Here is a 121,028-nt window from a genome sequence, read left to right on the forward strand (position 1 = left end):
GTCAACTCAGTGTAGACACAGCATTGGTTACGTCGACTGTTACTGGCCTTCAGGAGCTGTCCCTCAATGCCCCCCAGTGACAGTACAGTTGATGCAATACAATCCTGGTGAAGACACGCATTGCTGACACAAGGAGCCAGCTATGCACACACACACACGTGATTTAATAACTGCGGTGACTGTATGCTGATGTAAGTTAACATACGCTTGTAATGTAAACATGACCTAAGATTCATGCAAAATAGAGGGTTCTTTTAAAAGTCAAATATAATTAGTTTAAACACTTTACAGATAAAGGTGAAGGGTCTGACCTTAAACAGAATTATGGATCAGTAAGAGTGCTAGAGTTGGATCAAGAGCAAAGATACATGCTTTGCTGTACTCATGCATTAATTTTGAAATATTCTCCATTTTCAATTCAATCTATTTCAGTGTAGATACTGTATTTTACCAAAAAGGTGTTGTTGGCAGCTAAAAAGTAGCAAGATCTCCCTGACCTATTAATATAAATCAGAAATAGTGCAGGGTCCTTCATTATGGGGCCCAGAAGACTCTGCTAGCTTTCAGTGATCTAGACAAGTGAATGTCTTTTTAATAATACGACAGACATTAGGCTTAGCCACAAGGATAAGAGACAGACTTTGTATGTTAACAAATGTCTCTCTCAAATAGTTCCCAGGATCATTAGAAATTCTTTCTACATACCAGATGAAGAACTAGCTCCAAATGCTTCCCTTTATAGAAAATCTGCCATTTAGAAATATCAGATTGTTCTCTGTACTCTGCCCCTGAAGGGGGATAAACTTTTCCCCGCTCTAATTCTGTGATACTATTATCTGCTCTATACTGCTAGCTTTGGGCTTCCTCCCCATTTGACAAGTAGATTGGGAAGTAGAGCTTAGAAGTGAGACTGGATCTTTCATTTGGCTGGATTCTGATGCTGCTCATGGAGCTGAAAAAGCGAGAGATTTGGGAAAATCTGAACGCAGAGGAACCGCAATGGTTTGCTGTACCAGGAACACGTGATCCTCATTTATCTGGGAAGGAAGTTCCAGGCAGATAATTGCAGCCTGTTATGAATCTACAATTTTAAAGCTACAGAGAACTTCTCATGCTCTGAATCCTAGAAGAACCCTGCACTCTTGTTTCTGGATAGAAGTTTCAGGAAGAAGCCAAAGATGTCTAAGGAAAAGTAAATGGGATGGGGCCTTACTCTCTTGCAATCAACTCTGCTTCATTAAATAAAATTTCCATATCCCTAATCTGAACCCATACTCACATTCAGTAGTACTTACTCACACAAGTAGCCCTATTTTGTTCATTACTCAACATAGATAAAGGGTACAAAACTGAGCCCTCAGTAATTATCAGACCTGAAGCACAAAACCACTTGATAAAGTTTCACTTAAAGTAGAATCCAATGCTTTCCATGATAACTGATCTCTGTGCAAGGGGTGCCTGGTTTTAGCACTGTATCTCAAGTGATCTGTATTGGCCACTACAAGACTATGTGGCTTCTGATCACAGCTCCTTTTGGAAATAACTAGCACTCTTTCCAAACCCCTTTGTTCTCTCATGCATGGCTCTATTCTGAAAGAACATGGAATATATTTTAAAACTCTGCCTTTAATATTTCCTGGAAGGTCAGCATGAATTTTCAGTCTTTCAACTCTAGAATGTATTTAGACTAAATAGTGCTTAAAATAATGACAGAAAATCATTACTACTTGCTTCATAAAGGGAAGACCTATTAGACTAAAAGGGTCTTTTCCAATGTGGGCTGCAAAATGAAAGAAAAAGATTATCTGGAATAAGAAAATCAAAACAACTGTAATAAGTAAACTTGACTCTGTATTACAAATATATATATCCCGATATATACATAATATTTTTCCATGTTTGATTATGTATATTAAACTGTACAATAGCTGTTTGTACATGTGACCTTTGCTTAACTAGCCAGAAGATGGCAGTCACTAGTAAGGAGAGTACAAGAATGTGTCTGTTTAATACCACAGATCTGTGCCATCTGAAATACAGTATTTCATTTTCAGTTACCTGTACTGAAGTTTAGGAAAAGTTTAGGAAAAATGGCAGTGTTGCTAACTGTTCCATTTTATCATGAGCCTCACAGTATTTGTTTTTTTCTTAAACCAACTTTCTTTTTCTTTTCTTTCTCCCCCCCACTCTTTTTTTTTTTTTTGAGAAAGGGAGGTTTGTGGCCCTAGTTCCACAGAAAATTTGAAAATGTGAATTGTGAAAAGCTACAACACCAAAAGGCAAATATCAAGAACAAAAAGGAACTTCTTATTTTAAAAGAGCTCATGAATTTTAAGTCAATCTCATGATTGTGGGGGCCTGAGTCTTAATTTTTTAATACTTAGGGTTGGCAATATTTTAGAATCATACAGACAGAAAGATGGATTAGGTCACCCAGTCCATTCCTCAAGGATCAGTGCAGGATTGCTCCCTGCAACATATTCTCCAGTGCTTTTTCTAACTAAGCTTTGGTGGTCCAACCAGTGTGAACTCCATCACTTTCCTGGGGACATTATTCCAAAATCTAAGAGGTAAAACACTTCTGTTTTGCCTCACAATAAAATTAAAATACACGGGAATAGAAAATTTTGAATGTGCAAAGCTGGACATTCAAATCCCCGATCTCTTACCTGCTCCTCCCCAAAATGGACACTATTTCCCACTGAAGGACTAACATGGTTATTTCTATAAATACACTAGGTCAGATTTTTAAGGGCAGCTTGATCTAGCTCCATTCAAGACAATGGGAGTTTTTCCATTGATTTGAATGGCATCAGGACTAAGCCCCTCCTGATTACACTAGTTGAAGATCTGATCCATAATGTCTTCCATTTTGATATGGTATTTCTCTTCAGGATCCACAGGGCACCAGCATAACACATGCAAGTGTTTGCAGCCATAGATGTGTTTTGACAACTCACCCCTTAGCAGCAGTGATTAGTCATACCATATTGAAGAAGAAGGTTTTGCATGGGTAATAATAGCAACATTATAACAAAGATGATAGAATTACAAGGCTGGCAGTATGAAAACTATTAACTTTTCTTTCTTTTGTTCTTATTTTCTCAACACTTTGCACAACATCTGCCATTGATTTCAGTATTATGCAAGGAGAGTACAGTAATGGAATTTATCAGGGACAGTTATGAATCAACAATGTTGTATAGATCAAAATACAGTAGAACCTCAGAGTTACAAACTGACCAGTCAACCACACACTTCATTTGGAACCAGAAGTATGCAATCAGGCACAGAGACAAGAAAAAGAGCAAATATTGTATAGTACAGTACTGCGTTAAAAATAAACTACTAAAAAAAGCAGGGAAAGTTCAAAAAAAGATTTGACAAGATAAGGCAATTATTTCTGTGCCTGTTTCATTTAAATTAAGATGGTTAAAAGCAGCATTTTTTTTCTGCATAGAAAAGTTTCAAAGCTGTATTAAGTCAATGTTCAGTTGTAAACTTTTGAAAGAACAACCCTAAAGTTTTGTTCAGAGTTACAAACATTTCAGAGTTACGAACAACCCCCATTACCTAGCTGTTCGTAACTCTGAGGTTCTACTGCATAGAGATGTATCAGATTTCTGAGGCATATCTTTCAAGAATCACACCAGGCTCCTATTTCTTATCATCCCAGATTTCAAGAGTAATCCCAAAACAGGAGGTGAGTCGTTCTGTGTGTTACAGTTCCATTCTAAAGCTAAATCCTGATCCCATTGGTAAAGCTCCCTTGAATTCAGTGGGATCAGCATTTGGCTCATTGTGACAATGTGATTGAGCAGCTGGGCACTGAGATGAAAGCACCCATCAGGGGAAAGAACAGAGAAAAGCAAAGACAGAATTGAAGATTGAGGTGGACATATTTTTGCTGCAGTTTCCTTTGGGAACAAATGTTATCTTCATATTTAGCAATATCAGGGCTTGCAGGAGGCTGTGTTAGCCTTTTACAAAATATATTCACGTTTTTTTCTGCAAGTCCTTAACCATTTGGAAGATGTTCTTTACTGGAATGTAGCATTATACATTAGTTATATTTCTGTTTTTCTTAAAGCACTGAATCAAAAAGGAATCAAGTACTTGAACTGAAAAAATATCACTTTGATTCAGTATAGCAGTGGTTTTCAATCTTTTTTCATTTGCAGACCCCCACAAAACTTTCGAAGGGAGGTGGACCTCAGGTTGAAAACCACTGTACTATGGTAACAACAACTTTTTACAGACCCCTTTAGACATAGGCTGCAGACCCCCAGGGTCCACGGAGCATAAGTTGAAAACCACTGCAGTATAAAACCAATAGATAAATAGATATGCAGGAATTTGTTTGTTTACTATTTAGCTTAGTCACTGAGACTGTGTATCACATTAGGATTTCTACAAACAGAATATGCTATCTAAAACAGTCCTTGGTTATTTTAATCCCTCTATTATACCACATTTCCTGGCTGAAGGCTGGTGTACACCCAGTTTTGGACCAATATAGTTAAATTGCTGTAACCCATTAGCACTTTTAAATAAATATAAGTGTGTCCACACTAAGGGTTTGCACCAATTTAACTAAATTGGTGCAAAAATTATGTGTTGACAAGCCCTAAATTCATGCCATACTTCAGCTTTCATCAGGCTGGCACTGAATACCAGCAAGTCACTGATTTCCAATGTATATAGCGCTGACAAAGACAATTGTGAAACCAACCAGATGCCTGATTTGGACACTGGGGCCCAGATTTTTTTCCTGTGCATGTGCAGTAAAGGGCATATAATTTGTACAGTTGTCATAATTGCACAAATGATCACTTAGTTGTCCAATTAGCTGTTGATCTATACAATCCAATATGCAAAGTAATGCACATAGTAGGACTTTATGGAATGTTTCATTGGCAGGATCTGTATTATTTTCCACAGGAAAATACCCAGAGATTTGGGGAGGAGATAATATCACAGAGAATGACCATCATTCTCCCCCCTCTGTACTCAAGTATATTCACTCAACCATGGAGCTCCAGAAACATGGACTTGAGATGGAGGGGCTTCTGTGGGATCATGTGGCAAGGGAGAGCATGGGTTTTGCTCCCCTCTACTGATCTTAGCACATGGGATAATATAGGCTCAACTCTGAGATGCCAGACCTGAACGTTAGGATATGCTTTTCAAAACCATAGCCATTCAGCTTGATCATTTTGAAGGTTAGAGGATCAGCGTCTATGTTAGGAACAGTTAAGATTAAACAGTCTGAATGAATGTGTGCTCTTATTTCCAAGGGCACAGTCATTAGCAGAACTGTGCTAAGTGAAAATAGAATCCATCTACTCAATCAGGCTCTCCATGTTACATCTTCTGAAGAACTGGTTAGATTGCTGCTTTGTGGTTTGTTAGTAATGAGTTTAATTTCTGATATGTTCTTTAGCTATATGCTACATTTTTGGGGCGGGAGGTGGATTGCATGTTAGAGATGTTTTCAACTTCTAATATGAATGGTTCCACTCCTTTTTGAATATTCCACCTCCTTCTATCAAGGTATCAGCATTATAACATTCACTCTTCAATTGATGCCAGTAGCTAATGGTTGCTGTAGGTTCATGACATTTCAACTGCACCTGTTATGAGTTTGAGTAGCGAACAATGTAAACAAAATTCTGCTCTCATATTACAATGGGTACTACAAAAATGCTTCTCTAATAATGATTTTTAAAATGGAAAAATGCAGTTACTGTTAATGGTAAGATTTCTTAGAATGTATTTTCCAATTACTCTGTGCTTATGGTTTACACAATTTATGTTTAATTGTCACTCTATTGTGAAAAGTAACATTTCTTATAAAATTTTGAAATTGTCTTAGAGCTCTGTAGGTGAAAGACTCATTATGACGGTCAATACTATTTGTTCACCACTTTTACAAGACTAGGAAAAATGTACAAAATATGCCTTGTGAGGTATCATTTGAAAACTCATCATGTGCTGAACATTATTGTCCTGGTAAAATAAGTGTATCAATATTGTAAGTGAAGTTATAAGATTCTGCTGTAAAGCATTGTTATAACATGCTCCAAGATTAAGAAAAGCAGGCCCAAACCAATTTTTCAGAGACAAAGACACACGGACATCCCATCCAGGTGTTAAAAGGCTATCACCTGCTTAAGCAGCCATTCTCCAGTAACAAGAAGGTGTAAATAAGAAATTTACATTCCATCACAGAGACTGGTCAGACCTCACAAGAGACTATTTGTCGCCTGCACCCCAGCTGGGGGTAATCCTCAAAGAGAGCAGGGTGGTATAAGAATGAGAGACAGTGGCCTTCAGTTTACCTCCCTCCTCTGTCATCTCTGCTCATGACATTGACAACTCTCAAAGAACAGAACTAAGGGGAAAGGGTCCCAGGCTGAAAGAAGACTCAGCCTGTGAAATTTATTGCAGTGTATTGTGAGACAAAATCTTTTGCTTTTAAGTTCATTTAGTTTGTTAAGTTAGGTATTAGCTTGCATTTTACTCTTTTATTTCTTTTGTAACTAATCCTGACTTTTATGCATCATCACTTGTAATCACTTAAAATCGATCTTTCTATAGTTATTTTATCTTAACCAGTGTGTTTGGATTAGAGTGTATAGGAAACTCCATTTGAGATAATAACACTGGTGCATTATCATTTTCCTTTGATGAAATGATGGACTTCTTATGAGCCTCTACTGTTCAGAAGGGTACTGAGCAGTACAAGATGCACATTTCTGGGGGTGGAGGGGATTAAGAATTTTCAGATGTTGCCCTGTATGTAATTCATGAGTGACTGGTCAGAGAGTTCATGTATTTTGCTGGGAGTAAATTTGCATGCTGAATGCTGTATGAGCAGGCCAGGAGTGGATGTTCTGACAGCAAAACAGTGTAAAAGGCACCCCAGGCCAGAGAATTAAGAGGACACAGCTGATCAAGGTCCAGATTGTCCCCTGGATAATGTCACATTCGCCTCTTTACAAATACAAAATAATTATAAAGGGTTAGGGTTAGGGTGTGTACAGCTTATAACTATAACCTATATTGTACACTTATGCTTTTCTACTAGAAATTCCAATGCTTATGCATTTTGACTCCATCAAGAGAAAATAGGAAATTCATAGGGTAACTTTCCTATCAACAGGATACATTTAATCACAGTAAGAATGGTTCACGATTTCTAATCTCAAAGCAAAACAACTCCTAAATATGGGCTTGTTTACACAGGGGGTTATTCCTGATTAACTGTTCCCAATTAACCCCACACTTAATCTGGAATAGTGCAGACACTCTACAGAAAGATAGTTGAGGGTACTAAGCACCTCTCAGAAGCACTGAGCAACTTGTGGGATTGGGCCCCTAAAACTCTTTACAAACAATATTTAAGGACTTGTCTATATGGACACTTAGTTGTTGGCAAGCTGGGTTGTAAATCTACTATGTATTAGTTGGCTGCACACTAAGTGTCCATGTGGACCCTACTGCCTAGTGAACTTTGATCTACCCCCTCTCCCGCTTTGAAATGGGAAAAGATTACAGCACACCATGGAACTTTTAGTGCATGGCAGCAGGTCCACATGGACACTTAGTGCACAGTAGGCTAGCATGGGGTAAATTTACACTCCAGCTTTCCGTGAAATAAATGTTCATGTAGATGAGCCCCGAGTCTCACAACAACCTCAAGAAGTAAATATTATCCCTGTCTCACAGATGAGTAAATGGAGGCAGAGATAGATTAAGTGACATGCTCTGGGTCACAGAATGCCTGTGGCAGAATCAGGAACAGAACACAGGCAACCTTGGTTTAATTAGACTATATTGCCTTCCTCGAGAGTCTCCATTCATAAGGGGAGTAAAGGATCCCTTAAATTCTTCAATCATATAAATGTGCAGAATGAGAGAATATGTGGAAAATCTTAAATGGTAACCTGGCATGTAAATGGCTTTATTGCTGATAATTGGAAAGAAGTGATGTTCCATGGTGGTATTTTTATTTTAGCAATAAGCTATTCGTGGTCAATACAGTATTTTCATTATTGCCTAAGATGTGACCAGGATAATATTTTTATTAACCTCAGGACTATCAAATCTATGTTTTATTTTTAAATGCACATCTTATATTTTAAAATGAGGGTTTGTTTGGTAGATTTTAGCTAAATAAGAAAATAAGAGCTGCCATACTGGTTCAGACCAATGAAGCCCAGTATCCTGTCTCCAACAGTGGCTAGCAGCAGATCTTCAGGAGGGAGTAGACAAAACAGGACAATTCCGACAGTCTGAGGTATAGGGTTGCCTAGAGCCAGCCATTGATAGTCTTAACCTCCATGAACATATCTCATTCTTTTTAAACAGACACATATAGCAATCATGACATTCCTGTTCATCTCTGGCGCAAGGCAAGAAAAGATCTAGCCAAGACTAGAGCTGAATACATCAGATACAGAAAAATGGTGGCCAAGAGGTGCTTTAATTTAGATTACTTCATTTAACAAGAGTGGACCCACTGAGCCACAGAAGACGGGTAGATGCTTTTGTGGAATAAATATGGCATATGTTAGAAATGCTTCTTAGATTACAGGTTTCAGAGAAGCGGCCTGCCCAAGTAAACTGATTTTTTTAAATCAAATGTCTGAGAGGAGTTAAATCATATCTGTATTTGTGCTGTTCACTATGCACATTTCAGGGTCCCTTTGAGACTGAGGAAAACTTGAATCATTAAGTATTTTGGAGCCTCCCTTGATCCCAGGCAAATCTGGTACAGACTTATACAAAATAGTTCTGAAGAAAAAGAACGCACAGCATTTCTCAGTTATGGTGGTGGGGGAAAGCCCTAGAAAAAGTGAGTTACAGCAGGGTGCGGGGGAGTGTTCTTCTAATGCAATACAAGAATTAGACTTGTTCAAAAGAGACCTTGAGCAAGACCCCACACACATTTATTAAAAAAATATATTTGATTTGTTAAAGAATTCCTGCCTTCAGCAATAGCAGCCTGCACTGCAGGCTGTACAGATCACATTCATAATGGTCAATCCATTGCACTTCATAATGATTTTCCATTTTGGTAGCACCTTCCAGCCAAGGATCTCAAAGCACTTTCTAAACATTGCTGAATTAACCCTCACAACACCCCTGTGAGGTAGGTAAGTATTACTATCCCCATTTCACAGATAAGAAAAATGAGGGATGGAGAGTTTTAGTTTAATTCACAAGCTGCACAGGAAGCACCATGTCTAGAACCCTGCACTCCTCACTCCCAGTATTGTCTCAGGATTTCCGATAACTAATTGGAATGTAGTGATGTCAGTTACAACTAACATCAATGTCAGGTTGATTAGCTGGTACAAAAGAAGTCTGTGGAGAATTTTGCCACCAAAGTGGCAGAAATTCTGATAATACTTTGCCCAGCTGGGGGCACGTTTCCTCTGAACAGGTGAAGGCACCCAGAGTTGAAGCCTCACAACTACAAGGAGGGCTCAACTTACCCCTGAAACCTAGGGAATGATTCACACATCAGCTACACCAGTGTAAGTCAGGAATAATGCTAGTGAAGTCAGTTAAGTTAAGTTATAACTATTTCAGGCCCCCTAAAGAGGAACACAGCATCTGCTTAACTATGCACAGCAACATCATAAAGTTTAGGGCAAGAAATGAAGGAAACCAGGCTGCAGAGGAATGCACTGACTTGAGGTAGAATTTGAAGGGTTAACATCCATGCCATAACAACAATCACTACAAGTGTACCCACGTCAGTTTTACACCTAACTTACTAAAAGACACAACATCCAGCAGCATGGTACCTTGTCCATTATTTCACAATTTGGCACTCCTACAGAACAGCACCACCTACTGGATCCCCAGCACCATTTCATGCAGCAGATAGGTAGATGTTCTTTAGAAATCCTCCCATCCCAATACTGACAGGGCTAACCCTGCTTAGTTTGGTAAGATCAAACAAACTCATGACACAAGACAGCTGTACGACTTTTAAGTGGGTGTCCATGGGGTATTCCAAAGCTGTGTACTAATTCTGCAGTGCAGGGGTGTTTGTTTTTTCTGGGATTTGTCCTTATTCCTATTTTAGTCAATGGGAACACAAAGAAGAGTTAAAATATTTACATTGGATATATTGTGATACACTGACTTCAGTGGGTCTGCTTGAGGGGTAAGGTAGTACTCTTCGTGAGTGGGAGTATCACAATCGGCCCTAGCTTATTCAGAAGTCAACTGCCCTCACTGTTTGCTAGCAAACTCTCACAATCCCACCCAAGTGGAATAACATTAAGCACTAGTAAACACTGCATTTACTTTGGTTATTTTAAGGACAGTAACAGCTGTCTTAGTCATCTGAATGTAGTCTTATTCCTAGGGAACATCCTTTCAACTGAATTAAACATTAAGGCCCAATAATTATGCATGGCCTACTGGCTTTGGGTGAATGTTTGTACAATGTACAATAATGTGCAGGGAAGATGGGTTATTTGTGAAGCACTGAGTGCATTTATAACGCTATGCGAGTTATTTTTAATAATTATTATTATTTTAAAAATGTTAACACTAAAATTGTCTGAATTAGGCTTCAAAGTCAACCCCATTTGAGGTGAATGGAAGAAATCACATATTTTTTTAGTATGTGCTACTGCTTCAGGCTCTGGTTGCATGTAAGAAGGCAACTGCAATTAATTAGAATATAGTCAAAGTATCTTCTAAACCAGAGGAGCTGGTCAAACTGAATGGAATCCGCAGGAAGTCTGAAGGAAGATCTAAGCCTTTGATCTTCCAATGTCAGAGCTCATTAATATTATCCCACTCTTTATTAGATTATGAACAATAGCTCTAATCATTAGAAGTTGTGCCCATCGCTATTATTAGATCATTGCATAAGCAATTTACCATTCTAAAATATTAAGATCAAAACTTAAAATTATCGTTCATAATTTGGAATATCACCACACTATTCTACTGGAGTACACCCTGGATTACTAAATTATTCCTGATTTTTAAAAATGTTCTCTCTTTTAGAGAACAAGATCCCATTATAATTATTTTAAAAGAAGGGATCTGGCCTATTCAAAGCATAAAACCAAGAGGTATTGACTTTTTTGCTGTACCACAACACAGAGTGTTCGTGGAAATGTCTGTTTTGCTTTCTCAATGAGATAATCATCTGAAGATCAGTGGAACTTGGACATGGAAGCACTTGGAAGTTTGAAGCTTATTATTAATTTTCTTCTTTAGGCCCTGAAGGAAGCACGAATTTTTCTTCCCTTAAGAGGTTGAGGGGGGCGAAAATTATTCACCATCTGGATCCTTTCATCTCCCTCGCTGGTGAAGAGAAGAGTTCGGAATTTCTCCAGCTGTAAATTCATATGAAATAACTTTACTACTTGCAAAGGCAATTGGTGTTAATGTAGTTGAAAAAAGGTAAGACGAAGACATTCAATACTTTTCAATATGATAATAGTACATTTTCAAGCTAAGAGCCTAAAAAGACTATTAATGGCAGATGAAAGCCCCCAATGGTTTCTGAATATTAGATACCTCCAAAAGTAATTTGTTTGAAATGCATGATTGGCTCACTTCAATATGTTCACTGTTTTCTATATTTGGAATCTTTAATATGAAAGGTGCAAGTACCCACTTCTGAAGCTTCAGTTCCAGTTAGAGATGAAAGAGACCTGTTCGGTCATCTAGACAATACCCCCACCATTATCAGACTATTTCCTATGGTGTTTTGCTCAGTCTAGTTTTAAATGCACCAGGAGACTGTGTTTCTATCACTTCCTATCGGGGATAATATTTCAAATGTAATATGTCTCACTGCCAGGAAATTCTTGTGATAGCCTAAAGTTTCCCTTTCTTTGGGCCAGATCATACCCTGTACTGTGAGTGGATGGTTCAGGAATGCAGAAGATCCTGGAAAACATTCTCAGTTTGTAGTGCGGTGCAGATGGAAAAAATAATAAACAGGGATCTAGAAATATTAGAAAACATCGAAAGGAGATTCAGCTTGGAAATCCGCAAACTAATATATTTATCAAAACTTCTCTGAAGCACAGATATACAATGGGAGGAAGAAATCTGGAAAACAGTAGTGCTAAGTGACCTGGGGGTAGAGGTTATCAAATTAATAATGGGTTATGTTGTTTGGCAAGGGGTAGGCTTGTGGTATCTACAAAACCACCACCACCACCACCACAATAAAGACCAATTGGCAACCCTGTAGAGACACTCTCAGGAGAGAGGCCAAAGTTTAAGTGGGTCAAGAGGGGACTAAACAGTCCTCTCACCCTCCAAGGTGAAGCACATGGCGGGCCAGTGAGGGAAACTTGCACTGCTGATGCCTGTGCTATACCTGTTTTGTAGATAAAGAATCTCAGTCTCCAGGGCTGACAATCAGGCACTTTTCACACGCACTAGAAATTCACACGAACAAAAAAAATCTAGTCAATAAAATCAACAGGAGATTTACATTCTGGTGGAGGTGTTAAAGTTAGGAAGAAAAGAATTAGAGACCTAAAATATAAAATGTTTGGAAACACAATGAATGTGCAGATGTGACTTCTCTCTTGCAAGATGGTTGGATTGGGAGGAAGCCTGCTCTTGTGGCTAACACAAAGGAGTGGAATGTCAGGAGATCTGCATTTTATTCCTGGCTCTGCCACAGACATCCTATGTAATCTTAGGCAAGTCACTTTATCTCTCTGTCTCAGTTTCCCTATCTATAAAATGAGTGATGCTTGTACAGCAGTTTTGAAAATACATAAAAAAGCAAATACCAAATATTTTTCTTGCTATGCCAAAGATCATTTAAACAACAATATTAAACAAGATTGTTTGGAATGAGTGGCAAATCTGGGCTTGGAGTGAGATATTATATTATACATAATGATTTATTATTCACTCTATAGTACCAAGTATGCAAATATCATCACTGGTAAATTCAGAAAAAAATAAATCCCATCTTATAAGTCTGTGCTTTAAAATGTCTACAGATAGGTTCAATCTCAAATCTCCTCTGCAGTCTCATGTGGCATCTACTTCTCGTGATATCAGTTACTATTTGGGAAGGGGTTATATGAACATTTCTTTTACATTTGTTCAGACAAATATTAAAGACTAAATCATGCTGAGTTACACCAGTATTTGTTAAAACAGAATTTGGCCTATGGGCCAGATTTGTAAAGGTATCTAATGATGCAGATAGGTATCTAATAGGATTTTCAAAAGTGCCTTGGTGCCTAATTCCCATTGAAATCAACAGGAGTTGGGCACCTAGGTACATTTGAAAAGCCCACTAGACACCCATCTGCATATTTAGGTACCTAAATACCTTTGAAAATCTGAACTTAAGTTTTTAAGTCATTTTTTAATTCCTGGCAAATGCAGGAAGAGTGAAACAGATAAGAGAATGTTAATTTGACAAAAAGCAAAGAAATTCCAGGCAGGTCCTTGCATTCAACTAAGACATGGCTGCATGGGTGTAAATGAGGGCAGAATTTGGTCCATTATATCTTTGTGGAGGCATAACAAACAAAATGTTGGCTTTCTACTTTATCCACAAAATCTGTAATTCAGTACTTCAAGAGTAGACATCTCTGGCTATTTGCCATTTCTTAAATCAGTCTCACTGTACAAAGAAAACAATCACTGCCTACAGATCCCATTTTGAACCCTACAAAAATGAAGTCAAGAGTATCAAAACTTGGGGACAAGCTGACTGCAAATTTACCTGTTTCTCAGAAATCCTGACAGGCTCTTTCAGCACTATCCACGTTACACTCTCATATAGAGGAGGTGTTGTTAGAGAACCAGGATATGTCCAGTAATTTAGACTTGAGGGCAGGAGGCATTTTGGGTTGAAGGTTCTGAACTGAGCTTTTGTCCCCTGGAAGGAACAGATACGTTATATTTCTTTCTTTTTTTAAATGTGTTTAAGGAGATAGATATTTATTGAGAAACAAAACACCAGCTGATAGCTTAAAATTGCAAGAATAATGGGATGATAATTTGGCTCCATCTAAGCACAACAACATCATGAGAATAGCACTTATCTAGTACCCAAATGCTGGCTTAGGGAGTGTATGTCCCTGCTGCCTGTGTTAGCACTGAGCTAGTAAAACAAAAGCTCCACTTGCAATTAGTGCCCCTTCCTCCATGGGGAAATTAGGCAGAAAATCTCTTCTCTGTATAGTGCCCAGCACGAGCTGCTAACTGTGCACACTTCATCACCAGCATCGGCTTCTATGGAATTGTGGAATTCCTGTGCTAATTACTTGCCACTTTTTGTGCCTTACAACTCTGCTTTGTGTCTGGAGCAACCAGGCAATCCAGGCAAAGATTGCCTCTACAATCTAACACGCAAATCTAGAACAAAGATTAGGTCTATCCTGAAGCTGCAGGTGTAATTTCCAACTCAGGTAGGCATATGGCAGAGGGGTGCTGAGCTGGGCTCTGAGTGCAGTGCCAGGAGAGGTTACCTGACTACCTTCAGGGTTACAGTGGTCTAGAACAGGACTCCTGGATCCATGCATTTTTACTGAGCAGATCAGGAGGAGGGGGCACCTGCTCACTCAAACTCCACAGCCAAGCAACCAAAAAATGCCAACGTGTCTGCAAAAATACTGCTCACCCCAGAACCCAGCAGGAGTGAGGACAAGGGCATCTCTTCCTGACGGGCAGTCCTGCCATTTTTAAAAGGAATTACAAGAAATGCCTGAAGGGGCAACACTTCCTTTTCAAAGCAGGGCAGCAAGTCATTGTCATGCCCATATCGAGTTATGGCCAACCACATATCCACAACATCAGAATTCAATAGTCTCTACTCAAAAAACACGGAGGCACGAACAACATGTTCATTCATTCTGAACTCCTGTTAGCATAAGGGAATTATATTGAAGTTTTGTGAATTAGAGCATACAATTCTAGCATACGAGGCAACCATGAGTGGTGAGAGACAATACATTAGAATGAAGTGTGTTTAAACTATCACATTTACCTGCCCTTGTATTACGTTACGTACTAATTATGGGTGAATTTCACGGGGAGGGGATGGAATTTGCTGCTTTAATTTGTTGTTATTTCACTCAAGCTCATGCACTAGTTAAAACTGTTTAAAAGTCATCCAAGTGAGGGGAAGAAAAAAAGATACAAGAGCAAACAAAAAACTTACTTTAAATTTTACCATGTACAAGGTATCAGTTAGTCTGTTCATATTGACATGTTCTTCTCCAGTCTAAAAGTGTAATGGATACAGGTGCATGAGAATATAGATATGATATAGTTAATAATTATGCTTTGAATATATAACAGGCCATTTTCTGTCTTAGGAATGTTCCCACTGAAGCAGGTTTAATTGCAGCCTGCCTTGAGTCACTGCTTCCAGTAAAGTCATTTATTTTCCCCAAACAGTTCTTCTCAACTGTGTGTGTCTTTAGTTCTTAAACAGTTGACAGTTTGATGCTTCTCTACACATAAAACAAACACCATTATTTTCATGACTCTTACCTCCAAGAAAATACCAACTACCGCCAAGCCATCTGGAGCTGCTGCTGCTTCTCCAAATGTTGCATATTTCCTGGCATTCCAATGAACCAAGTGGAGCTGTGAAGGGGAATCATAAAACAGACGTATGAACAAGCTAAATGAGAAAGGCCCTCACACAGGCTGTATTACGCTTAGTAAGCAATAACATCAATTTATCACATAATAAAGCTTTGCTTGAAGGGCAGATTTTCCAGAAATTCTGAGAAAAACCATCTCAACTAGGAATTTACCAAGTTCCAAAACAGCAGTCCTTTGAGTGGATTAGACAATGAATCTCCCCCGTCCCCGCAAAAAAAAAAACATTCCCAGGGTCAGCTAGAACTACGTCCCTTCTTCCTTATCTGCAAACTACTACTGGCTGTCAGAGCTATGGCCCCACCCCCAAAATCATGTTTATTAGGGTAGTGCCAAAGGGCCAACCAAGAACGGGGCCCCCTTATGCTACATACTGTATGAACACAGTAATAGACAGCTAGAGCACAGGCAAATATAAGCAAGAGATACTGGTTACTAATTTAAAGTGTGTGGTGCGGAGCTGTTGCTTCTGGACCCCATTGTGGATAGAGAGAAATGGCCAACTAGAAACTGCATGTAGACAGCATTTCAATTAATGAATATAGATAGCAGTATATTGCTTAGTTAAATGGATGGATGGGCCAAGCTGCAAAATTCAGATCTGGGTGCAAACTGTTCCAAATTTTGTTTCAGGTTTGCATCCTGGTTGTAGTAAAGTGGTTCTGAAAAAGTTCTTACCTCAGAAGGAAAAGATTTGCTGTCAACTGTATGCTCTGATCCCTGGCTGTGCTTCATTCCCCAATGAAAATGAAACTGCTTTAGCCTATAGGGACCTTCAAGGGGACCCCCACTGATCACTGTAAATGGAAGTGCATAAAGAGAATGTAAAAGAGTAAGTATTTGGTTTTTTTTTACTGCTTGATTGCAGAAACTAGTTGGATCAATAGTGGAGAAACAGCATCTCTCAAGAGCAGGAGGAGAGAAAAAAGATATTTTTGATATACAGTATACAGAGGAGAAGCCAAAGCCACAATTAATAAAATACAAAGAAAGTGCTTTATCTTGGCTTTCAAATTCTTAGAATTAATAACACAGAGCAAATTTATTCCTGATCGAAGTCAATGAAGTTACATTAGGGATGTATCTGACCCATGATTCAGTGCCACCAAATCTGTTAGAAACTCACAATGTCATCTGTGTAAGTAAATATCTCAGATCAGCTCCTGCTATCCAAGTTTAGGCGAAGATGGGTGAGGGTAAAGAGTCTTTCTTCCTGGCTGATATCAGAGATAGCAGAAAGATTTATACTAGACAGAGAAACACATTTTTACAGACAATTACTTTTACACAAATTCACCATATTCCTATTTAGCCTTTGGAATTGTAAATTTGAGGTAAGAGGACTGAGTAGCTATCCACCAAGCAAGCAAGCTATGGGTGCTTCCTACTGAAATTCAGAAAGCTGAACTGGTTTAGTATTTAAAAAAACAATTGGAATTAGAAACAGTTTTTGATGTGTTTTTAAATAATTTTTTGGAATTGTAAAGGTACTTGGGACTTTGTGGAAGACAGGGAGTGGATCTATTGAGTTAGAAGGCGCAGTTTTACACAGCCGTAGATCATTTTGCTATGTATTTCCTCTTTAGGATTATCTTTTTCCCTCCAGAAGAAGTTCTCTATATTCTGTTTTCTGTTAATACCTGATCCTGGTAGAGGAAGTTAATGAAATACCTTGTATTTAACATAGCACCTTTCCTAAGAGGATCGCAAATCATTTTACAAAGGTGGGGAAGACAGATATGGAGAGATTATGGAATTTGGTCAAGGTAAATACAAACTTTTAACATTTTAAATTTTAAAATAATACTTTTAATAAATGCAGCCCATTAATATCTAGGCAATGTGGTCTACATTTATAGAAAGAAAATAACATTTCAGCAGAGTTCTAGTAATTTCCTTGTGCTTTAAAGAGACAAGACACCAAGCAGTTTATCTTCTGTCAAATAGAACTGAAAACTGGTAATTTAAATTATAAATTAAAAAAGTATCGTAAAGTATGCACACACAGGGTCTGTAAAGTATTTTTTAACAACACAGTTTTATCATTTTATTTGCTTCCAAATTTTTCATGTTATGGAATTATTTCACTGCTCGTCACATGGAACATTAACTTGTGAAGTCCACAACCCCACCACACTTTGTGTAGGAAACTAGCTTTTATACACCAAAGCACATAAGCACATGCTTACATTCCACTGAAGTTAACTGTACTAAAGTGCATCCCTTTAAAGTTAAGGGATTCTTATGTTTTGCTAAATTGGGGCCTAAATGGGGGCTTATAGGGTAGATGAAATGCATCCCCCTCATCCAACCCCTCATCCCCCCATCAAGTCTGGATCAGTGAACTAAGCTCCTCCATACCCTCTGTACAAGTCACTGGATCTGTCTAAGTGCAGCTCTAGTAGCTTCTCTCCAGGTTTGCTCTCCTCCTATAGCCCCCTTCATGCCAGCCTAGTAGATGCACCAGGAGCAGAGAGTCCCTTTCATGGATGCTGCGGTGGTGCTCTCCCCTTGAGGAGCAATGCAGGACCCTGTAGTGCAAACCCTCTGAACCTGGGTGAATTTCACTATTAAATGGACAGATTTCTATTATTTATAACTAAATTAAAATTGTCCATGAAGATCGTTTTTCCAGATACATTTTATAAAGTCACTTTCTAAGGCAACATGCTTAAAAGAATCTTTAAAGAAGCTAATTTTAGGCAAGCTCAGATCCATTGTCTTTACTTAAAACACAGAAATTACACTTGCAAATTGATCATTCACTGAGCTGTGTGCTTGTCCTTGCGGTTTTTTCTTTTAAAAGACCCAGTAGCTGTAGCTTAAGCCCACACCTGATAATGCTCTGACAACCTTATGGGATTACTTCAAAGGCAATAGAGAGTATCTCAGGCCATTGCAGAACATTCATTTCTCAGCAACCATAACATTTGGTTTGAATATCAAATTAAACTGGCATCACAAAAGCACCAAACTGGATGAATGACCATTAGTTGCTGACATAAGTTAAAATAAAACAAACTAGCCCATCAGAGACCATTTATATAAAAGCTCCTCTCTACTTACTGGTTACTAATAGATTTCTGATATTCTGTGCTTCAGAATCAGTGTGTAAGTGAATCAGAGCAAAATTTTCGATAGAGGTAAAAGGAGAACAATCTAATGCAAGGGTGGCCAAACTGGCTTGTGAGCCACATGCGGCTCTTTTACAGTTAAAGTGTAGCTCATGGAGTCCCTCAGGTCCTCCCCCGCATTCTCCACCTACTGGACTGTGGGGGAAGCTCGGGACCTCTACCTTACAGCAGGGTGGTGGGGTAGGGGCTTCTGCCCAGCGGGAAGCAGGGTCTCGGGGCTTTAGCAGGAGCGGAGCTGAAGCTCCAAGCACTGTCAGGCGCCTCCCACGGGCTGAAGCCCTGAGCCCCGGCAGGTGTGCCTCGGCTCTCAAACTTCTGAAGATTGTCGTATGCAACTCAAAGTGTTTGTAAGTTTGGCCATCCTGATGGAGTGTTTAACAGCACCAAAACTCACGCTATCTAGAGCTGAAGATGAAGGATAAAAGGTAGCTGCAGCTTGTGTAACATGCACAGTCTGACTCCTCAGCAGAACTAGCCAGAGAGGCCATATCATTTCTGAAGAAGCCATTCTGCCATGGGAAAGAGGAATCAATGCAGAGGGACCATGTTTCTGTGCTGATAGGTCTAGAGCACCGGATATCCACGTGGTCTGTATTTGGCAGAAGTGACAACCTTTCAGTCTCAGGACAATTCAGAGGAACCACCACAAATAGAAATGCAGAGTTTCCTGTCCCCAGATTGAGTTCTTCCTTCCCATGTAGCGATGTGGCTCTGCTAAGTGACACTTTGCACAGAGACTGAGCGCCCAGTCTCTCTACTTTTTAAGCCTCTGCCAGATTGTGGTATTAAAAAAAAAAAAAAAAAAAGGCAGGCCCAAGAAAATGGTAAAACATAAGTGGCTCTAATCACATACCTCAGCCAAGTAATGCCACTAATCTCATATCAGAAGATTTAAATAGCTGCAAAATTGTACACTAAAGCCTTTAATTATGCTTCAAATAATGTATTTTATCATCTCTCTAGCTAAGAAGGTGAAGAAATATAAGCTACGAGATCTTAATTCTAAGTCAGTATCAGGCTCACCTGTCTTGTCATCAGCATCTTCAAAGTCCACCGTGACTGAGTGGCCATTGTTGGAGATATCAAGAGATGTACACGATTCATATGAGATAATAAGAGGCTTCAGACTAGGATCATAAACTGCTTGCGTGGAGACTATATCAACAGGTGACTGACGATGCCCATGGGCAATGGGATATGATTTGTACCACTCAGAAGGCCCTTTGAAACAAAGGAAAGGAAGACACTGTTACTTCACTTTTGCCACAGATAGAAAAGAATCATTAGAGGTTTTTACGAGCTTCGGATTGAATGCCATGTTCATTGGAAATCACATAAGTTTGTCATCATAGGAGTTATCTGAAAAACTGTGCATTGTCTTGTGTGTGTTTACAGATCCTAGCAGTGCAGCCTGCATCCTGGTGGGCGATTTAGCTCTTTTATGAATAGCATAATGATGGGAACATAATACAGCCACAGGCACACCCAGACCTTTCTGCTTACCCCCAGCTTCCTGTAGAAATTAAATGCAATTACAAATAGATTATTCCAGAATAGACTTGGTTGAGGAATCTCTCTCTCTGTGTTGATATTGTAAACACATACACTGTGTATTTTAGCTTTACTGGGTAGGACAGTGGTAAATGCTTGAGATTCAAATTAGATGCAGATGACTCAGAATGTCTCAGCTACTATATGCTTATTTTTAAACCCATTTTATGACTGCAGTAAATCTTTGAGAGACAGGCATCGTTATTCCATAATGCCCACTATACTATTTCTCTACCGCAAGTGAGCAGTAGAGGATGATTATCAACACCTTTGGACTTCCTGACCCCAAAGGAGTGGGATTAAATACCAGTATAATCACACAGCTTTCTGCTCTAGGAGCTGGAGTGCTCTCATGCTGTTTAAGATAACAAAGATCATATCTACATCAAACAATGATTTATTGATACCTTTTACTTTTGTTTCACTTGTGTATTTTATTACAACACACAGCAATGTAATTCTTCTAGTCCCTGTTTTGGGAAAGTTATCATGTTGACTTTTTAACACATTAAAAATAACCCAAAGCACTTTAATTGTAGCATTCTCATTTTTGTTGAAGAATGGAAAAAATGTTAATCAGTCACAGGTATAAACTACCGCACTTGCCCCAACCTATGTTAGTTAAAAAAAAAAATTAATGTAACATACTATGTCGGTCTTTGGGAGGCATTGAAGCACTAGCTTATAAACTATATATTTTCCTTTTCTCAATCTGGGGGCTGTTTTTAAAAGAGATCTGGTATTGAAATTCTATTGAAGCCTATTCAGTATAACTGAGCTTCCTCATCAGCTTGTTATCAATAAAATAGATACATACAATTGCACACACACTTACAAATAATATCTGCTGGAGCTATGCATCTTTCACTCGGTGTTCTAGCTTTCATTCAATCATGTATAAACTTGTTTTACTGCGGTAACATCAGTCATTCATCCATCCATTCTCTTCAAATGATATAGATATTGTAAAAATTTTCAGGAGTCTGCATAAGTCTCCACATAAGTTTTCTTTACACATACTTTTTTGAGGAGCGGGAGGTGCAGAAAGAGAATAACTCTAAATTAAAGGGGCTGTTAAACACCAGAAAGAACAGTATCGCTTGTGTAATAAAAAATGCCTCCAATGTTTAAATACTGATCTATATAATTTCTTGGAATTCAAGGAACCTGTATAGCATGAATATCACATTTTAGTCATCTTAGTGGGATCAGACTGTCCATACCACTCCACTAAAGCTCCTTCATTCAAATGATTGTTTTAGAGGGAGAAATAAAACCCCAGTTTACTATCATCATTTGGGGAGGAGATGGCTAAAATATCTGCAGGGAAGACTCTCAATGTCCTCCATCCCCATTTAAGAAAGATGCAGGTTTCTTACATACAGATTATGGCAGTGCTGCTGATTATGACAGGACAACAGCAGGTGAAGTTTGTCATCTCCAGGAGCCCTTCTTTGAGTTTTGTTTAATATTGATAAATTAGTTAACTGCCTGCTGCACAATTGATGCCTGCAGATGATGAAATGCAGGCATCTCTGCAAAGATTAGACAAGGATATTGAGGAGCTGATGAGCGGGAGAGAGAGAAAGAGAGAGTGATTAGGTTAGGAAAGGATGGATGTAACATACCATCATCCTGTCCATATCCCCAGCAGTGGTGTCCGGTCATTATGCAGGCTGCTGTGCTCTGCTTTGCTCTCAGCTCTTTGATCCAATTGCTGCAGCTTACCTGCCTTTATAATGACTCATTTGCAGGATAGTGTCTGCCTCTTAAAGACACAGAGCAGCTAAAGCAATTCCTGCAGGAAGAGGGAAGGATCTTGGTTCCTGATGGTCCCACCTACACAGATTCCACTCTGATTTCTGCTGCTGCTGCTCACCCCATTTCCAGTGCCTACTCTGCACTGGTACAAAGGGAACCACTAGAATTCTCAGTGTCCCATTCCCAATATCATAGATGCATTCAGTTGGCCAGAAGACAATACACTCTCAGGTGGCTAGTGGCATGTGTCCTATATCCAGGGTCAAATCTGGGACAAAGTAGTAGTATTCTCTCAAGCTCCATCCATAAACTGAGCCCTCCACACTTAATCTGTCAAGGTTAGACATCACTCATAATAAACTGTGCAGATCTTCTTAATAGCATTTTCCTTCTTTTTTCTTGGGTTCTCTGCATGGAGTGACATCATCTGATTGTCATCTTTTTTCTTTTTTAAATACTTTGTTCAACAGTGAAATAGTTAATAATATTTACATTAAAATTATCATTAAGCTTCAGAATCAACACACACATGAGATGAATTAAAGGATTTTTCCCTTCTCAGAGCTATTGACTCATGCTGTCTGCAGACTCAGGCAGACACTACTATATCGGTTTATCCTCAATTCACAATTTGTACCTTTTCTTTGTAATCAGGTTGTCTTTGTAAGGAGACTTACATTTTGTAAAAAAAAAGCCAACATCATAGCTTAGTTTCTGGAACACAAGATGGCAGACTTGAAAGAAAAGTACCAGTTTGCCAAGTCTCCATAACCTGGTCTAGTTCAATGTCTGCCTGTGTAAAAGGGTCAGAGGCAGCCAGATGGCATATCCAATCTGTTGCTTCAAAAGTTCACAAACCCTGAGGAATCTTTGTGACAAGAGGGACCACTCTTCATCATGCTATGACAAAGAAATGTAGGGTCTGGTTGCAACAATCTGGTTGTGGCATGGCTTAAAGGTATCAGCTCAGATGTCTCTACTATGCCAAAGAGACTGTACCAATAGAGACATGTAAATAAAACATTAATTTATCTTTAGCTGGATACATTTTTGACCAATAGCAACATATACTGTAGTTACCAATTAAGATCAATGGATCTGCACCAAATTATATCTGCTCTGAATTTGTCTTGGTGGCTCACACTAACTCAGAGCAATTATTGGTAAAAAGCATATTTTGGGGATGCATGTAGGCACTCAGACTGATCATGCTTCCAAATCCATAGTTTTTGCTAGATTTGAGGGTGCCATTTTGTCAAGACTGCATTATACAAATGCATCCGTGGCTTTAATTACAGCAGTAGCACATGATGATATGAACGCTTTTACTATGGAACCAAGAAAAGGAAAGAGACAAGAAGAAATAAAGAAAAATCAAGATTCCTCAGGGTTTGTGAACTTTTGCAGCAACAGATTGGATATGCCATCTGGCTGCCTCTGACCCTTTTATGGTGTAGCGGGACACAGGCAGGCATTGAAATTATTGGTATGCAGTACTCACATTCGTGAAGTTATTTCATATGATTTTGTTTCCTTTTTCTGAACCTCTCAGTTTAAATAACGAGCCTGATATGAAACATTTGTGATTGACTGATGCAACCTAATCCACTTTAAACCAGCTGTAGTCTGATGCAATTGTGTCTACACATGATTTTTGCACTGGTTTAATCAAATTAGTTTTTATGCTGATTTTAGCTGAACTGGCTCTGTATTTGTATTTAGATCACTCAGCAGACCTGGGAGACCAGATGACATTTGGGAGATGGGATTTGAAGAGAATCAAAGAATCATTTAGCTGCAAATAGGCAGGAAATCTGTTCTACGTGATTGGGGCAAAAACAGGAAAAGGATCATCTACTCACTCTGGAGTAGCTGGGAAAGGGAAGGAGTCTTGCATTCAAGGGCTATAGGGAATAGGCCGTAAAATTGTAAAAACTGAAGTCAAAGAGGTGAAACAGAAACAATTATATAGAAAACTTGAAAATTCTCCTCTTACATACAGCACAATGCCACTGAAATCCATTTGACATTATATGTAACGATTAGTGTATATTTCCTCCATTCAAAACTATCAAGCTTTCATCTCCTATGTATGTGTTTACATGTGGATAAAAATTTGGCACTAAGAGGAGGGCACAGGAAAATTTCTGAGAAGCGAGGAAACATGTTCCTTTCAGATGTGGGAGAGGAGATAAGCGCTTGCATTTTGAACAGAATTTAAGTTTGGATAGTTAGGATTCAAGGAGAGCGAAAATGCAGGACTGACAGTAGTTGAGAGAAAGCGATAGAGACATTGTGAATAAATGTTCCAACACAGTGCTAGTGAGAGTGTCTAATGCAGAGAATACATGATGTAAAACATCCCCAAAAGCCAATCAGATTTGTCTCTTTTAGGGGCAGTGTCTATTCTGATGTCAAGAAATTCCCTTCTAAATGGGGGGAAGGGTGTGTATCTAATTTCCATATTAGAATATGTCAAGTAGATTATTGTATAATTCTGATGGTTCCATTTGCCCTGGATTTCCATTGATTCTGTTCCTGAAACACTTTTTTAAAATGTTAAGATGAGGGCAGGAGATAGATTCTGATCTCATTTATTTTATAAACATATAAATCAGGAATAATTCCATTGATGTCAGTGAAGTTACACTGGTTTAAGTGAGGAAAATCAGGTAGTAAATGTTCAACTTCTGAGATGTGTGTCTCCAGTTTTGAGCTGAAAGAGCAGCTGCACTTTCTCAGCCCATCTGAGGCTGTGGTGCTTTTCACGTTTTCCGCAGGCATATGGCTACATCCTAAGATCATTTTCTTGTTGAATGGTAAACTTCAATAAAATATGAGAATTCCATCTACTTCAGCAAAACATGGCAGGTTAAAAGGGCATTCAACACAATGATACTTAACAAATAACTTTTTAAGTATGTCAGGCCCCCCTAAGCTTTATTCTATTGACTCCTATTTCTCCTTGATGGTAAGAAATCATAGTAGTGTAGTCCAATGAATAGACCACCAGCCTGGTCATCATGAGACTTGGGTTCTATTTCTCACTCTGTCACTGCTGTGTGATGTTGGACAAGTCAGATTATCTCAGTTTCCCCAACTGTAAAAGGAGAATAACTTGCTTTGTAAATTAATTTGAGATCTACAGATGAAAACTGCTGTCTACTTAGTATTATTGCTAAATAACTCCAAACGAGACTGGAACTGGTTCCATAGGGGCTGAATAATTCATGTTTTTCAGATTTTAAAAAAATATACATACCTGAATTTTTATGAACAGGCTCCAGACTCCAGACACACTTTGTGTCAGCTGTGACAACAAGCTGGTGCATGCTAATGTGCAACTGTAAAGAGGAGCTAATGAACACAACTTCAGGGACTTAAAAGAAAAAAATAGTTATTTGGTGGTGATGTAGTGAATGGCTGAGAGGTACTTTGAGTACATATTGATGAGGTAGATCTTTTGTGATTTTCTTTGTAGCCTAACTTTAACAATGGAAGTGGTATATCTGAATCGGCTGTGTGACACCCTGTCATGTAATTAGGCTATGTTTTGTACAAAGTGTGCCTTGTAAGGTATTGTTCTAAAAGGCTTGATCTGCCAGACAGTAACATCTTGTTGGAGTGTATGTGCTGTCCTCATATGTGGAGTTATGAAGTTTGGCTATGTATGTGTTAGTGAAACATGTTGTGAGGTTGAAAACACCCATGAGAAGCCTTTCAGGTACAACAGTAAAAAGGCCAAACAATGTTAATGGCTCATTGAGGAAATGCATACACGCACAAGGATTACCCCAGGAACTGTGTACAGTAGAAACCTCTCTGAGATAGCATTACACAATGGGAACTGTTTGACCCAGGTCATAGCAAAAGAGCTTTCCAGCAAGTGGGAAGAAGGCTGGGAGGCTGGTGGTTAGAGAGCCGGAATGTGACTGCAGTTGGGTGTATCCCTACCTCTGTGAATGCTGGTGGAAGTGCAAGCATGGAGGGCTTTGCAACTTGTCACAGCAGCACAGTATGAGCAGGAGGCCAGACTGGTGGGTCAGAGGTACCCCAGTTCCAGGTGGCACCTTGGAGGGAACCCATCACATGGTGTCAAGTGCCTTTTTTGTTTAACAGGTGTGGTTGACACTTCATTGCATATTAACAAAATATTGCAGAAGTACTATCAGTGTGGATATAGGCTGTTCACTCTTTGAACCTTTGAATACATTAGATCAGAGCAGATTAAATGTTGAAATGCTCACCATTTGAGAACAAGCAAGCACCTCAAGTTCCTGAAACAGTATCTAGTTTACCTGGTAGTGCATTCTCCCCTTACACTGCAATTATTGATGCTGTCAGTTTCTAGACAATAGCTAAATTAAGGTTATATTTGGATTTTATGTGTAAATTTAAAAAATTCTAACTAGTTGGTAGATTTATTATTATAGTACAAGAACTGCACACAGAACCTTTAATATGTAATAAATTCTAAAGAGAAAGTAGTATAGCAAACCTCAAGCATTCAAAAATTAAGTCATATCACCCAAAAAGCATGAGATTAGTTTAAAATTCATGAAATTTTAAAAATTAATAAATTTGGAGTCTTTTCACTTATCTTCTGATGTCTGAGGCCAAGGGTTCATATTGTCAAGTTTTTATCTGCAACCATGAAAGTTAGATACTAATACTAGTTGAGATTCTTATGCAATCATATGGTTTCAGGAGCTGGGGTTAGCTAACCCTAACCTTTCCATCTCATCATCCACCGCCAAATATCACAAATTGACACTTTCCCCCTCTCCCAATCCCAAATATCATAAGTTGGCAACATTGTTAAACTGACAAAACCAAACCAAACCAGATCCCTGCCCCTAAAAGCTGATAAATCTAAAGCAATATATTGGCACAGTACAACTAAAAATAAGTCATGGGCACATACTAGTGCTGGTAGGCCTCACTGAAGATTTCAGAGATTTCAGAAGAGATTTCAAGGAGGAGAAGGGGCTTGACATATATTGACTAGGCAGCCATTCTAATAGGTGGGCTAGAAGGAAAAGACATAGGAGTCTGTGAAGGAGAGAAAGGAAGGAAAAAGTAGCATAGGAAGAAATGGAAGCCAAGATATGAAGGTTCTATTGGATTCATGGGATGGTTTACATAAAGCAAGCAACATCTGGCCATGATAGCAGTACTCTTCTGACTGAGAGCTATAGTTAAATTGTGTGTGCGTGTGTTGAAACAATGTATGAAAAAGTAACTCTTTTGGATTATAATTTGTAATTAGTTTGATCACTGAGGATGACAAGGGAACTGTACAAAGACACTAGATAACAAGAATGAAATAAGTCAATATTTGATTTCTGTAAACAGCATATACATGCCAAATATTTTAATAGACACTGAAGTTTCAACAGAAGGGAAAATTTACAATGACATGGCAAACATAAAGCCTGAGAAAAATGAAACTAGCAAAGGATATTAAGTAAAAAAAGGGGAAGCACTATATTTCTTGCAATAAATCATCTATCCAATATACAACTCTAAATCATAATTGCACTGTTATATATTTTAATTCAGTGGATATTTAACAGCTGCCTCGTACAGCGTATCCTTGAATTAGACTAAATCTACTTTTATGGGACAACAGATCGGCTAGAATGAGCAGGTTTTATGTTGCATCTTTCTTTGGTACTTTTCGCAAAAAGCATGGTTCAGACCAGTGTGTGATGGGATAGTTTGGTCTGTCAACTACGATTTGTATTGGTTCCACAGAGAGACTTTTATGATATGAGAACATGGTTACATTAAAGGCTAATGATGGTGTTATGAGTGATTTTAGATTCTATAACTTCTGTGTTATAATAATTAAGGCATTTTTAGTACGCCTTTGATACTGCATGTATTGTACAATACCTCTACTTGTATAACCTAACTACAGTTTCCGAAATGTGGGTGTCAGAAAAAGGACCTTTATCTCATTCATATTGGTGTTTCATGTTTTAGAAATTTGATACAGAAAACTGGAGTGAGAGTTGTGAAGAAACATGAATAACATAAATGTCAAGTTAAGGAAGTATGGGCTGGATGAATGCACTATAAGGTGGGTAGAAAGCTGGCTAGATTGTCGGGCTCAACGGGTAGTGATCAATGGCTCCATGTCTAGTTGGCAGTCGGTGTCAAGTGGAGTGCCCCAGGGGTCGGTCCTGGGGCCGGTTTTGTTCAATATCTTCATAAATGATCTGGAGGATGGTGTGGATTGCACTCTCAGCAAATTTGCGGACGATACTAAACTGGGAGGAGTGGTAGATACGCTGGAGGGGAGGGATAGGATACAGAAGGACCTAGACAAATTGGAGGATTGGGCCAAAAGAAATCTGATGAGGTTCAATAAGGATAAGTGCAGGGTCCTGCACTTAGGACGGAAGAATCCAATGCACTGCTACAGACTAGGGACCAAATGGCTAGGCAGCAGTTCTGCGGAAAAGGACCTAGGGGTGACAGTGGACGAGAAGCTGGATATGAGTCAGCAGTGTGCCCTTGTTGCCAAGAAGGCCAATGGCATTTTGGGATGTATAAGTAGGGGCATAGCGAGCAGATCGAGGGACGTGATCGTCCCCCTCTATTCGACATTGGTGAGGCCTCATCTGGAGTACTGTGTCCAGTTTTGGGCCCCACACTACAAGAAGGATGTGGATAAATTGGAGAGAGTCCAGCGAAGGGCAACAAAAATGATTAGGGGTCTAGAACACATGACTTATGAGGAGAGGCTGAGGGAGCTGGGATTGTTTAGCCTGCAGAAGAGAAGAATGAGGGGGGATTTGATAGCTGCTTTCAACTACCTGAAAGGGGGTTCCAAAGAGGATGGCTCTAGACTGTTCTCAATGGTAGCAGATGACAGAACGAGGAGTAATGGTCTCAAGTTGCAGTGGGGGAGGTTTAGATTGGATATTAGGAAAAACTTTTTCACTAAGAGGGTGGTGAAACACTGGAATGCGTTGCCTAGGGAGGTGGTGGAATCTCCTTCCTTGGAAGTTTTTAAGGTCAGGCTTGACAAAGCCCTGGCTGGGATGATTTAACTGGGAATTGGTCCTGCTTCAAGCAGGGGGTTGGACTAGATGACCTTCAGGGGTCCCTTCCAACACTGATATTCTATGATTCTATGATTCTATGTCAGAGTTCAAAATGAGTTTGCAAAGTTAGGATTACAACCTTCAAGAGCTCAGTCTCACAAGGCTCTGTGCACAGAACTCCCATCAACTTCAGTTGTGGTGCGAGGTCAGTGGGAGATGTCTTTGGGAAAAGGGGTGCTGGGCATAGGGATCTGTGGGGGAAGTCTCTGGGTGAGGGGGCACTGGGCATAAGGGCAGGGCACTGGGCAGGGGGGCAGTGTGAAAGGGGCAAGCTGGCAGCGCAGGGCTGGGCGGGCCAGTGTGCAGTTATGGGTTTGTAAACAGTGCCCTTCTGCTGGGCTGAGTGGGGCCACTCCTGCTGCGCCTCATTGCCCCCAACTGGCCCCTTGTTCTGCGGACCACCCTCCATCACATGCCCTATTTCCCCAATGGGGGCCCACAGATACGTTTGGCGCCGGGCCCACAAAAAGTTAATCGGCCCTGCACACAAATACTCCAAGTGGTTCTGTGCAATTTAATATAACCCATCTGCTGTGAAGCAGGAAATTTAAAAAATAAAATTATCCTTCTGCTCCAATAATTGCTTTCAGTGAGGTCTGTGGGGTCCTGGGGTCCACCCAGAGCAGAATTGAGACACTTGGATGTGACTATAATATTCAACAAAAAGAGCTCCTGGTGTCAGCAAATAATTTATTACATGACAAATAACTCAGACAGTGAAGTCAACTTCACTTTTCTCATGGTAATTATCTGGGAAAATATGACACCATAAAAGACAGTGCATGTGTAAACCCAAAATACAGTGTCCTTAAACTACAGTACAGTACATTCCCATCATTCCCACTGTTCAATTTCAGCAGGTTCACTTGGGGTTTACCATATATAGACATTTATAAAGAGAATGAATGGAAGAATAGAAAAATGTTCTGAAAGGAACATGATACAAAACTTTCCACAGTATTACTGCGTCCCAATCAAAATGAGTTCTAACATTATTATTTGGGTGTAGGGTCCAGTTCAAGTATCAAGTACATATCTCTCACTCAGTGTAGAAGAGAAGAATAGGGAATTGGAAAATACTGTGGAAAAAAGGGCAGAGGTACAGAGAACTTGGCAAGACTAGTTAATCTTACAGATAGAGCCCTGGAAATCTGTGGATATCCGCTTTATCTGCAGACCATATCTGCAGACCATATTTGCAGATCGTGGATGGATGTGGATCCAAATTTTATATCTAGATCCTGCAAAACTTCGGATATCCACTTTATGCGGAAGTGGATATCTGCAGACCATATTTGCAGATTGGATGCAAATATAAGTTTTGTATCCGCGCAGGGCCCTACTTATGGAATTCTCTGAAAAGCATCTACTTAAGTGGGAGGAGCTTGGTAGAGATGTGGGGTGTGCAGGGAACAAGTACTCCCAACTCAGCAGATCCAGCTACCTCTTGACTCTTCCTCACTCCTCCTCCCATCTAGCTGCAGACATTAAGGTTGCTCTGGAAACCATAAAGCTAGCATTTCCAAACCCTTGAGTGCTTGACTTTGCAGACCTAAATAATGTTCTTTTAACATAGTTTTTGTATGTAATTTCCAAGGTGTTTTAAGGACACAAGTAATAACCAATTCTATTATGTGTCTGTAACAGCCCACTCCTAATTATGCACCACCTACCGGGTATGTACCCGTAGCCTTTACTATTGCTGCTCAGACTGCTTTCACTTGAGCTACAGGAATAACTACATAAGGTGGCAGCAGCAGAAGGCTGTTACCTCAGAGTAGGTGAGTTCAGAGGGTGGGCATGGGGATCCTGCCCAGCTCAGGTGTGTGTGTGGGGGGGGCTTGTGCTTCATGTAATGCCCTGGGGGACGGGGGCTGTTGGTACCATATGCTGGGACTGGAGAGAGCTACAAGAGGAACCAGGCTTAGCTCCTTCTTCCCCACTCCTAGAGCTGGGTAAGCTGGTGTCACCAGGGAGGAAGATGGGAAGCTTGTGCCTTATGCTAGGTCCGGGGGCATTCCAGGAGAAGCTCAGCTTGGCTCTCTTTTGCTGCTGCCTCCACTCTCCAAAGATGAGGAAACTACTGCCCTATGAGGGCCCCCATGGGGCCCATATGCCAGGTTGGGAGAGCAGGGTAAGGGCTGAGAGGGGAAGACCAACTCTCTCCTCCCCCTTCCCGCTACAGCTGCTTTGGCAGCTCACAGGTGTTCTCAGTGCAGTATCAGCTGCTGTTTGATGGTAGCATGAGTCTGTCATTGGAAGCTTCAGTGATTTTGACAGGCTGCCAAAATCTTTCTGAGGAATGGAAGGGAGGGGGGAAATGGTGACTTTTAATACTATATCTCTCCAATAAATCTGAACTGAATTTCACAGGACAAAGGAAGGGCACTTCTCTATATTGAGGGGACTTCCCCTATCAAGTATCAAAGGTCTGCTGGAAACAATGGAGGTGTAAGACCTCCTTAAGGAAAAGATCACAATAAAGGGAAAGTGTTAGGCAATCTAAATAAAGGTACTGTTACCAGCTCCCCCAGTACTAATCAGTAACCAAGTTATTACTCTCAGCTGTGCATGAAATATTCATTAATATCAAATTATTACCACAAGCCTTATCCTTATCTAGGTTATTCCATGGTGGCTATGTCTGTAGTAGGGTTGCCAGGCGTCCGTTTTTTGACGGGAATGCCCGGTTGAAAAGGGACCCTGGCGGCTCTGACTGGGCTGTTAAAAGTCCAGTTGATGGCGCAGCGGGGACCTGGGGCTAAGGCAGGTTCCCTGCCTGCCCTATCTCCTCGGGGCTCCCAGAAGTGGCCACCAGGTCCTTGTGGCCCCTAGATGCATGGGCGGCCAGGGAGGCTCCGTGCACTGCTCCTGCCCTGAGTGCCGGCCCCTCAGCTCCCATTGGAGCGCTCACCCCCCTCCTGCACCCCAACCCCTGCCCCAGCCCACTGAAAGTGAGAAAGGGTGGGGGAAAATGAACAATGGAGGGAGGGGAGATGGAGTGAGCAAGGGCGTGGCCTTAGAGAAGGGGTGGGGCAGGGGCGGGGCCTCAGGTAAGGGGCGGGGTAAGGAGCAGGGCAGGTGTTCGGTTTTGTACCATTAGAAAGTTGGCAATCCTAGTCTGTATACACATATCCCAATTTTTTTGTTTCTCACCATCATCCCAACTTCATTGTCATTCTGGAAGTCAATATAGCTGCAATATATTCAGTAGTTCTCCAAACAGAATACAAAATCAATATGATTTAATTAAATGATTTTTATGAGGAAAGCTATGAAAACAGAACTTATTCATGGATGTCACTTATTTCAAAAACAAAATTAACAATTCTTTTAATTTTTGGTTGTCTTAATCTGGTCCTTGTATGCTGGTAATTATACCTGTTTCCTATTATTTTTCAATGCTCTTTCAATATGAAACATTTTTTCAGTTTATACAAACTAAGTCTATTATTCATGCAATAAGCAAAACATTTAGTGTATAACATCAAACCTGTGATGTATACCACTGTACCTATACATGACATTTTGCCAGTCATCTTGTTTACCTTCCCATCTATGCTAGTCATCTAGTCACTTTTCCATCTACGCTAGTCATCTAGTCATCCTGTTTACCTTCCCATCTATGCTAGCTTCATTAAAAATATCTAACAAAGTTCTTACCTGATTTATTAAGTGAATTACTCTTTTTCTTTTTATACAAATTCAGAGTCTTTTGCGTGGTGTCCCCTTCGTACATATTTTTATCTTCCAAATACCTTGCTGCAAACTAGTAATTTATTTGAAAATTCATCATAGTTATATATTAAAAATAATCAAAGTTTGACTACTTTTAGGATGAGCCCAAAGTTATGCCCATCCTATTGTTAGTGTCACACGTTTGTAGTCATACTACATGCTACTGTCATAGGCCTAGGTTCAGCAAAGCGTTTAATCAGAGTCAATTCTTAGAAACTGAGTAGTCCTTGTGAAGCTATCACTGAATATTAACATGCTTGTGCTGTTTTTATTTATTTTGGGAGTTTTTTTGCATCAGGAGCATATTCTCTTACAGTTTTGTTAAATCCAATTTATCAAAAATTTCACACTAAACTTCATGTAAAGTATAAAAATAAGTATTAAATAAATTGCCCGCAGTTCCTCAGGAAGCTTCTGCTATGTATTTCCTTAGTAGTCAGAGACTCAATTATTAATTTTACCTTTGAATCCATTAATATTATCTATAAAAGATAAATAAGAACATAAGAATGGCCATACTGCATCAGACCAAAGGTCCATCCAGCCCAGCATCCTGTCTACTGACAGTGGCCAATGCCAGGTGCCCCAGAGGGAGTGAACCTAACAGGTAATGATCAAGTGATCTCTCTCCTGCCATCCATCTCCACCCTCTGACAAACAGAGGCTAGGGACACCATTCCTTACCCATCCTGGCTAATAGCCATTAATGGATTTAACCATGAATTTATCCAGTTCTCTTTTAAACCCTGTTATAGTCCTAGCCTTCACAACCTCCTCAGGCAAGGAGTTCCACAGGTTGACTGTGCGCTGAATGAAGAAGAACTTCCTTTTACTTGTTTTAAACCTGCTGCCCATTAATTTCATTTGATGGCCCCTAGTTCTTATATTATGGGAACAAGTAAATAACTTTTCCTTATTCACTTTCTCCACACCACTCATGATTTCATATACCTCTGTCATATCCCCCCTTAGTCTCCTCCTTTCCAAGATGAAAAGTTCTAGCCTCTTTAATCTCTCCTCATATGAGACCCATTCCAAACCCCTAATCATTTTAGTTTCCCTTTTCTGAAGCTTTTCTAATGCCAGTATATCTTTTTTGAGATGAGGGGACCACATCTGAACACAGTATTCAAGATGTGGGCGTACCATTGATTTATATAAGGGCAATAAGATATTCTCTGTCTTATTCTCTATCCCTTTTTTAATGATTCCTAACATCCCATTTGCTTTTCGACTGCCGCTGCACACTGCATGGACATCTTCAGAGAACTATCCACGATGACTCCCGAGATCTTACTTCTGATTAGTTGTAGCTAAATTAGCCCTCATCATATTGTATGTATAGTTGGGGTTATTTTTTCCAATGTGCATTACTTTACATTTATCCACATTAAATTTCATTTGCCATTTTGTTGCCCAATCACTTAGTTTTGTGAGATCTTTTTGAAGTTCTTCACAGTCTGCTTTGGTCTTAACTATCTTGAGCAGGTTAGTATCATCTGCAAACTTTGCCACCTCACTGTTTACCCCTTTCTTCAGATCTCCTAGGACTGACCTTTGGGGAACACCACTAGTTATCCCTCTCCATTCTGAAAAATTACCATTTATTCCTACCCTTTGTTCCCTGTCTTTTAACCAGTTCTCAGTCCATGAAAGGATCTTCCCTCTTATCCCATGACAATTTAATTTACATAAGAGCCTTTGGTGAGGGACCTAGTGAAAGGCTTTCTGGAAATCTAAGTACACTATGTCCACTGGATCCCCTTGTCCACATGTTTGTTGACCTCTTCAAAGAATTCTAATAGGTTAGTGGGACACGATCTCCCTTTACAGAAACCATGTTGACTTTTGCCCAACAATTTATGTTCTTTTAAATATATAGACATTTATAAGTTATAAGCTTATAAACTATAATTCTGTTATTTTGCCTCTCTCACCAAAAGGAAAGTCATATGACCAGCAGACAAATGTGTGAACTACTGTGAGGTTATATGCAGACACGTTATACCTTAGTAAATTGACAAGGACTTATTTTAAGCACGAAAAACCTGTATGATCATTATGAAACAATTCAGGGGAGGGGGGGGGAAGGAAAGCTGCTGAGTACATTATTTAAGATGGAGAAAAGCTGCCTTATGTAGACACTGGGCTACACTGTCCCCTACACCTGGAAGGGATGTAGGACTGAAAGTGATCATCTACTGGGGAGGAAAAGCCCTGTGTCACCCACACCTTATTTTTGCAAAGGAACTGTTCATAAATTAAGTAAGACATGTTTTAGTGATTTTCAAGACCCACCCACAGCTTTCAATACTTTGTAACACGGAAACAAACACGCAAAATAAAGGGCTCACCCATACCCTAATACCTTAGGTAACATATGTACAGCCCAAACACTGTAGATTGTGCCCTTCCATTTGTTATTTTTTATCCCCTCAGACCCTCCCTATCCTGGCGTTACCCCAACTACTTGCCTAGCAGGGCTTCTCCTCCCCCTACCCTACCCTACCTCCCGCACTTTCCCCTTAATTGTGTCTGTCTGCTCCCTCCTTCCTCCAGCCCCACAGGGTTTATCGTCCTGTGGACTCACGTGTTACCCTCTGCCCAGACCCCGCCCATCCATCCTCTGCATGCTGATGGCACAGAGAAGGGCAAAGGGAGAACCGTGCCTTCAGCAGGCGCCACTGAGCATGTCCAGATCGATCGCGCATGCTCAGTGACAGCAGAGCGGCCGATCCGGACGGTGTCCAGGAGAGGGCAGCGCGCACCCCGGGTGCTTTACCGGCAGGGCCCGGCGCCATGGCGCAGCAGGGCGGACTCAGCATGAAGGAGCAGAAATACGACCGGCAGCTCAGGTAGCGGGGGCTGCCTCGGGCCGGCTCTCAGGTCGCTGGGCCGGCCCAAGGCCGGATGGGGCCACAGCCTGGACCACGGGGGGCGCAGCGCTCCTCCCCCCTCTCCTGGGGGGCCGCCCGGCAGATTGCCGGGCAACCGGCTCAGCCGCCTGCCGGGCCCGCGGTACCAGGCTGTGGGGCCCTGCGCGCTGCCTTCCCCGCGCCAAGGTGCGCCTCACGGCTTGGCTAGTGACCGTCCCCGCGGGGTCTGCCCCGCGCTGCCTGGGGTCTGCGGGGTCTGGCCCCAGGCGGCTTCCCGGTGTCCCGGACCGCTCCGGTCCGAAGCGCTCCCTGTGGCGGGGCGGGTGTTACTGTAGAGGGGGCTGGCCACACGCGCACACCGGCCTCGGGGAAAATTGAGGGTTTGAGGATGTTAATGTTTGTGAAAAACGATTTTGTTGCGCAAAACAAGCCCTTGACGACTGAAATGTCTTGGTACTCAATGGTTTTGTTGGAAACTCAACATTTTCTAATTGGGGGCATAGAGGAGGCAGTTTTCCATCTGCTCTGATCATAATGATCTGGATGCTGGGATTAATTGCACTGTCAGCAAGTTTGCAGATGACACTAAACTGGGGGGACAAGTAGATGCCCTGGAGGGTAGGGATAGGGTCCAGAGTGACCTAGAGAAATTGGAGGATTGGGCTAAAGGAAATCTGATGAGGATCAACAAGGACAAGTACAGAGTCCTGAATTTAAGATGGAAGAATCCTATGCACTGCTACAGGCTGGGGACCGACTGGCTAAGCAGCAGTTCTGCAGAAAAGGACCTGGGGATTACACTGGACAAGAAGCTGGATAAGAGTCAGCAGTGTGCCCTTGTTGCCAAGAAGGCCAACAGCATATTGGGCTGTATTAGTAGGAGTATTGCCAGCAGATCGAGGGAAATGATTATTCCCCTCTATTTGGCACTGGTGAGGCCACACCTGGAGTATTGCATCCAGTTTTGGCCCCCCCCGCCCACACACACACACACAGAGGGGATGTGGACAAATTGGAGAGAGTCCAGCGGAAGGCTATGAAAATGATTAGGGGGCCGGGGCACATGATTTACTATGAGAGGCTGAGGAAATTAGGGTTATTTAGTCTGCAGAAGAGAAGAATGAGGGAGGATTTGATAGCAGCCTCAACTACCTGAAGGGGGGGTTCCAAAGAGGATGGAGCTCGGCTGTTTTCAGTGATGGCAGATGATAGAACAAAAAACAATTGTCTCAAGTTGCAGGGGGGGCGGTCTAGGTTGGCTATTAGGAAACACTGTTTGACTAGGAGGTGATGAAGCACTGGAATGGGTTACCTAGGGAGGTGGTGGAATCTCCATCCTTAGAGGTTTTTAAGGGCTGGCTTGACAAAGCCTTGGCTGGGACGATGTAGTTGGTGTTGGTCCTGCTTTGAGCAGGGGATTGGACTAGATAACCTCCTGAGGTCTCTTCTAACCCTAATATTCTATGATAAGTGTCAATACTGCCTCGTTTTTTTCTATAATCCAAAAAGTGCTCATTAGTGAACTCTTGGAGAGGATGTCCATATGTCATGCTTTTATAACTGGATTCTTTTAAAAATCCATTTTATGTCAGCCGTTAAATCGGTATTATAAAGTGTGTGGGAATTCAGTAGTTGTCAATATTCCAAAAGCTTTTGTTCAAAAAAACACTGTTAAGGCTGCAAATTGGGAAGGGCGTATTTACCTGTCACATCACTTAAAAAAACTAAGCTACTTTACTCCTCCCCTAGTTTCATTTTTGAGTCTGACTCTCCAGTCAGTAGCTCAAGTGTCTGCTTATCTTCAGAGTTTAATAAACTTGTACTGGGGTGAAAATGACTTGATTCTTGAGAAAGTCATTGCTCCCTAGTTTCCAGTAACAGCAGTGAAAATTAATGAGACTGCTCCATATCTTTCTTACAGCTCTAGCACCTCTGCTGCTATTCAGAGTAAGTGTACAGGAAAACAGTGTGGATTCATTTTTGGTTCATGTTTGGAAATTATCTCTGCAACTATATAGGCTAGAATTACACCTGCTCTGGGTCAAAAAGCTAATTAGGTGTTTGGTCAAATAATTCTTTGGAAACCGCTTAAAAAAATCTGTACTGGGTCACCATACCGACTGTGTTGCATCTTGAAGACAAAAACCTTCAGCAGTGAGAGAGGAGCATGTCTGCGAACCACTGTCTGAAAGCACTTGCAGTAGTTCATGAATTTATTTTTAAGTCTTACAGAACAATATGAATGGTTTAACTGTTGCTTGACAGTTTGGAATCTTTTGTCCTGTCTTCTCCATAGTCATTTTTTCCCCCAGATCTGAAGGGACTAAGGGCAAAATCCTGGCCTTGCTGAAGTCGGTGACAAAACTCCCAGTGTAAATCATGTTTTGAGATATACTACTTAATAGTGTACAGGGAAATGGTATGCTAAACCACATGGACTGTGACATCAGATTCCCACTGCCATTCAGACTGTATTTGCTACCACAAGATACTTTTTCCTGTGAATGCTTCTGTGTTCCTTGTTTTGTAGGTTGTGGGGTGATCATGGACAAGAAGCTTTAGAAGCTGCTCATGTTTGTATGATAAATGCAACAGCCACAGGAACTGAAATCCTCAAAAATTTAGTACTACCAGGTAAATAAATTTCAATTGTAAATTTTAGTAAGAATTTCAGTTTGAATAATTAAGAGTGCATATTTCTTACTGTATTATTTTCAAGGTATTGGCTCATTTACAATTGTCGATGGGAATCAAGTCACTGGAGAAGATGTCGGAAATAAGTAAGTTTACCATTAGTTTTCTACTAATGATAAAGCAGTGATAAGGTTTCAGTAGTTTTACTAAGTGCTGTTTAAAAATAATGGTTAACTTTCTATAACTGTAGGAGTTATGCTCAAAACAAACTGGTTGTTTTGTTTTCGGGGTAGATTTTTGAGTAGTTGTGAAATGTACTTCCTATTAATTGGGAGTTTCTTATTAATTGCCTTATTTTTAAGTGCATTAGTTGGAAAGAGCATATTCTTAAAAAAATACAAGGAAGTGTAGTGAATATCTTAGTCTCCTACTGTGACTTAAGTTTCCCCTAACTTTGTTATATATCTAAATATAGTTTCATGGCTTTTAAACTGTTTTGTCATCAAACTTATTACTTTTATTTAGAAAGACAAGGTAGGTAAGGTAATATCTTTTATTAGACCAGCTTCTGTTGGCGGAAGGTAGAAGATTTGAAGCTACACAGAGTTCTTCAGGTCTGGAGAAGGAAGAAGCGTGCTGTTCCTTCAGATGCTTCCATAACTCCTGAAAAATGCATGCAGTTAGGGAAAGACTAGAAACCCTTACATAAATAAAACAATATATGTAAATTTACATAAAAATGCAACTTCTGTGGACTCTGTGTAGATATTTAGTGGTAATAATTTAGGCCCTGGTCCTGTAAGGTGCAGGCAGACTGTTGCGCCCACATGAAGCTCTGTTGATTTTTAGAAGGGCTCTGTGAGCGTAGGGGTCCCTCTGCATGGAAAATTTAGGAGAATAGTGGCCTTAATTATTTAGCAGGATGAAAATTCACCTGCAATGAGTTCCTCACTGGGAAGAGTGAAATTCTGCATGTGCTACAGAGTTTGCAGATTATGGGGCTTTCGGGACTGGGATAACGCTTCTTTAAAAATCTGACTTTACAAGATTCAAAAAGACTGTTTTCAAAGAAATCATGTGAAAGATGTGATAAAATTAATAATTGAAGGAAATAGATATTAAAGGACTTCTTTTGTTCTGCATGAAGCTATATAATACGTTCTTCACTGGAAGGAAGCTTAAAAGCTTTAGTTTTGTGAAAGATATTATTAATGTCGCTTTCTACTGTCTCTCTTTTCTCAGTTTCTTTCTACAAAGAAGCAATATTGGCCAGGTAAAGCAATATTAAATACGGTTTGTAAGTATATTGAGAGAGTGATTTGTGTATAAAATAAAAAATTCCTTTCTTCTATAGTAGTGAGTGAGGAGAACAGAGTTCCAGGAGATGTGTGGGAACAAAAGCCCAGTTTTGGCCATGTTGAGTGTAAATGGGTGGCTGGATGCCCCCAAGGAGATGTTGAAAAGCCTGGCTGTGACTTAAACTTGATGGAGAAAGACAAGTCCAGGGTGGGCAGGTAGATTTGTCATCAGTTTAAAAAAAAAAAAAGATGATATCCAGTACAGAAGGGAGGCAAGGATAAAGCCCTGGGAGACCTGCACCAAAACCTGAAGTAGTTTTTTTTATACACCAGGTTTGTATAATTTTTGGTGGTGCTCAGAATGGGTCCAAGCAGAGCCATCCCATTCCGCGCTTCGGGGGATGCAGGGTCCAGGGCAGGGGGAGGGGGCGGAAGCTGGAAAGATGCAGGGAGGGAGCGGGGGCTTGAGGGAAGCGATGGAGTTGGGGGCAGGGCGGAGCAGGGGTGGGAATAGGCAGGGCGGGCTGGGTCTGGGTCGCTCGCTGCTGCAGGCATGAGGGCCCCTGCTAACTCCCCAGGCCGTCCTGGATCCCTGAAGCGTGGGGCCTGGGGTCGTTGCCCTGGCCCATCCTATGGATGGGACGGCTCTGAAAATATAAGCCCAAACATTGGTGGAGCCAGGCCTACGTTCCTGAATATTGGTGGAGCACGGGCACCACAGGTCCATATAACTTGCTGCTTGTGAGTGGGTAGGGTGCGGGAAATGATGGCCCACTGAAAGAACAATAAGAGGTAGTAAGATAACCAGGAGAGGATAAGATTCCAAGAGTAGGATATGGTTGACTGTGTCAGAGGGACTCAGGATGTCTATGGGAAAGGAGCACTAGGCCCGTGTTATGCCTAGCAAGATATTAGAAACCTTGGTTAGAGAAGTTTCAGTGGAATAATGAGGGCGGAAGCCAGACTGAATAGGGTGTGGAATGGAACTTAAGGAAAGAAACTCAAGATGATGGTTGTAGACAATTGTTTGAGATGGGAGAAGAGAATGTGTATGATAATCTGAAGGGGATTCAGGGCCCATGGTGAATTTTTAAGGTGAGGAAGACCGAGGCTGAATTGGGAGGGGAATAAACCTCTTGAAAATGAGAGGTTGAGGGGACTAGGAAGGTTAGGAGATGGAATGGGTCACTGGGGCACAGGGAAGAGCTGGAGAATAGGGAAGATGTTTCAATGTCAGTGAGAGTGGAGGAGGAGAGTGCGCACTAGAGCGAGGAGAGGGATGGAGAAGGTCATACGGGGTCTTACCTCTTTTTTTTTCTTCTTTTTTTAACTTTGAGAAATCAATAAGGTTCTGAGTGGAGAGGGAGTAGGGGGCAGTTTTGTTAACTTAAAAAAACCCTTAAGTTGTATTCTGTCTCTGTTCATCACTATTGTTTCTAGTCTATCAGTAGAAAAGATTTTGTAAAACCATTATTTACAAAAAAGATTTAAAATAGTGAGGGGACCTACATTATCTAAAAGAACATTGACTTGCATTTTCTAGCTTTAGTTGGGTTTGTGCCATCTACCTAAAGTTAATTAACATATACGGTAAGTGAGATAAGCTCCAATCTTGAATATTGGTGAACTATAGCGGTTATAAGAATGGTTAAGACTAAAGAATGGGTCTTATTAAGGGATTGTCCTCACCATTCTGCTAGCAGGTGCTGTTGCTTATCTTCCCTTGTGTCACCCTTCCCTCCCCCCACCCCATCCTTTGGCCTCCTCTTCTGCTGTTTCCTTCTTACATTGTAAGTATCTTCAGTAGCTCTTTCTCACTTCAATATCTTCTTGCTGTCGCTGCTCGGAGTTTCATTAGAGCTTGCTTAGTTTTTAACTTAACAGTGCTTAAGAAAGCTGCATCAAGAGCTTATGGTGCTTCCAATACAGTGATTTTTAAAATTAGATATAAGCCAGTTATTACATTTTTCCATTTTTAGACTGTTATTTTTTTTAAAGGAAAGTCTGGCTCAAACAAAATCCTTGCTATTACATAGTGATTTTAAGGTGAACGTGAATTTTGAAATAGTTGAACTATATCAATATTCCATAATGTACTTATTTGTAATATAGCATGTATGCTATTGGTAAGGTATGTAAAACATAAATGTAAATTATAGATATGTTTAAACAGGTATATTTTTAATTGTTTTAAAACAGAACCGAGCCCAAAGTGCCACAGAGCTCTTACAAGAATTAAATAATGATGTTTCAGGAAATTTTGTGGAGGAGGTTTGTATCCTTGAATTCCTTGCTGTGTTCTGGTGTTTAAGTGCGTGGCAAAGTATGACAAAATAAAATCATTAGTTACAAATTTATCTGTAATTGTAATGTGAGAATGTATGATAATACAGATCTGGAAATAAGATCTCAAATTATGTGGGTCAAGTTCATTTAAGTATATACTTAAATAACGTTTGTAGTTAATGATGATAAAGATTCAGAAGCCACATCTAGCATTTTGAATCCAAGTCCAGTGTTGAACACACATGTTCACTTGAACTTTTGATATGCTTATGTCTTTCTAAGATAAAGCAAAATTTATGTTCCAATGTATGTGAATTTTTTTGTACTTTTATTTAGAGTCCAGACAAACTTCTAGACAATGATCCTTCATTTTTCTGTCGGTTTAATTTAGTCATTGCAACCCAGTTACCAGAAAGGTAGAGTCCTGTTCATATTTTTCAGTCTTCTTACAATTACAGTTTTGTTTGCAGCTTTATTGTGGGAAGATATAATTTATGTGAAGCAACATAGCTTTTTGCTGTCATATGCAACATTTATAGACAGGAAAGCTTTATGGTGGTGATTTTCATTATACCCTTTGTGTGTTAATACACAAATTTTTAAAGTTTTTGTACTGACTCATTGTAAGGCACGGTCTCCAAATTCATTTAAATGTTGAGTTCTTCTCTCTAGTGAGGGAGTTCTTCCTAATCCACCATAGCTATGTCAGCTTAGTCATCTAATTTGAGGCCTCACATGTAATGGGATCTGCGATATCTTCAGGTCTTTGTGGAGGTCTCTTTATCACCATCCAGCTCCCTCTTTTCTAACTGTGTATGGAATTGTATTGCCACACATTAGTAAGAAGAATTTCATGTGGCTTTGTCAGGACTGTCTGTTAGGAGTTCCACTTTACAATTTATGGATCCAACTGATCTCTTTCTTTCCAATTGTTATTTTATTTGCCTACATTCGTGTTTTTGGTTTTGTTTTTTAACTGACCTTTTAAAAGCTTGGGACCATAGAAATCAATGCAATATTAAAGAGTCTATGGCTATAAATTATCTGGTAATGTCTTTTTGGTGTAGTATTTAAAATATCTCTTCTGATCTTATTGCATATACATTTATGGCATCCTTTTGGTCATGTTCTATTTTTAGCTTCGAAGTCCTCTCTCATGGGAAACTTTTTTTTTTAAAATTATTGTTGCACACTTGATTATCTCTTGTACGTTCTAAGAGTCATTTTATTTTTATTTTCAGTATATTGGTACGTTTAGCTGAAATTCTCTGGAATTCTAACATCCCTCTGTTAGTCTGTAGGACTTATGGACTAGTTGGCTATATGAGAATTATTATTAAGGAACATCCAGGTAAGAGATTTCTTCAGAAATTGGACTTAAATAGATTTAAAAGTGGAATTGAAAGCTCTTTTCTAGAAGTTTTATATGTAGATCTATATGTTTAAAGAACTATTTCATTTTTACCTTGTGAAGTATTTAGTGTTAACTAATATCCTTGGCATTTGCAGTTGGAATTTCCCACCATAAAAATCATTCTAGCTGTGGACATGACTTACTGAAAATTGCATGCAACAAGTAATTAACCTGATGATGCAGCAAAATGGGAGACTTTTGTCTAATGCTATACTGCATTATATTATGGAATACATTTACAATGAGGCACTACTTCCATTAATGTGTAATTATGCTAGTGGGACTCACATAGGTAAATACCCAAGCACTGAATATTTGCTGCTATGTTTTGTAACCTGTAATTTTGTAACAATCTGTCCTGTTTATCTTTCAAATTAAACTATCTTGTGTATCTCTGGCAGTTGTGGAATCTCATCCAGACAATGCATTAGAAGATCTGAGACTGGACAACCCATTTCCAGAGCTGAGGGAATACATTCAGTCTTATGACTTGGATCATATGGAAAAAAAGGTTGGCATGAGACTTGCATTCTGTGCTCTAAAATGCATTCAAAATAGGCCCCATTCTTGCAAGTAATTCCATGTGGATGGGTCTCTCCTCCTGCATAGGGTCCTATTTTTTATTTTCTTTTTAAAGGATTTAACTGTGGACACCTTCAGTGAATTTGGCTATCACAAAAGCTAATCGTGAGTTAAAATACCAAACTTTGTGTGCTACTGTAAACATCACTTCACACAGTACGCATTGTGAAGCCACATTTTTGGGAAACATCCTTCCTTATGTTAGGTGGGATTCGTGTAATCTGGCCATAAAAGTATGGTAAGTGGTAGTACAGAGCCAACATGAAGTCTCTTGCATCATTTGTTCCCTTTATGGCTGGAGGAGGAAAGAGGATGTGGCTGGTATGTCCTGTGCTATGCCAATCCTTGGCTGTGTCTTTCGACCCCTGTAGTCGTTGCAACCCAGTACAAATTAGAGCAGCCTAAGGGCAGATAGAATGACCTTCACAGGGCAGCACCAAGATTAGGAGAGTGCAGAGGTAAAATTTAAACCACCATTTCACACCTGCCTCTATTTGATCTCTGTGCAGCATGGCCATCCCCAGTTAAGGAGGAAAGCAGAAAGGGTTTTTGACAATGATTGTCTGGAACCCTCAGTTCAAACAGCAAATCCCAAACCTACAAATTAAAAAAAATAAAAACTTTGGATAGGATTACTGTATGAGTAGCACTTGAGCAGTTAGGAAAGCAAATAGATAATCCGTATGGAAAATGTTTTTTCCAGTCAGATAATGGAAACTGACTGACATTGTGCAGAGACAAGATGGGTGAGGTAATATCTTTTATTGGACCAACTGTTAGTGAAAGAGACAAGCTTTTGGTCTTATACAGAGCTCTAATTTGCACGTTCTTCAGCAATACTTGAGACAAGGTTTTGTCCTTCCAAGTAAACGAGTACCTGGCCACTTACACTCAGGAAGTTTCTACCCTGACCCTGATGGTGCATTAGGCATGCCAGAACTCTGGAAATTGGTCAGATACGTGTTGGATCATTCAGTTTGGTGCAGAAGCCAGATATCTAAATGTTTCTGCTCATTAAATATTTTTTTTTAATCACTTGCTATGTCAAGAATATATGGAGTCTGATTTGAGATCAGTGTGAAGATAGGCGAATTAGTTTTAAAAATGCTTTCTTCTGGCATGATTTCAAAATTCATTATATTAGTGCAAAAAATACAGCAAGAATAAAAACTGCTTCTGTATTTGATATTTATAGTATATGTGAGTACTCACAGAACCTAGGGGTATGAATTGGTCTTCATTTTAAGATGTAAATTGGGAAGGAAGATTCTAAACAGTGACTTGTGGCCTAAATCTTTCACTTGTGGAAATACAAGTTTCATGCTCCTTTCACAGGTTTAGCAGCAGGTCTTACCTTCCAAAGAGAGTACAGTGGGAGTTTCAATATTAAAAAGAAGGACCTTTAGCTTTCCTGTAGTAGGTTAGGGCAGGAAAAAGGAGATTAGAAATATAGGCCAGCCCTATCAAAATTGCGACATGTGGTCACTATCCTAATGATGATAATACTAGACCTTTCGATCTAAGAGGGCTTAAACTTAATTAAAATTATTAAATTCACATGCGGGACAGTTACCAATAATTGTGCAATTTGCAGTTCTCAGACTTAGATTTTAAACTATATAATGCATTTTTGACCATCAAATTATTTCCTGGATTATTTGTAAAAGTTCAAAATTGAGCACATCGTAACTTTTATAGAAAATTATTATTTATTTGCTCCCCCTTTTTAAGATTTATTTGAGATATGACAAACATAAGAATGTCCATAGTTGGTCAGACCAATGGTCCATCTAGCCCAGTATCCTGCCTTCTGACAGTGGCCAATGCCAGGTGCTTCAGAGGGAATGAACAGAACAGGTAATCATCAAGTGATCCATCCCCTGTTGCCCAGTCCTAGCTTCTGGCAAAGAGGCTAGGGGATACCATCCCATCCCTGACAAACTTATTTGAAATTACATTTAATTTCAGAATCTGTTTACATAATGTTACAGGCATTGCTGTCAAAAACTAGGAAACTTTATTGAATCAGCAGTGTGGTTCTTAACTCTCCTATTGTGCCTCAATATTACAGGATTTTCAAACTGTGGTGATCTAACATACAGTGCTGTTAGGTTATTTCTTTAAAGCTATTTCTAACTAATTGCAGATATTTTTTTTTCTGTTTGTTGATTGCAGGACCATAGCCACACTCCATGGATTGTGATTGTAGCAAAATATTTAGCAAAATGGTACAGTGAGGTATGTTGATAATGTCTTATGAATCAAACATATAGCATCCAGTATTTCTAATGTAGGCTTTTAATGAAAGTATATCTGACTCCAAACTAGATCACTTGGGAGGAAAAAAGAATTGGACAGGTGATAAAAGTACCTCATTGAACAGTGTCCAAAGATTTATTTTTGGGCACTGAGTGAAGCCTGTAACTACTGAAAAGTGCCTGGTTTGATTTTTACCCTATGTTTCCTTTATCACTTACTGAAACACACATAGTTTGTGTCAAAGTTAATACACATCTATCTAGAAGGTAGTCATGTGACAGGAGAATTGTTATATATTTATCTGTTTTATTTATACTTTCAATTTAGAAAAGTGAACTGATACCTAGGAATTACAAAGAAAAGGAAGCCTTCAGAGAGCTGATTAGACAAGGTAATATATGTTATGGGCATTTTCGCCACTATGAAAAGACATTATACAAGACACAACTTGTCACTGTGGCTTGAAATTGAACTTATGTCAATGCAGATTCATGATTTCTTGAATAGGTGAGTCTTAGAATCCTGAGTCTGCTTATGAAGCCAGCTGGTAATACTTGTTTCTTTTTCTAAGCAAGGGCAAGGACCTTCATTCTATTGTAGTTCTTTAAAGAAAAGACAAATGCTAACTTTGGAAAACATATCTAATTTTTTCTAACATTAAAATTTTGCTAAAGTAGGGGACTGGATTTTCCTTATTCGTGGAATTGAGAGGCTATGTCACTAGTATAAAACCAGCCTAAAAATATCTGTTGGCTGATTGGCCAGTGTGAAATAAGTTTGTACCTATTTTATTTTCCAACTGTTGTGTCCACATCTCTCATGCTTGCACATGAATGTGGATGCTTATGCACACATACAGATCAGTTTCAAAGTTAGTTCTTTTCTTAACTGCATCAGCAGAAAGGTCAAGGATTAAGATGAGCATAGATGTTGAATTACTTTCTCAGCCCAAGAAGTGGTGATTCTGTGGAGAGACCCATTAGTGGGTAGCAAGGAGAAATTTACATATCTAGTGACTATATTGTAATTAGTCTTTGGATGGATGACTTTGCTGTTAAGGGCTGTCAATCTAGCACCCTTCACAAGCATTAAAATGTACAGAGTATTTTTAAAAGAAATGTAAATAAATCATTTTAAATTGCTATAGAAACAAGGCCATGTTCTTTCCAGTTATAAACAGACTTAATTACTAATACTAACAAATGATTTTTCTCTTGATATCTAAATCCTATTTACATCACTGTAAGTTATTCAATAAATAATTTATTTGCACTGAAATAAAGATTGGCTTCCTAGTAGAACTGAAGTGCAACATTTTATGCCAATTGAATTTTGCTGCGTCCTAGAGTAAGTATTAAAGTGAAACAGTAGAAATTTTAACAATATTTACAGTCATTAACATTTCCTTATCTCCTCTTACTTATTATTCAACTATATTTTTGTTTTGTGTCAAGTAAAGAGAGAGCTTCAGTGTTTCATAACCTGCAATTCACTTTACAGACATCAGATTTGATATGTATAAGATAAAGAAACAGTTGTACGTGAGAGAGAGAATGATCTTATTTATCTATATCTCTATGGATTAAAGCACCGGACAGAAATTCAGGACCTCTGGATTCTGTTACAGACTTTGATTTGAACTTCTATATAACCATGAGCAAATCACATGCTCCATCTGTGCCTTATTTTCCCTATCTGTAAAACTGGTGATAGCATTTTCCCTACATCTTGTACATTGTGACATTTAATTCATTAATGTTCATAACATAAACTTTGAGATCTTACAATGGAAGGTGTTATGAGTGCAAAGTATTTTTAATACCATATCAAAGTATTTGTACACATGGATGAGGGAGAGGGTAGCCATTTTTGTCTGTTAATGTGGTGAGATGTATATGTTTTGTAATGACAGAACTAGAACAGTGATATGTCACAGATTCTCCCAGAGAAAATCTAATATGCTGCCAGGACATAAATGTAATGTGGGAGGTGGAGTTTGTATTTTTGCTTGTGTTACTTGTTTCTTTTCAAACAGGAATTTTAAAGAATGAAAATGGGATCCCAGAAGATGAAGAGAACTTTGAAGAAGCTATAAAAAATGTAAACACAGCACTAAATGTTACTAAGGTAAAAGTAGTTTATTAAGTTTTAGGTGATGAACATAATGCATTTGAAGAGCTAAGGGGACCACGTATCTTTGATAGTATCATTGTTTTTCAGAACAAAAATTCCCCAGCAAATCTACAGTCAAAGTTAGTTTGATGACCTCCTCCTAATCGCTTTCTCTATAAACCAAACAGACATTCTGGAACAACTTGGCAGGAGTAGCAGTATGTGCTCAAGAGGGTAGTTCCAGTTGGGCTGTAATACAACGGCAGTGTTGAATTGGGAAACGTACAAAGCACCTGCCCCCACACTGCCGATTGGAGCTATTCTTCTTTCACTTTCATAAACACTGCATTAACTAATTTTTTTTTTAAATGGTCCTAAGAAGAGTAAGGCTTATTTTTGGATATCATCACATGACTCTCTTTTTTTTTTAATGGAAATTGGGTGTTTGTATCAGAGAAAGATATGTTCCTTCTTCTAAGCTCTGCTGCTTAACTAATGTTAAAGGTCTTGTGTTCCTTGCTGAGGAGTTAAATTCATTAAAAATACTTAGTAAAGTCAGATAGTAGAACACAGTCTTTAAAATCAGTGTCAGAAACATTGCCACAGTATCACTTATGGTGAACATGCAGTACTTTCATGAGTGTCTAAAAGAATTAAGTGTGAAATAAATTTTACAACTCTTATTCAATTTAAAGTATTAATTTGCATAGAAATTACCAGTTCTTAACATAAATCAACAGATCTACAGAAAGTTCTTAGAGTCCTATGGATTTCTTATAACAAACTATGTTTTGGAAGACATTGTTACATGATCTTGTGTATTTGAGGTGTTAAGCTTTTCTTAAAGACACGTACAACTTGTATTTATTAGCAAGCCTCAGGTTACTGCAGAACTGGTCTACTGCCCAGTTAACATACTGTATTGATTTGTGAAGGGCTAAAGGAATGTTTGATGGAACAAAACTCCTATTTGACCAATAATATTAGTGTGGACATAACCAGAATCTATTAACATGACCAAAACTAAATGCCAGGAGCATCATTCGCTATAGGGTGGGCAGTTATATTTCTCCCTTTCCCCCAACTTTGGATGGAGTCATTAGGAAAGCAATAATTGCCCAGTTTTTTTAATCTGTGTTGCTATTTGGGACTGGAAAGAGTCTGTATACTGACACGTTTTCCCCCTCCTCCCGCCCCCAGAATTTTTCTGAAATGATGCCCTTGCTAAATGTATGTAATTCCTAACATTAGGGGCAAATGTTTTCATATCTTAAATCCTCTCCAGTTCTCATTGAAATTGCAAGGGTGTTGCTAAGGACAGATTTGGTGTGTAAAGTTTGGGTTAATTAGAAGCCTACACTTTTAGCAATTGACACTTTTCTAAATATGATAGTAAAGAGGTAATTTCTCCCAAAGTACTTGTAGCCAGTGGGACAGATTCTTTCATAGAGGTTCAGAAAAGATGACTTTTGCCTAGAAAGTCTAACGTCATTTAGATATTGAATTGCCCATATAATTACTTTTGGGACAATTCTTGAATAAGAAACTTGGGTAAATACACGTGTGTGTATATATATATTTTTTCTTACAGATTCCAAGCTGTATTGAAGACATTTTTAATGATGATCGTTGCATCAATCTCACACAGCAGGTAAAAAGAGTAACTGAGGATAAGATGTTTGTTTAGGAATATTGATACAGATAACACTTTTGTGTACAAGAAAAATAAATTACTGCTGTTTGTACTCTTGCAGACACCTTCCTTTTGGATTTTAGCTCGAGCTGTAAAGGAATTTGTAGCAAAAGAGGGGCAAGGAAATTTACCTGTTCGGGGCACTATTCCTGATATGATAGCAGATTCGGGTAAATTTATCAAATTGCAAAATGTGTAAGTACTTGAGTTTCTTCTTCAAAGACAATCAGCATTATAGTAATGAAGGGCATTGATTTGGATTTCACAGGATGGGCCAAATTCTCAGAGCTCACTTAAAGAAAATAATTAGACTCTAGATGGTGCTATAACCTGGTCCCACCCTCCTATCTGGATGGACACCAGCCTGTTCTGATTGGATCCAACTGCTGAAGCCCACATGCCTCTTAGCGCCCTGGTTCTGGGAAGTGATCACTGTTCCTACCTCTGGGTCTCTTAAGCATGCTCTGAGGTGTAAACGTCTCATGTCTGACACTCTTTTTGGGCAGTAGAACTGCTCAATCTGGCTGCCTAGATCCCAGAACCAGTGCCTCAGCCCTCCCGAGTCCCATAGTTGCTTAAGACACATTTTCCAGGAGAGCACCTGGCTCTGGGAGCTCTGGCTTTCTAGGTAACCTTTTCAGAGACAATATGGCAGTAAAACAAGAAAATATACATTTTAGCAAAGGAAGTTCTTAACCATAAACACTTACTCTTTAAGCAGCACTAGAGTTACAGCTCTTGAGAAAACTGCAAACAGTCCTGAACGCGTTGCCCCTCAGTGTAACTTCATGACCCTTATGAGTCCTCGGTGTAGTCTGAGTCTTGGCAAATTTTTAGGCTCCAAATCCAGTAGGAAAAATGTTGTTCACTGTTGTTTGCTCCACCACAGCTTTCTGGACGTAGCTTCAGATACAAAATGGATGTACTAATCTACAACAACAGTTGCAATCATAAATGGTATTCATAAAACAAAACAGAATTAATAATGCAATACAGACATGTCCCCGAAACCGTCACAGACGGCATTCAAATATAATGTAGATTGGATTTTAATATATTTGTGGAGAGTTCTGTAAAAAATGTTTCCTCTTGGGAGGAGGAGGAGGGAGAGAGAGCGTTCCCCAGTAAGAGTCCTTCCATGTAAGGAGAGAAAAAATGAACCCGTTGCCTCATCCTGCAAAAATGAAATTACAGCAAAGTATTAAGTGAATTATTAGGTTTGCATAGGTATGAAAGACATTTTTAGTTCTCTAAATTCTTGAAGGTCTATATTGTTTTACAGACCTATTTTGTAAAGTTAGAAATAATTCCTTGATACGCTTCAGTGTATATTTAAAAGGAATATTAGCATAATGTTTCGTTTCGTTCCAGAAAAATTTTTTGAAAATAACTATTTAAGATATGAGAGAGACAAGGTAGCTGAGGAAATATCTCTTATTAGACCAACTTCTGTAGGTGAAGAGACAACCTTCTGAGCTTTCCAGAGCTCTTCCTCAGTTTGGAGAAAGTAACCAGTGTGTCTGAGCTAAATACAAGATGACAAATTGTTAAGCATAAGGGTTTCTTTGCATGCTGTTGGAGACCATTTAAAATGAAGTGGGCAATTAAGGATTAGAAGACAGTGGGGTGTGTTACGAATTGTTGTAATGACCCATAAAACCAGTGTCTCTGTTAAGTACATGGTTTTTAGTGTTCAGCAGAGTTACGAGTTTCAGTTCTTAGGCTCGTTTTTTGAAAGTGTTGTGCACATTTCCTTTAAGGATGAGGATTGAGAAGCCAGATATGGAATGATCATTTTGTGAAAAGTGTTTTGTCCATGGGCTGTAGGGTCCTTTATCATTTTGCTTTGTGAGCTCATTTGAGAGAGCAGTGATTATCTGATTTCACCCACACAGCTGTTGGGGTATTTAATGCACTGGATGAGATATACCACATGTGATAAGAACGTGTGTGACCCATGGACCTTGAAAGGTGTGTTGTGGGGAGGTATTGGTCATTGTAGCAATGGATTTTCATGGATTCTGGCAGGGTCTGGTGCTGCTTTGAGCTGGTGTGTCCTGGTCTGTGGGGAACTTGCTTCTGATTATGAGCTTGAGGGAGGGAGGACGTTGTTTGAATGCCAGAAGAAGGCATTTGGGAAAGATTTCTTTCAGGATGTGGTCCCCGTCAAGTATGGGTGGTTTGATAAAATCATCAATTGTTTGATATCCCATATGTGTTCTAGAGTGGGATAGCAGGTAACAACTAGGGTTGTGTGGTCAGCGCGTTTTTTGTTTTAGGTTTTTGGTTTTTTTTCTGTATTGAAGCAGGTTCCGTCAGGGGTATTTGGTGGGATGTCCTTGTTTAGTGAAGGCAGTTTTAAGTGTGTTTAGATATGTATCCCAGAATGTATCTTTTGAGCAAATTCTGTGGTATCTGAGTGCCTGGCTTTAGACAACAGGCTTCTTGGTGTGTCTGGGATGGTTGCTGGTTCCGTGGAAGTACGTGTCTTGATCGATGGGATTTTTATGTATAGTCAGTTCTAGTTCTTCATTGTTGAAGCTGATCTTAGTGTCCAGGAAATTGATGCTGGTGTGGCAGTGGTTTTCTAGAAAGAGTTTGTTGGTTGAAGCTGTGGTGGAAATCTGTGAAGGAGTTTAGGTTGCCTCTCCAGAGGATGAAAATATCAACGTATCTCCGGTATATCATTGGTTTCATGGTGTATTTGCCCAGAAATTCTTCTCGAGGTGGCCCATGAAAAAGTTGGTATATTAGGGAGCCATCCTAGTACCCACAGCTGTTCCCATTGTTTGGACAGAGTATTTGTTGTTAAATGTAAAGTTGTGGGTGAAGATGAAATGGATCAGTTTGATGTGTTTGGGTTGGATTTTTGAGCATTGTTCATTATCTTGTAAGGTGTTTGAAGCAGGCAGCAATGCCATCATGGTGCGGGATGTTGATGTATAGGGAGGTGACATCCATGGTGGCAATGATGGTGTTCTGGGAGAGGTTGCTGCTGTTTTTGAGTTTCTTGAGGAAGTCAGTTGTGTCTTGGAGGAAGCTGGCCCTTTGTGTGGCATATGGTTTGAGGATGGTTTCTATGAGTCCTGATATTCCTTCAGTAAAAGTGCTGTGGCCAGATACGATGCGTCTTCCTAGGTTCCCTTGTTATTTAAGGTGTAGCACTTTGAGCTTCATAGTGTGCCCTGCTGCTGAGGTACATGGGTTGCTGCCCAAAGAATTAATACAATACAGTTAAAACATCATAAAATACAATATAAAAATTGGTCAGTTGTAGTTGTATAGTGCGTTTGGTTCAAAGTTTTCTTTAGTGCTGGTCCCCTCATTGTTGAAAGGAATTAGTATTTTTTGCCCTGTAACCTTCCACAGTAATATTCCTTTTAATGCTTACTAATTGCAAAGACATTCCAGTGCACTGAGTTATGAAGCTGCTTCTACAAGTAGCTTAGAGCTACAGCAAAACAGTCATGTGATTGGTACCATTGGCTCTTCTGCTGCTGAGGTAGCTGATCTTCGGACTTTATTCATGTTTACAACAGATAGGGTAAGAAGGGTTATAGAAGTGTTGTTCAATTTCAGGCTCTTAAAATAAAACTGTAGCTTTAAACTACAGTTTAAACTATTAAACTATTTCTGACCCTTTACAGATACCGTGAAAAAGCAAAGAAAGATGCTGCTGCTGTGGGTAACCATGCTGCTAAATTGTTACAGTCAGTAGGCAAGGTAGTTATGTTATAACCTCATTTAATGTATCTCAAAAGGACAATAATTTTCCATGTAATCTGTAAAGAATGGGGAAAGGCGCAAAATAGAGACAGTAAAGAGCTGACTTTACTAAAACTCTCCAAGAGAATGTGGTAGTTAAGTTCCAATATGATTTCACTATACGCACAGTGTGTGTATTTCTGCATTGTGTGTACTTTCCTGTGACTATTTAGAATGAATAAGTGAAAGGGACATATGAACACATAAGAAGTCTTCCTTGGATAACTTTTGATCTAACATCCATTTCAGTATAATTTTAAAAATGTAAATCTAACCATTCATTGCCTTGTGCAGGAACAAACATATTCTTGTTCCTTTGCAGGCACCAGAGTCAATCTCTCAGAAAGAGTTAAAATTGCTTTGTAAGTATCTTTGGATTTAGCATTACATCATTCTTGTTTTATGCACACACAAATTTTCAGGAAGTCTTAAAATTATTCACAATGTAGCTATATTAATCTCTAGCTCAGTATTTGAATCTCTTTTGTATTATAAATGTTGTGCCTCTTCCTGAGAAGTAATGGACACAAGTTTCTCCCACTGACTTCAATGCAAGTTGCAAGTTCTTAGTGCCTGTCAGAATAAGGTGTATGGAAAGCTATAGGCAGATGCCTGAATGTTATATGCCCACAAAAATAAAATAAATAGAATTAATTACTGATGATTCTGGATGAAACTACTGTTCGTTTGGGCAAAGTTTGTTTTACCTTGTATATTAAATACTAGGGCATATGCCAAGAAAAACAGCAGCCATCTGAAACAATAAGTATTTGTTGTACTTGAAGTGCTGTAGTTGCGGCATGTATTTAGAGTTTTTGGTTTGTTTGCAGTGTTTTTTTCCCCCTTCCCTATGTTCATCCATATTTGTCTAGTTTTTTCTTCCCCTTTCTGCCATTTTACCACTGCCACAGGTTCACTCTTGCCCATCCCCAACCACTGGTTTTTAGAATGCTGCTCTCTCTAGATTGCCTGCTGCTAGAGAGAGAGTAGGCAGCGCTGCAGGAAGCAGCACTATTTAGTGCAACTTAGGAAAGAGAACAGCTTTTGGGAGGCTAGAGGAAGAAAATGTGGGGCTGATGCCTGTGGTCCAACAGATGACCATAAAGAGGAGGAGGGTGGGGCATCATCCTGTCTGGAGTCTGGTACCACATGTATTGACAATCCTTATGTGCAATTGGCAACATGACTGAAATTTTGAAGTACACAAATATAGAACATTTTAATAAAGTTGTTTACCTTCATAAACCTATAAAGAAACATTTCTTACCTAAAAGATTTTATTACATTGCACTACTGAAGAAATACAATAAAAACTAAAATGACATCAGTTGGTGGTAGATTTACTCTACATTGTTTAACAGTAAGTAAATTCTGAAATGTCTGAAGAAAATATTGCACCCTTGCAATCAGTGCTCCAATATTTCTTTTCGGTGTTCTTTGTTTAGGCAGCAACTCAGCATTTCTTCGAGTAGTGCGGTGTAGATCCCTGTCTGAAGAGTATGGTTTAAATACTTTTAACAAGGATGAAATTAGTAAGGACTTTCTATTTTTTTATTTATTCATAGTTTTTCTTTAAACTTCTTTCTTTTATCATGAAAACCATGCTTAAATAGAAAATACATATTGTATATATTTCAAAGTATTATTTAAAAAAATTTTTTTTTTGACAATTTAGTTTTAAAAGCTCAAAGATGAGCCACTGAATTAATGTGTGTGGTAGTTTTCCCTGGCAGATATTTTCTCTTCAGCAGCCATGTAAGTAAAATATTCATCCTCATCAAGGTGTTATAGTCTTTAAATTATATTTTCTCCTGTCTGACTTTAGTTATTTGTAACAGGAGCTAGAAGGGTTCTTCCTTGGGAGCAAAAGATTAATTTTCTTTTTTAGCCACTGACTGTTGTTGTTTTTTGTGAATAAATTGTGTGGCAAAGGATCATTAAATAAAAATTAGGCGTATAACTGCTACAGACTTTTCAAACATATATAACTCCAAATTCCAAGGTAAATACTAAAAGAAAAACAGTACTTGTTTAGAAAACAGCAGTCATTTACTGTGTGTCTTTTCAGTCTGGTCATAATATTTTGGCCAAAAGAATTGTTTGTCGCATTCACAAAGTACATAAGTAAAATTTCCTTGAACTGGTGCATATTAAGTTGGGTACAATAATTCAGGAACTTTTTAAATTTTACATTAAAAAGCTCAATATATATTGTCCCTACATCATTTTTTGTGCCTATCGTAAGGAGACTTCCATTTATTATATAATTATTGCCCTTAGTTTCTCTTCTGTAAATATACATTATAAATAGGCTTGGAAAGATTAGATTTGTATTGGTAAACACTGATTTCACGAATGAAAATGAACAAAAAAAAAATAAAAGGAGTCCTTGTGGCACCTTAGAGACTAACCAATTTATTTGAGCATGAGCTTTCGTGAGCTACAGCTCACTTCATCAGATGCATACCGTGGAAACTGCAGCAGACTTTATATATACACAGAGAATATGAAACAATACCTCCTCCCACCCCACTGTCCTGCTGGTAATAGCTTATCTAAAGTGAGCAACAGGTTAGGCCATTTCCAGCACAAATCCAGGTTTTCTCACCCTCCACCCCCCCACACAAATTCACTCTCCTGCTGGTGATAGCCCATCCAAAGTGACAACTCTTTACACAATGTGCATGATAATGAAGTTAGGCCATTTCCTGCACAAATCCAGGTTCTCTCACTCCCTCACCCCCCTCCAAAAACCCACCCCCATACACACACAGACTCACTCTCCTGCTGGTAATAGCTCATCCAAACTGACCACTCTCCAAGTTTAAAACCAAGTTAAACCAGAACATGGGGGGGGGGGGGGTAGGAAAAAACCAGAGGAAATAGGCTACCTTGCATAATGACTTAGCCACTCCCAGTCTCTATTTAAGCCTAAATTAATAGTATCCAATGGACAATGTATACCTTCAGATCAGCGGCACTGCTATGGGTACCCGCATGGCCCCACAGTATGCCAACATTTTTATGGCTGATTTAGAACAACGCTTCCTCAGCTCTCGTCCCCTAAAGCCCCTACTCTACTTGCGCTATATTGATGACATCTTCATCATCTGGACCCATGGAAAAGAAGCCCTTGAAGAATTCCACCATGATTTCAACAATTTCCATCCCACCACCAACCTCAGCCTGGTCCAGTCCACACAAGAGATCCACTTCCTGGACACTACAGTGCTAATAAACAATGGTCACATAAACACCACCCTATACCGGAAACCTACTGACCGCTATTCCTACCTGCATGCCTCCAGCTTTCACCCTGACCACACCACACGATCCATCGTCTACAGCCAAGCTCTGCGATACAACCGCATTTGCTCCAACCCCTCAGACAGAGACAAACACCTACAAGATCTCTGTCAAGCTTTCTTACAACTACAATACCCACCTGCAGAAGTAAAGAAACAGATTGATAGAGCCAGAAGAGTTCCCAGAAGTTACCTACTACAGGACAGGCCTAACAAAGAAAATAACAGAACTCCACTAGCCGTCACCTTCAGCCCCCAACTAAAACCCCTCCAACGCATTATTAAGGATCTACAACCTATCCTAAAGGATGACCCAACACTCTCACAAATCTTGGGAGACAGGCCAGTCCTTGCCTACAGACAGCCCCGCAACCTGAAGCAAATACTCACCAACAACCACATACCACACAACAGAACCACTAACCCAGGAACTTATCCTTGCAACAAAGCCCGTTGCCAATTGTGCCCACATATCTATTCAGGGGACACCATCACAGGGCCTAATAACATCAGCCACGCTATCAGAGGCTCGTTCACCTGCACATCCACCAATGTGATTTATGCCATCATGTGCCAGCAATGCCCCTCTGCCATGTACATTGGTCAAACTGGACAGACTCTACGTAAAAGAATAAATGGACACAAATCAGATGTCAAGAATTATAACATTCATAAACCAGTCGGAGAACACTTCAATCTCTCTGGTCACGCAATCACAGACATGAAGGTCGCTATCTTAAAACAGAGAAACTTCAAATCCAGACTCCAGCGAGAAACTGCTGAATTGGAATTCATTTGCAAATTGGATACTATTAATTTAGGCTTAAATAGAGACTGGGAGTGGCTAAGTCATTATGCAAGGTAGCCTATTTCCTCTGTTTTTTTCCTACCCCCCCCCCCCCCCGAGATGTTCTGGTTTAACTTGGTTTTAAACTTGGAGAGTGGTCAGTTTGGATGAGCTATTACCAGCAGGAGAGTGAGTCTGTGTGTGTATGGGGGTGGGTTTTTGGAGGGGGGTGAGGGAGTGAGAGAACCTGGATTTGTGCAGGAAATGGCCTAACTTCATTATCATGCACATTGTGTAAAGAGTTGTCACTTTGGATGGGCTATCACCAGCAGGAGAGTGAATTTGTGTGGGGGGTGGAGGGTGAGAAAACCTGGATTTGTGCTGGAAATGGCCTAACCTGTTGCTCACTTTAGATAAGCTATTACCAGCAGGACAGTGGGGTGGGAGGAGGTATTGTTTCATATTCTCTGTGTATATATAAAGTCTGCTGCAGTTTCCACGGTATGCATCTGATGAAGTGAGCTGTAGCTCACGAAAGCTCATGCTCAAATAAATTGGTTAGTCTCTAAGGTGCCACAAGGACTCCTTTTCTTTTTGCGAATACAGACTAACACGGCTGTTACTCTTAAAAAAAAAAAATAGTTCCATTGATTTAAAAATCAAAATGTACAGATAAGAAAAATCTTCTTGAAGTAAGAGTTTGACTTAAGGATATGTACTTCATGTATTTTGATGTGATGTTGACAGTTTGTGTTTCTAATGGTTATAAAGTTTAACTTTTTGAGACTCAATGTCTACTGTCATTAAAATAATTGTCTGACCTCCCCCCATAATTTCCTGCAACTGTGTATGTTTAAATCAACAAAAATATTTAAAAATGCTTAAAAATAGACTATATCCATCACAATTATAAAAAAAAATAAAAATCAAGTTTTGCCAAGTGTAATTTTGAAACTCAAATTATGACTCGAGGTAAATATCGCAAGCAAGCAATTGTTGACATTGGTGGAGTTGAAGTAGGAACACGTGGACAGCTCCAAACTGAGATTATATAAAAAATATAGGTACATAACATTTAGTATAATTAGTCACTTATCATTGGCATTTGAAATTACATATCTAAACAATCCATTACCAAAGCTTGAAGTGGAAACCTCTCAGTTGTCTCCCACGAGGGTGTGGTGGCAAAACTGTAAAAAATGTGTGTTACATTCAAGTAAATGTGAAGTATTTTTTTCATTCCATCTGTCTCCAAGTCTATTTTAAAACCAATTTAAAATCTGTATTTTGTGGGGGGGGGTTTGGTTTTTTTTTTTATCATTTTCAGTTTCCAGCATGGATAATCCAGACAGTGAGATAGTGTTATACTTAATGCTGCGAGCTGTGGATAGATTTTATAAACAGCATGGTAGATACCCAGGTAGGTTATTACAATAGTTTTAGATATATATATCAGTCACTCTTGGAAATATAACAATCTAATTTATGAGACAGTAGTACATATGAACTATAAAACATGATTAAGCAAATGTTTGAACTAAACTAGAGTACATTTATTGTGCAAGTATTACAAAGTGACCAGATTCTTAAGATTAACAAATTAATGCAGATTGATGATGGTTTTAATTGCTTGTAAAAATTATAGTTAAATTACATGATTTATTATTCTGCTGAATGAACATAATCAGTGGTATTTGATCGACATTGTTAGAGCTATTATTAAATACGAATGTATGTTACTTGAATAAAAACGTTAATGACTGCAGTAACAAAGAAGGTAATCCCAGCACAATTTAAAAAATTATTGGACCTGTTAAAACTCTGGCATATTAAAGTCCAGTGAGGAGAAATGGCTCATACTTTATGTCCTAGGTGTGTATAACTACCAAGTGGAAGATGATATTGGAAAATTGAAATCTTGCCTCAGTAGCTTTCTTCAGGAATATGGGCTGTCTGTAACAGTGAAGGATGATTATATCCATGAATTGTAAGTATTGTATGATAAGATGTCACTTTCATTAGTTTATTTAAACTGCCCTAAAATACTGATTATTTTATTTTTTGCTATGTAGTTGTCGCTATGGAGCTGCTGAGCCACATACTATCGCTGCATTCTTGGGAGGTAAGAATACCACTTTATTTTCACAGATCCATTTAGAACTGTCAATTGAGCTATATTTTATTATTTTAATAGTATTCCTCTTCAGTATATTTGGAGAAAAGGGAATAACTATGGGCTGCAGACAAAGGCTGCATTAGTACTGCAACATATTAAAGTCAGTGTGTCGTATGCTATATGGAAAAAGTTGGCTGAGAAAGTGATCAGACTGGAATAAAAGAAATAATGGAAAATTACAAAGTGACCTTATTAGGCCAGTTATACTACTTGTGCTTTTATTACTCTAGTTTAAAATAAAATTTATAATGTGTATATATGACCAGTGAAAGTATCATTGACAGAAACAATAATACAATATGACTAATTTTAATTTAGTTCTAATTTCAGTGTAGACAGTGCTAACTCTGCAAATCTGTACCTAACCAACATTGCCTTATTTCAGGCTGCAATAAATATTTTATAACCAAGATGTAAATCATTTTAAAATGTATATAATAGAAGTATTATTGCAATCTTAACTGTTTTTGCTTACTTGTCGTCTTACAGTACCAGTTAAAGTGTTAATGTTATATACACAACTTGGATTTTTTTTTTTAAGGTTGAAGAAAATTATATTGCCATGGGTATACATGGTACTTTAGAAAAATGTATGAAGACAAGATCTGGGTTCTTAAGTGTTTTATAATTGCAAAGAAAATGTGAACACAGTATTTTTATAGAGGTATTAAAAGGGGTTATAGCAATAAAATGTAAGAGCTTGTTCAACAGTTAAAAAGAAATGAAACATTGTAGAGAAGCTAATTACTAGCTAATTTTTCTATCACCTGAATTTTCCAATACTCAGACTCTGGACTGCATAATCTCTTTTAAAAGGAAAGGGGATTTTTGAATGGGAGGGGAGGAAGTGTTTTAGAAAAATGATTGATTAGGAAAAATATCAGTTATGGGGATATAGACACTTCTCTTGCATTTATTCAGAAAGATCAGTTTCTTTTTCACCAGTTCACATGGTAAAAATATTTACGTAAACTTATATGTATATGCATTTTTAAAAAATTGAATTGAAAAACAAATACGAAAATTACTTTTTGCCATGATTCAGGAAAGCATTTAAACTCAATCTGTCAAACTATTTCATCTTTATATTGAAAGCTAGACCAGATACTGTTGTTCTCGTTTTTTTTAAAATATAATTACCCACCAAAGTCATTCTTTTTTCCCCTTCCCTTTAATAGGTGCTGCTGCTCAAGAGGTTGTCAAAGTAATTACAGGACAATTTGTAATTTTTAATAACACCTATATTTACAGTGGAATGTCACAGACTTCAGCAACTTTCCAGTTGTAGAACAACTACGATATATATGTTGGAAATTGTAATTGATGTCAGGTTTGCTCCATTCTATAAAATATCACTAGTGTGATGTTTACCACTAACTGAACCTTTCTGTATTTTCCTCAATATTAAAATCTTATTGCAAATAAAGGGTACTCTTATTATTTTATTCTGAGGATAAGACAAGTAAATCATACCATAAAATGGAAGATATTTGTTTTCATGTAATATGTAGAATTTTCTGATCATTATTTCTTCAAGTGCCTTCAAACAATGCAATGTCTTATTCTGTGGTATCAGAAGTTAAATTTAGTCACTTACACTTTGCTGACTTATGTCAAAGCAGAGACTTAAACCAATCTGCTTGTTCCATGATTACCTCTTTATAAAAGAAAAGGAGTACTTGTGGCACCTTAGAGTAACAAATTTATTTGAGCATAAGCTTTTGTGAGTTACAGCTCCCTTCATCGGATGCATTCAGTGTATGCCTCAGATGAAGGGAGCTGTAACTCACAAAAAGCTTATGCTCAAATAAATTTGTTAGTCGCTAAGGTGCCACAAGTACTCCTTTTCTTTTTGCGATTACAGACTAACACGGCTGCTACTCTGAAACCTGTCTTTATAAAAGCTAAGCAAAATAATAAACTCTTGTACCTGAAACCTGTTAATGGAAGGAAGTACTAGAACAGTATTTTAATTGGGAGTATAATCACCTATGGGAAAATCTTCTCAAACCTGGGCCCCAAGCCACAAGAGGGAGGATTTGCAGTTTTGTGCAGCAATCAAAAAATGCTAAAGACTGCGTTACTATTAAAAGCATTCTGGATGGAAAGGATGAGAGAGATGGGGGGCGGAGAGAGAGACGCTTTTATCCTTGTCACCTCTACCAGAAGAAACCCACCAAGCAGTGAGTCCTCATTGTTCCCAAGGTTGTAGAAGACTGGCTCCAGGCACATGAAGAGGGGACAGCCAGGTTCTTCCCTCTGTATGGGCAGCTCTCACTGGGGAAGGGAGGACAGTGCGTGGGGACTGTAATAAATGCAGCGGTGGGCAGCGGGGAGGGTTACGGGCGAAGCTGGCGCGTGGCGAACTCGGCCCTAGTTCGGATGGGCCGTGCCCTACATTTCAGCTTGGGCCCGGGTCGCGGTACAGGACTGAGCCCACGGGCAGGGCGCTGCACGAGCTGCCCTCCAGCAACCGCGCAACTGTCCGCTAGAGCAGCCTGAGGCGGGAGAGACCAGCGGGTGCCTCCCACCAGGCGCGGGGCTGAGGCGCCCTGCAGGAGCGAGCGTTCCGCGCCACGGGCCGCGCCGCACGGGGGTCTCCCGCGGAGCGACAGGGCTGGGGCTGGTATGTCTCTGAGTGAAAGGTGGCTGCTTTCTCCCATCTTCCGTGAGGTGACTGAAGCCCGCCCCGCAGGGAGGGAGAGGCCCAGCCCTGCCTTTGGACAGGTCTTTGCCGCAGGCGCGCGCCGTGCAACCGCGCGAGCATCGGCTCTGAGAGGCGGCTCGTGACGGTCGTCGCCGTGCGCGGTGCCGCGCTCAGGGCCAGGGCCCGGCCCCTTCAGTCCACGTAGGCTGGTTCTGCGGGCGGGAACAGGCAACCCCCTGCAGCTTGTGGGCACTGGTGCCAATGCCGGCAGGGCAGAGCTGCTAATCGGGTGACTGGCCTATGTCCACACTGCCCTTGGACGTGCGCCACTGGCCTGGGCTGAGGGCTGTTTGTGGCGTGTAGATGTTCGCGCTCCTGCCTCAGCCTTGAGCTCTAGGACACTGTGAGGTGGGGGGGTCACAGAGCTCAATGCAAAGTCTATACCGCAGTGAAACAGCCCATGAACGCCGGCCAGCTGACATGGGCCACCCATGGGTGTCAAACTGCAGTGTACCGGTACCCTTAGAGCCTCGTGCCAGCTAGGACAAGCCTCCTCCCCCACAGCAGTAACTTTGGGAAGGGGCAAAGGGGTCATTCTGCCCTTTGGCTTGTTACCTGAGAGGTGGGGCCAGTGTGCCTGGCTCTAGGGCCTGCTGCCCAGAGTGCTGCTCCCCCTGTCTTCCACCCACACACACTGACTCTGGGAAGGTGATGGTGCCCTAGAGTCCCCATTGCCTGAGCAGACACAGAAAAAGTCAACCAAAATTATTAGTGGTGTGAGTAGAGATTAATAAGACTGGGATTTTTCACCTTGAAAAAGAGATGACTAAGGGGGGATATGATAGAGGTCTATAAAATCATGACTGGTTTAGAGAAAGTAAATAGGGAAGTGTTATGAGAAGGAGTAAAGAGAAGAACTAGGGGGTCTCCAAATGAAATTAATAAACAGCAGGTTTAAAAGAAACAAAAGGAAGTATTTCTTCACACAATGCATACTCTGCCAGAGAATGTTGTGAAGGCCAAGACTATAACAGGGTTCAAAAAAGAACTAGATAAGTTCATGAGGATAGGACCATTAATGGCTATTAGCCAGAATGGACAGGAATGCAAAACAATGCTCTGAAGTGTCTCTGGCCTTTGTTTGCCAGAAGCTGGGAATGGGCAACGGGGTGGATCATCTGATTACCTGTTCTGTTCATTCCTCTGAAGCACCTGGCGTTGGCTATTGTCAGAAGACAAGATACTGGACTAGATGGACCATTGTTCTAATCCAGTATGGCTGTTCTTATGTTCATGCAGGCCTTTTGATTGTACAGGGACAGGGGTGCCCTGAAAGCTCAAGCAACCTCTGAGTAATCATGGCATCTCAGCAGAATGGGTGGGGGAAAGCACTTGAGTTGCAGCCTGATCTCTGTCTAGTGTGGGACTTTAAAAGCCCTAACGTCTGTTTGGGGTGGGGTAGAGTGGACCAATAGTTTGCGTTTTTGGTGTCTGATTCCTGCAATTAATTGTCCTTCCCGTCCCGTCCCCCCACACACATTGAAATCATTAACATATGAGAGTCATTGTGGGGGGTGGGGGGGAGAGATGGAATGAACACATAGGTGGCAGACTAGGGGATAAGAAATGACCATCCTGAGTGTTGTAAGTTCACCAAGTTGTTACCAATGAATGATAAACACTCTGGTATATTTGGAAATATAAAGATCCTCAGCTGCTATAAACTGTCATGATTTCAGTGAAGCTGTGATAGTTTACACCAGCTGAGAATCTATCCCTAGGATTTTAAAAACTTACAGTTTTTAAAAAGGGCTTAATTAGCAGCCAGAGAGAATTTTGGATTTTTCCTTTCTATTTAGTGTTACAGCATAATGATGGAGTCACACAGCTCATATGAGAGCCTGAATCCGGGTGTTGAGTGTCTGGAATGTTCTTATCCACTTTGAAATGCATGATCTCATTTTTATAGGTACATTTCTTAATATTATAAGCCAATTGTTTCCTTATTGCTGTACAAAAATACAAATAGGCCTGTATTTGAGAAAATATTATTTGGGTTTGATATCTGTAGCTGACGGAGAAGAGAGAATGTTTTCGTCTTCTATCTTATATCAAACTTATAGGCTTCACAAAAGTTCTCTGCTGAAGCAGAGCCTGGTGACTTACTCATCTTGGTTCTGGTCTGTGATACTATAATGAAGCAGATCTATTGAGCCATAACAATGGGAGGTTTATAAAATGATATTTTATGTACATCTCTCTCAAAAAAGTCCATTTAAAAATATTCAAGTAGAATCTGATCTTAAAAGTATTCAAAACTAGCAATGCACATTAGAAAAAAAATCATGTTTGTAATCATAAATTTAAAAAAAATTACTTCAGCTGAACTGAAAATGATACTTGAAGCTCCAAGGTGAGAGAGATCAGTCCTTCGCTAAATAAATAAATAAATGGGAGGCTGATCTAGTATTCTGTCAGCCTCGCAATGTGGCCTCTGTAGGAAGCAGAGGGAGACTGGGAGGCTACAGAGTTTTCTGTCATTGGCGGAGGATCAGGAGAGAAAGAATGTGTGTGTGTGTGTGTGTGTTTAATAGTAAAAATAGAATGAGAATGGAAGAAGAGTCCTTCCTGCTTAAAAAACTCAACCTCTCCTTCTCAAGTGATTTGTGTGATTGACAGATTTGAGGGGACTGGGAAGGTCCTTGTACGTGAACCATTCTGTGAAGCAGTGAGGAAATGAGGGAAAGGGAAGATAAATAATTCTTAGTGAAGGCAAGAACTGTCCTCTTTTATGATAGCACTGTGATATTTCTCAAAGGCACTACTCTAAGATGACACTAAGTAGCCATAAAACTGGCTTAACCAACCCCCTTGAAATTCCCACATTGAGCTGGAGAATCTTCAAGAGGCTTAAAGATACCATAGTGACTTGAGGCCAATCTTTGTTGACCCTTGGCATATTTGGCATGTCCAGGGAAAAGGAAATGCAGTTGGATCATGTCTATGCTCCAGGAATCCTCAGTTGTTGGATTAGTCTCTTGGGAGCTGCGGGTAGTCAGTATAATTTACAGCATGTCTCCGTCTGCTCTAATTTGCTTGCAAGTGTCTGGACTGATGCAGACCTGCCCAAGCATTTGGGGACTGTGGCTTCAAGCTACCTTTGTGCTCCCCATTCCTAAGTCTCACTCTGAAAGCTGTTCTGTCAGACCAAAGGATCTGGGCCCTTATGATTGTTTTTAGAGTTGAAATTGTGAATTTTTCTGATTTTATAAAATATATGTGAATTTTACTAATCAATTAAATATTAAAATCTTAATCTGTAGTCCATGTTCCATCAAGTGTGTCTGGTTTTGATCCATACTGTTTTTTAAACAGTCATTATTGTATGCAATACAAGATTTGGTTGCTCCTCATTAGCATAGGTGCCAAATCTGTGGGTGCTCCGGGGCTGGAGCACCCATGGGGAAAAATTGGTGGGTGCTCTGCACCTACCGGCAGCCAAGCTCCCTGTCCTGCCCCCCACACCCTAGCTCACCTCCGCTCCGCCTCCCCTCAGCGCGCTGCATCCCTGCTTCTCCCCCTAGCTCCCAGCGCCTCCCGCCGTGAAACAGCTGTTTTGTGGCAGCAAGCACTGGGAGGGAGGGGGAGGAGGGGGAACACGGTGCACTCAGGAAAGAGGCGGGGCTGGGGTGGGGATTTGGGGAAGGAGTCCAATGGGGCAGGAAGGGGGCGGAGTTGGGGTGGGGACGTTGGGGAAGGGGTTGGAATGGGGGTGGGGCAGGGGCGGGAGGAAGCTGGGAAGTGGTGTGGCGGGGGGTCGAGCACCCACTGGTGCTGGGAAAAGTTGGCACCTATGCTCGTTAGTGGTAGCAGCAGGAGCTAGAAGGTCATAGATTTCCTTGGAAAACTTAAACTACTAATTTTTTATTGGCCAGTAGTTCAATATCATCAGCAAGCAGTTGAAGTAAGTTGACAGCCAGACGTAGGGGGAGAAAGTGTGGCAGATTTTTTGAGATAAATAACACAATCAAGATTAAAAATGTGTGAGGTTGGGAGTTTTTATCTTTACATACATCACAATGATAGAACCAAATTACTTTGTCTACAAAATGAAATTGGATAAAAACCCTTATAATTGCAGTAGTGTATTACCTTATAATGATACTTTTCCAAAGGGAATCTTTTTCATTCATTGATCACACTGATTTGGGTTTATGTCATATGGCATGCAGTTTAAAAATCAAATAACCAGAAGAGGAGGGAGGATGTTGTAAGGAAGTTGGCATGATGGACTTATACTGTGTGTATGCTTTTTGTGAACATTGCTGATCTGAACTGTTGAGAGAGTGTCTTTTCTTACAGTTGCAGGGTAAGAATAGGAATACAACTGAAAATGGAAAATATAGAAGTACAGAACACACAATGTGGTAAGATCTCTTGAATCACTTGTCATATCTGAATCTGTTTTTCATTGTTTTACCAGACTCTGATGGTAGCTGGGCTACCATGGGGATGGGTGATTGTTGGATGAATTTGCTTGTGCCTTGTGTGACAGACCCAGAACAGTGAGGTACAGGAGTCTGGTAGAAGGCAAATATGCTGACCACTGGATGGATAGTTTCTGTTCCCTGAGTGACCAGAGCAGGGGCTGTGCTAGAGCAATCAGGAACCTGCTAGAACCAGTTAAGACAGACAAGCTAATTAAGACCAATTAAGAACATACTAGAATCAATTATGGCAGGCAGGCTAATCAGGACACCTGGTTTAAAAAGGACCTCCCATCAGTTAGTGGAGCACATGGAAGGAGCAGGGAGTGAGGAGGACTGAGGAGTACAAGCGTGATCAGGCTTCAAGAGGAAGATCCTGTGGTGTGGACAAAGAAGGTGCTGGGGGGAGGCCATGGGGAAGTAGTCCAGGGAGTTGTAGCTGTAGCTGTCACGCAGCTGTTACAGGAGACGTAGATAGCTGCTATCCACGGCCCTGGGCTGGAACCCGGTATAGAGGGCGGTCCCAGGTTCCCCCCATTCCTCCAACTCCTGATTAGACACAGGAGGAGTTGACCTGGTCTGTGAGCAACACCAGAAGGGAAAGTCTAATTTGGAAAGGTATCTGGCCTGTCCCCGACCCACTACATGGGACAACAGAGACTGTGAAGATTGTTCTCCATTTTCCCCCATGCTGGCCAGTGATGAGGTTAGCTGAGTGTGCGGCAGGTTTGAGCCTGTAGCAGAAGTGGCCAAACTGATGGCTGCCGTGAATCTCTGAGGTGAGCAAATCCGCCAAAAATAGCAGGACCCACCAAGATAGAGGAGGAACTTTGTCACACTTGTTACTATATTCATATACTTGGATTATATGTTGAGATGAAGATACTAGACAAAGCTAATAGCATAATTTCAGACACTAAATGCTCTCAATATGAGATTGTTTTTGATAATTATTGTTTCCACATTTATCTTTATTTTCATTTAATAATTTATATTCCTTTGAAATCACCAAAGCATTGTGAGTTTTAAGAGAAATTCAGTAGCTACTATTAACAGAAGTGGTAAAATAATTATTAATAAAGTCACCTTGGTAGCACACTCTAGACCCTAAGGGCCAGATTTTCAAGGATATTTAGGCATCTAAAGATGCAGATATGTGCTTAGTGGAATTTTTGAAAGCACCTAGGCATTTAACTCTTATGGGAGTTACATGTGTAGGCACATTTGAAAATCCCACTAGGCACCTATCTGCATCTTTAAGTACCTAAATCTGACCATATCTTCTCAACAGTTTATCTGTCCTTAGGATGTGGTCCAACTCCAGAGCTAGTTGGATTAGTCTCTTAATTATTGAGATTATGTCCTGGTTGGTGGTGAGTGTCCTAAATTCCAGTTGTCTTCAGCAAGAGTAAGGCACACAGGATTGAGCCCTAAAAGAGAATTTGCTATACCAAACACCCAGCTTCTCCTCATTTGTCCTTGAAGTTTTTATTTATACAGTACATTGTCATGATCAAGATTTTAAACCCAGCATTTGATGTAATTTATAATTATCTAATGGGGAAAGTCCTCTAAATTCTGTTCTTTGAAAGTCCTACAGTGATGGGCATGTGGTGACAGGGACAGGCAGAGGATGCTGCTGGGGGTCCCTAGTCACAAACTTGCATGTAGGCAGAGTGACTGGTTTGATTAAAATGATGCTGAGATAAAGAAACTCCTGACATCCATGTATGCTCTTCACGTGTTATGGATAAACGATGATAACTCATCTATTAAAAAGTTGTCTTATTCATGTACAAAGTGCAGTATGCAAGCTAAGCTTCACCACAGGAAAAATAGCTGATGGAAAATGAAAGCTGAGCAGCCTCAATCAGCGGCAGATCAAAAATCTTCAAATTTTTTTTGATTAGGTGAAGGCCATGTATGGCCTGCGATCTAATGGCACCATCCCTATCTGGAATGCAGATGAGTCAATGCTGCTGACTTACTGTGGACAAATTCTGAAAAGACAAGCTGAACGCTTTTTAATAAGGTTCTGAACTTCCCATCTACCACATCAGCATCAGCTGTTGATGGTCTTGAATAACTTCCAATTCATGACCAACTTGCAATTCCACTGAACATATCTGAAGTATGAAAAGCTGTCAAGCAAATATCAAATGACAAAGCAACAGGTCCAGATGGTTCCTGCAGAGATCTTCAAATGTGAGGGCCATGACTTGTCAGGAAGCTCAGTGGCCTCTACTACCTGTTTTTGGAACAGAAAACTGTGCCACAGGAACTTAAAGATGCCAGTATTCACCTTTTATCAAGGCAAGGCATTGTTATAACCATCATGGGATCTAGTTCCTTGCCACTGCAAGAAAGATACTCACCTGAGTCATGCTAAACTGGCTGATTATCAACTTGCAGAGAAGATATTGCCTGAAATCCAATGTTGCATCTGTCCTGGATGTGGTACTTCAGACGGGATTTTTCTACTCTGGCAAATTCAGGAGAAATGTCATGAGCAGAATCAAGACCTATATATAGGTTTTGTTGATCTTACTAAGGCCTTTGACTCTGTAAATTAAGATGGCCAGTGCACAGTTCTCCACAAGTTTTGATTGCTCTGATAAGTTTGTTGACATTATATTTTTTCATGCAGGTTTGTGTTCTTGACCAAGGCTGCTTCTCAGCTCCTTATGTTGATACCAGTGGAGTAAAACAAGGCTGTTTTTTTTGCTCTGACGTTATTTAGCATCACATTTGCAGCTGTTTTAATAGACACATTCAGCGACATTGGTCATAGCATTTATATGCAGTACCATATTGATAGAGGTGTCTTTAATCTTCATCTCCTGCATTCAAATACAAAAGTTATGAAAACTGTTATTCATGAATTACAGTTCACTAATGGTTGTGTTTTATTGGCCCATAACCTCAGGGACATTCAGTTGCTCACTGACTGCTTTACGCATGCAGCAAAATGTTTTGGCTTAACAATGAGCCTAAAGAAGACAGAAATCATGGTTTAGTCTCAACCAGGAAGTATTGCAACTACTTCAGTTGTATTCTTTGATGTACCTGTCAATGTCATTGACAAATTTCCTACCTAGGCAGTGTTGTTTCACAAGATGCTGTGATTGATGACGACGACATTGTGAAGTGCATTGGGACAGCCAGTAACGCCTTCAGAAAACTTCAGCATCATCTCGGGAATGAACGAGATGTCAGACTGCAAACATTTTGACTGGGGCATAACATTGTTACTGAAGGCAATAAGGTTAATATGAAAAGGGGATTGTTCCATTAACAAATAAAATAATCATCTAGTAACAAAAACTACTCAGACACATTTTTGGGCTGTGCATAACATTCATTGCTAGGTGGGAAACAAAAAAGATTCAGCTTCAGATTGTTCTTTTTTTCTCTTCAAAATAGAAGATGGTGCCATATTTTTATGACAGTCTTACGATAAAAATTAATCGTCAATTTTAAAAGATGCATTCAAAAGAAAACATATTTCCTGTAAAATTACTCTAAAACTGTTTTTTTTCCTCACAGAGATGAAGACAGATCTGAATTTATTGCTTGAATGTCTTAAATACCAAATGGACAGCCCTGCTTCTCAAAAAGAGGCCTTGGTCACTATTTATTCAATCTGCCAACAGAACAGTAAGAAGTATTCTACCATGACATTTTGACTGGGGTATTTGTTATTTCCTATCGGATATTTGAATATGGTAATAGTAGAATTTTTTTTCATAGTATATATTAAACATTGTCACTTTTTAAAATAATCTCTGGGAGACATAAGACTCTGTAGAGGTATAAAATCTTGGAAACGTTATGTATTTCGTACTGCTCTGATTGTTTTTGGATTCCCAAATTAGTATCTAACATAAATTTCCCTTTTTATTCATTGTGTCTGCATATGCAACAGGTGAAGCAAGCGATTATTTCCGAGAGATTGGTGGTTTAATGTTTGTAAATGACCTTGCGAAGTCAAGTGTGCACTGCATAGTAAAGGAAGCAGCCTTATTTACATTAGCAGTTGTAATGGAGAGTAATGGTAAAGTATAATTTTATTTATTTTTCCATATTCTATATCACTGCACTTTATTGTTCCTGAAAACTTAAGATTTCCTCCTCTGCCTGTATTTATCATATCAATCAATGGTTTAATGTCATTTTAGATATATTTGTTTATCAGGTTACAACAGATACCAGCCTGGGACCAGATTCTTGACTCTGCTGTTCCATACTTGCTCCATTCTGAAAGCTCAAAGGGGCCATACATAAAGCCAGCTTAAATGGCCATCTGAGAACTCTTCTGGTTTGGGGGAATCCCTTGGGGTGGAGTGGCTGGCGCTACATCACCAGCCTCACTTATAGGCTCTGATGTAGAGGGCATGGGTGGGCAAAAGCAGGGTGGTACACTTCTTCAGTCCCCCACTGGCATGATGGTCTGAGGTTGCTCAGTATCATGCCTGTGGCCAGGATGCCTCAGGACTGGCTCCAGGATCAGGAAGCAGCAAATAGCTCTTTTGCAGCCCTCTTCCCTCAGATGTGCCCAGCACATGTTGGTCACAACTGAGGATCTAGGCAAAGACCTGCAGGTTACATTATCAAGTTACATTGAAAGTTACTGACAAGTGGATTTGAGAATTGACCCTGCAGAGTGAGTCTGGAAGCTACACTCTACCTAGTAACTGTTTAAACTATTGCTAGGTAAGATGAATTTCTAATGTGCTGTGTCTTGAAATAGATATCCCAGAACTTCTGAAGTAGTGCATGCCATGAGGAGGGAAATTAGAATGGGAGCTTTCAAGTAGACCCGATACTTTGTTCCATAAAATGACCCAATTATGGTTAGTGTATGTATCACCTTGTTGATTGGGAGAAAGGTTGCTGTCAGTTACATCTATGGAAGGGTCAAAACACTTTTCAGCCTGGCTCTGATATGTTGTTTGGGGGAAGGGAGGAGAGGAAATTTGCCTTACAAATAGGTAATGGTATGAAATATTTACATTTTAATATCTGATTCAGTCCTGAAAATTGTTTTTCTCTTGACAGCCTTTCAGTATAGGTCAGTCTGTATATTTTAGACAGAATCTTTTTATGAGTCTGTAATTTGTAGACTTTATTGCCTCAATAAATAGAAGTTGGAAATGGCTTAATAGGAATTGATATAATTCATTTTCTGGTTTCAGTTTACTGTCAACAAACTTTGTGTACATCTGAATTGTTTGAAGACCTCATTTTCTTCTTAACAAATAAGAATTCTAGTGTGAATTTGAAACGAATGTCTGTTTATGTTATATTAGTACTTGTTTCAAATAACAGTAAGTATTTTGCATTCACTTGTAAAAATACCATTAAACTATTAATACTATGTAACTCATTTTAAAACACACTGCTGGTTGTCAGCCCATACTATTTATCATGACTTCAGGATTTCATTAATATTTTGTAAGATTAGTATATAAAGATTAATTGTGACATGGATTACTTTTAGGTGATCTCAAAATCAATTACAAGTAGATCAAACATTAGAAGAGGTTTCTGGGTTTTTTTAAATGTTGAAAGTACTTTATCTTATTTGTGTAAGAAACATACATGTAGTTTTTAACAATGTAATGCAAAATGCGGGTTTCTCATATTTTGTAGAGAAATTGAGACAACATTTTATCATTATTAATTATTATTTGTGTTACAGTAGCACCCAGAGGGCCCCATACTTCTGGGGGCTGTACAAACATATGGTTTAAAACACAAAGTAACAATTAATTTAGAAGTTCTTGTAGTTTATAAAAATTGAAGAACATTGTTAGCACTTTTTGTTGCTATCAAGTTAAGGATGCAAGTACATAACACGTTGTTTGTTTGTACATGGCATACTAAGGGAGCTGAAGTAAAACTGAACTATTTAAATGGCATTTAAAGAATTAATACTTTGTTTAAAATTATGTATTGTCTCTCCCAATACTGGCATATGGTCATTTATAGAGAGTGGGCAAATTCACATCAGAGAAACAGGCTGCATTGGTGTTCTGCTACAATTATTCAGGTAAATAAATAGTTTCTGTTAAGATATAAAGTAACAGACTACTTAGGTCCTAAGTCATCTTTGCCATTATGTTTGCCTTTTTCTTAACAGAACAACTCTTTCAATATCTGAGATGAATCTGTCAGATGAAAATATTAATCAGTATTATCAGCTGTGGTCTTCAGTCTGCAGTACTCTGTGTGCATGTGTTAATAATCCTCAAAATGGTAACTATTAGTAAATAATTGTATAACATTAAGATGATAGTAAACGTAAAAAGAACACTTAAAAAATGACATCTGACTTCCATTTTCGTAGTGTGTCTATAAACGTAACTATATATTACATTTAGATTTTTGTTGTTGTTTGTTTTACATCTTTACAGAAGACAATCAAAACACTTGCTGTTCAGTTTTTCCACATGCAAAAGACTGGCTCCAAAGTTGCATAAAGCCTGAGATAGTTCGTCCTATTTGTTCATTTGTTGGACTTACAGTTGCTAATAATTGTAAGTACATGACATCCTGTCAACAATTTAGATTTCATGGAACTATGTTTCATTGGAAACTATAATGAAACTTTAAATTTCTTCCTCTTTCCCTACCTCCCCAGATTCATTCACTGATCTTCTACCTTCTTTGCAGAAGGCAGGGATCAGCTGCCTCTGTGTCATTGTCCCTTCTCCTTCAAACCTCACAGAGGACACTTTCAGGTCCAGGGTCTGCAATGGGCGAAGAGGTAGGGTGAGCAAGGGGCAGGAGTAGGCATTTATATCATCCCCCTACTGGTCTCATAGGGATTTCTAGGAAAAAATAATGTAGGCTCTGGTAGATCAGCTCCAGTGGAGCCATTCTGCTGGAGTGGGGATGTAGGGTGCTGGGAGCCAGCTAGTCATGAATCATTTTGCTTTGAGGTATCCAGCTTGTGAGAGTGTGTGTGTGTGTATATCTCTTATGAAACCTCTCTGGAATTTTCAGTAAGATGGTTACTGTCAGTAGTAATCTTAGAAATACCAATTGTAATTTAAAAACTTTGCATTGAAGAAATTATTGCTCTAGACTCTATTTAGTCATTTTCCTCAAAGAGTGCAGCATAGGTGTAAAAATGCTACCAGATCAGTGTAGCAGTGTTTTACATCCACTTTGTGCTGGATAAGTGACTAAACAAGGTGCAGGGCAACAAAGAATCGGGCTTTTTGTTTTCAAATATAGTTCAGTTTAAACATGGTGAGAAATATTTCTCATTTATATTGCTTTCCTGAGGTAAATGGATGCAGTTTTCTTTTAAAAGCACCTTTGCCTTGGGTGAGTCTTTCTGTAAGGATTCTGTCCTTTCTTTGTCTCTTGCCACCACTTGGTTATGCCATAAGAGAACGTGGCATCAGAACAAACATCATAGATACTTTTACAGTCCCCAGTCCATTATGATTTTTTTCAGTGAATTTCCAAAATGCTTTTCTGTTGAGCGAATCAATTATTTTACTGTTAAATAGAAGTTAGGTAAGATAGGTAGAGAGTTTCTTTTGAATCGTATAAGATGTATAAAAGCTGATGGTACGCTGGCTGTATCCACTAGCAGTTTTGTCACACCATCCTTCTCTATTTCAGTGCATTCCTTTAGTCTCTGTCCAGCAGACTGTAAGTGTCCTACTTTGGAACAGTCTTTCCTATCTGTATCTATTGTCTGTGTGGCCACATTTCCTTTCTTTTATACATTAGGCACTACATGGCCTGTCATAATATTCATTAATGTGTTGTGAGCTCCAGATATTTCCTTCTTTTTTTACCTACTCCCAGTGATTTATTAGTGTTGGGTTCTAATAAGGAAGTGGATACTATAATCCAAGACAAGGTGTAGACTCTAATGTTTGGTGTCATGATCAACAGACCTCAAGTTCTTGGTGTTTTGGCATCTTTGCTGCATAAAAAAAATTACCAGGGGAACTGGGACTTTTTCTAGGTCTTTATTTAAAGCCCATTTTTTTCCTTTCAGGTGTTTTTTGTCCATAGTTTATAAGCATATTTATCTAGTGACTTGTAACTTTCTCAGAGAAAGAGGAAAAGCAACCAACGAACTTCTGGGCAGCCAGAGACATCTCCCTTGTTCCTTTAAGGTGGACATAAAGAAAATACTTGAAAAAGATTTTTAAAATTGTATTGTAATTAACACAATAATTATATTAATTATACTCTGCTGACTTAAAATTTTCCCCCAATTTCAAATTAATACAGTTTACTTCACTTTTTATTCTAAAAATATTGGCTAGTGTTTCTGTGTTTTATTAAAGAATTGAAAAGTTTCATCCCAGAAGTGACTGCATTTCCATAGAGGATAAATTAATATTTATTCCATGTGAAAAAAAAAGCCTGACAACATCATAGCAGTTTTGTGAAGCCTTAAATGCTGTTTGTAAAGCGCTGTGTAAATGCAAAGTATTATTAAGCCCAGTCAGAGCAGAGGTGGTGATAGAATTTGGGAATTTTGGACTTCCAGCATGATGATCGTTCCTCAGAGGGCACTGTCTCTTTTTGAGAAATTCTGGTGCAGGATCCAATAGTATTTGCAATGTTTGGTAGATTTTTAAAGACTTTTGAGTTTAGTTTAAGCATAGTGCTTCTCTATGTCCTCATTATTTTAATTTACTTTAGAGGGAGCATAAAAACAATTACATCTACTGCACATGCTGGAACAATGGAACCTAACAAAATGCTTCTGTACATACATAAAATCCTTTCAACAGCCATAAGTTCAAAAATACTGAGCCTACTTCCTTCAAACTGAGCTTGCTACTTACATTTTAATAATGTCTACAAAATAATCCAAGTTTGAACAAGTGCAGCTGTACCTGAGGTATCCATGCACAGAATTTCTGATCAGAACACATGGGAGAAATGTGTGTGGCTTTTTTGTTTTTAAACACATTGCTGGGATTCCCAGAGAGTCTCTTCCATTCCATTCTCAAAAACTCAGTTCAACTCTGGAATTTGTCACTTTAATTTGGTATACAGCAACACTATGCCTAACATGCCCAGGCTCAAATGCAGGCACGCTCTCTCTCTCAGCATTATGTGCTTCATGATTGACTTGGTTACTTTTCAGGAACCAATCCCTGTACAGCATGCTCTGTGAATGTGTTGTTCATGTATAAACTGATACCTACATTCCAGGTTTATCTTGTCCATTGTCTCTAGTACCAGGGTTTTCCTGCTTATCTTAGCTAGACTGACTGCAGACTAATGCTTGTTACACCCTTATATACAACTTACTCTTCCATTCACCTTCCCAATCTTTGCCCGTGTCATAAATATAAAGGGAAGGGTAAACCCCTTTAAAATCCCTCCTGGCCAGGGAAAAGCTCCTCTCACCTGTAAAGGGTTAAGAAGCTAAAGGTAACCTCGCTGGCACCTGACCAAAATGACCAATGAGGAGACAAGATACTTTCAAAAGCTGGGAGGAGGGAGAGAAACAAAGGGTCTGTGTGTCTGTCTATATGTTGTTTCTGCCAGGGATAGACCAGGAATGGAGTCTTAGAACTTTTAGTAAGTAATCTAGCTAGGTATGTGTTAGATTATTATTTCTTTAAATGGCTGAGAAAAGAACTGTGCTGAATAGAATAACTATTTCTGTCTGTGTATCTTTTTTGTAACTTAAGGTTTTGCCTAGAGGGGTTCTCTATGTTTTAAATCTAATTACCCTGTAAGGTATCTACATCCTGATTTTACAGGGGGAATTTCTTTATTTCTATCTACTTCTATTTCTATTAAAAGTCTTCTCGTAAGAAAACTGAATGCTTTTTCATTGTTCTCAGATCCAAGGGTTTGGGTCTGTGGTCACCTATGCAAATTGTTGAGGCTTTTTATCCAACATTTCCCTGGAAAGGGCGGAGGTGCAAGTGTTGGGAGGATTGTTCATTGTTCTTAAGATCCAAGGGTCTGGGTCTGTAGTCACCTAGGCAAATTGGTGAGGCTTTTTACCAAACCTTGTCCAGAAAGTGGGGTGCAAGGTTTTGGGAAGTATTTTGGGGGGAAAGATGTTTCCAAACAGCTCTTCCCCAGTAACCAGTATCTGTTTGGTGGTGGTAGTGGCCAATCCAAGGACAAAGGGTGGAATATTTTGTACCTTGGGGAAGTTTTGACCTAAGCTGGTAAAGATAAGCTTAGGAGGTTTTTCATGCAGGTCCCCACATCTGTACCCTAGAGTTCAGAGTGGGGGAGGAATCTTGACAGCCGGGGAGCCATGAGGTCTTATTTATGTCAAGTTAGGCCTACACACATGCAAAAACAGAAAGCTGACTGAAGAAATTTTGCTAAAACTTTCCAAAAGAAATTTGTCTTTGACTGAGACCAAACAGGAAAAACTTCATCTCAAAAAGAATGAGTTCTTCTCTGAGTGCTGGTTCCTATGGGTACTCATTGTGACTGTGCATGAACTCCATATGCCTGAGCCTGGAAGATTCTTCACTAGCAGCATCCATTGATCTGTGCCTGTGTCCTCCCCTTCCTCGTGCCATGCTCCGAGAGAATAAGGGGCAGCACAGACTGACCATCTCTTTATTTCCTTTCTGCCACTCATTGTCTGAGTCGGAACTCCGGCAATGTCTACTGCTTTACAGTATTCCTGTCTATTTTTTCCAGGTTTTTTCTACCTAGTTCCTATTAATTAACTAGTTAATTTTAGAGTATACTTAGTGTTTGGGGTTAGAGTTTTCTCCCCTTCTCCCTTCACCTTCACTGTCTGGGGCATCTATTATGCCCAAAATTCCTGGTTTTAAGTCCTGTGTGGCCTGTCCCCTTGTCTTCCCAGCTGATGACTCACATACACCCCCCTTCCCCGCCTCTATTGCTTTGCAGAGTCACATATTCTAAGTGTGAGATTTGTTGTTGTTTCCCAGCTCGTGCATGACAAGCTCATGAATTTCGACTTGGGAGACATCTAAATGGAGCTCTCCATGAGGCCACAGCCTAATACAGGGAAATCTAACCTCTCTGTATATCGGCAAGATCCACTTTCTTTTGCCCTTCCAAACCTGGTGCTTCACTGTTCTGGCTCATCAGATCCTAGCGCTAAAGACTCTGATAGGCATGGATGTAATGAAGATAAAACACTTCTGTGGAAAGCAGGAGAGGTCCCCATCTAAGCCCTCTAAGAAGAGCTTAGTCTCTCCTTCCTCTGCTAAATCAGGCACTATGTCTGGGTCTGGAGCTTCTAGACAAGACGATAGCCTGGCACTGTCGACACTGAAAGCTAGGGTTGTACAAAAACAGTTACCTGTGTAAGAGGCAGGCCCCACTCCCAATGAAAGAAAGGAGACAGCAGTCACCAACAGTACCATTGGCTCAGCACTTTAAGAGGAAAAGGGATTTACTGGTACCATCACTTACTGCCTGCACCATTAGATCCGCCTGTGCTCAGAAATTCTTCTTGCTCTCCAGCTGGTCTAGGCTATACTGTTCTTGAGCACCTAGTGGTCTACACCAACCCAGAATCACCACTACTTTCTGATCCAGTGATCTCCTATACTGACAGTATGTTACTCATTGGTTCCTTCCACCAGCCATGGAATTGGCTACCAGTGTCAACAACACATTGTTCCTTGGTCCCATCTACTAGCTGTTCTGGAATCACAAGACATGTGGTAAGGGGTCCAGAGCTTTACTGGCTTCCACTCACCCTTGTAAGACATACTATTGCACCAGGGGTACCCTTGCTAGCGGGTTCCACTTTCATATCCTTACAACCATATCCACCTCCATTCCAATACACAACCCTACGCTCTTTTAGGAGCTTGGGACTCTTATTTTAGACCTCCCATCTCCAGGAAATCAGAGTAGGGTGTGTTCAGACATCTAGAGAAGAGCCTTAGTCCCCTCAGGAGCTCTATGAGAAGAAAGAACCACCTGCTTAGCCAGTACATCCCTATCCATCTGCAATGCTTTCTTCACCTTCTCTGCCAAATAATTATAAACATTTTCAGGAATTTCCTGAGGAATATTGCAGAAGCTTTACAGACACCCTCCAGACTTCAGGCCCTGACAGGGTGGCACTTCCTATCAATGAGGCCATTCTGGAACTAGCCAAGGATGTTTGGCACACTCCAGCCACCTGTGCCTCAACTCTAAAAAGAGCAGATAAAAGATGCTGTGTTCCACCTAAAGGGGTGGAATTTTTGTTTTCCGACCTTATCCCTAATTCATTAATAGTACAGCCTGTTACCAGGCACAACAGGCTGCACCAGCCTTGGTCTACTCCCTCCAATAAGAATGCTAATGCTGGACCTTCTTGGGAGAAATTTTTCTTCTGATAGCCTACAATTCTAGATAGCGAATTATCAGACTCTGATTTTGAAATATGACTTTATTGATTACAATAAGCTCTCTCGGCTCTCTAACAAGTTTCCTCAGGAGCTCAGACCTCAGTTCCAAGCTATCTTGGATGAAGGGAAGCTCATAGCATGGTTGTCCCTTCAAGCATTGCTGGGAGCAGCTGACACTTCCTTTTGTTCTATGACTACTTTGGTAGTTATGACCCAGGCTTCCTGGTTTCATTCCTCGGGGTTTCCTAAGAAAGTCCAAGCAGAAGACCTCCTTTCAACAGTACTGTCCTGTTCAGTGAAAAAACAGACAAATCACTGCACAGTCTTAAGGAATCCCAACCTACCCTCTGTTCCCTAGGGATTTACACCCCTGTCCTTGGAGAAAGTACTCCACCTCCTTATAGGCAGCATCTTGATACCTCAGCCCTTTTATCATCAACAGGTTTGCAGACCACTCAGGAAATGCCAGAGGGTTCACTGTAGCAGACAGAATGCCCCACCATTGTTTGTTCCTCACCCGCAGCACCCCACCAAAAAAGTCATTTTGACGTAAATTTTGAAAGCCGTTAGCCAGTCTCCTCACAACCAGACACCCCTACACCCTTTGGGGTTGCCTGCTGCGCTTCTTCCCTATGTGTCAACATCTCTCTTTGGACAGATGGTCCTGGAGACTATCTCCAAGGCCTACACAATAAGAGTTCCTGACCATCCATTCATCCATACCCCCTTCTTTGTCCTTTTTCCGGGGGGCCCTTTTACAAGAGGTTTCTCAGACAGAAAGTGGACTGCCTTCTACAACTAGAAGCCTTAGAGCCCATGCCTCAATACAAGGGGAAGAGTTTGTATTCTGGGTGCTTCCTCATTCCCAACAACAAGATCTCAGACAAATTAATGTCTTCATACCCCATTTGACATTCAGGATGACAACTCTGGCCTCTGTAATCCCCTTGTGACACTTTGGGGTTCAACCCAGGCCAGTAAGGGGTTATGTCACCCCCTGCCCTGCAACTCTGGGTGCCTTATGTGCTGTGTTGCTGTGGTTTGCAGTCCTGACACCAACAGCCAACATACAAATATGCAAGTCACGCCCTGCTTTCCACCAGCCAGGATGACCCTTCCAGTCCTGAATTTCCCACAAACCATCTGCCCAGTAGTGTCCAGTCCTCTCGCTGAACAATTACAAAAGTTAGGAAGTTTGCTGTTCCCTTAAAGAGATGGTACCAAGCAGTTTATTACCTTAACTGGGGTTAACAAATGCTCTGTTTTAATCAAAGCACTGAATTGGTTTACTGCAAAGTAAAACAAGCTTATTAAACAAAAAGTCATAGGTTTAAGTGATACCAAGTATAAGGAATAAAGATAGAAAGAGTTACAAGTAAACAAAAGTAAAAAAACACACATCCAAGACCAAAACCTGATTTAACAAACTAGTCTCTTGTTCAAAGAAGTATTTCTCACCATGTCTCTTTTCCAGATGACTGACCAGACTCTGTGACCAGGATCTTTCACAGAGCTCAAAGTTCTCAGTTCCTTTGTCTCCACAGGTGAAGGGTAACTTAGGGATTCTCTCCGCTTCTTTTTACAGTCTAGTAAGCCCACATGAAGTTCCTTTCTCCTGCTGGGTATAGACACTATACTGTCTGGTGTAGACACCGTGCTGGTTCCTCCCCTGCTGTGATTTTTACAATGCACATGATCTCTTCCTGCAACCTCTGATACAAAGCAATAGCTCATTGAATTTGCCCAGACCTGGTTTGAGGTGTTGGTCTCCTTTCTTTTTCTGAAGAAAACCTGTTTATTAACTCCACCGACATATCTGGTTTAAACATATACTGGAAATATGTGATTAAAATATCTGTAAAGATCTTTCTGGGTTTACTGTACATACATCACAGAAGAATATTAATGATTGGTGTGTTGTTAGTTTTCCACTGATATATTACGTGCCACCTTCTGGGTTCATATGACAACAGTGCCACCTGGCATTGGAGTTCTCTTAGGGACACATCCCTCCATCAGAGAAGGTTAAAGGTCTGGAGAAACAAGTATCGACCCTGCGTTGCATAAGAGAAACTGAAGATTTCCTGGACAGACGTCAGGTTATGCTTCTACGGACACAATGTTCTGAAGATTCAGAGCAGGCTGCGCAGCGGGGACAGGAGGACGGTGAAGAAATCTGGCAGCATGTGACCTCCAGAAGAAGAAAGGGGAGCGTCCACGTACCAGCAACGCAGATACAGGTAAGCAACCATTTTCATGTTCTCTCCACAGATACTAATGCGGAGAGTGGACTAGGTGATACATCTGAGGGAAGGGAACAGAAGGAGACTCCGCCGATTGGAAGGCATGAGATACACTGTCCTCGGGATGGGGGTTCCATGACCACCGCTCCCAAGAGAAGGAGGCGCGTGGGGGTGGTCAGGGACTCTCTCCTCAGGGGGACTGAGTCATCTATCTGCTGCCCCAACTGGGAAAACCGAGAAGTCTGCTGCTTGCCAGGAGCTAGGATTCACGATGTGGTGGAGAGACTGCCGAGACTCATCAAGCCCTCAGATCGCTACCTCTTCCTGCTTCTCCACATGGGCACCAATGATACTGGCAAGAATGACCTTGAGCGGATCACTGCAGACTACGTGGCTCTGGGAAGAAGGATAAAGGAGTTTGAGGTGCAAGTGGTGTTCTCATATCTGACTGCGTTATGAACAAAGGGAAACCCCTCCTTCTCAGGATGTTAGGGCCCACTCTACTGGAGCACACGCTATCTCTGTAAATTCTCTCCAAAATATACCTCTCGTAGAAATCTGTAGAAATGGTAAACTGGGGCTCATTGCACACCTTTACCATCCACTATGCCTTGGTCCAGGCTTTTTCAGCTGCTGCATCCTTTGTCACAACAGTCCTTCAATCAGTAGGACAGCATGGGTCCCTCGCGCTCTCTATCTCCTCAATGATTTCTGCTTGTGAATGACTCACAGCGAATACCCATAGGAACCAACACTCGAAGAAGAAAGAAAGGTTACTTACGTTATGTAACTGGAGTTCTTCAAGATGTGTGGCACCTATGGGTATTCATAACCAACCTCCCTTCCCCTCTGCTCAGATCCTCATATGATTCAAAGAAGAGTAGGAACTGGAGATGTGGTCAGTCTACACTGCTCCTTATTTTTCAGTTTACATCATGGGGAAGTACAGGGCGCAGGTGCGGACCAACAGACACTGCTAGTGAAGAGTCTCCCAGTCTCAGGCAAATGGATGCACCTACAGTGAACGCCCACAGGGACCACACATCTTGAAGAACTCAAGTTATTATAAGGTAAATAAACTTCCTTTTATGAAAGTTAAGAAGAACTGAGATAGCGAGTTTGGAATGGAAGCTGCATGTCAACTCTGACCATAATAGTTGCTACTGTTCCCAGAATAAGGCCATGTCTACTCTCTACATGGGCTGTGTAGTGACATGGCTATGTCACCATAACACTGGAGGTTTTCCATCGCTATAGGAACTTCACTTTCCTGAGCAACAGTAGCTAGGTTGACAGAAGCCACCTTCCATTGACCTCACTGTTTCTACACCAAGGTTAGGTTGGTATAGCTATGGCGCTCAGGGGTATGGATTTTTCACACCCCTGAGCACTGTAGCTATGTCAGTCTAAGTTTAGATGTAGACCAGGCCTGAGTAATCTATGTCCTCAGCCTGCAGGCCTGAGTAATCTATGTCCTCAGCCTGCAGGCAGATTGCTTGGCTGAAAATGCCGTCTTCAGGGTGGAAAATTGGTTGCTGCCTCTCTACTCCCCTTTTGAGGAAATTCTGGATCAGTGGGTCTATGTAAATGCAAATCCAAAATGCCCTCTCTATTGCCTACCCTAATAGCTCTTTCTGTGCTTGCCTGTTTAGGAGTAGTGAGCAACCCCTTCCACAATCCCCTGAATACCAGTGGTGCAACTTGTCCATCAGCATCCCTTTCATCGTTGCAAAACAACATACAGTTTAAGTGACTTAGAGGACTTTGTGTGGTTCCTTTGCACATGGTGACATTTACTTTAAGGGCTAGATTCTGATATCTTTACTCATGTCAAGTAGTACCTTACTCCACAAATAGTCCCATTAGCTTCAAGTTAGTAAAATCTGTAAAATTCTTTGGGAGTCATTTTGATTAAAGGTATTTTCCAAATGTTCATCGTTATTACAACACAGAAAATAATGGCTATAACTAAATGAAATCAAGCAGAACACAAGTACATTGTTTACATGTGTATATTATGTTTGTATATTTTCTATAATTCTTATGAAAAATACATTTCTAAATTTGCCATCTCTCCTATATTTCCAATTTTGATTACGTTGTATTGACGGAATTGGAATTGCGTTAGATGGCAGGAAAATTAGTGTACACACACAACAAATCATTACCATGTTGCTTTATTAGTATTGTTTTAGTTAAGAGATATAAATGTTGTAATTCAGTATTTATTCTTTTTTTCCTTAAGCACGCATACAGGAATACTTTGTTTCTGTTGGTGGATTAGACGTATTAGCTGAAGTACTTATCAAGCTGGTCCGGGATTCATCTGGAAGTTACTCAAGCGCAAAACTTGCAGTAGTGGTAACAAAAACTCTAGATGCTTGCATTGCTGATAACTGTGAGTGAATGGACCCCAAACATTTTTATATATATGGTATTTCTAGAAATAAACTAGTAGGGCTAGATTTTAGAAGAAAAGTGTGTAGATGGACATGAAATGACAAGTAAGTGTACATATATTGCACATGTGCAAAATACAGTTTTACATGTCAGAATTCCCTAAACACTCACCAACTGAAATTAGAAGGAGTGAAGAAAATGCACCTGCACCTGTTGGGATTTGCAGAGGCATGAGGGTGTGACCAACAGTTTGATTTTTAGCACATAGATACACAAACAAATGTAGGTGCCCCTAAGTCTTTGGAGAAGCTTGACGACTTTAGAGGAAGTGTCTCCAGTTGTTCTATGGGGAGGAACTTATGGCTGATAAACCTAAGAGTTAGATCTTCATGTCCTCTCCAACTGCAGTGAGTTTTCTATGTGCTGAATCTGGTAAAGGATTTGGGGAACCTTTCCAGGGGTCTGCACCCCAGTGTGCTGCAGAGCCCTGATTTATCAGGGCTTCTTCCGCACCAGGATTTGGGGGATGGGACAGTGTTGGGGCTGAGAAAGAGCATTTACAGGACTGGACCACTGAAAGCAGAGGATACTGACTTCAAATGTTGGAGAGAGGGAGTGAAAGCAGGGGGAAAATGGGGGCAATCTCAAGGCTTCTTTGGGGATATGGAGGACACCCTGAAAAGGAAAATGTATTTTTGCTGCATTGTGTTGTGTACTTACTGTTACAGTTTAATTAGTCTCTTTTAAATTATTTTATACTAATAGCTGCCGTTGGTGATGTCCTGGTAAAGTATCACATCGTGTCTAAGCTCCTGAGGTTGCTGACTTATGATACTCTGGATTCAGGAGAAAAAATTAGTATTATTCTTACACTTGGGCATTGCACAGAAGGTTGTGGTAAGATTCTGATTTCTTTTATGAATTTTGATTTGTGGCTTTAGCCACTTCAATGCCACACTCCTCAGCAGTTTTCATTAAAATACTATACTTCAAAGCAAAGTTCTTCCACATAATTTAATTCAATGTTAAAACTCAAAGAAAATGTCTAGTTTTCTGTAGTGTTCTATCTTTGGTTTTGAAGAACTGTTATCTCCATACAACATACAGTATCTTCAGGATTAAAAGAAAGTAGAGTCTCATGAGGAGCCCTCAAAGGACCAAATCCCGTTCACCTCATTCACATAAGGTGAAATTCACTTTGTCCAGAGGGCCAGAACAAGACATCTGCATCACATAACTTCCACTTTAAGCCCTATTTTAATTGCTCCAGTAGTACTTGGTCCATAGGTGTTGTGCTGACCCTTTGCACAGGGATAAATTTCACCTATAAAAAAAAATTACTGAATTTAATAGCATTGTTTCGGAAGTAAGAACAGGATTTTGTCTGAAATGCTTTTGCCTGACATCTTAGTGTCAGTTTGTTGTCCAAAGTAAAGTTGCTCAACTCAGACTGTCAATTGGTTCCCTGTGGCAATGAAAGCAAACTGCATGGATAGTTGCTAGATACTGACCATTGTTTGTTTATATTGTTCGCTTTTCTCTCACGAGCACTCTGGAATCTGTCAAACAGAATATCTTGTAAAGCCCTAATCCTGCTTCCTTTGAAGTAAGTGGTAATTTGACAGTTTCGACAGGAGATGGATTGGGCTGTAAAGGAACTAATTGAATCAAAGGCGGGCTTTGCTCTTTGGAAAATATATTGCAAATATAAATTTGATGATCTTGTAGAATATAAGAGAATTTTTATTTTAATATGTTATTGTTTGTAGAGTTAAGGATTTTTTTGAAAGAAAATAAAAGGTCCAATATAATTAGAGAGTTTAAGATCCTGTCTGAACTATAAAAATGTTTTTGCAAATGTTAGCATGCAAATGTTAGCATAGTTTTAGAAAACACAGTTTTAGACAATTACAAGAATTATGCATGTGGTGACTGTTCTTTTCTTGCCTAGGGAAGAACTGATTATATAGGCTCGGTTTACAATGCAGATTTTTGTACTAGTGTACCTAAATTTCAAACTGGAGTAAGCCAGACAATTGTAAATCATAGTTTACACTATGCATATGTACGTGAGAGGTTTGTTTGTTTTTTGCACTAAGGTAACTGCACTAGTGCAAACCAAGAAAACAAAATAACCAACAATCCTAATGAAAAATAAGGCCCTAGTCAACAACTGAAATTCACTTGGGTCCCATTTAATAAATATACAGGTTTTTTACTAACTTAAACTCTAGGTTTTTTTTAAATGCAGACTTTTAATTATGGATAGTTATGTATTTTTCACTTGAATTTGCAATATTTACTTTTTAGCTGACTCAATCCGTATTGGATTTGCTTATACAACTACTGAAATTTTAGAAGTGACTGTTTCATACAGTAAGTTAGAAGTTATGAATCGTCCCTAATTGCTTCCTAAACTGGACAAAAAATAAATAAAACAATTCACATAAAGTAGTTCATGCATTATACGGAAATTACCCAGATATGATTTAATGAATTTGGCTCATGATAAAAAGAAACATTTTGCTGAATTTTACTTAAAGTTCTTTATACTGTCTTCTAAAGATAATTTAAGAAAACTGGTAACCATGGTACAAGTTAGAAACTGATTTATTTTCCTTTAATGCTAATCTTCTTTAGAAGAAAATCAGTATGATCTACTTCAGAACAATGGCCTTCCACTTATGATTCAGTTATTAACAGAGTCTCAGGATGAAGAAGTAAACAAAGCTGCTACTTTTGTGCTGCAAAATTGCAAGCAAATCAGTAAGCTTATTGTTGTTTTAAAAAAAAATGAAATTCATTGTTCTCAGTATTTAAGATTTGTAACCTTCAAAATAATTGTAACTCTAGCAGGTTGGTGATGGAGTGCACTTCAGTAACCCTTGTTTTCCTTGGGAATAGTTGTATATTTACAACCATAGAATGGCTATAACGTTTAGGGGGTGAAAGTAAAGTTGCAGAGTTTCAGGTGAATGCATAATCTGTGAACACAAGGCTGATTCCTTTTAAATTATAGGGTTGCCAACTTTCTAATTGCACAAAACCGAACACCCTTGCCCCCCTGCCTCGCCCCTTCTCTGAAGTCCTGCCCCTGCTCAGTCCATCCCCCCTCCTTCCATCGCTTGCTCTCCCCCACCCTCACTCACTCGCTCCTTTTCACTGGGCTGGAGCAGGGGGTTGAAGTGTAGAGAGGGTGAGGGCTCTAGCTAGGGGTGAGGGCTCGGGGTGAGGCCAGAAATGAGGGATTCAGGGTGTGGGAGGGGGTTCTGGGCTGGGTTCTGGGGTTGGGGTGCAGGAGGGGTTGAGGGCTCTGGCTGGCGGTACAGGCTCCAGGATGGGGCCAGAAATGAGGGGTTCAGGGTGTGAGAGGGGGCTCTGGGTTGGGGCAGGGGTGAGTATTCTGGCTGGGAGGTGTGGGCTCTAGGGTGGGGCCAGGGATGAAGGGTTTGGGGTGCAGGAGGGGGCTCCAAGCTGAGGCAAGGGATTGGGCTGTGGGCGGAGGTATGGGCTGGGGGTGTGGGCTCTGGGGTAAGGCCAGAAATGAGGGGTTCAGGGTGTGGGAGGGGGTTCTGGGTTGGGACAGGAAGTTGGGGTGCAGGAGAGGGCTCCAGCTAGGGTTGCAGGCTCTGGGGTGGGGCCAGAGATGAGTGGTTTGGGGTGCAGGAGGGGGCTTAGGGCTGGGGCTGAGGGGTTTGGAGGGTGGGGGTGAGGGCTGGGGTAGGGTGTTAGGGTGAGGGCTCTGGGAGGGAGTTTGGGTACGGGAGGGGGGTCAGGACTGGAGTGTAGGTTCCAGAGGGAGTTTGGGTGTAAGAGGGGGGCTCAGGGCTGGGGCAGGGGTGCAGGCTCTGGGAGGGAGTTTGGGTATTGGAGAGGACTCCAGGCAGGGGCAGGGGGTTGGGATGTGGGAGGGAGCTCAGGGTGCAGGCTCCAGGAGGGAGTTTGGGTGCAGGAGGGGGTTAGGACTGGGGGTTGGAGTGTGGGGTGTGGACTCCAGGAGGGAGTTGGGGTGCAAGAGGGCTGGGGCAGGGGGTTGGGTTGGGGTGTGGGCACCTCTGGGCGGCGCTTACATCAGGCAGCTCCTGGGAAGCAGCGACATGTTCTCCGGTTCCTAGGCAGAGGCGCAGCTGCCTCTGCCCACAGGTATCGCCCTCGCAGTTCCCATTGATCACAGTTTCCATCCCATGGAAGCTGCGGAGCTGGCTTTCAGGGCAGGGGCAGCACGCAGAGCCTTCATGGCTGCCCCTGCGCCTAGGAGCCGGAGGGACATACCAGACACTTCCCAAGAGCCGTGTGGAGCTGCATAGGGAGCCAGCCCCACACCAACCGGACTTAATGGACTGGTCAGCACTACTAAGTAAAGCCACCAGAATCCCTTTTCGACCAGGTGTTGCGGTTGAAAACCAGACACCTGGCAACCATATTAAATTAGCTCTAAACCTGTGATATTGTCTTTAGAAACAGAATTGGTTTTTAGCAGTAAGTGGAGTCCTTTATAGGTCGATTAATTTGTAGACAACTCCACCAACCGTTTAGGTGCTGATTCTTTCTACTGCTTATATGAGGTAAAAATAATAGAATTGACAGTTATGGCAAGATATTATACTCTTTTCAATGTGTTCTGTGGCTGAGGTTTGTTTGTTTGTTGTTTTTATAAATGAGATATGGTCAAGCATTTTTTCAGTGCCATGATCTGAATGCAACAGGTTCATTAGAAAACTCTATTTTATCTTTCATTTACTTATAAAAATATATTTGTAACATTCAGTTCTAACACATAAACCAGTTTTTATAAGCCCAGTATCTATGTGCAACTCTATGCCTTTTTGTGCACACAGTTATTGTGATTATGTGTGCAATTTGGGTAATAGTTGGTACTTAACTGCATAACTATCTATCCAGACTACTGCAGTACTGCATATTCATATACGGGTGCATAGTTGCGACCACATTTTTGCTTGTAGGACTTGGGACACTTACAAACAAACTAACAAACAAAACCCTTGACTTATAGTGTATTTCCTACTGAATTTCCATTTTTTGGTGGACAGTGATAAAATATTACAATCAAACCTTAACGTATGGCCTGATCTTGATAAGAACTGGGAGGCTACAGCTGTCATTGAACTTCAGATCAGGTCAATGGTAAAGTTGTTTTTCAAGGAACAACTTCTACAGAAGCAAGCTTTACTATAACTGCAACTCAGTATGGCCCCAATTCAGCAAAGTACAGAAGCACATGCCTACTTTCAAGCACATGAGCAGTTCCAATGGCTTCAGTGAGACTACTTACATGTTTAAATATCTTGATGAACTGGGACCAATAGCTTTCAAAATGCAAACTGCAATTATATACATTGAAGCTATATGAAACGTTCATTCTACTTCATTATACCCAAATTTACTACAAACAGGTTGTAATATATATTGTAACTGAATAGTGGATTTGGGATTTTTATTTTTTAAATGTTTAAGCTATTAAAAATATAAAAATGAAATGTTTTTCAGTATACTATTCAGAAAGACCACATTTTTATTTTATTTTCTGCTTTACAAAGCTGAGAAATTGTCTCTGAAAATAAATGAATATTCATTAAATCTGAATGATGCAGAACAGTTGAAAATGGATCTACAGATTAAAGAGAGGAATCTAGAGGACTATTGGAAGAAAGTAAAAGAAATTTTACACAGAATAGAACTTCTTGAAAAAGAGCATGATGAGGTTGGCATGTTTATTCAGAATATGGTAAACCTAAGCAAATCTCTCAAAAGAAAGCTTTTTCCTCAAGAGTTTAGGGAGAAGTAGGAGGAAAGAGATTAGATAATCTCAGTGAACTATAAAAGTGGGAAAGAATTGGACATCTGCAACTCTTCATTTTGGCATTACTGTATATTATAATAAGATAGAGATGAGGGGAGGCACTCAGAGAACGGAATGAATACAAGGTTGAGATCTTAGTTTTAGTGCATTGCAAGAAACGGTACAAAATATATTGTAGAAAATCCAGTTCTGTAGTACTTAGTATGCAGTTAATCCAGGTTGAACAGTGAGGCGGAAAAAGAATACCCACATTTTTGTAAGTGTCTGTAACCGGTTGTGTTCACCACCGCAGTGCCTCCTGCTGGTCACTCCCAGAATTAGCTCTGTCCTAGCCGCAGAGGGTGCTCCGCAGGTGGTGTCCCGTCCATTGCCTGCTCGGCTGTGCTGTCTGGGACCTGCGTTGCTCCCTGGCTTGTGACGTCCTCTTCTGGACGCAGCTCTCCGGCTGTGCCCCTGCTCTTCCAGGGTGGGTATCAGCAGTCCTCAGTCTGCACCTGCTTTCGTGGCCACCTGCCGCCCCAAAGTCTAGTCACTTGCCTCAGGTACAAGACACAGTCCATTGGCCATGCTCCTCCATAGTAAGGTGCGCTGTAAGAGGGGAGGGGAAAACCCAGGCCTGCCCACTACTCTGGGTCCCGATCCAGGGACCCTCTAGCGGCAGTCTCCCACTGCCCTCCTTCAATCCCCTCTTCTCCCTGTGTACCCTGGGTCACTTCCCCTTGGCCCATGCACCTTCTTGGCTCTTTTTGTCAGGGGCTGCCATCTGGCAGGTGACAGGCCAGAGCGCTCTCTCTGCTCCCCTGGGCCTGCCCAGCACTGCTCTAGCCTAGGTGCTCTGTCTGCAGGAAGCAAGTCCTTCTCCCTTGCTTGTCAGGAAGAGACTGCTGTCTCCTCTGCTTTGCAGCCTTTATATAGGGCCCAGTCTGGCCCTGATTGGCTGCCTTTCTGCCCTTCTCTGGTTGGCCAGGTTCTGCACAGGCTCCCACCAGCCTGCATTAGCCCCTCCTCTGCCAAAGTGTGGCAACTGCCCCACTATACTGTGCATATGTATTTTGAACCTACCATTTCCACATTTGTGTGTGAAATGCTTGTGCAGTCATAATAACTTCATGCACAAATGTGTACTCCAAATATCTAGCTCTAAAATGTAAACTCTTAAGCCTTCTTATGCTAGGACTCTGTTTATATCTTGTTTGAATTGATAGACCCAGGTAACTTTCATGGTTTATTGAAAAGTAATAGTCTATATGTATTTCAAATTAATTAAAATGTTTCTTATGTTTAAAGGATATATGCAGCAACTTTCAAACTGTGGAAACAGTACATAGCCATCAAAAGCAGTATCCAGCTAAAAAAAGCTATATACTATCTGTAACATAAGGGAACAAATCAGATAAAAAGCCTTGTAATCAACCCTGTAATAGAAATGGAGATGGCATAATTTGGGTTTGTTAAGTGACAAAGCTAGAAAGTAGTTGTGTGAAATGACCTAGAATCATACAAGAAAAGCTATAAGCATATTGGTCTGAGTGTAACAGAAAAAAATGATGAAATATTCAGATAGAGCTCAGTATGTATAAAGATTATTCAGTGTTATATAGTACTGTATCTGTCTTGTTCAGCATGCAGTTCAGTCTTTCCTTGCTGGTTTCCTATGTCTGCCATTACTATCTGGTCCCTTTAGGTAGTCAGTAGCCAGGTGCTCAGTGACTTAATTTACATGAGTCTCAGGCCTCTAGAACTGCTCTTTAATGTGACCCAGTTTATTGCTTTCAGATCCAAGTTCTCACTAGGATACAGTGCCTTTAAATTCTTTTTCATAGCTTTTCTGGATTTCTTGTTAACAGTGTCTAACTAGAGCCAGGCACTTCTGCAGCTTCGTAGTTAACAGGATCTACCCTCAAATTGCCCAGTCTGTGTTCTTCTCACCCTACGATAGGATTTATTAATGCTTTGTACAATCATTAATTGGTATTTTTGCAACATAGGAAACAGTAAGAAGACAAATATTTGTTGATATACCTCGGGAAGCAGTTATGCAAACGACACCAAAATACCGTAAAATGAATGCCAGTGATCCAAAAGCAAACACTGAAAGAACACATACAAAAATGCAGTGTTCACAGCTAAATTGTAAGTCTGATGATTTGGTTCGTACTACATCTGCAAATAATCAGTCATCCAAAAATGGAATATTAAAGACTGTGACTCCAGTAGATGCTTCTACCAGAGAGAGTGAGCAAAATGTTACTCTGCATTCAGCTGATAAACTACAAACAGGTAGTGTACAAAAAGGTCATACTACAAATGAACGAACTGCTTGTGAGAAGAAACAGTGTGTTCCTCAAGCAAGGTATAGTATTTGATGCCTCAATGCAAAGTAAAATGTAAAGTTGCTGTTCACTTAATGAAAATTTCCAAATCAGATGTCATTTTATTTAATTATTTCATTATTTTTTACTAACTAGCTCTTTATTGTGAGAGAAAACGGTCCACTTTTTGGTCACCACAGCTTTTCTTAGGTGTAGATGTAGTATCTTTGCCATCTTAGATCAAAGAAAATAGAATCTCAATGCAATAAAAAAAAATAAAAGCATTTTGTCTTTGTACTCTAGATGAAGTGGTTGCAGCTATTTCAAATGCATTTATAGGTACTATTTTAAAAATCTGATACAAGATTAAATATTTAAACTATAAAATCCATAATATTTTTCTCCCCGGTTTTCTCTCACATTTCTTTTCATAGAATCATAGAAGATTAGGGTTGGAAGAGACCTCAGGAGGTCATCTAGTTTAACCCCGTGCTCAAAGCAGGACCAACCCCAACTAAATCATCGCAGCCAGGGCTTTGTTAAGCTGGGCCTTAAAAACCTCTAAGGATGGAGATTCCACCACCTCCGTAGGTAACCCATTCCAGTGCTTCACCACCCTCCCAGTGAAATAGTTCCTAATATCCAACCTAGTCCTCTCCCACTGCAACTTGAGACCATTGCTCCTTGTTCTGTCATCTGCCACCAGTGAGAACAGCCTTGCTCCATCCTCTTTGGAACCCCCCCTTCAGGTTCTTGAAGGCTGCTATCAAAACAGCCCTCACTCTTCTCTTCTGCAGACTAAATAAGCCAAGTTCCCTCAGCCTCTCCTCATAAATCATGTGCTCCGCCACCTAATCATTTTTGTTGCCCTCCGCTGGCTGGACTCTCTCCAATTTGTCCACATCCTTTCTGTAGTGGGTGCCCAAAACTGGGTGCAATACTCCAGATGTGGCCTCACCAGTGTCGAATAGAGGGGAATAATCATTTCCCTCGATCTGCTGGCAATGGTCCTCCTAATGCAGACCAATATGCCGTTAGCCTTCTTGGCAACAAGGGCACACTGTTGACTCATGTCCACCTTCTCTTCCACTGTAATCCCCAGGTCCTTTTCTGCAGAACTGCCACTTAGCCAGTCGGTCCCATGCACTGTAGCAGTGCATGGGATTCTTCCATCCTAAGTGCAGGATTCTGCACTTGTCTTTGTTGAACCTCATCAGATTTCTTTTAGCACAATCCTCCAATTTCTCTAGGTCACTGTGGACCCTATCCCTACCCTCCAACATCTCCCCTCGGCTTAGTGTCATCCGCAAACTTCCTGAGGGCGCAATTCATCCCAGATCATTAATGAAGGTGTTCAACAAAACCAGCCCCAGGACCGACCCTGGGGCACTCCGCTTTGATACTGGCTGTCAATTAGACATTGAGCCGTTGATCACTACCCGTAAAGCCTGACAATATAGCCAGCTTTCTATCCACCTTATAGTCCATTCACCCAATCCGTACTTCTTTAACTTGCTGGCAAGAATACTGTGGGAAACTGTATCAAAAGCTTTGCTAAAGTCAAGATATGTCACATCCACTGCTTTCTCCATATCCACAGAGCCAGTTATCTCGTCATAGAAGGCAGTCAGGCTGGTCAGGCATGACTTGCCCTTGGTGAATCCATGTTGACTGTTCCTCATCACTTTCCTCCCCTCCAAGTGCTTCAAAATGGATTCCTTGAGGACCTGCTTCATGATTTTTCCAGGGACTAAGGCGAGGCTGATCTGTCTGTAGTTCCTCAGATTCTCCTTCTTCCCTTTTTTAAAGACGGGCACTCTGTTTGCCTTTTTCCAATTGTCCGGGACCTTCCCCCGATTGCCACAAGTTTTCAAAGATAATGGCCAATGGCTTTGCAATCATATCAGCCGACTCCCTCAGCACCCTCAGATGCATTAGATCCGGCCCCAGGGACTTGTGCATGTCCAGCTTTTCTAAATAGTCTTTAACTGTTCTTTCACCATTGAGGGCTGCTCATCTCCTCCCCATACTGTGCTGCCCAGTGCAGCAGTCTGGGAGCTGACCTTGTCTGTGACTGATTCTACTGGCCATGGGTAAAGACTGATGTGGAGCAGTATTGTAAGACCTGTGCCTGGTGTATGCAACGGAAGACTCTACTCACGAGAGCTGCTCCACTGTTTCATCTTCACAGTGAAGGCCCTGTGGATTTGGTCTGTATAGATTTTCTCACGATTGAACCCGATAGCAGAAATACTTTTAATGTGCTAGTCGTAACTGATTATTTCACAAGGTATGCACAGGCCTTTCCCACTAAAGATCAAAAAGCTCCTACTGTTGCTAAAACTCATTGGGAGAAGTACTTTGTGCATTATGGGTTGCCCAAGCGGATGCACTCATATCAAGGACAGGACTTTGAGAGTCAATTAATTCAGGAACTTCTGACTATGCTAGGTATAAAAAAATCTAGAACAACATCTTATCATCCACAGGGAGACCCACAGCCTGAACGATTTAATCAGACCCTGCTTAGTATGTTGGGAACCTTGAATACCAAATAGAAATCGAGATGGAGCCAGCGCATTAGCCATCTTGTGCATGCTTACAACTGTACCCAAAATGAGGCCACTGGGTCTTCTCCATATTTCCTAATGTTTGGACCTGAAGCATGATTACCAATAGACCTCTGTTTTGGGGTGTCAGTGGATGGGTCTTCCCACCAGTCTTTCCTCCAGTATGTGGCTAATTTAAAAAAATTAAATTGTGTGCTGCTTATCAACTTGCTCTGATAAGATGAACCGGGGCAATAAAGACCGTTATGACCAGAAGGTGGGATACTGTGATCTGCAACCCGGTGATCACGTTTTTTTAAAAAATCTTGGCCTCCCCGGAAAACATAAACTTGCAAACCGTTGGGATTTGCAGCCCTACATTGTGGAGAATCAAATGCTCAGGCTATATATCACCGAAAGCCTGAAAAGAATGGCAGCCCATTAAAGACTTTACATCGAAACCACTTACTTCCTCTGGGGCAACACGTCAGAATGGATGACCCATCAGATATCGAGCCTACCCCTCTATCCAGATCATCTAACCCAAGGACAGCTCTGATGTCTGAAAGTTCCTCCCCCAACTCCATAGGTGGTACTAGCAGGCTACCATGATGGACATAATTGGTCCCCCATCAGAGACTGATTCTGAGGAGGTTTACCCTGAATATATATCTATGTATCATGAACCCTCAGATATGTCTCCTGGGTCTGTTGTACTGTCACCTTAGCCAGATCAACCTGAAAGTGCAACTAGCACACCCCTTTTAAACCCTGAAACTTTTCCAGTCTTTCCTATGGGAGAAGTTCTTAGGGAGGGCGTAGATATATGCAACAATCCCCCTGGGTCTTCAAGTGTAGGGAACAAGATTGCTACAGATGTTGCTCCTTCTACAATGGGTAATTCTGTGGTGGATGCTGAAGCTGACGGAGCTTTATTAACACGTCCTGTTGGGGTGGAAGCAGGGATGGCAGAACCATTAAGGAGGTCCCAGCGAGAAGTCAGGCTCCCTCAGCAGTTAACATATGATGTGGTTGGAGTCAGCAGTGAGTTGTCCAGCCCCACAGTACATCATGGGGTGGTTGTGCTGAAAGATTTTAAAACACATGTGGAGTCCAAACCAGAATATGTATCCTCTAAGGATGAGCTCAAGTGTTTTTCATGGTGGTGCTCACCTCAGGCTAGATGCCTAAATTGTGCTTATTCTAGTGGGCCTATACTTTACCCTCCATTGAATGTAACCTCAGCTAGCAGTAGGAATTAGGAATGTATGTATTCTATTGTAAATGAATCTGTTTTTCTTCTTTGTTCTGGTTCCTTAATGGGGACATTAAGGATTTTTCTGTTTGGGGGAGAATGTAGGCACGCTTTACTAGAGGGGCCTCTGAACTTTATTGGGAGTGTTCCAGTTGGGAAGAACCTGTGTGATGCAATCTAGCCTTAGAGAGGACAACTCCTATCATGCTTGGGGAAAGGGTGAGAGACTCACTCTTGCAGGCAGTGCAGGAAGAGCAGGCGGTTGACTCCATTTTGGGAAGAGGAGTGAGATTGCTGCTGTGGAGCTCTGCCCAGACCAGGAGCTGCTGCTAGGAAGCCAAAAGCTGCTGCTGCTGGGAGCCTGCGGGGGCTTTGATCAAGCAGGGAGCCTCAGAGGCTGTTGGTGGCTTCACTGGAGCCAGGGCAGAGACTGTTGCTGTGCCTAGAGCTGACTAAGATGGGCCTGCAGTGAAGGAATTGTGAGTAACCCCCACTCTGGTTTGGGAAAGTATTTGCAAGGGAAGGGGCACTGCAAAGAGAGTCTGAGTCTGAAGAGAGGCAGAGTGATTGTCCCACTGAACCAGGACCCAGAGCTGCTGACATTTGGTGGGGCCAGCTCCAATCGTCAGAGAGGTTTTGTGGCTTGTTGCCTTGGCTGGACTGATGCACAGAACCAACAGAGTACTGTCTCTAGCTGCAGATCTTCCAGTGCGCCCATGCAAGCATCTACGACTCTGAAATCCAGAGGAGTGTATGCTCCAAGGAGGGGTAAATGGTGGCATTGCAAATGCCAGTTAAATAGATTTCATTTATTACTGTAAAGTATATTTGTTAATTGATTTTATTCAACTGCCCCCTGTGGATTTAAATTAGTAGTGACGTATAATCTTAGACTGTTATACCCTGATTTTTTTAAGTTGTTAAGTAAAGGTGTGTTAACTCTAGTTTAAGTATATTGGATGTATATTATTTATAATTGGTATTTCTGAGTTACACCCATGCCACAGATTATATTATTATTATTATTATTTATTATTAGAATAGCTTTATTTCTGGAGGTTACTAAGGCACACCATTGAGTGTGTACCGGGGCCAGCCAGGTGGAGGCACCGCCAATTTTAAATTCCTTTAGGAGTAAAGGGACTGCAGCAGAGGGGTGAATAGAGGATTCCCACCTATCCATCACCACTGGGATACTCAGGATCTTCTTTAATGTCAGCAATCTCAGGCACACAGGTGAGTGTTGCCTGCTCCCGAGTAACTCAGGGAGGAAAAGGGGCGTTACATATGTAAGACACAGGAGGTAATTGTCTCGCTCTACTCAGCACTGCTAAGGTCTCAGCTGGCGTCAATTCTAGATGCCACATTTTAGGAAAGATGTGGAGAAATTGGAGAGAGTCCAGAGGAGAGCAACAGAAAATGATAAAATGTTTAGAAAACCTGGGGGAAAGGTTAAAAAAAAAAAAGGGCATGTTTAGCCTTGAGGAAAAGAAGACCAAGGGGGGACCTGATGACCATCTTCAGATTTGTTAAAGGTTGTTATGAAGAGGACTGTGATCAGTTGTTCTCTGTGTAAACTGAAATTAGGAAAAAAAGTAAATGGGCTTAATCTCCTGCGAGGGAGATTTAGGTTAGATAGTAGGAGAAGTTCTTCTAACCTAGGGATAGTTAAGCACTGGAATTAGGTTCCAAGGGAGGTTGTGGAATCACTGGAGGTTTTAAGAGCAGGTTACACAGACACATGTCAGGGATGGTTTAGCTATACTTGGTCCTGCCTCAGTGCATGGGGGCTGGACTAGATGACGTCTCAAGGTCCCTTCAAGCCCTACATTGCTATTATTTTAAATGTTGTTGTGAGCTTTGGTTTTAACTTTATTAATGTGTTTTTGATCTTTCCAGTGAACACTTGTTTAAACAACCATCACTGACTGTTCAAAATCTGAAACAGGCACAAGTAGCAGGTACAAATAACTGAAGTATATTTTTTTCAGATAATGTTGTATGTTATGGATTGTTATTGGAAATAAAATATGGTTCATAGCACTTACCTTTAAAGTTATATTTTATCATACAGTGTGTATCATACTATATGTACACTCCCATTCCATTATGTACAGTGTTATAAAATTGTAAATATTTGCATAGATTTGGAATTTTATATTAAATATCTATTAAAATTAGAATCTATTTCTTTTGTTTAGATTTTATCTTCTAAAATGTTTTACTTTGGTATTTTTTGTAAAATAATTTCTAATATTACCGAAGGTAAGTTTAGATAAATATTTTCTGCTATGTCCAAAAATCTTTTCGGATTGAGCAATGAAAGCCATCAATAGTACAAGAATTTGTTTTGACCTCTGCTCTAAATATTGGATAGACAAAGAAAATGATCTTGTGTACTGGCATTTAAGCATGCATATTGTTCCATTTTGATTTCACTGGGACTATTCGTGCATTAAATTAAGCACATGTGTAAATGTTTGCAGGATGGGGTGTAAGGAATTAGTGTTGATCTCTGCTTCATTATACCCAGTGTATTTTTCATACTTCAGTTCTGATCCATCTAATCTTTATTCTTGAATAACCTATTGACAATTTAGAGGAGTAAGAGTTTCTCATCTGAATAAGTGTTTTCCTGATTGGTACCTTAAAAAGGGCTAAATTGTGTTCTGTTACATCACTGTAAATCAAGAGTAAGGACTGCTACATGTGTAAGGCTTTGCAGAATTAGACTCTCTAGATTTGAAATAAATACAATGAACCTGATATCCAACTTCATCATATCAATTTTACACATTTGCACCAGGTAAAACTGGTATGATCAAATGAAAAAATCAGGCCCGCTGCATACAGTGAAGCGAAGATAAGGACTGAATTTCCTTGAGTTCATCTGGATTTACACTAGAGTAACTGAAATTCCCATTTGACCTAGAGTATTTTTTTATTCTTTGCTGTTGTATAAATTAAACATCTGTATGTCTTCTAGAAATGTAAAATAAAATTGGACTTATGTATACTGTGGAGAAGTTACCACCAGAAAGACAGTTTGCTTTTTCCATCCTAGTGAAATACACTTTTTTCAAATTTAGAAACAGTTACATTTTGTTCAGGCTCAACAAACAAGGAAAGAAGTATTCCAACTACTTCTGCATCTCCTCAAATGACAGATTTAAGGTGCTCAGGTAAATGATGTTTATCTTAGACTTTTTATTATGATACCATAAAAATCTTTTTATGCCCCATCAGAAATACATTAAACTACTTGATATTACATCTGATTTGACGCATCTACAATACTAATAAGTCTATTGCCTTTAACCTATTTTTGTCCCCAGTAATAAAGTGTAATTGTCCCCATCTGTCACTGGGCAGATTCATCAGCCAGAGCAATCTAGATAAAGCCCACACACTTAAGTTTTAGGTCCACGTTCTTTTCCCAAACAGAAGATACAAAGGCTGAAAATAATACACAACACTTGGATATTTTCCTGCTTTCTGTAAGCAGAAAGGGGAGAGAATATATTCTTTCTCTGCTAAATAGGTCCCCTGACTACTACATCCCCACCCTGCTCCATTGCTAACCCTGGATCTCTCACTACTAAGCATAGGCTGTCTAAGTTGTTGCTGCTTGCAGCCTGCAGTCTCATAACCTGTCATGTGCTTTCTGAACTCAGTCCCCTCAGTCTTAAAGGGCCAAGCCAACAAACTGGGTTGTGTGTATTTGCCATTGGACCCTGTCACAGACTCACACTATTTTTGGGGGGAGGGATAGCTCAGTGGTTTGAGCATTGCCCTGCTAAACCCAGTGTTGTGAGTTCAATCCTTGAGGGGGCCATTTAGGGATCTGGGGCAAAAATTGGGGATTGGTCCTGCTTTGAGCAGGGGGTTGGACTAGATGACCTCCTGAGGTCCCATCCAACCCTGATATTCTATGATTCTATTATTTTAAACTTGTGCTAATATCCAACCTGTTGTCTAATCCTGTGTACGCACATGTCTGTGGCTAAATTGTAGCATTAAGTAGCAGCCATTTAATGGGAACACTGCAATGCTCCAGAGGGTGCTGTGGCTATGCCACTATTAAAGTGGTTGTAGTATGCAGTGCCTTTTACTTCTCAGACAGGTGTTAGAAGCATGCTGTCATCCCTTTCTGGCCACTATATACAGCTTAGTATTAGCAATGTCTCTGGCCCTGGGCACAAGGACTTTTTGTACTTGGCCCCCGTGCATGGGCAGCACATAATGGAGGCTGGGGGAGCCTAAGCCTCCCCAAACCTCACACCACCGGGGGGTGAGGGCAGTGAAGGATCTGGGCCCCTGGAAAAACCTCTCCCTGCCACAGGCCCCAGTGGTGGGGGCACAGTTTTTCTGGTCTTGGGGACATGGGGGGCAGGGTGAGCAGGGGCAGAGCATTGGGGGAAGAGGCGGAGTGGGGGCAGAACAGGGGCATGGCTGTGGGGGAAGGGGTGGAATGGGGGAGGGGCTCTGTGTTCAGAGCTCCAGCCAGGGCTGAGAGCTCTGCCACAGTCCTGGCTGAGGCTGAGAGCTCTCAGCTGCCTCTCCCCATGGCCCCGACCAAGCTCTCAGTCCCCGCTTCCCCTGCCAGGGCCATGGGGGGAAGGGCAGACCTCTCAGTCCCCTCACTCCCCAGCCAGTGCCACGGGGGACTGAGAGCAGCAAGCAGGGGCAGGGCCTTGGCTGGAAGGGGTGAGGCCTTGGCCAGAAGAGAGAAGCTTCACCCACCACTAGGGTGACCAGATGTCCCGATTTTATAGGGACAGTCCCGATTTTAGGGTCTTTTTCTTATATAGGCTCCTATTACCCCCCCACCCCAATTTTTCACATTTTTTCTGTCTGGTCATCCTACCCACCACCCATGCCCCTATGGGAGTGTGCAAAGGGAACAGAGGCACCTTGTGTTCTGTCTTGTGCCTTCCTTGCACTTCTACACAGGGTCTGTACATAATCTGGCCCTCTGTGGATATAATTTATTTTCCATGGTCTTAATAAAAACGTGTGTGTGTTTTTTTGGAGAGCTACTACAAAGTGTTAAACAAGCATTTTGAAAAATATACATTTTAGGGCCAGTCTTCCTTGACGTGTACATGGAAATCTAAGAACAAATTGAACCCTTTTTGGGCAAAACAACAAATCTGCTGAGTTTAGTAGTGGCTCGTAGAAATGCATGCTGGGGCTTCAGAACAAGGGTTTGCTGGCTGCATCAAGGTTGAACGTTGCAGAACATGAAAGAGGGAACTTAAAATAAGTGTCACTATTTGGAAAGACTGTGGCATAAGCTCTAAAAACCACTTTGAAGACATTTTTAACAAATAGATTTGCTACATCTACATTTTATATATGCTATTTCTACAACATAGTTTGTTTTTTTTTTTTTTTTTCAGGCTGTATAACTGTAGGACTGCCTTTCACTAGCAGAAATTTTAGCAAGATCTTGCATACTTGTCCACATCAGTGTGATCGTCACAAAGTCATTCTGGAAGCTGAAGAGAGATATAAAAGGGGACTAAAAAAATCAGTTATCTGTAATAACAGTAGTTCTGAGGCTTTTAAGAGTAATTATGAGGATTTTTTATAATAGATAAGGGTATAGTTTAAAAGGTATTTGGAATTAGTAATTTGTTTTGATTGATTCTGATCTAGTAATCTTACATTGGTTTAACTCCATTAACTTAATTGGAGTTAGTCATAATTTATACTGGTGTATACTTGAGATCATAATTAGACCCCTGGTCCCTGGGAGTAGAAACTACAGTGTACATCTCTCTTGTGTGTTCCTTGGTAATTGGCTGTATATCCTCATTATGAATTTGGATGAGGCTGTCTGTCCTCTTAGCCAGAATTAGTAAGCTCCTGCCTTCTACCATTAGGAAAGATTGAATGAGTGCATGACAGCACAACAAGCCCTTTCTCATACCAGTATCGCTTCCTCAACGATGTGAGAGGCTTATAACTCTTGATCAGGATGGTGGGTGAGGGAAAGTACATCCTCAAATACATGTAGCTTTCTACTGAAAAAAAAGAAAAGAAACTGGATTTTTAGAATGAAAGTTTTTAACCGCTAGCATTTACGATGATGATAAAACATTTGTCCTGTGCTTTCCAGAAATACTGTTGACCCCAGCTAAGAAAGGAAGACTGAATACAGAGTCGTCAACCTTCAAGAGCAGAAAAAATCCGCAGGAAAATTTCCGAAGTAAGGGCCCAGTCCTGCAACTGGGGCTTATGGAAAAACTACTTATTATATGAGTAATTCTATTGCACGTATACACAAGGGGCATTTCTACGTAAGCGTCCCAGCCCAGATCCAGACACATTGTATCAGGGCTTGTGTTAATATGCTAAAAACAGCCACGTAGATGTTTTTATGTTCTGGCTCTGGCCGGAGCTCTGGCTCTGAAGCCCTCCCACCTTAAGAGCCTGAGCTCCAGCCTGAGCCACAATGTAAAAGCAACGGCTACCCAGTTATATTTAGCATGTTAGTATGAGTGCCACTAACACAAGTCTGTGGATCCTGGCTTGGAGGCTTGCTTCTAGGTGCTGTGTAGACATACCCATGCGAGACTTCATTCCTCTGGGCACTCTACAACATTAAACATAACTATGCCACTTCAATAATAAATAATAAGACAGTATATCATTTCTGTGTAGCAGAAAACGAGAGAAATAGTCATTGTAGGCATTTTTGCTTTTATTAGCAGGAGATAGTGGATGGATTTGCAGAAATGGGGCTCCCGAACTGTGGTGGAAGTAGAGCAATAGAGGGCACGCATCTCCCTATTTTGGCACCAGACCACTTTGCTACAGAGTACATAGACAGAAAGGGCTACTTTTCTATGGTTATGCCGTTGTTGGCAGATCACCAGGGATGCTTCACCGACATGTGTGTTGGCTGGTCAGGGAAGGTGCATGATGTGTGCATTTTAAGAACACAGAAAATATGCTGCAGAGTGCCTAGTAGTTCTGAAAGTACCCATTTGTTACTGTACAGTGTGACACAACTCATAGGATCAGTGACCGTGTAATAATCAGATATTTACAGCAAACACCACAGAATCAGTAGGTGCATTGACTGTTTATTCATAGATATACATCAAGCAGCACACAATTCCTAACAGGCCCCAAAACATCAGGTTGAACACAGAAAGCTACAAGCAGGACCTTTCTTTCCTGACGGGGAGATTACCATTGGTAATACTGAAATGCCTGTAGTGATCCTGGGGGACCCTTGGTCCCTGACTCATGAAGCTGTACACCAGCCACCTCGACATCACCATCAAAGGATTCATCTACCTGTAGGTGCAGCTGAATGTGGTTTAGTAGGTTGAAGGGACACTGGCATTGTTTACTCACAAGATTGGATCTCAGTGAAAAAAACATTCCAGTGGTTACACCTGACAGCTGTGTCCTGCATAATATCTGTGAATCAAAGGGGGAGGACTCTTAGGGTTGACATAAGTAACACAGTGTCTACACTCACACTGTGTCAACGTCAGTACATTTGCCCGGGCTCAACGCCACTTGGGGAGGTTGTGTTACTCCATCACTGTAACTGGGCACTTTCATTAGTGGGAGACAAATTTAAGTATAGACACATGCACAACTAGGTCAACATAAGGCAGCATACATCACCCTAACTGTAACGTAGACAGAAAAGGAGTACTTGTGGCACCTTAGAGACTAATCTCTAAGGTGCCACAAGTACTCCTTTTCTTTTTGCGAATACAGACTAACACGGCTGCTACTCTGAAACCTGTAATGTAGACGAAGCTATTGACTTCAGTGGATTTGCTCCTGATTTCCACTAATGTGAGAGGAGAATCATGCCAGTTTTGTTGAAATGCACATTGACAGATTACAACAAGATCAGAGTATTCTTGCAGACCTTGTCTATACATATTCACAATTGTGAATTAAGTAAGGAATATACTGATAAAGGAATATACAGTATTTTCAAAGCACTTTTCCTGGAGCAAAAGCACTGTATTGTAAATATTAAATGCAAAAAAGGGAATTTAGTGACCTAAGAAATGAAAAGCTTCAGCTTGATAACCTAGGAGGGCTGAAGTCTTCTACCCATTCACAGAACAGGCACAGTGCAGGACAGCAGCAGTTACCCCTGAAACTGCCTCCCACTAATTTGCATAAACCTGACATGTACCAACAACTTTCAGAATTATGCCATTGTTGGCAGATCACCAGAGATGCTTCACCGACGTGTGTTGGCTGGTCAGGGCAGGTGCAGGATGTGTGCATTTTAAGAAAACAGAAAATATGTTGCAGAGTGTCTAGTAGTTCTGAAAGCACCCACTTGTTACTGTACAGTGTGACACAACTCATAGGATCAGTGACAGTGTAATAATCAGAATTTTACAGCAAATACCACAAAATCAATCATTAATCGCACTGTTAAACAATAATAGAATACCATTTATTTAAATATTTTTTGATGTTTTCTACTTTTCAAATATATTGATTTCAATTACAACACAGAATACAAAGTGTACAGTGCTCACTTTATATTTATTTTTATTACAAATATTTGCACTGTAAAAAAACAAAAGAAATAGTATTTTTCAATTCACCTAATAAAAGTACTGTTGTGCAATCTCTTTATCATGAAAGTTGAACTTACAAATGTAGAATTATGTACAAAAGAAAACCTGTGTTCAAAAATAAAACAATGTAAAATTTTAAAGCCTGCAAGGCTACTCCATCCTATTTCTTGTTCAGCCCATTGGTCAGACAAATAAGTTTGTTTACATTTTCAGGAGATAATGCTGCCCGTTTCTTGTTTACAGGGTCACCTGAAAGTGAGAACAGGCATTCTCATGGCACTGTTGTAGTCAGCATAGCAAGAAGTTTATGTGCCAGATGCGCTAAAGATTCATATGGCCCTTCATGCTTCACCCACCATTCCAGGGCACATGAGTCCATGCTGATGACAGGTTCTGTCATCCAAAGCAGTGTGGACTGACGCATGTTCATTTTCATCATCTGAGTCAGATGCCATCAGCAGAAGGTTGATTTTCTTTTTTGGTGGTTTGCGTTTTCTAGTTTTTGCATCGGAGTGTTGTTCTTCTAAGACTTCTGAAAGCATGCTCCACACCCCGTCCCTCTCAGATTTTGGAAGGCACTTCAGATTCTTAAATCATGGGTCGAGTGCTGTAGCTATCTTTAGAAATTTCACATTGGTACCTTCTTTGCGTTTTGTCAAATCTGCGGTAAAAGTGTTCTTAAATAAGCAAGATGTGCTGGGTCATAATCCGAGACTGCTATAACATGAAACGTATGGCAGAATGCAGGTAAAACAGAGCAGGAGACATACAATTCTCCCCAAAGGAGTTCAGTCACAAATTTAGTTAATACATTATTTTTTGTAACGAGCATCATTAGTATGGAAGCACATCATCTGAAATGGTGGCCGAAGCACAAAGGGGCGTACGAATGTTTAGCATATCTGGCACATAAATGCCTTGCAGTGCCGGCTACAAAAATGCCATGCAAATGCCTGTTCTCGCTTTCTGGTGACATTGTAAATAAGAAGCAGGCAGCATTATATCCCATAAATGTAAAATTACTGGTTTGTCTTTGCGATTGGCTGAACAAGGAAAAGGACTGACTGGAGTTGGAGGCTCTGAAGTTTTACATTGTTTTGTTTTTGAGTGCAGTTATGTAACAAAAAACCCTACATTTGTAAGTTGCACTTTCACAACAAAGAGATTGCACTACAGTATTTGTATGAGGTGAATTGAAAAATACTATTTCTTTTATCATTTTACAGTGCAAATACTTGTAAAAAAAATAATATACACCCTATATTCTGTGTTGTAATTGAAATCAATATATATGAAAATGTAGAAAAACATCCAAAATATTTAAGAAATTTCAATAGGCATTCTGTTATTCAACAGTGTGATTAAAACTGCAATTAATCACGATTATTTTTTTCTTGATCGCATGAGTTAACTAGGATTAATTGACAGCCCTAATCTGCACTAAGAATTGGATTGAAACTCCCAGCCCATATCTCAGCCTCTAAATTCAGTTCATAATCTCTCTGTAATAAATTTCAGTCTAATCGTTGAGGATCAGTGTGTCACTTTACCCCATAAAATATGAGAACTCTCATATTTCTACTTTTAAGATAATTCACGAGGGATTCTCAATTAAAATGAAGTGATTGTGGTACACAGCACCAACCATATCCATACAGTGCTAGTGACTGACACTGTTTTGTATTATTAATGACCATAGTTTAAAAATAGGCTGAAGTTATGCTCCAAACTCCATATTTAGGCTCCTAAAGAAGTGGCATGATTTTCAAATTTACTGAGGATGCAGCAATACCTACTGAAGTCAATGAGTGCTCAGTGCTTTTGAAAATCAGGCCACTTGCTTAAGAACATAACTTTAGGCTCTTACTTTTTAAAATCTTGGGTTTATATTAGTGTCCAAATTAACAAATTGCTGATACCAAGTTACTAGCTAATTGGTTCATTTATTCTCCAGATTCCAAAATTGGTTATCATTTTTTTCCAGAGAGGTTGGCCTGCCAGCATAACCTTTTTCCAAATTACAGTCTATTTTCAAGTTACCAACTCCTTTAGATTGATATGACATGGCATCTGGAAGGCAAAGGTTTCCTGCCTGGCACATTCTTCTAGTCCAGCTATATTATACATTAATAATATAGCTGGGAAGAGGGTCTTCCCTTGAATTTTGGTTCCTAAATAATTACCTTGTTTGTTGTGTTTTAAAAGGTATTTGTTTGACTCCTATGAAGAAAACCCAAAGTAGTATTTCAAATATATATGACAACCTCAAGAAAAATATTAATTTCCGAGAAAAATATAACTTAATGCCTACATACACAAAAAGTGAGTATTACCATAAAATTTATCACAGAATTCAGGAAGCTGTAAAATCAATTTTACTCTGTCTCTGGTTGAGTGCATTGCAACTGGCTGTGATTAAAAAATCTGTGCTCATCACTGGAGATCAAGGTATGAGAATTTAAAATGATATATACTATTATCTTCCAACTTTAATAACAAAAGATGTTGACTTGTGAGCATGGTCTTCTGTCATCTGTTGGTTAGTTACTTCTACTGCACCTAAGATATAACCCCAATGTCACTGATATTTAATGCATCAGTGACATTGATGTAGCCTTAATGCTGGAGAAAAGCTACTTTAATATTATTTATTAGAATTTATTAAATAAGTGAACATTCACACTTTAACTTTTGTAAGAAGAACTGCTGCTTTACATTACCACATTCAGTTCTATCTGAGATTTCAATTAGTTTAAATTAACATACAGATGGCCTTGTTCATAACTCCACAGCTCTCCAAACAGACCAAGACACACATTTGAAGAAACAAACAGTCAAAGAAACACACAACACAGAATATCAAGGCTTGAATGAGAAAAATAAATATTCATTTGATGAAGATGAGGTAAGTTATGAGGCCAGATAATACCCTCACATATCTGCATAAAAATCCAAAATAAAGTCAACACCTCTGTGGTTTTTAAAAATGTCTTTATTGTTATTAGTGTAGTCACTTGTAACAGGAACCCAGCACCAGGATGAATGACCAAGTTGAACCCTAGTGTAAACAGGTGCATCTCCATTGATTGTCAGTGCAGTTACACCCACTTATACTAGGGATGTATTTAGTACTAATTTTTTTTTAAGCCCTTCACTCTCCTTTAACCACCTCTGGGTCTCCCCTTCTGCCCAGGACCTGGTCCCTGTGGTCACAGAGTGGGGGGCTGGGGCTGACACGTGGTTGAGTCAGGATGGGGCAGCTAGGGCTTGACTGCTCCCCCCGTGAGGGGGCACGCTAGGCAGGTCAATGTGGTCAGAGCAGGGAGGATAGGACAGGGCAGCAACAGCCGCTTTAGACTAGGCTCTTCAGAATCGTCTCCCTGCCACAGTTTCTGCCCCCTGCCTCTGGTTTCATTAATAGGCAGTGAATCACAGAGCCTAAGGAGGTAAGGTCTCTGGGAGACACCACACACACATTGGCTATTCTGCTGTCAAGGCAGCAGTTCAGGAGGGCTATGAGCCTCACCAAACATGAGACCAGGTGCAGATTCTCACTTCCATCTCCCCTTTATTGGAAAAATCACGATATAGGGCTAATTTAGCAATTTCTGTGCAATCTGTGAAATCAGTTTTCCCAGGGCCCTTCTCATCTAACCATGGGGAAGCTGCCCTCCACACCTTAGCCATTAGAGGTGTGTTGGCCTTTTATCTGGACGGCACCAAATCCTTTAGGACCCCTCCCAGATTGTTTGTCTCTTTTGCTGCCAGAGTTAAAGGGATACCTGTTTCCACCCAAAGACTTTCCAGTTGTATCCTCTCTTGTTATGAGGCTGCTAATCACCCTGTTCCTAGGGTTATAGCCCATACCACCAGATCTCAACCTACTTCCATTTTCATGTTGAAGACTGTGCCCATTACAAAAATATGCAAAGCTGAGGCTTTGGTTCACACCTTCTCAAAACACTATGCCTTAGTGCATGCCTCCAGGACAGATGCTATCTTTGTACTGCAGTTCTGCACACCGTCTTAGACCAGGTTCTGAAGCTTCCTCCTCCTTCAGGGAGTACTGCTTAGGAATCAGCTGAAGTGAACCCATAGAGACATAACTTGAAGGAGAGATTACTTACCCTGTATAGTAACTAGAATTCTTTGATTAATATCCCTGTGGATACTCCATTATCCGCCCTCCTTTTCCTTTGCATCAAAGTCTTGTCTTGAAGCGACTTCATGGTAGGGAAGGAACGGAGGGGTGGTTCACCCAACACTGCCCTATATATCCTTGGTACAGGGCACAAGAATAGTTAGGGTGTATGTGCAGACCAGGTGCAGCTACCAAATCTCTGCTCAAAGGTGCACAGGGCAGACCAGGTACAGCTACCAAATCTGTGCTCAAAAGTGCATGGGGTACAGTTATCGTACAGAATAAGTAACCTCTCCTTCTGTTGTTCTGTAGGCCTCTATAATATCAGAACTAACATTTAAGAATTATGTTAAATGGTATTCTTAATGACTTATATTATCTTTTCCACTTCAATGCTATGTAGTTTTACATAATTTTTAAATAAGTCAAAATAAATACTTACAGAGGACTGAAAGTCTTTCATTGGACACACATGCAAGAGCTTTAAAAAAGAATAAACGAAGAATCCGGAAAGATTTTACAACAGAAGAAGTAAACTATCTTTTGAGTGGCGTAAGGAAAATGGGCCATCACTGGAATTCAATTTTGTGGTCCTACCCATTTCAGAAAGGACGGACAAATGTTGATCTTGCTAAAAAATACCGCAAGTTACAGATACATGTAAGGGAAATTTAATTTTCGAATAGTCTCTTTATGTTAAAGTTAAAAACTGATTTGAATTGTAACCTCTAATTGCATTTTCAGTTTTGCTGTGAAACCACAAAAGTGTGAGATTTTGTGCTGTGCCTTTGAGGCACATCACAGAAGTTGCAGCCCAGGGGCAAAAGGGCTAAAGCGCCTGTAAACCACCTTTTGTGCCCTCCCAGTTCTGGCTGCTGCCTCTTGTAACTAAGGCAGCCCTAGTAGGCTGCCTAAGCTGGAGCAGCCTGTTGCTCGCTGTGACTGTCTTCTCCAAGCCCTGTGCAGGGAGAGAACTACATCTAGGACTTTTAGAACTCCTTAGTGTCATTCCAGCCCTATTACTCAGAATACAAAGGCCAGAATGAGTGAGAAGCTCACCCAAGATCCCTAGGATAGTCCAACATACTGACTAGGGACTGGAAGCTAGGAATTCCTGAGTTCTAATTTCTCTCTGACAATGACTTGTTTCGCCTGGGGCAAGTTTCTCTGTGTATATCAGTTTTCTCTATCTGTAAAATGAAGATGATTTTTATTTACCCCTTATGCAGGGGTATGAAGGATTATAATTGATTAGCTAATATTTGTAGCATGTTTCGAACACCTATCGGGTATTCTTTCTCTTAACCCTGTTGTAGAATATGTACTAGATCTTGTATCACAATTTAGTGTATGAAAATACCAGTTTGTTTTGATATTTACTATTTTTTTAAAAATTTTACAGAGGAATGAAAATAAAGAAGATCTGTAACATCTTTCTAAAATATTTTATATTCTGCTAAAGAATTTGGAAGTTTAAAGGACAGAATTATAGTGTAAAAGAGTTAGGTACTGTTAATATGCACTCTACATATTTCATTTCAGATTTTTTATTGTGATTTATACAGGGCTAGGCTCTTATGTAGACTTAAGTGAAATGTATTTTGATAGGTATTTTCAGAATGCTAATGTACATTCATTAAATAAAATGTATACCACTAAAATGAAAACGCTTTAACTTTACTACAGAGGCACATGCAAAAAAAAAACCCCGGAACAAAACTTTTTGCATGCAATATTTAACTTGACCTTCCAGTGCTTAACTGAAATATTTGCACTTTCTTTAAATATCTCACTTGCTAAAACTATATTACAGATCATTTTATCCTCTTTCATTTTTGTACAAAAGTTTAACATTGCTAAATTGATGCCACATACTGATACATTTTAAAATATTTTTGTTGGCTCTGTTTTTATTTTCTTGCTTTTTTCCATTCCACTGTCCCTGAGATGGAACAAGAGCACATCATTATCTTTAACATACATCCATTTCTACCTTTTTCTCTATTTTATACCACACTTATAGATGTTATTGCACTTGGGTTTAGTACTCTGGAATGCACATTTAAAATGCTTAAGTGTGATTTTTATCACAAACTACCCTGTTGTGTGTGTATATAGAACTAATATTGAAAGCTGCTAAAGTTGAAGGAGCCCAATTATCATGTACATCTATACCAGAATGAATAGGAAAGCAGGATGTAGCCATTTTTATTTTTAGAACATTACTTATATGCAGTCCTTTATAAAGCTCAGTTATGGACCCTGTCTTTAGGAGCTTACTATCAAACTAATTCTGTTTTGGATGTTCATTCAATTTCCATTTTTGTGTGTGAGTAGCCATTCTTCCTTTACTCTGAAGAGCAGTGGGTACTTTAAGCTAGTGTTCTTGTATTGCCCTTAGACATGGTAGTAATAGTGTTGGGAATGCCAGGAGAAGCCCTGATCAGAAGACCCCAGCCTTGGGAGGTTGGACTGAGGTCTCACTCTCAACTCCCAGAAATAAGCAAACCAGAGAGCCAAGCTATCTTAGGTTTCCTGCAAATATGGAGGTCCTGCAAACAGTGGTTGAAGGACCCTTGCAGGACAGAAGGGCTGGTGCTAGTCTTTATTTTGTTAATTTAGTTTTCTTTCCTTTGTCACCTTGGACTAGAGGCCTAGCCCTAAAGCAGATCCCTGCCAACAATACAAACCCCCTGAGGAGAAGGTGGGGTGACATAGGAAGCAGTCCACAGAAGAAGCAAGAGATCTGATGAGACAAACAACCCCTTGTTACAGGCTCCCTCAGCTTGGAATCCAGGGTGGAGGGAGGGACTGGGTTCCTGTACTGCCTCACCACAGAGGCTAGCATGAAGACGCCCGATACAAGGATCAGAAGGATTACTGAACTTGGATCTGGGCTGATGACCTGATGTAGAGTCATGGCAGTGTTCTTGCATTGAACTCTGGTTTTCCCTGAAAGAGGTGAGACTAAACATGACCTGGCCAGAGTGCTGAATCACAAGACGAGGTGGGCTAGCAGCAGACCTGAATGACCAGCCAGTGGGGCTACATAAAGTGAAAGCCCTATAACACTGCACCAAGCCACCAGGTGGTGCATTAGCTAGTAAGTCACTTTGGGTATGTCTGCACTGCAATTAGACACCTGCAGCTGGCTTGGGCTAAGGGGCTGTTTAATTACATTGTAGATGTTCAGGCTCAGACCCTATCACCTCACAGAGTCCTAGAACCTAGGCTCCTGCCCAAGTCTCAATGTCTAAATCTCCATTAAAAAACCTTTTAGCATGACCCCTAGTCAGCTGGTGTAGGCCAGTTGTGGGTCTCTAATTCAGTGTAGACATACCCTCAGTAATTACTAATTCTTTGATCATCTGAACAAGAAAGAAGAATGAATAGGATCCACATTTATCTAGCTGTTTAAAAAAGGATGAGGTTTTTAATACCAAGATGTGACGTGGGTTTAAGTGTATCTTGTATTTCATTCACTCTGACATAAAATCTGATGCTAGAGCTAGAACTGCACATGAATAAAGCCATCCATACCACAGCTGAACAGCAGATAATACATCTAACAATACATTGTGCTTCCCTAGGAAAATAAATTTACTTTCTCTGTAGTAGTATTTTGGTAGAACTTGTCATAACATACATAAAATCAAGTAGTTCAATATAGAAGAGTACCTACAATGTATGACAGTTCATTTTCAAATTCCATCCTCAATGTTAAGAACCCCAAAGAGAGTGTGACAGTTACCTAATATCCCATTTAGCAACTTCAATTTCTGCCCACATCCTGCAAATAATTACATACACTTAGTGCACTGTGACTAGTCCTCTTCCCGGGGGAACTTTTAGGCCAATATTTTAAATTGACTCGAAAGAAACTCTTGCTACATATATGCTTGTCCCAGTTTAATCCACTTTCCATATGCCCATTAACATGACTGTTATCACTAAACTAATTGTGTGTGTTGAGTCTAAATGCTTTAACTTCGTAAATACAATGATCCATTATACTATGCTCATTTGCACCAGCAGAGGTTCTGGAACAGTAACTCCACTGATGTCAATTAGGTTACTCATACAACAGGAGAATAAGTCCTTTTCTGTAATATTGTGCTGACAGTCACATGTAAGATCTCACAGATCAATAAGAGTAAATAATTTAGTGTTCGATTTAAGCAGCCATGCTTGTTGTGATCTTATATAATGCAGTACTAGACTTCAGGTAGGCCAAGAATAGCAGGCTATTGTGATGGGGTGTATAAACCCCACTGTGGACAACAAGGGACTAAAGAATGGCTCTAGGATCAGGCAGCTTTATACCATGCCTGCAATACATCCACATGCATAGGCTAGAGGAGGAGCTGAAAAGAGAAGCAAAGAAGCTTACCCGTTGGCACAACCAGTAAGAGAACAGACCCTCAACTCCTGAGGAAAGGGCTGACTGAAGGTAGGAGCTTCTCAAATGAGTGCTCCCCAATGGCCCTTCCCTGAGAGAAGGGAGAGCCAGATTCTGATTCCCTTGAGAGGGAATAATTCCCCTCTATTTCCTATGAGCTCTGTTTATTTGCATTAATTCCCCTTTCTTTTTGTTCATGGATTACCCTGGAAAGGAAGAGACTTTAAAGTGACCTGGCCGGAGGGCCGAGTCACAGGAAGATGCAGACCACTGCAGAGGTGGGGCAACCATCAGCAGGATCTCCCCAATGGGAAGAGAGCTGCTAATCCAGGCCTGGCCACAAGGAGGTGCTAGCAGTGAGTCAACGCCTTCACAGCTATAAAATGGTGTATTCCTTAACAATGACAAATTTGTTAATATAGTAGAACTCAGTAGCATAGCTAGGAGTGGAAAGTTGGTGGCCCAACTTTCGGGTGGGAGGGTAATGACAGACTGTGCTAACTCAGCTTCTCCCCTAACCCCAGGCCCTCTTCCTAGCCCTGGTGCCCGCAGACACAGGGCTTCACCTGCTCAGCTGGGCACACGTATGGGGTGGCTCAGAAAATGGCAAGGCAGAGCTGCCGGAGCATAGCTTTCTGAAGGACAGGCACATAGCTCAGTCCTGGATTTCACGTGCCCAAGTGATGCTCCGGGCCACTGTGGCAGCACTACACCTCTGCTCAGATTTGGGTGGGCCTGCATGCTAAGTGGATGGGCCATGACCCACGCATGGCTACACCCCTGGTAGACTCTCAAAGATATGAACACCAGAGTTATGGATTTACCAGTCAACTGGATACCAGGTGAAACTGGAAGTCCTCAATCAGGCAGCAGCGCAGACTGAAAAAAAAAAAAGCAGCAAATACTGTACTGCCTTGGGACTTTAGCCCCAAGGCCCAGGGCTTCAGCCACAGGGGGTTGGGGGCTGCAGCCGCAGGGTGGGGGGGGGGGATTAAGACTCCAGGCTGGAGGGAGGCCCTCAGGGCTTCTGACCCTCGGGAGCACAGGGATTCAGGGCTTTAGACTGTGCGGGAGTGCTGGGGCTTCAGCCGTGCAGCTCTGTTCCTGGCTTCAGCCCCATGGGGACGCCAAGGCTCTGGGCTTTAGCTACAAGGGGAGCATCAGTTTCAGCCCCAACGATTCCCCCGTAGCTAAAGCCCCAAGCCCTGACACACCCTCTTCCCCTGAAACCAGGAGGGGAGCCATGGGAAGCTCTGAGCTCCGGTGCCCTGCGTAGCACTGAAACTGGGAGCAAAACTGTGGGGCTGAAGCCCCAAGCCCCAGGACTCCCCCCAGGTCTAAAGTGCTGAGTCCTGGTGCTCCCAAAGGGCAGAAGCCCTGAGCCCCCTACCTGGAGCCCTGGCACCCCAAGGGTTAGAAGCCCCAACTCTTCCCCGCCCCCCACCCAGTGACTGCAGCCCCAACCCCCCATGTTGGCTGAAGTCCATAACCTCTTTTTCAGAGTTATGGAACATTTCAGAGATACAGACAACCTTCATTCCCAAGGTCTCCATAACTCTGAGGTTCTACTATAGATGCATTTTTGCTGCAAAATTATGAATAGTGACACCAGGTCCCCAACTAATTTATGCTTTAATTCCAAATGATGTACGTAAACTTTAATGTGTATAAGGTTCTGTGTATTGGAGGAATTGATTAAGTCAATGGAAACTTTCAGCAGTGTGAAAAACTAGCCTAAATACTCAAGGAAAAACTTTTTTAAAATTACAGAAGCCAATAAAACCATTGCATGTAAAAAAATTAATTAGCTGCAGGGAAGTCAGAGCAACAAATGTAGCAGAGTTCTACACCCTACAGAGTCTAGAAACAACAGATGGGAGGTTTAGAGAAAGAGATAAGGTTGTGGGTTAGACAAGCTTTGTAATGTATCTTTTGTTGCATACAAGAGTCCTATTTCAGAGCTGTTTAAATTTATGCCACAACAGACTAACCATATAAATGGGCACCACTAAGTGTATAAGCATTTACAGTGACTGCTGAGAAAGTCTTATACTAATAATTAGCAAAATTGAAGTAAATTAGTAAAATTAATATATTGTTTAGATTGTTCTACATAGAGAGCCGAAGAGAAGGTCAGAACTTTTTGTACAGAAGATTAGGTGTGTCCCTGGTGAGTTGAGCTATAATAGTCCTTGTCTGTTAGCATTGGCTGGGGAGCTGTCCAGAGTACCATGTAAACATTAAATGTTACACTAAGTTATTAGAATGCAACTACTATCAAATTTGACTTCTGCTTACAATTGAACAGGTTACCATATGACATTCAGAAATCTGAGTAGACCCACTATTTGCTCTGATTATGTCATATTTATAGAATGCTTTGAAAGTATTAGTAACCTCATTTTGCATTGATAAGTTTAATATTTCTTTTTTATTTTCTAGTTCAAATTATGTAGAGGCTCTGATATCATTAACTTTAACATGCAAGTAATGTCAATATTCTATAGTTAGTTAACATAGATTTCTCCTTATTCGGTATGCAGTTTTCTTAATACTGCACTAACACATCATTAACGGGGCGGGGGGGGGAAGGAGGGAATTCTGTAACTGAAAATTACATTTGGTTTTCTGCTGCAAAAAGTCTTTAAAAAATCTTCAATAAGTATTTTAACATTTGTAGCTGTTGTGTTTTTAGCTCTGTATAATATACAGTAACTGCTTTATATCAGGTGAATCGATGTATCATAAGCATCTTTCTTCAAAAACTTACAAAAGGTGTTCTTTGAGAGACATACTCTCAAAGACCCAGGTCTTGCATACACTTATGAAGATGCTTAACTTTAATACTATTAATACTCTGCTCAGTGGTGCTCCCTCATGCTCATAGGTGCTGGGGTACTGCTGCACCCCCTGGCTTGAAATGGATTCCATCATACACAGTGTTCACAGTTTGGTTCAATGGCTCTCCGCATCCCCACTACACAAATTGTTCCAACATCCTTGCTCATGCTAGTAAGGTTAAGCACTTAGATCAGGGCCGATCAGAGACAAAGTTACTCACTGGGAGTGGCATACATATGAGGGCAGAATTTGGCGCTTTTTAAGGAGACTGTTGTCAGGCTTCTTTCTTACTGATCTATTAAAGATTGAGCCCCTACTCAAATAAACTTCAGGTGAAGAAACCTCATCTGTCATATGAGAATTGATTAGGCTACAATTAGTATATATGAAGAGGGGAAAGAATTACACTGTCAGGGGACCACAATAATAACATGCTTCTAATGCAGACTAATGGCTGAAGAAGACAAATATTTAAACATCCCTCTCTTCTTCTCACACATAGAAATGGGAATTACATTAGTGAGATTTAAAATCTTGAAGTGACTAGAAACTAACATTACTTCACCAACATAATATTAAATGATAAACTTTGCCACTAATTTGATCCAAGGACAATGGTGTCCTCTTCAGTGCAGCTATTTGGGAAGATGAGTAAATGAGCTGTACGTCTAGTTTAAATCAAATAAATTGTTTTTAATTTTTTCATTAAGCACCAACACAATAGTTCCTCCTCTCCCTACCCCAGTGTTTCAAAATATTATGTACGTTTTATAGGTTTACAATTACGGTATGAAATAATTTATAACTATGATCACACAACTTGTACCTAACATGCAAATAAACGGAAAGTGTTTTCCTGTAATGGAGAGAAAACCCCATTCTTCCACTTGTTATAATGATATGCTTGGCATCCAGAATTGGACACAGTATGCCAACTGAGGTCTCACCAGTGCCGAGCAGACCAGGACAATTACCTCCTGTGTCTTATGTACAACACTCCTGTTCATATATACCAGAATATTATCCTTTTTGCAATTGTATAACATTGATAACTCATTCAATTTGTGATCCACTATAACAGGGGTCGGCAACCTTTCTGAAGTGGTGTGCTGAGTCTTCATTTATTCACTCTAATTTAAGGTTTCGCCTGCCAGTAATACATTTTAACGTTTTTAGAAGGTCTCTTTCTATAAGTCTTTAATATATAACTAAACTATTGTTGTATATAAAGTAAATATGGATTTAAAAATGTTTAAGAAGCTTCATTTAAAATTAAATTAAAATGCAGAGCCCCCCCGGACCGGTGGCCAGGACCTGGGCAGTGTGAGTGCCACTGAAAATCAGCTCCCGTGCTGCCTTTGGTACATGTGCCATAGGTTGCCTACCCCTGCAGTATAACTTCCAGATTCTTTTCAGCAAGTACTACTGTCTAGCCAGTTATTCCCCATTTACAGTTCTGCATTTGATTTTTCCTTCCTAAGTGAAGTACTTTGCACTTGTCTTTATTGAATGTCATCTTGTTGAACTCAGATCAATTCTCCAATTTGTCAAGGCCATTTTGAATTCTACTCCTGTTCTCCAGAGTGCATACAACCTCTCCCATCTGTGAATTTTATAATCATACTCTCCACTCTATTATCCAAGCCACTGATGAAAATATTGAATAGTGATGCTGGACTCACCCCTGTGGGACTCCAGTTTCATACTGAACCATTGATAATTGTTGAACAGTCATTCAACAAATTGTGTATCCACCTTATAGAAATTCATCAAGATGACATTTATCTTGTTTGCTTATGAGAATGTCATGTAGGTTTGTGTCCAAAGCCTTACTAAAATCAAGATATATCATGTCTACTCCTCCCCCACATCCACTAGGCCTGTAACCCCATCAAAGAAGGAAATTTGATTGGTTTGGCATGATTTAGTTTCCTTGTTTACTTTTTAAAATTTCTATGAGAAAGTTATTCTATTTTCTTGACTCTGTTAAGTCAAACTGCTTAATCTCTCAGAGAGGAGAAAGGATACATTTATATAGTATTCCAGTGAGGATACTATCATCAAGACTTCAAGTGACTGGTGGTTGAAAAATGTTCTCAGACAGTTCTCACAAAACTCCTGCAGTGTATGGGATATCACACACTATGGCCTCCTTCTAGCGTCTATCCCACCCTGAAATCAATGTCTCACCAACTGCCAACAGGAAAACACAGAAACTGTTTCCATCAAGTGCCTTTACCTGTTTTGTATGCTTCCTCCAGGATACCGTTTGAAGCCTCATATACCTACATATTGGTCTTTTAGTTCCTGGCACCCCACCCTTACCCCTCCAGAAGAAGAACCATGGGTGTGGCCATGACCAGTAAGCAAAGGTGTGGACAATATTCCTGCTTGCACCACTCCCTTGGTAACTATGGCCCAGGAATTTATCTATAAACCTCCTTTCTCCTCCCACATTCACAGTAATAGTCAGTATTATTGCTGGCCACATCAATGTTCTTCTTCAAGAAATGTCCCTGTGGGTGCTCCACTGTAGGTGTGTCTGAGTCCCTATGCTGCTGATCGGAGAGGTTCGGTAGCAGTGTCCACTGGGCCCACACATGCACAGTCTCTTCTTCTGCTACACCAGGAGGCTAGCCAGCACGTGGAGGCTAACAGACCTCAGTTCCTTCTCAACCACCCCTGACTAGAGACAGAGATTTAGCTGTCCATTTGCTGATTGTTAACTCTTTTACAATTGCACATTTTTAGCTTCCTTTGAAGCCTCTTTTGTTTCTTTTCCCCATTTTACTGTTTATTTGGCCATTGCCAGGAGGAAAAAAAAGAAGAAAGGACTTTGGTCAACTCTCAGTCGGGGGGAACCCCCAGACAAGAGTATGCTCAGCTCTTCAGGCTTCAGGAAGTGTTGCACTTGCAGTAAGGAGATCCTGATCACGGACAAGCACTACCAGTGCATCTGCTGCCTTGGTGAGGGCTATATCCAGCAGAAATGCTTCCTCTGTCAGCAGCTCTGCCAAAGATCCTGCAAGGACAGAAAGCTTTGCCAAAAAAATCATCTTGATGGCGGTAGCTCTCCTACCCCAGTCCTCAGACAGGTGTGAGTCTCCCCCTCAACCTTCAACTTTGAAGGATAGTGGGTCAAAGAAACCATCTGGGGACTCCTCTCACAGGTCAAAAAAGAAAGTGGGAGGTCCCCTCAGGGATAGCTGAAAATGATCACCATCTCGCTTGATATCCTCTGCAACTGCCGGCACCGAGACCACAATCTGGCACCCACACCTCACGGTACTGCTGATACAGGTCAGAAACTCCCTGGATTGGTGGAAGAACCCAGCCATAGCATGCAAAGGGATTCCCTTCTTGCAGGCGTCACCATCGTTGCTCCTTACCACCCAGGCATCACTCATAGGATGGGCACGCATTTAAACGGACTCACAACACAAGGCAAATGGTTACCTGTGGAGATATCACTACACATCAATCTCCTCAAATTGAGAGCGGTCACGAATGCCTGCACTCATTTCCTTCTAGTGATAGCAGGATCTCATATGAAGATCATAACTGGCAACATAGCCTCAATGTACTACATCAACCTCCAAGGAGGGGCCAGGTAGCCCTCCCTATGTGCATAAATGATGAAGCTATGGAACTGGTGCATCTCTCACAATGTCACCTTGTCTGCGGCTTACCTCCCAGGCCCGCAGAACTCGATAGCCGACAAGCTCAGTTGCAAATTCCCACACAACCATGAATGGGAGATGCACCTGACAGTACTTCACAACTTGTTCTCACAGTGAGGAACACCTTCCACAGACCTGTTCACCACTTAGCGGAATCAGAAGTGTCCGTGATACTACTCCAAGGCAGGGATGGGACAGCACTTTCTGGCTGATGCTTTCTTTTCCCTCTGGGACAAAGACCTTTACGCCTTTCCTCTGTTTCCTCTTCTGTGCAGGTCCTGCTAAAGATAAAGAGGGACGGAGCTCACATAATCTTGATTGCTATTTGGCCAAGACAGACCTGATACCCTTACCTGATGCAGCTCGTGATGTGCCCAACGATCTTCCTTTTGACCACTCCGCACCTCCTCTCACAGGACAAAAGGGCGTACCATACATCCCAACGTGGGGATTCTCCGCCTCAAAGCATGGCTCCAGCACGTAGAAAGCTCATGCTCAAGGGAAGTACAAGAAGTTCTGTTACACAGTAGAAAGCCCTCCATGTGATGCACTTATCTGCAGAAGTGGTCCAGGTTTCAGATTTGGTGCACATCCCAACCAATCTCTCCAGTGTCAGCAACTCTCCCACATATTCTGGAATATGCCCTGACCCTTAAAAAATCTGGGATATCCCTGAGCTCTCTCAGGGTACACCTAGCACCCATCACAGCATTTCACCAACCCATAGAGGAGTACTCAGTACTATCACACCCAATTATCAAAAGGTTCCTTAAGGGTATAACAAACCTCTTCCCTCAACCTCGACTTCCTACCCTTTGTGGGACGTAAACCTGGTACTGAAAAGGCTGATAAGGCCCCCCCTTCGAATCTATGTTTGAATCTATGTCACTTGTCTGCCTTTCTGATAGCAGTTACCTCGGCTAGAAGCATAGGGTCTCTGATGGCACATCCCCTTTACATAGTATTCTTCCCAGACGAGGTTACACTCAGGCCACATCCAAAGTTCATTCCTAAGGTAACCTCCTCTTTCACCGTGTGGAGTAATAATGGTTCTTCGAGATGTATGTCCCTATGGATGCTACACAACCTGCCCGTCTCCCCTCTACTTTGGCGTTCTCATTTACAATTCTGTGGTAGAAAAGGAACTAAGAACCGCATGCTGGCTAGCCTCGTGGCACAGCATGAGGAGAGACGGCACATGTGCAGGC

At 40.6% G+C, this 121,028-nt stretch overlaps 3 protein-coding genes across 5 annotated transcripts; 2 read left to right on the forward strand and 1 right to left on the reverse strand.

Moving 5' to 3' along the window:
• Window positions 1–11,252: 11,252 nt before the first annotated feature.
• CA7 (carbonic anhydrase 7) lies at window positions 11,253–21,992 on the reverse strand. The gene is made up of 7 exons (XM_077831015.1): window positions 21,953–21,992; window positions 19,797–19,994; window positions 16,318–16,436; window positions 15,526–15,621; window positions 15,191–15,253; window positions 13,751–13,906; window positions 11,253–11,375 (listed from the first exon to the last, which is right to left on the reverse strand). Exons 1-7 carry the CDS (start codon window positions 21,990–21,992, stop codon window positions 11,253–11,255), a joined length of 795 nt encoding a protein of 264 aa, XP_077687141.1.
• Window positions 21,993–35,650: 13,658 nt separating this feature from the next.
• Window positions 35,651–61,556, forward strand: NAE1 (NEDD8 activating enzyme E1 subunit 1). Of its 3 annotated transcripts, XM_077830775.1 has the most exons (21): window positions 35,720–35,793; window positions 37,736–37,761; window positions 38,345–38,448; window positions 38,534–38,594; window positions 39,691–39,721; window positions 41,946–42,017; window positions 42,369–42,448; window positions 43,274–43,383; window positions 43,848–43,957; window positions 46,204–46,266; window positions 46,615–46,678; window positions 48,323–48,414; window positions 49,991–50,050; window positions 50,154–50,287; window positions 53,740–53,815; window positions 54,180–54,219; window positions 55,303–55,389; window positions 59,277–59,369; window positions 59,822–59,936; window positions 60,022–60,071; window positions 61,304–61,556. In XM_077830775.1, exons 3-21 carry the CDS (start codon window positions 38,394–38,396, stop codon window positions 61,411–61,413), a joined length of 1,503 nt encoding a protein of 500 aa, XP_077686901.1. In that variant the 5' UTR covers window positions 35,720–35,793; window positions 37,736–37,761; window positions 38,345–38,393; the 3' UTR covers window positions 61,414–61,556. The 3 variants fall into 3 exon arrangements, with proteins under 3 accessions (XP_077686900.1, XP_077686901.1, XP_077686899.1); XM_077830774.1 differs by lacking the exon at window positions 37,736–37,761 and having other exon boundaries at window positions 35,651–35,793; XM_077830773.1 differs by lacking the exons at window positions 35,720–35,793; window positions 37,736–37,761 and adding an exon at window positions 35,834–36,000.
• Window positions 61,557–67,177: 5,621 nt separating this feature from the next.
• TERB1 (telomere repeat binding bouquet formation protein 1) lies at window positions 67,178–109,718 on the forward strand. The gene is made up of 18 exons (XM_077831426.1): window positions 67,178–67,199; window positions 70,806–70,916; window positions 71,185–71,313; window positions 72,455–72,586; window positions 73,251–73,311; window positions 73,402–73,517; window positions 73,676–73,798; window positions 84,092–84,244; window positions 85,012–85,143; window positions 86,887–87,012; window positions 89,805–89,992; window positions 92,056–92,420; window positions 98,083–98,144; window positions 101,586–101,735; window positions 102,308–102,397; window positions 106,965–107,081; window positions 107,552–107,664; window positions 109,345–109,718. The coding sequence occupies exons 2-18, from the start codon at window positions 70,808–70,810 to the stop codon at window positions 109,573–109,575; spliced, it is 2,397 nt and encodes a 798-aa protein (XP_077687552.1). The 5' UTR covers window positions 67,178–67,199; window positions 70,806–70,807; the 3' UTR covers window positions 109,576–109,718.
• The last annotated feature ends 11,310 nt before the right edge of the window (window positions 109,719–121,028 follow it).

The sequence above is a fragment of the Eretmochelys imbricata genome, chromosome 12 (assembly GCF_965152235.1).
Source record: "Eretmochelys imbricata isolate rEreImb1 chromosome 12, rEreImb1.hap1, whole genome shotgun sequence".
NCBI classification, from domain to species: domain Eukaryota; kingdom Metazoa; phylum Chordata; order Testudines; family Cheloniidae; genus Eretmochelys; species Eretmochelys imbricata.

What these genes read in the sequence shown, in the direction of transcription:
- TERB1 (XM_077831426.1), top strand. Translation starts at nt 70,808, where the DNA reads ATGAAGACAGATCTGAATTTATTGCTTGAATGTCTTAAATACCAAATG. An exon ending in ATCAGTTATCTGTAATAACA is followed by an intron (nt 101,736 to 102,307) that starts GTAGTTCTGAGG and finishes TGTGCTTTCCAG; the next exon opens with AAATACTGTTGACCCCAGCT. An exon ending in ATTCATTTGATGAAGATGAG is followed by an intron (nt 107,665 to 109,344) that starts GTAAGTTATGAG and finishes AAATACTTACAG; the next exon opens with AGGACTGAAAGTCTTTCATT.
- NAE1 (XM_077830773.1), top strand. Translation starts at nt 35,849, where the DNA reads ATGGGGCCACAGCCTGGACCACGGGGGGCGCAGCGCTCCTCCCCCCTC. An exon ending in TTTATCAAATTGCAAAATGT is followed by an intron (nt 50,288 to 53,739) that starts GTAAGTACTTGA and finishes GACCCTTTACAG; the next exon opens with ATACCGTGAAAAAGCAAAGA. An exon ending in TTTTAACAAGGATGAAATTA is followed by an intron (nt 55,390 to 59,276) that starts GTAAGGACTTTC and finishes TATCATTTTCAG; the next exon opens with TTTCCAGCATGGATAATCCA.
- CA7 (XM_077831015.1), bottom strand. Translation starts at nt 21,992, where the DNA reads ATGACCGGACACCACTGCTGGGGATATGGACAGGATGATG. An exon ending in GGGATATGGACAGGATGATG is followed by an intron (nt 19,995 to 21,952) that starts GTATGTTACATC and finishes TTTGTTTCAAAG; the next exon opens with GGCCTTCTGAGTGGTACAAA. An exon ending in TGTACATGGTAAAATTTAAA is followed by an intron (nt 13,907 to 15,190) that starts GTAAGTTTTTTG and finishes TGTTCCTTCCAG; the next exon opens with GGGACAAAAGCTCAGTTCAG.